Below are 113,281 nucleotides of genomic sequence, written 5' to 3' on the forward strand. Positions count from 1 at the left end.
TATCCCCTGCCGTATAAATAATAAGAAAAATATATAAAAATAACTGACAAATCGATAAACAAATGTCATTTATATTTTCATATCTACCCATCAAAAGAGTTGCTTTTTTGGTGTCTAAAACCCATTTGTACTTTTTAAATACGAATTCAAACTTGATAGCAAACATGTAGAACAATTTGATTTTTTAAATTTGTTTTTAATTCGAAGTATAAATATATTGTGAGAGCCTTTGTGCCAATTTGGGCAAGCAGATTAACTAATATAACGGTATGTAAATCGATCGAGTGAGACAGTCGAGTAGACCTGACATAGTTTAGCCCAACAAGTGCCCTATATGTCACTTCCCATTGTTTACATTTAGTGTAGACGAATATATTACAAAACAAAACACATGTTGGGAGCACTACAATAATAATAATATTAGTGGTACGAAAATGATAAGTATAACACTGATTCACACATCCGACGCCGGATGGTTAGCATGACATGTACACATAAACAATATTTTACATCATGATTTGTAACATTAAAATATTTTCATATGTTGAAATCAAACATTATTTTATGTGTGTATATGATAACAAAACAGGCGACGGGCAAAACATAACAAAAATTTTACACAATTTATACAACAAAATTATGTAATCATTTTTCAACCAACAATTTGCACAAATCACATTAATTATCATTCCCATACAAGGGGATCTACGTCATCACGAAGGATGTCGGCGATTGAAATTAGACCACCATTTTGTCTCTTCAAGGTTAGAATTTTGCTTATTAATTTATGCCAGTTATATGAGGGTTATGATTATACAAAATAGTCCAACAAAGACTATATAAAGTAGGAAAATAAATGAGCCATCGCTCAATATTATTGGTTATCTCAATTTTGCAAACACTTCGTTACCATTTTTAGCAATTAGGTCAAACATGCAGGATATCGTCAAATTTTTTCATAACAACATCTTGATTATCAAGAACCGACTACTTTATCAACAAATGAACATGTCCGAATTCTTTATTGTACTCCGTCATTATGGTCGAAAAACGTCTTATTTTTAAAAAATGGAAAAAGGGTGTCGGCAACACATCGAATATCGAAGGATGTCGGTGACACACTGATAAATTAACAATGTAATTTATCAACCATTATGAAGATACGATTAAAAAAAACAGGATTAGTGTTCCTTGCTTGCTTCCATTTCATGCAATCAATTTCAAGATTCAATTTTTGTAAATATTCGAAATGAAAAAGTTTTAAATCAGATTTCGTTTCAGTTAAGCCAGGGGTTCTACAGGGGTCAATTATAGGACCAAGTCTTTTTGATACTATATATATAGTACATATACGTATATGTTGTCTACTCTATGGTCGGGTGGTTGTCGCTTTGACACAATCACCATTTCCTTTCTCAATTTTACATAACAACCAGTTTTCCTCAGTATTCAACAGCAACGAAGACAAATCTACCATAAAAAAAATGAAAACAAACCCGTACCCATTGATGAAAAACATCACTATCTCGTAAAACGGAATACACAAACTACTTTCAAACCTCAACATACATAAAGCATCTGGGCCAGATGAAATTTCTACAAGATTATTGAAATAAATAGCGCCTGATATACCATCAATACTAACCACCTTTTTCCAAGCCTCTGTTGATCAAGGCACATTACCATCTGACGGGAAAAATGCAAATGTTGTCAAAATATTCAAGAAGGGGGATCATAGCCAAGCATCAAACTACCGACCCGTCTCATTAACTGCAATTCTATGCAAATTATTGGAGCATATCATCTTTACCAATATAATCAAACACATTGAATGTCACTCCATCTTGACCGATGCTCAACACGGCTCACAATTCAAGACCTAGCAAAGAACATCGACAATAAAGAGCAAATAGATCTCATCCTCTTAGACCTTTCAAAGGCCTTTGACAAAGTCCCAACTACCGTACAAGATCGACCACTATGGCATAAGAGGGACAACAATAAGCTGGCTGAGAAATTTTCTGGACGACAGACAGCAATGTGTACTCCTGGAAGGAGAATTTTCAGAAACCTCGCCAGTGCAGTCTGGAGTTCCACAAGGTAACATGCTTGGCCCTCTGATGTTTCTTATTTTCATAAATGACCTCCAAGAGTATGTGTCAGCATCAAATGTTAGACTTTTCGCAGACGACTGTGTCCTCTACCGCCAAATGAGAAACCAAGAAGATGCGAACACCCTTCAGAACGACATAAATGGATTACAACAATGGGAGGCAGACTGGCAGATGGAATTCCACCCCCAAAAATGCCAACTCCTAAGAGTAACAACAATGCGGAACACTATTAAGGCGAACTACAACATCCATGGCCATATCCTAGAAGAGGTTGACTTGGCGAAATATCTCGGCCTCTCTATACACAAAACATTGTTTTGGAACAAATATATAGACAAAATCGCAAAGAAAGCTAACTCGACCCGAGCTTTTCTTCAAAGAAACATCAAACACTGTCCTAGTGAAAAAAAAGCTTTATGATATCAAACGCTTGTAAGACCACTCATGAAATACTCTGGCACCATCTGGGATCCAGCTACTAAGGACAATATAAACAAATTAGAAGCAATACAGCGACGATGCGCACGATTTGTACTTAATGGTTATAGAAGAACAAGCAGCGTAACATCAATGCTACAAACTTTAAATTGGGATACATTACAGGAAAGGAGAGCTAAATGTAAAGCCGTTATGTTTTATAGAGTAGTGCATGAACTCATTGCTATACCATCTATAAACTTACAGCCAGTAACAACAACAGTACGAGGGCACAAAGAACGATTCCTTGTTCCTTTTGCCAGGGCACAAGTATATCGATACTCGTTTTCCCCAGACACCATCAGAATCTGGAATGGACTGCCACAACAACTGTAAGCTGCACAACCCTTGATTCATTTAAAAGGGTTGTGCAAGTGGTCCAGCTTCGATAGATGTCCAATCATGTTGTAACCTTATTTTAAAGAATCACTGTTTCACTGTAGACATTTCGCACCTACCCATACATTTGTTGTTCTCCCATCGAACATGTACATAAAACAGTACGATAATACTCCCCTGGGAGGCCTGTACTATACAGGAAGAAGATACATTGTTGGGTTGATTTTTAGACGAGTTGTATATATATACTGTATACTATATTGATATATATGACAAATCATCTGGCCCTATATCTACCGGGTGTTTTATAAAGGCAACAGTAGTATACCGCTGTTTGAAATTCATAAATCGAGAAGAAGAAAAAAAATCCGGGTTACAAACTAGAACTGAAAGAAATGCATCAGATAGAAATTAACAGAAATACAACATTGAAATGGAACAAACACAGAAACGAACTATAATATAAGAATGGCAATTTTCCGAACTTGGTACAGGAAATTTTAAGAAAAAAAACGTTGAATTGAATCGAACAAACTTGTTGCCAAATAATATCCTTCCAAGTTTTCAAAACTTTTTTGTACTATCCATGTAACGCATTCAAGTCACAAGTGTTCGAAGTGCTGAAAATGTTAACTAATTCCTAAGAGAAACGCAATATTGTCAAGGGGAAATTTTTCGTTTGATACAACCTTGAAGAACTTAACGATGGAATCAGCACAATTGTTTTGATTAGTAACTGCAGAAGCAAGTGCTATCAATTCTTGCAGTTTGTAATTTATTTGGGGGATCCTTTATTTCATGTTCCATATCATGTAACCCGTCGTTTTGAAATTGATCTGCAATCATTTTGCTTGGCCCTGTTGGTCCTCTATCGTGACCTTTACTCAAGTCTACTGGCTGTTTTGTTGAAATTTCGTCAGTAATTGACATTGGGTGAAACTTATTTTTTTTGCCAGGCGTTTTTGTTTTGATTACAAATGAGGATTTGCATTGTTTTGATTTTTTTACGGATGGCGATTTAAGGCGGGATCTGGTTTTATTCGCGATCGTTTCCGCCTGCACAAGTTTAAGTTTGATTTGCGTCTGGTCATGACCATTAGTTTTATCTGAAAAAATAAGAAATTATATCTGGTGACATGTTGAATAATATATGTGTTAAAATAGTATATGATGTCCCCAACACCCTTAAAAATTCGATGTGTTGCCGACATCCCTTTTCCATTTATAAAAAATAAGACGTTTTTTCCACCATAAAGACGGATATTTGTGTATAAGAAGTATTTTCCCCGAGTACAATAAAGAATTCGGACATGTTCATTTGTTGATAAAGTAGGCGGTGATAATCAAGATGTTGTTATGAAAAATTTTGACGATATCCTGCATGCTTGACCTAATTCCTAAAACTGGTAACGAAGTGTTTGCAAAATTGAGATAACCAACAATATTGAGCGATGGCTCATTAATTTTCCTACTTTATATAGTCTTTGGTGGACTATTTTGTATAATCATATATAACCCTCATATAACTGGCATAATAAGTAAAATTCTTACCTTCTTACCTTGAAGCGACAAGATGGTGGTCCAATTTCAATCGCCGACATCCTTCGTGATGACGTAGATCCCCTTGTATGGGAATGATAATTAAAAGATGAAACAGACAATTGTATTATCATAAGGGGGTGACTGTGGCTTTGCAACGACACAGTTTGGTATGGTACATATTCGTGCATTAACATTTTTTGTAACTTTTAATGGTTCGAAATACTGAAAATGTTCTGGCACAGGAATAAATCACATTACCTTAGGGGACGACCATTTAATATTCTGGGGGGGGGGGGGGGGGGGGGCAGGAGGATTTTGAAAATAAATAACTCAGCCTTGATAATCACAAAAATAAATGGTTTGTTCTGTGGTAGACACCACATCTTCCTATATCTATGTATTTGTGTTTCGTTTGTTCTGTCTCGCTATATGTATTATCTTAATATGTTTGTTTATATTATCCTCTTGTACAAAAGTATGTGTCTGAGGTTATGAATAAATCTTTAATCTTAAAATTTTTGCAGGGAATAATGATTAATTTTGATTAAATGGTACACAATAACTTGACTATACATGTATTATTCATAATTGACAAATATTTTAAAAATTGTATGTTTTCGAATATCATGAATATAGTTGTGAAAATGAATAATCAGCCCCTTGTTTTAATGAAAATGATAAATCTTGCTTCAATAGTGCAGAAAATGAATAATCTGTCCTCTCAGTTTACAAAAATAAATAACCGATCAAAAACAAATCCTCCTGCCCCCCCCCCCCCCCCCCCCCAGAATATCAAATGGTCGTCCCCTTATGTGATTTTACCTTTCTGAAATTTGCTCCTCAATATCCTTCAACTTGGTACTTTATTTGGCCTTTTAAATTATCTATTTCAACAATCTCGGAGGAATCATTTGTAGACAAAACGAGCGTCTGGCGTACAAAAATTATAAGCCTAGTATAGTTTATGTCTATCAGAATTAAAAAAAGAAATTATAAATCACTACAAGTATTAATGTCACATTTTAATTTATCATCAATGTGTTTGTACAAACATGTTTACATACTTCAAATTTAAACATTTAATGAAACTTATGTTTTATCTCCTTCAGGTAAACTTGACATCAGATGGTATTGGCAATTTAGAGGTAATTTTGCTCTTCAACTGTTTCATTTCTTATACATTATTCAAATATTCGGCTTTGAGCTTTCCTGTCAAAGTTAAATCCAGAAAGGTGCTTCGAACCCCATAATTATAAAAAGCATTGTTTTAATTTCTTAATAAAAGAACGCCATCAATATATGCTGCAGTGATTTTTTAATCAATATAGAACCGCTGCTCAACTGTGTGGATATATCCCTCAGTGATATTATTGAAAATGTAAAATTCAAAAATGGAAAGTTGACTACTTGTATAGGAAAAGTAAAGTCATGGCTTTTGTCATAAATGTGTTATGTGTTTAAGTTACTAATCATAGTAAAGTTGTTTGCAGAACCCTTATAATGTATCTTGTTTAACTTTACATCTTTGAGTGTTTTGTAATTTTCAGACCTTATGAGACACCTAAATACAGTGTCCAACACTTTGAATAGGACACTGAATGAAAAAAAAAAAAGTAAAAACACAAAAATACTGAACTCAGAGGAAAATCAATTTGGAAAGTCCATAATCACATGGCAAAATCAAAAAACAAAACGCATCAAAAACGAATGGACAAGAACTGTCATATTCCTGACTTGGTACAGGCATTTTCAAATGTAGAAAATGGTGGATTAAACCTGGTTCTATAGCGCTAACCCTCTCACTTTAATAACAGTCTCATCAAATTCCGTTACATTTACATGATGCGTTAAATAAACAGTCACAATCAATAAAATAGTCAAAATATGGGAACATCAGTCATCATCGTATAACAATTTAACAGGACACAACAACATCTACTATCTACGAACACATGGATTGATTTGAGTGTCTGACGTCAGAAAAATTATATACGTCACATAAATTTGTCGTTCAATGTGCATACAATAGTTATCAAAAGTACCTGGATTATAAACAATTTTAAATTTTACATAGGCAATGAGCGCAGACAGGGTTAAAAAATCAAAAGTATGTAAGAATAAATTACAGAAATCAAACTAGTCCAAAAGTTATACATAGAATTTATGAGAATCCAAAACTTTTAAAAGGGAACAATTTAACAGGACACAAAAACCTATCCACGAACACATGGATCTACTCGAGTGTCCGACGTCAGAAAAATTATATACGTCACATAAATTTGTCGTTCAATGTGCATACAAACAATTTTAAAATTTACATAGGCAATGTACGCATACAGGGTTAAAAAATCAAAAGTATGTAAGAATAAATTACAGAAATAGACCGAGATTCAAACTAGTCCAAAAATTATACATAGAATATATGAGAATCCAAAACTTTTTAAAGGGAACAATTTAACAGGACACAATAACATCTACTGTCTAAGAACACATGGATTGATTTGAGTGTCTGACGTAAGAAAAATTATATACGTCACATAAATTTGTTGTTCAATGTGCATACAAACAATTTTAAATTTTTTTCCATAGGCAATGTACGCATACAGAGTTAAAAAATCAAAATTATGTAAGAATAAATTACAGAAATAGACCGAGATTCAAACTAGTTCAAAAGTTATACATAGAATTTATGAGAATCCAAAAAGTTGTCAATTCCACTACGCCATTGATTGATTTTGACGTTTGTGGTTCAACGTATATAGTAATTCATAATAGAAATATTTCATAATGACATATTATAGACAAATATCATACTGACGGGATCTTTTAAAGTACAGAGTCACGTTATAAGCACAAAAGAAATACAAAGAGTCACATATACAAAACAAATCACCAAAAAATGAAAGCCAATACAAACACATTGACGAGATGTATAAGTACCGAGCGAAGTTCAGTCTGACCCAAGTAGAGCCCGGGATTTAGGAGAAGAATTAAGTAGGACATTTTGAATGAATGCGGACCAGTCAACAAGGGATAGATCTGGGAGGAATACTGGTAGGCAGAAAACTGACAGAATAAGAAATAATGATCTTGGTGTGCATTTATTCTGCTTACAAGATCTTTGTATTTTTAGATCAAATACTGATCTGAGGATGGATTACCCAACATCCATTGGATTAGGTATTTTTTTGTTTGTAAATTAATACCATGACATTTGTTTTATTCAGGGCAACTCAATATGTTGTTTTGATTTAAAACTTAAATTTAACTTAGTGACAGAGGATGACATAATTCAAAAATTAAGGATATACTTAGGCCTACATTTTCATAAAAAAATGGGGGTGGTGATTTGATTTGAGATGTTCGGACGTCTTGGTTTTTCCCTTCAATACAGAATTTAAAAAAAATTCCTCATAACACCCTGTTTCGTTTCATATTAGACTTCAATAGCTCACAAAGAGTCATTTACCAAAATTTAAGCTAATTCTAGATTACTTTTCTTTCGATTTGAAATCCAAATGATATGAATGCAAATATTGGGTGAAAATCATAGTCTATATTTTTAGCTTATTTTGTTCCAATGTATAGTAGAAATTTTTAATTCTTCTTTTTATTTCAAATTTCACCTCAATGCATCCTTAAACTAGATATAGAAGATCATGACCAGGCCCTTATAATGGATCTGGATTGAAAACCTGAGGAGGATTTGATAACACAAAATATGTATCCTCCTTTCTAAAATTTGCAGAAAATGACTAATATCAATAAGATGTTGTATGAATATAGCCAATGAGATATCTCTCCATTCAAATCATTTAAAACTAACGATAAGAAGTAAAAGAACAGATTTCAACAGAGAGCATTTGAGAACATACTACTACTAACTAGTATCAATAACCGGTATGCGGTATGCGGTGTTAACCCCACCCCACCCTCCCCCTTCAAGACATACACACACCCTTCCCAATTCTCAAGGTTGTTGGCACAGTAGTTTCAGGTGAGTTATTTAAAACTGATTACAAAAATGTAGTGGGAGATTTGTAACTCAATTTGTCACTCACAATGGTTGACTGCCATAGCAAAACTCAAGATTGCCCATTTGAAGGCGTTCTAAACTAGTCTGTATTATCACTATACTACAAAGTGTTCATTGCTGAAGAACAGATAAGGGTAAAATTTTAGAACATGGCCTTGCCAAAAAAGATTAATTTTAGTTATCCTGAATATTTAAATCAAACTAATATTGCAAATTGAAGATACATGTGGAAAAAATATTGTCTATATAATTAGACACATGATTTATGACCCCAGGGGTACCACGGACATAAAGAAATGACTGTAGCAGCGAAAAGGGGAAGAAAAAGTCAAAAGTAGCTTGAGCTTGTTCTGCAGGAGAATTGAAAGATCTTATCGTGAGTCAATTCCCTGGTGGTGTCTTGAAAAAATTTCCTGAGGAAATCAATACCCCAGATAGAATGAAGGTTTTCTTGACCAACATAAGGAGGACACCAGGAACCCTTTTCATTAGACCAATAGAATTCTTGTTATTGACAGGGCCTGTGCAGGTATGTACTGCTCAAAGTATCTTTATATGTCAGAGTCATGCGTACACGATCTGATTGTCACCCTTATGTATGATGTTTTACGCTTAATAGCATTTTCTGAACAACTTTTAAGTGCAATGGTGTAACATGTGTAAATGCAATGGTGTAAACACAATTAATCAACAATTTTTCTATGCTTTTTCAAAAAAATAATAAAATGTATGAACAAACATAAGCATAGAAAGACATCTTTGAGATAGAATTTTGAAATAAAATATATAGGTTTCATAATATGCTTTAAAAGGGCACTAGCTGTCAAAATCATGTTCACCGACTCTAATTAAATTCTCATATTTGATTTATAACAATGTAAAATATTTATCCAAACTATTAAAAGTCTAAATAAAACAATAAAAAAGGCACAGACATGAAAATACGTAGCTTTGTTCTGTGTGTATTTGAGACGCCATCTAATTATTAATCAAATTGACCTTTATAGTCATCGGATGACCATATAAGCGATGTAAACATAAATATAGATGTGAATAGATTAAACAAACACGTGCTGCTGAATTATTCACGGTCTATTTAATTTCATATTACAGATAAAAAAACAAATGTTTATCATCATTTTACCTGTATTAGAATGTTTATTTGTGGTTCGAATCAGTCAATCAAACTACAAAAATACCGAACTCCGAGGAAAATTCTAAACGGAAAATCCGTAATCAAAATTCAAAAGCTCAAACGCATCAAACAAATGGGCATAACAACTGTCATATTCCTGAGTTGGTACGGGCATTGTATCGAACATGGTAGACTAAACCTGGTTTGATGGCTAGTTAAATATATCACTTGTATGATATTTGCATAACACTCCATTATATTGACAACAAGATTTACCGTTTAGCTGTGTTTGATATACAGATGGATAAGGATTAACAAATCAAATGATGTTTCAACATGACTGATAAACACAAAAGCGATTCGGCAAGATTTTATTATATCATTACCATTAAATATCTGGTAACTACAACACACTTTAAATACAGATGTATCAGAAATAGGGTCCTTTTTGAATTCCAATCAATTAGCTTTATAAGGTATTTCCTCTCTTTGCTTCGCACCAAGATACACTGTATACGTATAATAATATGTCAACAAATTATGTAATCTTTTGTCAACCAACAATTTGCACAAATATATTTACATTAAATAGTATGGGAATGAGAATTAAAAGATGAAACAGACAATTGTGTCACCATGAAGAGGTGACTGTGGCCTTGTAACGTAAAATTTATATCAAAAATGCATATTACTCAGTATTAGTCTTTTTGAAACTTGGAGTGACAGTGATAAACCTGTTGATAATATACCTCGATTTGATTTTATATGTTATAGTACCAGGAAAAAACATAAAAGAGCCAGACGTGGTTCTGATAGTATTTCTCTGTATGTCAGAAGTTCTATATATAAAGGTATATCCAAACTAATTTGTACTCATAATAATGCTGTATGGGAAAAAATTCAACTGGATAAGCATTTTCTTAATCTTATGAATGATATTTTTATGGCTACAGTATATTTTTCACCAGAATATTCTCCTGGTTGTACAGATATAAATGAGGTTTATTCAAAGTTGCTAAGGAATATTGAGCACTATAGTCAACTCGGAAATATTGTAATTCAAGGTGATGTTAATGCATATACCAATACTATTCCTGATTTTGTTATCTCTGATGAAGCAAAATTCCCAAAATCAAAAGACAATGATTATTCAATTGACTCACATAATTTAAGAAATAATTTTGATTCAAAATCTGCAAATAAGAGTAGAAAGTTATCAATTGATTTATGTAAAGAATCCGGACTCAGAATTCTAAACGGAAGAACTATTGGAGACCCTTTGGGCAAATGTACATGTATAACATATAATGGTTCCAGTCTTGTAGACTATACACTTGTGTCTTCTAATATATTACAATGCATTGGAAACTTTAAAGTTAATGATTTTACTCCAATATCAGATCACTGTCCTATCAGTTGCTCTTTACTTACTTGCTTTCAAAAATGTAAAACTATAGGGTCAAAATTAGATGCTCTCCTGGTAAATTTTTTTGGGATAACAAAGCAATTGATTGTTATACTACAAACATTCAAAACTCACATGTAAAACAAAGACTAGATGAATTTGTACATGATAAACAGATGGATTCTAATACAGCTGTTGAAAAATTCAACGCTATTTTGTGTGATACAGCACTTTCATCCACTAAATTTGTTCAAAAGAAAATCATGAATATGCCTATTAATAGGTTTCCAGACAATGTATCCTTTAGAAAATCATTTACTCATTCAAATCTAAATTAAGAAGAAGGTGTAAACAAGAAGAAAGAAGTTACAAAAGTCAAATCTGTGACCAAATTTCACTAAATATGAAAAAAAGACCCTAAGACATTTTGAAATTTACTTAACAAATTAGGTTCTCTTTCAGAAATAAAAGAGGAACACCATTTTGATCAAGAATTATTTATAAACTACTTTAAAAAAAATTAACAGTACTTCTAATATCCAAAACAATAAATTCCATGACATAATCATTGAAAAATTAACAGCCTTAAAAGAAGACACTAAATACATCTCTGACAACGAATTTAATAAACAAATTCAGCCAGATGAAATTTTAATTGCAGTTAAAACACTTAAAAATGGTAAATCATCAGCTGGAGACTTAATTTCTAATGAAATGATTAAATGCGGTATGCCAGTATTATTAGAACCCCTATTAAAACTTTTCAACCTAGTATTTATAAAAAGCAGCTTTCAAAAATTGTGAAACAAAGTCTGATTACTTTAATTCATAAAAAGGGGAACAAATCTGACCCCTCTAATTATAGATGTATCTCATTGACTTCTAATTTGGGAAAAATATTCAATAAAATTATACAAAATAGACTTTTTATTAGTTTATTATTTAGAAGTACAGTGCAAAACAACAAATGTAGCCTGTTTAACTTAGACAAACATAATCCCTTTGTACTTTAACATTCAGCTTTCAGCTGTAAAATTTCTAAAACCATATTGTAAACTCGCCTAACACTTTAGTTCATAAAATATATTATAATGTAGAGAAAACAAGTAAATGGGTTAACATTGTAAAAGACTGGTTAAACAATTTTTGGTCATCTCACTTTTGATATTTTTAATTTAAAATATCACATAAATAGTATCCAACAAAGAATCTACGACCAGGCTTATCAAATTATGAATTGTTCGATCAATAAATGTGAAAAATTAAATTTCTTTTGTCATACTAAAACAATTAAAAATAAAGCCCCCTTATATTGATATATGTGAATTCAAAACAGACCGATCAGCTCTCAGTAAATTTCAACTGAGTGCCCATTCCCTAGCAATTGAAAGAGGGCGTTATACCAACATTGAAAGAAGTAAACGCATTTGCTTATCCTGTAACAGACAAAAAATTGAGGATGAATAACATTTCTTCTCAATCTGTCCATGCTAAACATCATTGAGGGATACTTATATACAAAATATTAATAAAAATCTTAATTTCAATTTTGTTAAATTGCAGTCCACTATAACACTGACTCATTTGACTGTACTGTTAAAGAGCAGTCTACCAGTCATTATAAAAATCACCATAAAGTATATTAATGATTGTTTTTTTTTATTGAGAACATCTGTATAACTTGTATTTCTTTTAATATGCAACCTAATTTTTGTTTGTGGTCTTTTTTTTTATTTTTCGTGAACATTAATAATGTGTTAACTGTTGATATTTATAGCCTTTTACTTCTTCGCTGTGAAAACCAATCCACTGTCACTCTAATATAATTATAATCAATTTAACTATTGTCAGTTTATTGTCTTAATTTTGTATGCCATAACCATTTAATGTAAATATGTTTGTGCGAATAAAATATTGTCTATTGTCTGTTGTCTATGTACTAGTAACCATATTGACAGAAAGAAAAAAAACAAAGGAATGAAACACTTGAGACATCTTAGGAGAAACCTTGAAAATATTCTGGCATGCAGTTCGTTCAAAGCTGCAGATTTATTAAGACAGCATAAGTAATTCGATGTTCAAACCGATAGCGATGAAGAAATTACGTTGTTCAATTTGTTTGAGCGGCATTTAAAATTAACTGTACAATACACAGCAACAAAACACAAGCTATACGTTTTACAATAATAATTATCAAAGGCACCAGGCTTATAATTTGATACGCAAGACGCGCGTTTTGTCTACATAAGACTCATCAGTGACGCTCACATCAAAACAGTTAGAAAACCAATAAACGTGTACTATTGTATGCTTTGTTTTAAACATAAAAGTACATTATGAATTTCAAATGTTGATTTATTTTATTGCCTAAATTGTGTGAATGAATCATCATAATCAGCACATCGTCTGTATCTTTTAAAAACAGGTGGTGTCATACCCCGATTTACATTTTACAGGACAATACACAGGAAGGTATATCACAATTTATAAAACAGAACAAAATGGATCAAAAAACATGTAAGCTAATAATTTTTTAACTAGTAAAATGTCAGATTCATAGCTATAGTCAAAGTGTAAACTGTATGTCTTTGGGGGAAAAGGCCATATCGGGAAACAAATTGACTGTTCCATATTTTCAGCCTAGTAAGCAAAGATAAGTTTCACTTCGTATTCATCTTGGCGAAATATTTGTAGGCAAATAAGATCGATTCTTAAGAATAAATGAACATCATGACTATAAATCGAGCAGTCTGTCATTCGATTGTGATTTGGTGTAACAATGCTTCCGATGAACAATATCAAAATTTGACACCAATTGCTTTCTCTTCTTTGTTCCGTACCATGATACAATATGTGATCATGCAACTAGTATCGAGACTAGTGATTAACAAGACTTGAAAAGGGACAATTCATTTGCTTCCAGGTAAAAAAAATTGAAATTATCATTTTGACTATTCACCATTAATTTTCCTAAAATAAAAAAAAAACATTTTTAGCTTGGTGGATCCAAATCGTTATTCAAAGTCTGTCAAATCCTCACGAGACGAAGAGCAGAAAATAATTCAAATACTATACGCTTTGAATTTGGACGGAGAATATCAATAGAATATATGGTGCAACCGAGACAAATTCAGGAATTTAAATCTAAAGAAATACAAACTACATGTATCTAATACACAAGAAATATATAATAGGTTTTGATCATACGCAGCAATTTTCACAAAATTTACGTCCTAGTCGTACATAGACATGGAAAAATTTGTAATATTTCAGTTTGTTACACGTGTTCTCTGTTGATCATAAACACGTAGAAGTCTTTAATGTTAACTTATTTAAATGATTGGTCAAATACCAATGTTAACAAACAATGCGTCATATGTAAATAAACCAAATCATATGCAAGAACATAAGTATATCAATTTATGCAGAAATATAAAAGGAAGTGTTCCCGACCTGATGAAGATCAATTCCAATATAGTTAGGTCTGCTTCAAATATTGACTTACATCTAGAAATTGAAAACGAAGATTGTTTTTGAACTTGATTTCTCTTTTTCTAAATGAATGCGACTTATCGGTTGAGACTTTCAATAATTAATATAACGGTTGCCACTTTTGAAACATAGACTGCTTATCTATTCAAGAGGGACATTTAAATTCATAAGTTAAAATAAAACTGACAACGCTATGGCTAAAAATGAAAAATAGAGAACAACAAACTAACAAATAGTAGTACACAAGCACAACATAGAAAACTAAAGCCTGTGCAACAACAACCACACAAAAATTTAGGCGTGATATCAGGTGCTCCGGAAGGGTAAAATAGTCTACTGAATTGAGTTTAACCTGATAATTCAACTATACGATTGAGCTACTCGGCCACATCAGCCATGCTTTTTATGACGAGGAGTTATAGTGCGACAGCAACCCTGCAATCATTATAGAATAAAAGCTTTATTTATTGTAAAATGATGTTCTTTGATGATTATTTTAAAAATAAGAACCATCAAAAAACATTTAAACACTTTTAAAATTTTAATTGCAGTGTATATGAAGCAGTTACACAGAATGAAGCTTTGCAAATAGATTCAAATACACAGTAAGTTTTGGTTTTATGCACAGTTTATCTCTACGGTTTTCCCAAAATAGTTTATAGACTAGTTGTAGAGTTCGATCTAATTTCAACCTTAAAAAAAACGAAAACAGATACCAGTAATCTGTATTTTTTGTGTTATGACCGAAGCAACTCTCATCAAATTAGTTATTATGACGTCAATCTATAAACACGTACTCTTTCGTAAGTTGGATAAAATGTTGAGTTGAAGCGATTCATGAACGTGTATTAGGGTTAAAAACATGTCCTCAAAAGATTTTACCTGATACAGGTATGGTAATCTTTTACTAGGTGTAAAATCTTTAGTATTTGGAACAATTTAAAGTTTCGTAAACACTTAATGTAGTATTATACCCATATACATGATAACCCATGTCAACAACGAAGTGCTGACTACTGAACTACTCGGTGTGGTAACCTCTACCATTAATGACGTCGACCATGTGTTTGTAAATAAATCCATCATATATACAAGGCTTAAATTTTTGTACATTAGACACACGTTTCTCGCCTTCAAAAGACTCATCATTGAAAAGTTTAATAACAAAAAATACCGAACTCAGAGAAAAATTCGAGACAGAATTTCCTACACAAATTGCAAAATCAAAACCTCAAACCATCAAACGAACGTCAATGTCCTTATAGTTAGGGAGAGCTTTGGTGTGACATTGGTCATGTTTAACCCCGCCACATTCTGTATGTACCTGCCCCGGAGTCTTTAATTCGTTGTCTGTTGTTATCAATGATGTTTATAATTCGTTTAATTTTTTTTTCGTTTAAATTCAACGGATTTGAAAAATCCGCATACTTTATTTTGTAATGAAATTGAGAATGGAAATTAATAGATATACACAGTCTCGCAACGGTAGTAAATAAAGGCAACAGTAGTATACCGCTGTTTGACATGTGACATGCGTTAGATTAAATGTCCCATGATAAAAGAGTTACATGTACTTAGAACCTAATTTCGCTTTGCAATTCTTTTCCAGTAAAAATTTCTGACCTGATCGAATATGCGGTATTTTTCCTAAAGCTGACCATGGTGTTTCAACCTTCCTTTATAATTTAAAATTAAAGTGTACTCGTTCTGACAACAACCATTCGTAGTGCATGTTTCTTTTTTTGGACAAACAGGATACATGTAAAATAACATCAGTACTTTGATTTAGTTATTACTGTATAAGAGTACTATTGTTTAAATATATGCACATACACAATTTTAAATAAAATGGCGTGAACTAGTTTGTCGACATCAGGTCAAGGAATTTCATTAAAAAAAATATTTCAGAATTTAGGTGGTACCCAACACCTTCACTTAGATTAATTTGGCTTGTTTATTTTTCATAAAATTTTGGCAAAGTATTTACTAAGTAGACCCTTTGACAAAAAAAAATCAAAAATTCCAAATTTTTGAACCAACCAATTTATCAGAAAAATTACACTGGTTATATAGCAGTTTGACAATCACTAATTTTGATCATTGAGAAGCTTTATATTCCCTTAACAACGCAACGTAATTAAATAGTTATCAAAAGTACCAGGATTATAATTTCATACGCCAGACGCGCGTTTCGTCTACATAAGACTCATCAGTGACGCTCAGATCAAAATAGTGAAAAAGCCAAAACATATACAAAGTTGAAGAGCATTGAGGACCAAAAATTCCAAAAAGTTGTGCCAAATACGGCTAAGGTAATCTACTCCTGGGGTAAGAAAATCCTTAGTTTTTCGAAAAGTTCAAAGTTTTGTAAACAGAAAATTTATAAAAATGACCATATAATTGATATTCATGTCAACACCGAAGTGTTGACTACTGGGCTGGTGATACCCTCGGGGACGAAACGTCCACCAGCAGTGGCATCGACCCAGTGGTGTAAATAGTTATCAAAAGTACCAGGATTATAATTTCATACGCCAGACGCGCGTTTCGTCTTCATAAGACTCATCAGTGACGCTCAGATCAAAATTGAGCTGATTTTCCAGAGTTATCTCTCTGTAGTGTTAGGTACCACCTTAAATGTCGACAATTTTTGCTTTATTCATATGAAAATATTTTAGGTTTTTGTCACTTTTCGTTGTATTAAAAAAAACATTTTTCTGATTAATTAGGTTCATTTGTCAAACTTTTCAACACTTATTTCTGAAATTCAAACTATTTTTAAATATAATTTAAGATACCTTTTACTTTTCAAAATATCTCAACCGTTTATATGTCATTTTTTGCTTCATTGTTACATATTTGTATGGAATTTTTAGCTATCTATAACACCAAGTTAAATGCACGTTTTTTTCTTCTTAAGAAAGTGCATGTAGCAAGTCGGGAATATGACAGTTTTCCATTTGTTTGATGTGTTTGAGCTTTTGATTTTCCCATTTGATTAGGGACATCCCGTTTTGAGTTTATTTTTGTGATCTTACTTTTTTTTTGTACGCAAGACCCAGTTTTCAAACGAAGCCAATATTACTATGCCCGGTAAATATAGAAGTGCATATGCTAAATTTAGAGCAGGTGTTGCTCCGATTAAAATTGAAACTGGCAGATATGAAGGTATAGATGTAAATGAAAGGTTCTGTTTTAATTGTAAGAAAAATTATTTGAATATAATTGAAGATGAAAAACATGTTTTATTAGAATGCCCAGAATATGCAGATCTGCGAACGATATTTTTTAACAGTGTATGTAATATAGAAAGTAGTTTTAGTAATTTAAGTAATGAAGAAAAGTTTTTATTTATGTTTTATGATGATATAGTTTGTTATTTTACAGCCAAAATCTGCCATGAAGTACTTTTTAAGAGAAAGTGTATTTTATACTCGTAATAAGTTATTATAATGTTATTTGTTTTCCTTTGTATAAGTGTTTTAATAGTATGTTGTTTTATGCTAAGATATATTGATATATGTAATAGATGTAATAAAAATGTATTTTAATCTTTGTTTTTACAGTCTCTCATAACTCTTTTCACAGTGGCTCATTTATAAATTGTTAATATTATATTGTGTTGTATATCAAATGTTTTAAAGAGGTGAGACTCTAATAAATTATTTGTTGTTGTTATTGTTGTTGTATAAAAACTTCTAAGAAAAGAATGTACAAAATAAAGAACATCAAGAAATATTTTGAAATATGTGTCGCAAAATGAAATTTATAGAAAATTTCGGATATATTTTTTAAGCTTTTTTATTTCTTTCGTTTTATCCATGGGCTATTATTTGCCTCTGGTTCGGAATAACGACTAAGTATATTAAGTATTTTTTTCATGTTTGCTCTGTCTTAAAGCCATATAAAACGAGTGACTGTGGAAAATAATGCTTATCCAATTCTTAAACCATTGAATGTATATATCATAAACGTAGTCTCATGTGGACGATTTTATCATTTCTTACTCAAACATATCGTATAAATAAAGGCAACAGTAGTATACCGCTGTTCAAAACTCATAAATCCATGGACAAAAACAAAATCGGGGTAACAAACTTAAACTGAAGGAATAAAATTGGGAATAATAATGGAGGAAACCCATTTAATATAAGAGGAGAACAACGACACAACATTAAAATGAAACACACACAGAAACGGACTAAGCATTAGACAAAATCTTATGAAAATAACAAATATAACATCAAAACCAAATACACGAATTTGGGATAGATAAGTACCGCGACACGTCTTATAGTAATGTGAATTCACGCTCAAAAATAAAAGAAAACAAACGACGCAACATAAACACAACGTTAAAATATAACACACACAGAAACGAACTATAATATAACAAAGTCCATATTTCTGACTTGGTACAGGACATTTTAAAGGAAAAAAATGTGGGTTGAACCTGGTTTTGTTGTAGCATAGTCAGTGGATTAAATAATTTTATTACGAAATAACAAAGTCAAGAAAGATACTAAAATTAAAGTTCAAATGTTCGAATGTTCACAAACTGTCTTTAAAGTTGAATTGTTTAAATGTTCAATAAATTGTCACACGGGCACGTGATCGTATAGTGGTATAATTGTTCAGTCCTGATAGAATACGTTTGAATATAAAGCGCATGAGTTCCAGCCTACCCACGAGGGGGAAAACCTTGACGGAATCTCCGGTACCAATAGCTTGTACCAATCTGTCCTCCTTTAAATCCAAAGCTGGATCTTATATAGTCCGGTTGTCCATAAACATTGGCCCATAGCTAATGACCGGTTACGTATTAGTCTGAATGTTAAATAATTCTAGTCTATGGTTAATTGTCAAACTATGAAATTAACCCCTGAAGGATACATGTTATTTCACAGTAGACATGGTCATTTATTGGCTGCCGGATATATGTCTATAATATTTGAACAGATCGTTATTAAGTTCCAAAGCGTACATGATTGTCATTGAATTGTTTAATTCCTTTTTAATAAATTTCCTAATTAATACTCCTTGATAATTAATAATATGGAACACCATGCAATTGTGTAACATAATCCCTTACCTCGCAATAAGAACGAAAGTTCGGAAAATACGATAATCCTTCTTCATTTATGCTATTATACATCCAGTAGTTCCATTGTTAAGTTTTGGGTAACCATCACCACATATATAGTTCATAAAATTCGGCAAGTCCAACATCTGAATATAATAAGTTCATTACATTCACCAAGTCCGATAGCTGGATATATTTACACATAGTTCATTTGAATCATTATTTGAATTAGTTAAATAGTTCGATATACATGTACATAGTTCATGTTTTATTTCCGTCACCATCATAGTATAAAGTTCATCAACTGCTGGAAAGGGCGCACATCTTTGAACAAGTGTCGTCATCATCATCTCCATTATGTAGTATTTTACGCATCTAGCTGGTTGGTTCGTCCTTCTTAAGAGGCTGTTAACATCACCTTAACATCGGCATTCGGTTAAGTTTTGTCCTTGACCAATGGCGCGGAGGAAGACATCTCTCTGTTGTCAGTAGCATCTATTCCAACCAATTGCGAAGACACCATTTGTTTTTACACAATTGTTCGTGGCATTAGAACCAGAACTCACAACATTCTTTTTGGCTAACCAAGATATATTTTTAATTAATTAACAGTACAAAAATATGGCTATTCCAATGAAGATCGCACCTAAACCCCACTGATAAACTTATCTCAATTGGAAAAAAAAAAAATTGTTTACTTCTCCTTATTTCTTTTTTATTTCATTTTTTTTTTCATCTATCAGATTATTGATAGTTTGTTCACTCGTCTTGAGTTCGCAGGATTGTCCGAGCCTAGCAATATTTTGTAAAACAATTTCTATATATAAATCAATACCTTCTTTTTTTTTTTTTAATTATCCGTCAAAACAAAAAATAAATAAAGGAGGGAATCTGTCGTATGCAACTTCTACAAGTTTAAAAAATCCTACATAATAAAAACAAAAATATATGTATTTACACAAGACGTAAAAAAAAGCATTAATTTACATTAAAAAAAAAGTTCAATTCGATCATGTTATATAACCCCTACACCTACATGTACATGATACCTATAACAAACAAAATATATACTAAAAATTAAACTGTCAATTGTTCTTTAACAATTGAGGGGTCTTTCCTTTTGTAATGTAAAATACATGTTCCAATAGACGTAGAATGTATTGAAAAGCTTTAAAACACACTGAAAATCCTTTAAATGAGGTTAAAAACACTATGACCTTGACCTTTGACCTTTTGACCTTTGTCAAGGTCATTAGTCCCCAATGTCATTGCCGAAGACTCCATGGGTCTAGGACCTTTTTTTAAAGTAAAAGATGATTTTGTCTTTCAAGAAACCTAAACTAGGTGTTATGCCCCTTAAAAAAATGTCAAATCTCTTTGGTCAAAATGTAACAAAGTTGCGCCGTAATGACTTAAACATTTTCCACTATTCAAAACTTCTTTAAGTATAATAGTTTCTGAGATTATCCCATAACAAGGTGGTAGGTCAAAGGTCAAGGTCAACATACAAATTTGACCTTGAGGTATTTTTCAAAGATACATGAATTGATGATGAATGGTGAAGATCCTAGGTGTCTACGACTTACGGTTTCTGAGTTTTGGTGGTCAACCGACACCGGTTAATTTTCATAGGGCATAACCCTACTAATGAGTTGTTGAATCTTTTCGATCCAAATGTAACGAAGACCGGGGTCTGGTCCTGAATAAATTTCACCCTTTGTTTTTTTTCTACCTATTACTGTTACGGTGTTGGAACGATAACAAGGTTTTTGGGTTTCGGAGGGATTACTCCGAACCGACAAAATATTGTGATGAATTTGCAAACTTACCTAGTTCTTGCTTATTTTATAATCCGATTGTAAAGTCCAACAGAAAGAAATATCATTCATTCCCTTCATTTATTTACACATTGTTTTACTTTCACTTTCGATTTGTTTACATTTTACTGGGTGAGTAGTAATTGTTTTGGGGTCAGGAATTGACCTATAAATCCGGAATTCTCACGATCATGATCAGTTGTTACAAAGTATATAACCGTCACAATAGTGCTTTGTTATATCATATATGCTTAGGTGTTGTAAAACGTTTTAGTGATCAAGTCGTTTTTGGAATAGTCTATTGTATGGACGAGTCTACAATTTACTATATATACCAAGGTTTTCACAGTTCACATTGTTCTGGGTTTAGAATTCAAGCCGAGCAGTTGGATACAAGAGAAGAAGAAAGGTGAGATTAATCTATAGTTCTGAATAAGAATTATAAGCAGTGGTCCTGAATAAGGAGCCAATTGATTAATTCAGTATTGCTGCTGAAGAAGCAGTGGCTTCAGAAAGAAGCATTGGCGGTATACAAAATAAAGCATTTCCAGTGGTCCTGAGTAAGGAGCCAAGTGATTAAATAAGTATAGCTGCTGAAGAAGCAGTGGCTGCAGAGAGAGGCATTGAATAAGAGCAAAGAAGTGACCAAACAGTCCAACACACGCACTGGTCCAAATAAAGTAGATATAAAGCAGTGGCTACAAGTAAAGCACTGGCTCAGTATATTAATAATTCGTTGCTTTTAGAAAGTTAGAAAGCACTGGCTAAGCAAAAGTATATCAATATATTAAATCATCCTTGGCATTTATCGTCTGATACCCAAAGCCTACCTAATTTTGACGCCCAACACCAATAAAGGGAATATTCAGTTGATAAAATAACGCTACCAATTCTTGAGCCTTGACTGTATCCAGAGAAACGACTCTGGTACGAAACCCAGAGTTACGCAGTTGCGTACCCCCGGTACGTGACATATTTTTGGTGGCAGCGGTGGGATACAGCAAGGCTCTGGATATATTTTAAATCAAATATTAAAAATGGACAAGTATAATGAGTTAGGGCAACAAATAAGTTTGTTAGAAGAAGAATTAAGCGATAGAATGCAGACTTTAATGAGCCAGGGACCAAGTGCAAATTTATATTCTACCCCAAAAATCCCAGTAAAAGATTTAAGTGACTCTGGTATAATTCAAACGCGTCACGGCGATTTCATGCAAGATACGCATGGTGCCAGTATCGGTACAGATCGGAATGTTCCAACACCCGAAGTGCCGCGTTTATATGGGCCATTTACCACTATAAAGACGGACGACAAAGGAGCGCGGCCAAAAGAACAGACAACGCAGAAAACACACACCACAAAGAAAGAAGCAGGAACCGAAGCAATGCCGATGCCAGATGTATCACCGATACTGAGAGAAGAATTACGCCAACACAAGCCAGTCCGCAACACTAATTCCGCTGACAAACATAGCCACGGGAAGACACGGCGTGAAATTAAGCTTGCCAACTATGATGGAACGAGTGAATGGAGCGATTTTAAGTCACATTTTGATGCCTGTGCGGTGATCAACAACTGGGATGACCAAGAGAAGGGTCTGTACCTTGCAACAGCTTTAAGAGGACAAGCACAGGGAGTGTTTAGTGATCTACCTTCTGAGAAAAGAATGGATTATACTACCTTAATAAAAGCATTGCAAGAAAGATTTTCGCCTCCAAACCAGACTGAGTTGTACCGAGTACAATTGAAAGAAAGAAGACAAAAAGCTAGTGAAAGTTTGCCGGAGCTTGGTCAGGCCATAAGAAGATTGGTAAACAAGGCTTATCCTAACGCACCAAGCGAGGTTAGAGAAACTTTAGCAAGGGAACAATTTTTAGATTCTCTTGTGGATTCAGAGATGAGAATAAGGATAAAACAATCTAGGCCGGAAAACCTCAATCAAACAATATGTCTTGCCGTAGAATTAGAAGCTTTTTACAAGGCTGAAAGAAAATACGACACTGGCAGAGGTCATTTGCGCGCCACATGCACTGAACCAAATGAGTCTTACGATAAAATGGCAAAAATGATGGAAGACTTTTCAACAAAAATTGAATCCCTCCAAAAGGACCTTGATAATTTTAAAAGCGATATGACAAGGAAAGACTCCGATATCAATATGCCTGGATGGAAAGACAAGATACAGTGCTACAATTGTGGAAGATTTGGACATTTTAGAAATGAATGTAGAGCTCCTAAGAAGCCTTACAATGGAAGCAATGGTAGGGGAAACGGAGCAGTGCGGCCTTTACACTACAACAGTCGACACAGGCGAATGGAAAGAAGAAAAATTAACGTGGGAACAGATGCTTCAAACATGGAAGCTGGTGCGTACATTGACGTCGCCGTTCATAACCAGCCTACCAAGTTTTTAATAGACACTGGTGCCACGGTTACTTTAGTTTCGCACGCTTTGTTTTACAGAATACAGAAAAAGGAACGACCGGAACTTGAACCAATAACCCAAGTCATTATTTCAGCAAATGGAACAGAGCTGAGCATAGCTGGTAAGGGAATGTTCTGTATAGAGATTGGACAAGACAAGTTTATAGTCGAAGCTTTGGTTGCCGACATATCTATTGACGGGATACTGGGTTTAGATTTTATGAAAAAGAATAATTGTAAAATAGATTTACAACAGGAAACCCTTCAATGCAAAAGTAACACATATCCTATGGCGTTTTCTGGCAAAATAGGCTGTTACAGAATTTCAGCCGCAGAGGATATAAGTATACCACCAGGAACAGAAGCTTTTGCACGTGGTAGGATTAATGACTATGATACGTTAACCAGTAAACTGCAGATAGGCATTATTGAGCCATGCGAGAAGTTTGTGAAAAGGGACAACGCTTTACTGGCAAAGACCTTGGTTGAAGCACGAGAACATGTGCCAATTAGATTGCTAAATGTTTCAAATAATGTAACAACAATACGAGCCGGAACCATTGTTGGAGAAATAAGTCCAGTAGAAGATGTAATCACCATGACTGAAAACACCAGAAAAGAACACAAAAATCCAAAACTAGACAACGAACTGCAGAAGCTGGTCAATGAAGCAAGTTCCCATTTGACCGAGAAGCAGAGACATCAAGTTACTAACTGTTTACAGCAATACAAGTCGCTGTTTGCGTTGTCCGATAACGATCTCGGATGTACTAGTATTGTACGCCATCGCATCAACACCGGAACAAATTATCCTGTCAAACAACCACCTCGGCGGACACCGGTAGCCATGCGCGATGAAATTGACAAACATATTGACGATATGTTAGAACGAGGCGTGATCGAGCCGTCTGAAGGGCCATGGTCATCAGGGATTGTACTTGTTAAAAAGAAGGACGGGTCGACTCGTTTCTGTGTCGATTATCGTCGACTCAATGACCTTACGGTAAAAGACGCGTATCCGTTACCTCGAATAGACGATTCATTGGAGCAGCTAGCTGGCAACACGTGGTTCTCAACTTTAGACCTTTGCTCAGGTTATTGGCAGGTAGAGGTAGAAGATAGTGACCGCCCTAAAACTGCGTTCGCGACACGGCGTGGACTTTTCCAATTTCGTAAAATGCCGTTTGGACTTGCATGTGCGCCGGCAACATTTGAGCGATTAATGGAAAGAGTTATGGCTGGACTACAGTGGAACATTTGCTTGGTGTATTTGGATGACATAATTGTAGTCGGCAGAAATTTTGAAGAGATGTTAACTAATTTGCGACAAGTTTTTGATAGATTGATTGATGCCGGGTTAAAGTTAAAACCCAAAAAGTGTTCGTTGTTCGCAAAATCAGTGTCCTTCCTTGGACATGTAATAAGTGAGGATGGTGTCGCCACGGATCCACAAAAGGTGGAGGTTATTAAGCAATGGTCAGAACCGAAAGATGTAAGCGAGTTGCGATCTTTTCTCGGCCTGTGCGGATATTATAGGAGATACATAGAAAATTTTGCAGGCATTGCAAAATGTTTGCACAAATTAACAGAAAAGGGTCGCGAATACTTGTGGACAGAGGAGTGTCAAGATGCGTTTCAGACATTGAAATCCAAGCTCCTCGAGGCGCCAATACTCTCACATCCAGATTTTTCGAGACCTTTTATACTTGATACGGACGCAAGTCAGTCTGCAATTGGAGCAGTCCTGTCCCAGGAAATAGACGGAAAAGAAACGGTTATTGCTTATGGTAGCCGTACACTTTCGAAGACCGAGCGTAAATATTGCGTCACTCGAAAAGAGTTACTCGCCGTAGTTCATTTTGTTAAGCATTTTAGGCATTTTCTGTATGGAAGAACGTTTGTTGTCAGAACTGACCATAGCTCTCTGCAGTGGTTAATGAATTTTAAGAACGCAGAAGGACAGCTTGCGAGATGGCTGGAAGTCCTTAGTTCGTATAACATGAAAATTAAGGAAATCAACACAGAAATGCTGATGCACTTAGCAGAATGCCATGTAAACAATGTGGCTTCGAACAAGACTGGGAGAAGAAACTAGTACGTGTTAATGTTGTTACACAAGCACCACCTATAGAGGTGAACGAATCAGCTATCTGTACAAATGATGGGAGTGATGAAAATAAGACGCTGTTCGTGCTACAACAAGAGGATGAAAACATATCATTGATAAAGAGTTGGGTATTAAATGGCAAGAAGCCGCTTTTCAAAGAAATTGGGGAATGTAATTATGCAGTTAAGAGTTTATGGTCGCAATACGAAACATTGAAAGTTGATAACGGTTTATTGTGCAAGGAGCAAAGCACGGGAGGCAAACTACGCGTCATCGTACCCATGAAAGAAAGGCGCGTCGTTTTACAGCAATGCCATGACAATAAGACATCGGGACATCTTGGGATAAGAAAAACATTAGGAAGATTAAAAGACAGGTTTTATTGGCCTGGAATGCGTCGTGATGTGGTGGCCTACATAACAGGATGTGAGACTTGTGTAAGAAGGAAAGGCCCACAAAAACGAAAGAGAGCGCCAATGCAGATTCAAAGGTCAGGCTTCCCTATGGAAAGGATAGCCGTCGACATTTTTGGCGAGTTGCCAAAAACCGCCAACAACAATAAATATATACTGGTGATAGCTGATTACTATACAAAATGGACAGAAAGCTTTCCCATGGAGAACATGGAAGCATCGACGGTTGCAAATATCATAGTAACAGAAATCATTTGCAGATTCGGGGTACCTACACTGATTCATTCAGATCAAGGAAGGCAGTTTGAGAGTGAGCTTTTCTCTGAAATGTGTAACCTCCTACAAATCAGCAAAACCCGTACAACCCCATATCACCCACAATCCGATGGTATGGTTGAGAGGTTCAACAGTACTCTAGTAAAAATGCTAAGTGCGTACGTGGACGAGCATCACACAAACTGGGATCAGCTTCTACCTTATGTGATGATGGCTTACAGAACAGCTGTACACGAAACAACCGGCAGCACTCCGAACCGTATGATGATGGGAAGAGAAGTAGCTACTCCTGTAGATATTATGTACGAACTCCCAAGGGAAGTGAAGTCTATTCCAGCTAACAAGTGGGTATGGGAGTTACAGGAAAGAATGGAAGACGCCCACCAGTTTGTACAGAATCATGTTAACAGAGAAATGCTTCGGCAGAAGCAATATCATGACAAACATTTAAGTTGGAATAAATTTAATAAAAATGATAAAGTGTTTGTTTTCTTTCCTGTTCGTAAGCTTGGCCAATCCCCTAAGTTTACAAGTTATTGGCGGGGGTCCCTTTAAAGTGTTAAAACAATACTCAGAGGTAACATACCTAGTTAATTGTGGCAGAAAGGGTCGACCACAGGTAATACATGTTGATCGCATGAGACATTGCAAGGATCAACGTTTGTTAGGTGAACCATTACTAGGTGAGCGTTTACAAGGGCTCATGCCGTCAAATCAGGTATCCGAAATGAACGAAAGTGCCCCAATTGAATTTGATTTTGAGAATAGATATGAGACCATTGAACAAGACGAACACATTAATTTACCAAGATTAAGACGGGAAAGGAAGCCTCCCACTTGGTTAAATGATTATGTTCAAGATTAAAGTAAAAGAAAATAGAAATAAAAATAGAAAAAAAAAAAAAAGAAAAAGAAAATATGAATGAATGAAACGTGTGTAGAAAGTATAACTGTACATAACACTTAATTTTGTATATACATGTATATATTTACAATGAGTTCTCTTATATTACAGATGGCTAACACAAAGAAGACACCACGGGAAAGATGGAGGTGCCCTGTTTGCCAAGTACGGTTCCAAACAGAGAAGGAGTTGGAGGATCATGTTATAGCCTGTGCAAAGAGAAGGTCTTCAGAAGAAGAGTACTTGTGTGATCTGTGTCCTTACGCAACAAGCAGGAAGAGTGACTTCACAAGGCACCAGAGGAGGAGACATGCAGCATCCTTGTCAGCCATAGATGATACCGATAGTGAATGGGAGAAACAAAACCCAGGCACACTATCGGATGTCCTTGGAGAGCCTACAAACAAGAAAGGCACAACAAGTAAATCAGTGATGGTTACAGGATCGCTTATCAAAGGCAGAGTAGTTAGGAAAAGCACGTCTCCTCTACCAGTGGCTACTTCTTCAAAGAAGAGATTATTAGAAACCCTTAAGAGTTCATTAGGACCACAGCCAATAGCCAAGAGATTTACATTGCCAAGGTTGCCAACCACAACCGCAACTGTAGTGGTACCTCCAGTCCCAAACTCGTTTCTGATACCGAGAATGATGGATACTGATTCCGATGACAGTTCCGTGTCAAACCCATCACCACCGTTGTTCTCGTCCTCACCTATGGACTTAAGAACTGTTACGACAACTACGACTGGAACCATCCCAAGCCTTGTGCCAGCACAGGTTGTCAGGCCAGTAGTTATTCCTGGATTGATGCTGGTTGAAAGAAGAGTGGTTAGAAGATATAAGAAAAACGGAAAAGATGTGGAGGAAACTGAAATCTGGAAAAGATGAAGTGACAGGTGACAGAACTAAGCATACAAATACCATAGCCAGGAAGGCTTGACTGAATTATTCAGTGATCAGTCCGACGGGATGCGTTTTCTGATTGCTCTATCGTGTGATTTATTTACAAGTGAGTGTTCGCGAAGAACAGACAATACAGATATTTAGTTACTTGTTAAAGGAAAAAGATTTCCAAGAAATTATGAAAACTTTTGTGTTTTATTGTTTATATATAATGCCTTGTTTCTTTGAATATATAACAATGATGTCCGTCGGATGGGGACGTTAAATCCGAGGCCCCGTGTTCAAGGAGTACCACGCTTTGTGCACGTAAAAGATCCCTCTCAACAAGCTCTTTGAGTGGTCCATAAGTGGCCGGTTGTTAGGCAAAATTATTTGATACATGTTTTGGCTTTGTGATGTTTTCGGTGGTTTTCAAATTTGCTATTTGGCTTGTTGGTTTTCATGGTCAAAATTACTTGTTCAAAAATCTGTCAGCATGCATATTTGAAATACAGATGGAAAATGATTTAAGGGTTCTTAGGATAAAGTTAACCTCTAAAGTTGATGCCCATGTTAAGTAATAGTAAACACTTGAGTGGGAATCTTGTCATGTCGGGTAGATTATACATTTACGAGTTGTTCTAATGGTTAGTTACTGAATAAGTAACAGTTGTTTTAGTGATTAGTTACTGAAGAAGTAACAGTTGTTTAATGATATTTAGAATTGTGGTTTTTGAATGACATGGCTCGAGGCAATACACGAATAGAGTTTGGGACTGAAAAATGTCCACTTGATGTAGATGTGTCAATTTATTTTGGTAAATGCCGGGACGCATTTCTTGGAGGCGTGGGTAATGTGATGAATTTGCAAACTTACCTAGTTCTTGCTTATTTTATAATCCGATTGTAAAGTCCAACAGAAAGAAATATCATTCATTCCCTTCATTTATTTACACATTGTTTTACTTTCACTTTCGATTTGTTTACATTTTACTGGGTGAGTAGTAATTGTTTTGGGGTCAGGAATTGACCTATAAATCCGGAATTCTCACGATCATGATCAGTTGTTACAAAGTATATAACCGTCACAATAGTGCTTTGTTATATCATATATGCTTAGGTGTTGTAAAACGTTTTAGTGATCAAGTCGTTTTTGGAATAGTCTATTGTATGGACGAGTCTACAATTTACTATATATACCAAGGTTTTCACAGTTCACATTGTTCTGGGTTTAGAATTCAAGCCGAGCAGTTGGATACAAGAGAAGAAGAAAGGTGAGATTAATCTATAGTTCTGAATAAGAATTATAAGCAGTGGTCCTGAATAAGGAGCCAATTGATTAATTCAGTATTGCTGCTGAAGAAGCAGTGGCTTCAGAAAGAAGCATTGGCGGTATACAAAATAAAGCATTTCCAGTGGTCCTGAGTAAGGAGCCAAGTGATTAAATAAGTATAGCTGCTGAAGAAGCAGTGGCTGCAGAGAGAGGCATTGAATAAGAGCAAAGAAGTGACCAAACAGTCCAACACACGCACTGGTCCAAATAAAGTAGATATAAAGCAGTGGCTACAAGTAAAGCACTGGCTCAGTATATTAATAATTCGTTGCTTTTAGAAAGTTAGAAAGCACTGGCTAAGCAAAAGTATATCAATATATTAAATCATCCTTGGCATTTATCGTCTGATACCCAAAGCCTACCTAATTTTGACGCCCAACACCAATAAAGGGAATATTCAGTTGATAAAATAACGCTACCAATTCTTGAGCCTTGACTGTATCCAGAGAAACGACTCTGGTACGAAACCCAGAGTTACGCAGTTGCGTACCCCCGGTACGTGACAATATTTCGACTCACAGGGTGAGTTCAGGATAGGTAGTCATGACACCGATAAAAAGTGTGAATATGAAAGCGACACGTCTTACGGTTAATGCGGATAAATTTGTCAAAGTTTGGCGGAAGAATAATAATAATAAACAGAAGAAATACAGTAAGGTCTTCCCCTTTTGTAAAAGGAAAGACCTTAAGGTTTATGTACCCTTCTGTAGCCATTTTTGTACGAACTTTTCAAACTTCAATTGTATCAAAACTACAGATATAATGAAAAATAGAGATAGACCATTTTGTACATATTCCAAGGGGAAACTTGATGCAAAGCATTATTTGTTACTGTTCCATTGCATTTTATAGAAAAAGAGGACTTTGTGGCAAATAAATCAAGATTTTTATAGAAAATCCACAGCCTTTATCCTTGCACTCTCATATTTGGCAATTGGATGACTGATAGATATCGGATTATTGCATGCAGTGCTAGCATTGATTTCCTTAAAACAAGTTTATAAATGTAGTTATTGGTTAAAACAAATGTAAATATGGCCAAAATCAAGTACACCTTTAAGGGTGCGCTCGACTTTAGTGACCCAGCACGAGGTGTTTTGGAATTCACAGGTTGCTTAGAACTTTTTGTAAAAAATAAACACTAGCACATCATAGAAAATCAAGTGAGTAATTTATGTTTCAAATTTTATAACAAAAATCTCTGTATTAAAGGCTGTGGATTTTCTGTAAAAATCTTGATTTACTTGCCACAAAGTCCTCTTTTTCTATAAAATGCAATGCAACAGTAAAAAATAATGCTTTGCATCAAGTTTCCCCTTGGAATATGCACTAAATGGCCTATCTTTATTATTCATTATATCTGTAGTTTTGATACAATTGAGGTTTGAAAAATTCGTACAAAAATGGCTACAGAAGGGTACATAAACCTTAATTATATGTGTTACTTTGTTTCCAATTGTAATACTTTTACAGTTTGAAATTGTGTTTCATTAATTAATCTTAACGTTAAATATAGACCTCAAATTTATCTCCTTAAAAACAAAACGTTTAAGATTCCATTAATAAAATTTTAACTACCTTTTGCGCAATTTGTTACTGACTCTACATTTCATATTTGACAACAAAAACACCTTATTGCGAAAAAAATGTCTTTCTCTGAAATGTATTACATTTTTCTAAAATAAGTATATAGTTTTCTTATCATACTATTTCCTTTCTTTTTTATATATCTATTTTTCATTTGTTTTAAAATTTCAAACCTACTGCCTATCCTATTTATAAATTTCAACACGACTCAGTGTTAGGGTATATGTTGAGATCTGAGTTTAAAAATATTATATACATTTAAAACTTAACAAACATCTTAAAAACTAAAATAATCAAAAAAAATCTATAACTACTTATGAACAAAACACATCGTTAATTCAATTCCTTTATAAATTATTTCCTTATTCTTATCTTAATTTCTAATAATAATCCTCATATTAAAGTTCATGAAAATTTTCAATTTTACTTCAAAGCTAGTTTTCCTTTTATATCAATTATATATTTCATTTACATTTTTGTCAATAGTTCATATGTTTCTCATTTTTTTCTTTACAAATATCAGTCTACTACAACAATACTAGTAAATCCTTAAGGGCAAACATATACATGTTTTTCTTTAATGTGCTACATTCTGAAGATACTTCTCTTAATCTATTACAATATGTAAATATGGCGTAATCTAACACCATAAAAAAAAACTTGCACCATTTAATAACTTAACATCACTTATGTTAATCATCCGAAGAAGGGGTTGGAATCTAAAATTATAGACTATTTGTTTTCTCTAAACAAATGTGAGTTAACACTATCCAACTGCGAAACCATATCGCCAATGGCTATTACACGCAAACAATGTATCCTCAAATTACCCTTAACTTCATCTACCAAAGGTTCTAAATCTACCTTAATTTACACCGGTGCACTACTAAATTTACGTAAAACATATGTTTTCTAGAATAATTGAATGTATCTTCAAAAAAATAACCCATAATATGACCAAAAACCACCATTTTAAAGATGCTAATGTATCAGACATTTTATCTTTTTACATATTTACTTTAAACGAAAAACTAGCTTCTGACTTTCTAAAAAAAAAAAAAACATTTTACCTTTTTTTTAAAAATCATTTATCCTATGATATCTATTGAATTCAATAACAGCAAGTAAAAAATACACCAAAAATAACCTTTCATTCTTATCATGAAAAAAAATGTGTATTCATAATTTTTAAATTGACCTATATATAAAGTACCTAAAAATATCTAATAACAAACATCGTGACAAACATCAGATTTTAAGCCTTTTAAAAATACGGCCTCAATCCATTTAGAATTAAAAACTTTACTTAATATGTGTGCCATCCCTTGAAAAGCCATTTCTACCTTTTGTACTGACATAGAAATATCTTGATTTTCCATTAAGAAAAATGAAAGTAACTGAGTTCTTACCTTTAATATTCCTTCGCGTTATTCTAAACAATCCAAGTCGATCGTGGTCCAACGGCATCAAATTGACTAATGTAGCATAGTCAGTGGATTAAATAATTTTATTACGAAATAACAAAGTCAAGAAAGATACTAAAATTAAAGTTCAAATGTTCGAATGTTCACAAACTGTCTTTAAAGTTGAATTGTTTAAATGTTCAATAAATTGTCACACGGGCACATGATCGTATAGTGGTATAATTGTTCAGTCCTGATAGAATACGTTTGAATATAAAGCGCATGAGTTCCAGCCTACCCACGAGGGGGAAGACCTTGACGGAATCTCCGGTACCAATAGCTTGTACCAATCTGTCCTCCTTAAAATCCAAAGCTGGATCTTATATAGTCCGGTTGTCCATAAACATTGGCCCATAGCTAATGACCGGTTACGTATTAGTCTGAATGTTAAATAATTCTAGTCTATGGTTAATTGTCAAACTATGAAATTAACCCCTGAAGGATACATGTTTGGGTCCATTAAAACGTTTAATCCCGCTGCAAATGTTTGCACCTGTCCTAAGTCAGGAATCTGATGTACAGTAGTTGTCGTTTGTTTATGTAATATATACGTGTTTCTCGTTTCTCGTTTTGTTTATATAGATTAGACCGTTGGTTTTCCCGTTTGAATGGTTTTACACTAGTTATTTTTGGGGCCCTTTATAGCTTGTTGTTCGGTGTGAGCCAAGGCTCCGTGTTGAAGGCCGTACTTTAACCTATAATGGTTTAATTTTTGAATTGTTGTTTGGATGGAGAGTTGTCTCATTGGCACTCACACCACATCTTCCTATATCTATGTTATTTCACATTAGACATGGTCATTTATTGGCTGCAGGATATATGTCTATAATATTTGAACAGATCGTTATTAAGTTCCAAAGCGTACATGATTGTCATTGAATTGTTTAATTCCTTTTTAATAAATTTCCTAATTAATACTCCTTGATAATTAATAATATGGAACACCATGCAATTGTGTAACATTGTGACATGCCAAACCTCCCTCTTTTATGGCCATGTGAAATATAACATTGAAATGACAACACAACATTACAAGAGTACAATATAAATACATAGGAGAACACAATTGACAAAGAAACACACGAATATAGATAACAAAAGGCAACAAGTTTAAAATTTCAATACGCCAGAAGTGCATTTTGTCTTACTAATGACGCACAGATACACAAGTTTGAAAGCCGAAACAAGTACAAAGTTGAACAGCATTGAGGACCAAAAATTCAAAAAGGTTTTGCCAAAAACGTCTAGGGTTTTCTGTTAAGTACCAAAACCTCCCTATAATTTAGAATAATTTATACTTTAGCAAAAAATCAATTTTATAAAATGACTATACAAAATAAATTCGTCATAGATACCAGGATTAAAATTTTATAATTACGTCAGACGCGCGTTTCGTCTTCATAAGACTCATCAGTGACGCTCGAATCAAAAAATGTTTAAAAGACCAAATAAAATACGAAGTTGAAGAGCATTGAGGACCAAAAAGTCCTAAAAGTTTTATCAGCTGGGGAGATATATATGATAAAACTAAAGTATTTACTTATTACAGGAAGCAACCGAAATACATTACATAACCCGACAAAATGCATCACAAAAAATAGACAGATCCGAATAAGTTAAAACCTCAACGCCAAGTGAAATCATATTTGAAATTGTAAAAAATTATCAAAAACAATTTACGTCACATTTGAATTTGTAAAACAGATCATCAAAAAATGAAAAATGACGCCACATTTGAATGAATAAGATAGATTTAGGATTGATTTAAGATTTTATCGGTAATTCGTATATTTTCCATTTATTTTACTGCCTAATATTTTCGAGACTCAATGTACTGGCTGTATCACTGAAAATATTAGGCAATACATTGTGTGACGTCATAATTACCAATCAACAGAATAATAGGTAGTTTTGTTTTTGATACCGACTCTATCATGTGGAATATCTCAACTCGCCCTAAGGGGCTCGTCTAGATATTCTACATGGTATAGTCAGTATCAAAACAGAAACTACCTATTATTCAATATATATTTGAACTAAATACTGATATTACATTTAATAACAATGCACAACTAAGGTAGCAATTAACTATATTATATAGGTTTGTTTTGAATCTAACTTCATACGTAAAACATCGTACATAATTATACAGAGACAACTTCTTTAAAATATGGACAAATTAAGAAATTTTCTTCAGAAAAAAGTATATGTACATAAGTATTATAATGAAAAGTAAAATCACAAAAATACCAAACTCCGATAAAAATTCAAAACGGAAAGTCCCTTATCATGTGCAGAGAACTATCTGATTGTGAACGATATATATATATATATATCAATGACTTTCCCATTATCTTATTGGGAGATTATAGCAACTGGTAAACCTGAAGATCTTCTTGCAGTCTCAAGTTCTCATTTAAATGTAATGCTAACAGCAGAGACCACTATATCAAATGCATGAATGAATGCGAGGAAATTTTCATGATTTTTTTTTAATAAAAGTAGATTAAACATGCAACGTGCCATTTCTATGTATAAGAAGATGAGGTATGATTACCAATGAGACAACTCTCCAGATTCGACCAAATGACACAAAAATCAACAACTATAGGCCACCGTACGGTCTAAAAAAAAATGGGCAAAGCCCATACCGCATAGGCAGCTATTAAAGGCCCCGAAATGACAATGTTAAACAATGCAAACAAGAAAACTAACGGCCATATAGCAGCATTTACAATCAGTATACATGTATATGAATATGAACACACAAAAAAATGTTGGTAAATCTGCATGTTATTTTTTTTGTCTAAGATTTTTCCGTGGAAAAAAATCAGAAATATAAGTGATAAAGTGTAAGTGAACTGGATAATGTAGTTACAGAGACGGACGATAACTACTAGTACTATGAAATATTATTAACTAATTAAGAAAATGAGCTTGACAAATCAAATTCTAGTTGAAAAGGGTAGCATTGCAGAGTTACTTTCTGAGATTTAGAAATAAATATCACTGATTTTTTCTTCTATATTTTTTTTCAATTAAGATTTTATTATTAGCCAGCGTAGTTATTAAATATACATAGTATTGTTACAACATCTGGTAATCGAAAGAGCAAAGTGTTTCATTTGAGTATTGGTTCCTTTACAAACGCCACCTTCTTTCCAATTTGTTGATGCTCAAAAATCAAAACCTACAAGACAGAAAGAAATATTTAAACAATTGTTTTCCATTTTCTTAATTAAAGACTGTACCAAACATGTCTACATTCTACTTTTCTACATTGGCTAGAGGTATAGGGGGAGGGTTGAGATATCATAAACATGTTTAACCCCGCCGCAATTTTGCGCCTGTCCCAAGTCAGGAGCCTCTGGCCTTTGTTAGTCTTGTATGATTTTAAATTTTAGTTTCTTTTGAATAATTCGGAGTTTAGTATGACGTCCATTATCACTGTACTATTATGCATATTTTAGGGGCCAGCTGAAGGACACCCACGGGTGCGGGAATTCTCGCTACATTGAAGACCCATTGGTTGCCTTCGGCTGTTGTTTGCTCTAGGGTCGGGTGGTTGTCGCTTTGACATATTCACCATTTCCTTTCTCAATTTTATGGAATGTCGTACTTGGTTTAGATTTTAGTATTATTTTGAAATCTTATATAAAATATTACATCATACAGTATGGCTATTTAGAAATCTGTTACGCTTGACCCGAAAATATGTTTCGCCTGAACTTTTGACGACCTACAACAATCACGTTTCCATTGTGGCGTCAGATATTTTATATTATGACGCCAAATTTACACGGGAACCTTTTTGATGTACAGTAATAGCAGACAAATAGCGATAAGACGTATCTTAACTTGTACTTTGAAAACGGTGATTTTTTTTCGGTGTAAACGTCCAGACCGATAACTTACCCGATTATCACCAGTTTTTAGAATCGGAGCTGGTACATACAATGTCCTTTGTGGGCCTTCACTCCAATATCTACCAAGATTGAATCCATTTATGAATACAATTCCTTTACCCCATTCCTAATTGAGAGAAATAAATATCTATTTAATCGAAATCCTCCTCATTATTTGATTAGAAAAACTTATAACCAAACTCAGTAAAAACCCGTCTAAAAAATTGAAAAGAACAATTTAATAATTTCTTGCGTCCGCAGCGCTTTTCTGGAATTACCTTCATCAGGAACACTCAAAGCCAAACATTTAAAATTTGAAGATGGATGAGTTCCGAAAGTTGTTGAAAAGCTATATGTATTCCATAGATAAACAGATTTGGTTTTGAATTTTGGATGTACCTGTAAAATCAAACGGGATAGTACATCCTCGTTTTTACGTTAATGTTGTTTACCGTGCCCTGAAATTTCGGTACGATCCTGGTAAACTTACCGATCCTTTAAATAAACTTATTCTAAAGGTTACCAAATTCAACAATGTAATTAGATCATTGAAAATTGTTTTATTGGTATTAATATTGTTTTGTTAAATTAAAATCAAACTAAATATTACTTTTATGTTATATACATATACACATTCATGGATCTACAATATGTCGATACCTGTATCCTGGCATTGCACAAGGTCATGTTTTTCTCTGACTGTTTATAGCGTCTTTACACTTAATCCATTGGATGTTGGATGTGTACTGATTGATAATTCAGTCTAAGATGCATGCTTGTTTTATTAGTTGTTAGTCTCTTTTAACTAGCTGTCAGTAACTGGGAGTACGCTCAATAGATATAGGAAGATGTGGTGTGAGTGCCAATGAGACAACTCTCCATCCAAATAACAATTTAAAAATTAAACCATTATAGGTTAAAGTACGGCCTTCAACACGGAGCCTTGGCTCACACCGAACAACAAGCTATAAAGGGCCCCAAAATTACTAGTGTAAAACCATTCAAACGGGAAAACCAACGGTCTAATCTATATAAACAAAACGAGAAACACGTATATATTACATAAACAAACGACAACTACTGTACATCAGATTCCTGACTTAGGACAGGTGCAAACATTTGCAGCGGGATTAAACGTTTTAATGGGCCCAAACCTTCTCCCTTTTTCTGAAACAATAGCATAACATCACAACATATAAAAACATACGATAAAATATCAATTAGCAGACTTAACTCAATCAAAAAACGTATGATTACACAAAGAACGAATAAATTTGATCTGCGGTATCTGAATACAAATGCACAGTTAATTAAATATTAGAGACAAACAGTCATGACCAAAAGGCTATCAAACAAATTCAAACACACTGAGAAATATTTAACCAATCAATGTTCACTTTAGAAAAAAACCGGTTTTTTATAATCTTGAAGTTTATACAAATGTTGTAAGAATAAGTGAAAAATTGAAGATATTACAAATAATCAAAGCTGGTATACAGCCAAGATCCATATGAATAAAAAATGACAAAAAAGCATTATAAACAGTATCAACAGGTCGAATTAACAAGAAAATACGATTTGAGAGTACTCGCAGTTACTGACAGCTAGTTAAAAGCCAAAACCAATTAATAGTAAAAGATCATGCATCAGAGACTAAAATCGACTAAAACACATCTCACATCTGTATTTAGCGTATGTTTGTCGTTGGGATGTACAATTCCCTGTCACGTCCACTTGTATTTGTAATATTTGTATTTACTATCTGATGAGTAATTTTCACTATGTCGTAACTACAATCCCCTTCCCTTTCATGAATGTGACCTACCAAATTAAACCATTTACCGGAGTTGTTATCACATAAGCAACATGACGGGTTCCACATGTGGAGCAGGATCTGCTTACCCTTTTGGAGCAACTGAGATCACTCATAGTTTTTGGTGGTGTTCGTGTTGCTTATTCTTTAGTTTTCTATGTTGTGTCATGTGTACTATTGTTTGTCTATTTGTCTTTGTCATTTTTAGCCATGGCGTTGTCAGTTTATTTTCGATTTATGAGTTTGACTGTCCCTTTTGTATCTTTCTTCCCTCTTTTTACGCCTTTTTCAACTGATTTTAATAGTTCGTTCGTACTGCTATACCACTGTCCTAGGTAAGGGGGTCGGCGGTTTAGAATCCCGCTAACATGTTTAACCCTGCAACATTCTGTATGTATGTGCCTGTCCCAAGTCAGGAGCCTGTAATTAATTGGTTATCGTTTGTTTATGTGTAAGATATTTGTTTTTCGTTCATTTTTTGTACATAAATTAGGCTGTTAGTTTTCTAGTTTGAATTGTTTAACATAGACATTTCGGGGTCTTTTATGGACTTTGCTCATTGTAGAATGCCGTACGGAGACCTATAGTTGTTGATTTTTGTGTCAATTGGTCTCTTCTGAAGAGTTGTCTCATTGGCGATCATACCACATCCTCTTTTTCATATTTAGTTCTGATAAACTATTTAATCATTCTGTACTAAGTTTACTTCCTGTCAATATACAATTTACAAGTGGATGCATATTCATCATAGATACCAGAATTAGAATTGTGTGAGTAAGACGCGTATTTCGTCTTCAAAAGATTCATCAGTGAAGTTGAGACTACACAGTTATAAAGGCCAAATACAGTAGGAAGTTGAACAGCATTGAATATACGTAAAAGTTCGAAAGGAGTTACCAAATACAGCTATTGTACTCTATTCAGGGGGTAGAAAATCCTTATAATTTCGAAAAAAAAATAATCTTTTAACACGAAAAGTTCATAATTCTTACCATTTGCATATGTTTTCGTATAACATGTTAGAAATAAATTTCGCACAGAGAGACGAACGCATGCTTTACCCACCATATAATCAATGCAAGCTAAAAGGTAATGTCTTGGTCAGTGTCAGTACTTACGCTTAGATGAAGAAATGTGTCTTTGGGTGTGTCCCTAATAGTTAAAATTGTTCTACATAAGACTGGGATATCTTTTCCATGAGAACTTGTCCAGTTGCTACCGTGCAATACACTGTACAAATATCAAATATGTTGCTTACATAAGGAGTCAATTTCCATATCAGATAAACTTTGTTATCATTAAAAAAAATGATATGCGTACATATATGATTTGGTACTATTAAATGTTTAATCTCGCTGCAAATGTTTGCACCTGTCCTAAGTCAGGAATCTGATGTACAGTAGTTGTCGTCTGTTTATATGTAGTTCGTACAAGATCTTCGTTTTCTCGTTTTTATATAGATTAGACCGTTGGTATTCCCGTTTGAATGGTTTTACTCGGAATTTTTCGGTTCCTTTATAGGTTGCTGTTCGGTGTGTGCCAAAGATCTGTGTTGAAGGCCGTACCTTGACCTAAAATAGTTTACTTTTATAAATTGTCACTTGGATGGAAAAGTGTCTCATTGACACTCATACCACATCTTCCAATATCTAAAAAACAGTATGGTGACAAACAGCTTTAAAAGCCGAGCTTCCTACTCAAGTATTAAGAGCATTGTTATCCAATAGTTTCGACAATTTTTATTATAAAATTAAGAGGATGTTGTGATATTTCGAGTGAGACAACTCTCCATCAGTTACACAATGACTTAGACGAAAGCTATTTAAAGTCTCCGTTTGTCCTTCAATAATGAGCAAAAATCAAACTGCATATAAAGCTAATTTATGGCCACTTAATAATAAATGTTAAACTTAAAAACAAGAAATTATGGAAAAAAATAAATGGCATACCTTTGAACAAAATCACTCTCAAATTCCATTGGTATGATGGTCCAGATACTAATGAGGTTATCATCAAGATACACATTACCAGTTATACCTTTAACCACAAGTAGGTGTAAGAATTTCAGAATAGACAACAGTTGGTATATTTAATCAAAACGGAAGCTATACGAAAGACTGTTAAGTATATTTTTTTATTAACCAGAAGATTCATGATATTACTTGCGATCTTTTTTTAAATAAAAAAAGAGCAAAAAAGACATGAAAATTCAACATTCGACTACAAATTGTATTTAAAGTTTGTCAAAGCACAATATAAATTTGAACAGTATGCAATACAAGTGTTAAAATACTGTATCACTACAGCAAAGTGTTAATCAGTTTTTTTTAGGAGATATCATGAATGAATTCAAACAGAGAACTAGTTATGAACTGTGGCTTGAATTCTATTACCTGTTCACTTGAAAGTGAGACTTACCCGATAAAGATTTTTTTTTTGTCTCTAAGAATAAAAACTTTACATGGATTCTCGGGTGTCTCAAAACCTCGCCATATAAAGATCAAGCATGTGTCAATTAAAACACGTATACATCGGATCTGTTTTACATTTTAAAGTACTGAATGGTGTTTCATCAGTAAATCTCTCACAAAATTAATGGTCGGATTCAAATCGCAAAAAAAGCTTTAGCACGCAATGTCATTCATAAAACAATTACTGAATTCTTTCATGTATTCAATATGTCTACCAATTATTTGTGATATTTCAAAATGTACTTCCAACTAAAAGCCGTAGTGCTATGTACCTTTATCAAAATATAGGCCAAGTATATACATATGCTGCTCTTCAACTAAAGACGTGTTCACACCAAACGCCATGTACACTGAACATGTGTACTATTAGTTTAATGTATTGTACACTAGTTTCACATTAAATTTGTTCACATACACCTTGTTTAATTACCTGTACATAAGATTTGTTCACACTTGTAAACTATAAGTCATTTAAATGTTCATTATGTAGAACCGAATACAAATTTTTCGAACAACTTTTCTAGCAGTTAAATATGGAACGTAGCAGTTAAGTAGGGAACGACAGTTTGACTTCAAAAAGGTGTCCATGAAAAATATTCTGGTCCCTAATTTGATAAAAAGAATACTATTCTGGTCATACAGATGATAAAAAAAAATATTCTGAATCCGGAGTTTCCCCCTACATTATAGTGTTAAATATTGAAAAAAATTTATTGTATTGCTAGCATCTAAAGCAAAACGTCAGCGTGACAAATTCTGACAAAAAAAACCAACACATACCCCCTTTGAAGTTAAGTGTTTGCTCCTTTATTAAAGCCATTTTGATGATTTGCAGTAGTTTAAAGATACTAAAGAAGTCTCTATTACGAATTAGAAAACGTAGGTTGCAGCAGCGTGCTTACAGACGAAGATAAAGGATTAAGATTTTAAGGGTCATTACATTTCTTTATTTTCTGTTGGTTTCAAATGGTATTTCTTCTCCAAGTGATATTTGACAAAGGGAAAGGGTATTTTTGTTTTATTTGTAAGTGTATTTTAACGGATCTTATATACTAGACAAACAATTTACCTCACACTTTTTTTAGTAATGCATTTATGAGTGAATCGTTGTTTGAGTAAAGACCAGTGGCAAATATTTCTGTGTACGTCCACTTGATTCGGGAAGACCTTTTCAAATGAATTATGTATTCGGCAATGGTGGTTCTTTAAGTCTTGATAAGGGGTTTATAAAGCTACGTAATGTTTTTTTTATATAACTTATGAATATATTAAGTTTAGACAATTATTTCTGTAAAGAACTTTATAAATAATTGTTATAAATATCAATTTTATTCAAAAATCGTTTCTTCCTTAAATGGTCTTAAATACTCATGGTAAAACTAAAGTTCTAAATACCTAGTTTTGTGTACACTTAACATACACAAGGCCTACATCGACTATCGACTGCATGTAAACAAAACAAGATTTAAACTACATGTTCGCATTGAGTTTTATCAATGGGAACGTAATTATGTTCAGTTTACGTGTGAGTTACACTAACACAACACCAAGTTAAGGTCAATGTGAACACTTCCTAAATGAAGTAAATTCACTGTGATAAATATTTCACAAGTTTAAAAGAACTCATCAGAATGTGAATGAAAATTAAAGATTTAAGATGATAAGCTACTGCAATTTTTTTTATGACAATCATAAAAATCAGGGCACATCGTATCAATTTCAAGAATAAAATTAAAACTATCCACAAGAGTGTCAATTTGTGCAATGCATCATTGATATATTAATATGTGTAAAGTTTTTCACCGTTGATAAATATCAAGTCCAATATATTTTGAATTACCTTTCCTTTGCTCATTTAATAGACTTTCGCCAATTTCGATATAATTCACTCTCCCATGATTTTCAACCAAAATATCTAGAGTGTTGTTTTCCTTAAAAAAAATAGGTAGAAAAGTAGTGAAGGCTAGTAACTTAAAACTTCACAGCTTTTTTTTTTTTATTATTGAAGACCGCCTTCTAACTATAGTCAGGCGACAGCGTTGATTTTATAAAGAAGTAAGGCATGTCTGAAGTATGTCCTAACTATAGTCAGGCGACAGCGTTGATTTTATAAAGAAGTAACGCATGTCTGAAGTATGTCCTAACTATAGTCAGACGACAGTGTTGATTTTTATAAAGAAGTAACGCATGTCTGAAGTATGTCCTAACTATAGTCAGACGACAGTGTTGATTTTATAAAGAAGTAAGGCATGTCTGAAGTATGTCCTAACTATAGTCAGGCGACAGTGTTGATTTTTATAAAGAAGTAAGGCATGTCTGAAGTATGTCCACATACACATTTAACTTAAGTGACACTGGGTTGACGCTACTGCTGAAAGACGTTTTCTAGAATATCACCAATCCAGTGGTTAGCAGTCTTTACTTTTCTTCATTTTGGCGACTAGTTTTATTATTCGAACGTCACAGATCTGACACTTCAACTTCTAAATTTGAAATTTAGTCAAGTTTCAATGTTAAAAAACTAACATAACCAATGGTTTACTAATTTGTTGATGATTAGATAAGAGTCGTTAACAAACCGCCATTGTGCATGTTGTGTGATGCTTTGTTCCTTGATATAAATTATCAACGTCTTTAACGAGAAATACGACAGATTTCACATGTGGAGCAGGATCTGTTAATCCTCCTGAAGGATCTTAGATCAAGACCGTCTGTGATGGAGTTTATGTTGCTCAATCTGTAGTTTTCTATGCTGATTTTGTACACTGTTATTTATTTTTAGTCGGGTTTTTTTTCGCTTTTTTTGCAATCACATTGTTTGTCAGTTTTTCACTTTTGATTTTGAATTTTACTACGGTATCTATCACCTTTCTTTTTGTCTGCAAAAACTTTCCCCCAAATAATGGTATTTTATAAATGCATAACTAAGACATGTTATCAAATAGCCCGTTTGTATTTATATTGGCTTTTATTTTCCTTGCAGTTCTGTGTTTCTGTTGTTTTGTAGTTTTCCTCTGATGTGTTTCCTTCTGTTTTATTTTGTTACCCATGTTTGCTCTCGTTTAATTTATTTGTGACTATTGAAAAGCTGTTTCTACTGTTTACTTTATTCATCAAGCCGTTAAAATTACCTACTTATTTTAAATACAAAATATTGATGCTTTCAGTTAAATAAGTAGTCATTTACCTTTTCTGTGTTGACCTCTTGTTCTACAGAAGCTTCTCGCCAGTCTAATACACCATTCTGTATGCCATCAATAAAAATCTGCAACATTATCAATTATGAAAGCTTGTTTTATAATAAAAATAAACCCAACATTTCATAGCATAAAAGTAAAACGTTTGATTTTTTTTGGATTTTTTCAAATCAGTATTGCATTCATGTTTGTAAAATGAAAATAACAATCTTTGAACAGCAGTAAATTATTGTTGCCTTTGTTTAAATGGTATGCGTCCGAAGCACGTTTCTGGGTTTCCTTCATCAAATTGCATGTTTAAAGAAAATGTTTCATGTCTAAAAGGTAATTTAAAAAAACTTCAGATTAAAAAAGTATCAATGCCATAGAAAATCAAAATACCTGTGCTCTATCCGTAGGCTGTTTCTCAAATCTGAGCGTTCTGCCTTTACCAATTGTAGTTCTGTATAGAATATAACCATAGTTTTGTCCAAAACCATTGTGAATCTGTAGATTTTCCATGTTTATTGGTTTAGAGGATTCTACCTTTTCCTGCAATAACGCTAACGTATTATCATTGCATCAATATTATATCAGTCTTTCAGAAAAAGCGCTTTATACAACTTGTCTTTTTAAGTGTGTATTCAATTAAGTCCTTATTCTAAACTGTGTTGAAATGAAGTGCAATTGGTAAGGTCAAACTTGCAAATTAACTGTTTACAAAACATTGAATTTTCAAAATTCTATGGATTATCTCGTTTTGGCAAAACCTTTCGTAGTTGTGGGTCCTCAATGTTCTTCAACTTGGAACTTTGGTTTACAGAACCTGTCTTTAGGATCTTATATTGTTCGTATTCTGAACTTTCGTTTGGAATTGGTATTTGGCGTTCATAAACAATAACTCGGTCAATCAACTAATGTGCTTGTAATACTAAATGCTAATTCAAGTATTTATACAATAACTTTTAAACTCACATTGCAATATGTTAGGATTGAATCCAGGGATAGATACTCTTTTATTTCTATTGAATCTGAAATAAACAAAAAGAATACTTCATCGTACTTGCATTCTTGATAAAGACGACTCCCTTTAAAGATTTAGCTCTTACAGAAAAAGCTTCGTAAGATGGGAGTCTAGTCTTGTGCTCCCACTTTGGTTTTAGTTAGACGACATATAATCTAGATATGAAATTATGCTTGTTACTGGTTTCATTCCACTAATTTTACGGCCTGTACATAATCATTCCTGTCATCCATTCTATGTATTAATCGTATTTGATAGAAGTTAAAGGAAAGTATATACATATAAATCACAGTATCTGATTTTTAGTCTCAATATTATGCCATTGGAATATGTAATAAATTGAAATATACTTCGCAAAATAGATTACTTCTGAGTGGAGCAGAAACTGCTTACCCTTTCGGAATACCTGAGTTAAACACTGTTTTTGCGGTTGATATTGTTCGATCTATGAGTGTCTATGTAACGTTTTGTTCTTTTTTCTTATTTACCATGGCGATATCAGTTGTTATTGTCCCTTGATATTTTCTTTGTTAAAAACACTTCTAACCAAATACGAAATATTTATCTGCAAGTGTTCTGCAAAACTTTATAAGAGTGACTTACCATAACTGGCTTTTGGTGTATTCGGTGGAATTGTTGGTAAACTATTGATGCCTACAAGTCAGAAGATAAAAGCAAAAAGTTATTCTTGCATCTCAACGGTTAACAAAGGTCTTGAATCTTACAACTAAAACGGAATCATTCCATTGTTATATGTTTAAAACTTATTTAATTGATGAAAGTAATATCAGGCACTACATTTATACATATAAAATCTCTTTCTTGACATCGAAATTAGAAACTTCGAGGAAGGCTAAACTATAAAGGGTGATACGTTTTTTTTTTATCTTAACATTATTTCATTTCATTAGAAATGAAAGTAATTTAGAGCGATATTTACGGAGTTTATTAAGGTGTTAATGTGAATTTTTTTTATCATTACTGATAAGTCGACAGCTAATCTTAGGATGATTAAACTCAAGATAATTTCAGAATGGGATGATAGACGTTTCAAAATAATCATTTTACTCTCTAAAATCCATACAAAGACGATAACTTTCGACAGTTTTTATAAGTGTCCATTTTATACATTTGATTTTTACCTTTTTTTACTAGATTTTTTCGATACAGTTTATGACACGAACTATTAGAATTTTAAATTTACTGTTGTATTCTGAAGAGTACTGAAATGTTACAGGATAACATTCGAACATACGATTTATAAACTCAATTACCATTTTCCGAACAATAAAACTATAGCTTAAATCTACCTTGTGGTTTCAATATTTTTTCGAATATGATATCCCTTGCTTTAAGATATTTTGCTGTAACATCTCCTGCCTCACTCAATGGTGCATCATAATCTAAACATTATAAAATATATTTTAAGAAGGTTTACATTTCATATCTATTTTAATTATTCATGAAAATAGGATTATAATTCTAAAATCTATGAACCTGATGAGTCTCACTGCCTTTTACTAAATACATATATAATATGCTTTATTGGGTATAATACAGAAGTTCCCTGTCCAAAATTAGGGGTCTGAAATTCATTGGTTGTTGTTTATTGTTGCATAATTCGTTGTTTTTCGTTTGTTTGCTAATTTTGTCTTAAATCTCGCTTTCTCGTTTAATTTGTTCTACAATGTGTCCTTCTATGGCCATTTGTAGCTTGTTCTGTGGACTGAATTTTGATCATTGTTGCATAATTTGATATCTTTCGGATATTAGTCTCATTTGCAAACATAACACATCTCCTCATTCTATATCTAAAAAAATCTTCAAAAGGAAACCACCTTTTTTTTTTAAATGTATAACTTCTCTTCAGTTGTGTAAAATATAGTTAAAAAATTTAAAGGCAGACAGTTTTACCATAGCTGGTGACATCAGGTTTATATGTTGATTCTGGAAATCTATTGGCACCAGACATGAAACCAAAATTTGTACCTCCATGGAACATGTACATGTTAACAGACGATCCAGCGTCAAGAATGTCTGTGAGTGTTTGAGCAAAGTCTGAAATTATAATAAGAAAGCATTACCGAGAATCATTCTATATCTTATATATAACCATGTCTTTTGTGATATATGTAGTATATCAGTAGTAGCTTATGAGTCTTGTTCATTAAAGTAGTTTCCCCTATTTGCTCACACAAAGTCTACACTATATGAGTTTGTTTTGTTTGGTTCTGTTGGTCAGTTAGTTGGTCAGTTAAAACTTTTGACAACAAAAGTTGACAACAAATGTTTTAAAAAATGAAATTTGAAAAGAAACTGTTATTGTCCAAATTCAATTGCAGTGCAATCATGTTCCATCCCTAAACATTTATAGATGTTCAATAGTCATAAAACAACTAACTGAAACAAATCTTGGTCACAAATCAAAAATTATTGTATTGCCTCAGGGGCGTGTTTCGGTGTCAGACCCGTATACACGTAACGGTATCATAAATTGTCTTGCGCATGATCAAGTAAAGACATATCAATAAAACAAGTCAAACAAGCGCATTTTGTCCTCTAAATTTTTAAAGGGTTTATATCAATATTTACTAATATTGGTGGGTTTTTTTTCATATATATTTGGCACCTTACTTAAACTTGATACACACTTACCAGGAAAAACTTTTCTAGATATTAAATGTTTAGTTCTTTTGTTCCTACTTATCATTCTAAAATGTGTGTAGAGTATATAGGAAATGGATTATAACATCTGGCATCACAGACAAACATAAAACAGCGCATATCCAACAAATAGAGATATTTATTCATAAAAAATACCATCAAGAGGCAGTCCTTTATGTGTTGATGTCCAGTGGTCAAACCAGCCAGACCAGAATTCCGTTACCATCAGAGGAAAGCTTGGACTCCACTTTCGTATCAGGTCAAAGGTTTCTGCCCCAACTTTCATGCTTGGAAAATTAGCTGTTGGAAGAGCTCCTGAAAAATTTGATGCAAAGAAATCAAATAAATTAATATATCTTTCAAAAAATACTGTTATTTGCAAAATATTGGTATGTGTTTTTTAAAATCGGAAAGTACAAAAAAAATTAGGATTACATTAATTTGTAGATTACAAAAAAGTAACAAATACTAAAAAGATACATTACTGATTATAAATCTCAAGCGAATTAATTGTTATGAATTTCCTACATTATTGAATATTTCATATTATTGTTATAAAATTGAGAATGGAAATGAGGAGTCAATGTGTCAAAGAGACAACAACAAGATCATAGAAAAAACAACAGCAGAAGGTCACCAACAAGTCTTCAATGTAGCGAGAAAATCCCGCACCCTGAGGCGTCCTTCAGCTGGCCCCTAAACAAATATATACCAGTTCAGTGATAATGAACGCCATACTAATTTCCAAATTGTACACAAGAAACTGAAATTAAAATAATACAAGACTAACAAAGGCAAGAGGCTCCTGACTTGGGACAGGCGCCAAAATGCGGCGGTGTTAAACATGTTTGTGAGATCTCAACCCTCCCCCTATACCTCTAGTCAATGTAGAAAGGTAAACGCATAACAATACGCACATTAAAATTCAGTTCAAGAGAAGTCCGAGTCCGATGTCAGGAGATGCAACCAAAGAAAATAAACAAAACGACAATAACACATAAATAACAACAGACTACTAGCAGTCAACTGACATGCCAGCACCAGACCTCAATTAAACTGACTGAAGATCATGATTCATCATATGAACATCAGGCACTATCCCTCCCGTCAGTGGTTTAGTATCATATCATCATAACATATATGAGAAGAACATAACCCGTGTCATGCCAAAAAACTGGTTTTTGAATAAATGTGTTTAGTTCCAATGCAAAGACCCTATAAGTGAGTCAATATTAACGCCAAAATATGCAATCTTTAATGACTTGACAACAGTATCGTTACTATATCCCTTCTTAATGAGTCTATTCAAATGCTGTGTTAGTTTCTGAGGTGATTACTGACACCTTTGTGCTTTATAAAGAATATTTCCATAAATACCTCAACGTATAAGAAGTCTGCATGTTGAGCTATATTTACGAATGATGTCCTTATACCGATATAGTATGAGTTTACGTAGCGGATGCCTAGTGACCATGTACATTACTGTGTTTCTTTAGATAATCCATACCTCCGCTTTTCGTCAAATGTTTATCTTGTTTGTAGTGCCCGTATTATTCAATTTCAAAATAGACGTCGAAAGAATGACAAAAAAAATAAAGCTAACCAAATTACACTTACGATCGTAGAAAGGACAGTTTGAAATCCCGTTAGGATTTTCAGAGGTCAAGAATAATTCTTTAGCACCATATTTTACCAAAGTCTGAAATAATCATAATTATACAGTTTGACTGTTAACATTGACACCCTTAGAAAAGATATATATAAGACTCTACATTATTTAAACACGTGGAGATTTAAGAGAATCGCAAATCCGTCTTTTTCTTCTTTGATATTAACATAAAAAGGACGATGATACATCTTATTATTATACTGGATACCTAAACTTAACAAAAGTCTTCAAGCACAACCTTTAAAACATATGGGGTTTGATTTGTTTACGGTTTACACTTATATTCTATACTCTCAATTGAAAGGTAAACTACATTGCCTCTTTGCAAAATTCGTCAGATTTACTTTAAGATATATTGATGATGACCTGTCACCCAAAAACTCACATCTCAATGAGTGATTACATTTCATGTACCCCCGTGAACTTTAGTTTAAAGATACTGCTTCATATATTGATATGTTCCTCGATTTTTGACACAGAAGACTATTTCAAACTAGAATAAAAAACAAACGTGATGATTTCACGTTTCCAATTGTGAACTTCCCATATCTCTGCAGTAGCATTTCTCAGCTCCGTCATAAAATTAAAAACATCATATAAAACGTTACGTTCGTACATGTTCAACCTAAACGGACGTAGGTAACAGGTGTGTGTTGATTACACAAAACTGCTCTTACTGAGTTTTGAGGCAGATCAATGGGAACCGATATCATGAAGTAGTTGACAATGTGTCAGCTTCTTAACTCACTAGCGATATTGGTTGCTATCTTAAATCTTTAGATATCAGTAAAGTCGTCTGATCTGTAGTTTTACCGATTGTAACATTTTGAATCGATGTGGATCCGCAAGGCAGGTGCAGCATGCAGAACAGGATAATCTTACCCTGTCGACGCACCAGCTCTCGCTCATTTGTAAACTTAATTCATATTTTACACTTCATTTGGTATGAACGCTTCTGTTACAAGTCAGCAATATGATAGTTGTTTCTTATTCGTCTGACGTTTTTAAGCTTTAAGTTTGCAATTTGATTAGGAACTTTCCTTTCTTAAATTTCCCTCGGAGTTTGTTTTTTTTGTTATTTTACTTTTTCCCGATGAAGCTATATCCAGAAAAGAGCTTCGAGTGAAACACATTTATAAAGCATTTCTTTCATTTTTACTATTGTACCAACTCCCAATTGCATTATTTCATATATGTAAACATTTTTTTAACTTTTAAGTCTTGCCTCATGAATAAACTTTAGATGTTCATACTCTTTACTGTAGGAACCAAATTCGTTCTCCACTTGAAATGCTATGATTGGTCCGCCACTTGATTTTTCGGGCAGTTTTAGACAATTCTGAATATAAACACAACATATTTCATAAGCCATCTAAAATAAAGTCATTAAAATTAGTAGATTTAGGACAGAAAGGTATATCATTGCAATGATTTTATCACTTAAGTATTTTGATCGGAAAAAATGGCTTCTCCTATTCTAAATAATTGACCATAACAAAGAAATCAGAAAGTTAAATTTAAGGAAACAAACAAACCTGCAAGTCGGACACTAGTGGAATAAGCTGACTGAAAAATCTGTCAACAGCATCTTGATATGGCTTATAATTACTTCGTACTTTCATTTCAGGGTCACGCAAAAGCCATCTAAAAAAAGAAGTAAAGGATAAAATAAAATGATAGTCTATGAAATTTTTAGTTTACCTGTAAATCTTTCTCTTAATATGCATCGGCAAAGATATCATAATTTGACGGACATGATTTATCAACTTCTCAGTAGTGAATTTCCATTTTCTGAGTGTGACTTTACCTATACATCAAGCTTATGGTGTTTACATATAACATATGATTTGTCAAAAATCATTTTTCATGTGCATCGAATTCGTTGACAGAGTTTTTTTCTATCTCAGATATTACAAATTTTAAGTTACAATCTTTTCAGAATGGTATCCGCACTAATGTAGTTTTTATCGTTATTGTATCAGATTAAGTGCCTATAGGATGCCTGGAAACATATATCCCAATAAGTCAAGAGTTCTCGCATTTCCGCAAAACTTGACTCATAACCGGACACTTCAAAATAATGGATTTATCTACAGGACAATAAGACGGGTGAAAATTAGAATATATTTATTCATTAAAAATGATAAAACCAGTTTCATTAATTTACAAAGATGGTTCTGTACTTAATGGAAAACGCAAGATTGCTAAGTTTGGTGCTATAATCCATATATACTGTTTTAACATGTAAAATGTAAATGATGTGTACTTACGCAGGCATTCCTCCAAAATCCCATTCAGCGCAGATATAAGGTCCTGGTCGGAATATTACATACAAACCTACTTCTTCTGCCAGTCTGATAAACCTTCTGTAAAATTATGACTCTGATATTTACTAGTATTTTGCTACATAAATTCGTGAAAAACTAAGTTATTGTGTGGTTTATATTTCTCAGTCTTAATAGTTTTTTATGTTTTGTTTTATGTTCTGTTAAATTATCTATTCAGTATGTATTTCTCTGTCCTGAGTGTTCTTGTTTTTATTTGTTCTGTATTCCTGTCATGTAGAGTTGTCATTAAGCAGTATGTTTAACATTGCAATGTCAGTAGAAGGTTTAGCTAGCTATAAAACCAGGTTCAATCCACCATGTTTTCCTAAAATGTTCGGTACCAGGATAGGAATATGGTATCTGTTATCAAATAGTTCGTTTCTGTTTTCCCGTTGTTTTCCCGTTGTTATAGTTGATGTGTTTCCACCGGTTTTAGTTTGTAACCAGGATTTGATTTCGCTTTATCAATTTATGACTATTGAACAGCGGTATACTACTGTTGACTTTGTTTAGCCATGTGATTGTCAGTTTATATTTATGACTATTGAACAGCGGTATACTACTGTTGACTTTGTTTAGCCATGTGATTGTCAGTTTATATTTATGACTATTGAACAGCGGTATACTACTGTTGACTTTGTTTAGCCATGTGATTGTCAGTTTATATTTATGACTATTGAACAGCGGTATACTACTGTTGACTTTGTTTAGCCATGTGATTGTCAGTTTATATTTATGACTATTGAACAGCGGTATACTACTGTTGACTTTGTTTAGCCATGTGATTGTCAGTTTATATTTATGACTATTGAACATCGGTATACTACTGTTGACTTTGTTTAGCCATGTGATTGTCAGTTTATATTTATGACTATTGAACAGCGGTATACTACTGTTGACTTTGTTTAGCCATGTGATTGTCAGTTTATATTTATGACTATTGAACAGCGGTATACTACTGTTGACTTTGTTTAGCCATGTGATTGTCAGTTTATATTTATGACTATTGAACAGCGGTATACTACTGTTGACTTTGTTTAGCCATGTGATTGTCAGTTTATATTTATGACTATTGAACAGCGGTATACTACTGTTGACTTTGTTTAGCCATGTGATTGTCAGTTTATATTTATGACTATTGAACAGCAGTATACTACTGTTGACTTTGTTTAGCCATGTGATTGTCAGTTTATATTTATGACTATTGAACAGCGGTATACTACTGTTGACTTTGTTTAGCCATGTGATTGTCAGTTTATATTTATGACTATTGAACAGCGGTATACTACTGTTGACTTTGTTTAGCCATGTGATTGTCAGTTTATATTTATGACTATTGAACAGCGGTATACTACTGTTGACTTTGTTTAGCCATGTGATTGTCAGTTTATATTTATGACTATTGAACAGCGGTATACTACTGTTGACTTTGTTTAGCCATGTGATTGTCAGTTTATATTTATGACTATTAAACAGCGGTATACTACTGTTGACTTTGTTTAGCCATGTAATTGTCAGTTTATATTTATGAGTTTGAATGTCCCTTGGTATCTTTGACCTTTATTTCGAAAAAAAATAAACCAGACATACAGCCAAGTTTTGTTTGCAAGATGCAGTGGCGCTCGAATCAAAACCAATGGGAATTAATTTGATAAAAATCATTTGAATAAGACTATCTATACATGGGGTAAAATAAAATTAAGTATTTCGATAAAAATAAAGCTGTGTATCAATATTTAAGTCAGCAGAAGTGTGATGACGACTGGACTGGTGATATCTTTGGGGTCGGGAATATCCACCAGCAGTGGCATCGACCCATGCAGTGGTTCTAAAAACTCATTACAGTTAAAATAATAATTCTTGCAAACCAAGAGTTTAAATGCCTTCCTTGCCAACTTTGTTTGGTTGTTGGCTCAGACATTGGTTTTAAGATTGAGACCTAAATTCAATGGGTAGGTGGAGTATATCAGTCTGTTTACTTTACACAAAGGTTTGATTGGTCACTGAATATCAAAATTGTTTCCAATAAAATATTCATTGTCCAATCAACTCTTTTATATATAGTAAAGAAACTGTTACTCCGCCTCTTTATTGAATTTATGTGTCAATCTTAATTACAGGGCCTGAGCAAACAACCAAACAAAGTTTGCATGCAAGCAAGTTATTTAAACTCTTGATTTGCATGCTTTATTATTTTAACTGTAAAAATATCAAACTTATGATACTGTATGATTGACAAACAACATACAAAACGTTAATCTAATGAACATAGGTATATGAACTAGACGGTATGCAGTGGAGGATCCAGAAATTTTCATAAGTAGGGGCCCACTGACTGCCTAAGAGTGGGCCCGCTCCAATGATTCCCTATATAAGCAACCAGGCCGGGCCCCCTGCTCTCCCCTTTACCCGCCTCTGGTATATGATGTGTTCATTGTTGAAGGCATTACGGTGACTGATAGTTGTTAATTTCTGTGTCATTTGCTCTCTTGTGGAGAGTTGTCTCATTGGCAATCATACCACATCTTCTTTTTTTAGATTTATATAGAATGGTGTGTTCCTATTCAACTGTGACAGTCGCATGTACATCAATTGAATACCAGAAAAATCAAATTCATTTGGAAATTGTTCCTGTAGTTTCCAAATAACATATCTATCTTACCGTACATCCAAGATACCAGAAAAATCAAATTCATTGGGATACTTTTCGTGTAGGTTCCAACACACATATCTAAAAATAAAACTAAAGATTAAAACGGTGTTCATTATTTGAAGCCCTTCCATTGTCAAACACTAATTATTTTTTTGATAATTTGATTAATTATTTTCCTTCTTAACTGGTAGTATTCGGTTTATTTTCACAATGAAAACAATAAATTATATTTCTTTTTTACTTGAAACTACTTCTATGCTTTGATTCAACAAATTAAAGATATGATCGTTGTTTAATACATGCTGCAATTCCAAATATTCTCCTAACATGTTTTACACAGTCATCGATAGTGTACTAAATGTGAACTATGTAACTTACGTTTCTACTGTATTTAGTCCGCATGCTTTGATTTTCATCAATCGGTCTGTCCAATATTCTGGTACCACTCGAAAATAATGCATTGCTCCACTAAGAATCGTGAATGGTTTGCCATCTAGATAGAATTGTCTATCTCGAAATGTTAATGATCCTGTGCTGCAGTAGACTTCCGACATTTTAACTTGTATACAGTTGTAATGTCAATATACCTGCGATAACAAGTATTATTAAATGGAGCAACATAAGTATGCATCAGGTATGACCCCTGTATTAAATAAGTATGCATCAGGTATGACCCCTGTATTAAATATCTCAGAGGTCCACTCTTTATCAGTAAAGTTAAAATACATGTAACTTCTTTATTACGTGTAGTAGGAGACAGAATTTTTTTTTTTGTATTAACTTTGCTTATTTCTACAAATACACATAACTCTTATGGCAGACATACAAACACAAGCCAATGGTATTGATTCAGTATAAAGAAGACAAACCAGAAATCATTCAAGACTTTCAACCTGAGGAAAAACTGTTATAGGAAATGAAAACTATGGAAATAATGCAACGATGTACAGATTTATATATATTGTATGAAATGAAAGATGTTAACCCCTTTAACTTTATCTCTATGAAATCAGAAGTCCATTAATACATTTGTACTAGACATCTAGAAATGAACTTCTGATAAATATATAAGGTAATCCCAGCCTGAAGGACTGTGGTATGAATGTTATGTACTTTAACGGATGTTCAGGGTTATTAAACTGACAAGTTCAAGTTCAAGTTCAGATTCTTTATTGTATACATAAATTATAGTTTTACAAGAGGAATTCAGTACATATATTCACATAGATATGGCAACTACAATATTCAAATGTGTATCATTAAATTGATTTATATAAGCTGATGTTTTATCTAAAAACAATATTTTTTTTCTAAATTCCTTTAAAAAAAATATATAACTATATTATTCTTTAAGACCTATACATTACATCATGAGAATAGTTCATACTATATACAAATGGATAACGTGTTTAATGTACGTGTTGTCCATGTTTTTACCCTAACCATACTCGGAATCTACATATATTATCTCCTAGAACTCAGGATCAAAACGGTAAAAGTGACGCTCTCCAAATTCGTACTTGATCTGAGTTTTGAATCGGTTGTAAACATTTGGTTGATGCAAACCTAAAGTCATAGAACAGAAAATAAAAAAATCATCATTTTTTCCCGGTTGTAAAGGGCATAACTCTAGAACATTTTTGGTAAAAGTGACGTCTCCCAAATTCCAACTTGATCTGTGCGTTGTGTAGTGATTTTTGGAAGATGTAGGTGATTGCAGTTGAAATGTCATTACTCGAATAAGTTATTTAAGTACTGTTCCGCAAATTTGATCTTGACCAGTTTCATTTATAAGGATTGATCTTGTCCAGTAATTTTATTACACCCTTCTTGGAGATGGTGATCTTGTTCATTTTTGGATAGTTTGAAAGTTTCCCTTTATCCGGAATAAGCAAATTTTACTTAGAGTCGGCATATATATACATAATAACAGACGGAAAACATGAGCAAAAAGCATGCAGCATCATGCAAATACTACCAAATAAAAATGAAAAAAACATGCAATATAATGAAAGCAAATCTATTTGATTTGTGAGCCTACTACAGAGGCAAAGTTCATGTGGCAAGCGCCTCTATGTGCATTGAAATGGGGAAATCAGCAAATTACTTGAAGATCATAAAATATAACAGACTAAAAGCATAAAAACAATAGATAAATAAATATAAGCACTAGCATTTAATGGCAGATATATTCAAAAAATGCATCATAAAAAGCAGAGCAAAAGGCCATTATAAAAAGAAAGGAAGAATAGGTTCACTTGTTGTTTCTTAGGAAAATGCTTTTTGAAACCGACTATTTATGATGTTAGTTTTGTTAGATGTATTGTCACTCAGTAAGTTTACCCATGGGGCCTCGCTTTTGTTTTAACTTGATTTTTTTTCTTTTTTAAAACTTGAGAAAAAAATGAATATTCAAATACTGCTGTCCAATCAGGTACCATGTAACGTTATGGGTGATGTTTTTTGACCAATTAAATTTTGTCATACACCGTCACGCACCTGTCGAAGGAAGATGGCGTCGGTAAGTAAACTTTTAAATTCTTACTACGTTAGTTTATGCAGGGAAAACGTTAGTTTTAAATTTCTGAAGGAACAGAAAAGTTGTGAGAAAACATATTTTGTGAAAGTAACTGCATAACTGATGTTGTCATGCAGGTAAACATGATTTTACAAACTTTGACCGGCGTAGTATTTCAAACTAGGTCAAAGTTACTTAAAAAGTAAACACCTTTCATGTTTGTAAACATTGTACACAAATACGACTACCGTTATATTGAATCATTGTGTTTTGTGAAATTTAAATGAATAAACAATACTACGTGCATTTGAATCACATCTTTAAGTTTCGGATAATGAAATAAATCACCTAACATGTAATTCCTCGAGACGTCCACGAGCGTATCAACTTGTCTGCCATGCAAGGGGAGCCTGGGGGTTTATTTCTGAGGTGTTCCAACTAACCAAAAAGATAAACAGACAGTGCATTTGTTAATTTCAATCATAAGTGTACTATAGTCTTTTATGAATAGAATGAATGAATTTATGAGGAAAATAATAATAAAAACTTGAATTCAAACCACAAACAGCACTGGCAGTTATTTGATCCATAGATGTACATCTATGTATGATCTTATATTGAGGGAAATTTAAATAGCACCTTTTAGTTTCATTGTTTGAAAATGAGTTATTTAATCCACAGTAATAGATTGTGTTATTAATATGTTTTTATTTTGTACAAAAACGAAGTGATTTTAGCAGTTATTTTTTAACTTTAAAAGATGTGGAATAAAATAGTTGCATGCTCCTGTCTATTTTCAATTTTTGAATCACCTATTTTATCAATTTTAAAACATGTAGAAGTCTGTAGAGTGGACACACATGATTGATATTAACAAAAAAAAATAACTATTGTAAAATCCTGTCAAGTACTTGAAAGTCAGGTCACAGGTTACTGAGGTAATAAAAATGTAATAAAATGTAATTGTAATTACCTGTAATTAATTTACTACATATTTAAATCTAATAGTATATTTCATTGAACATTGGAAGTATTGAATTACATTGACTTTTGGAATGTATCTATGAATTACATGCAATCATATTTTAGATTAGAACATTTCGTGTTACTATGATGCACTATACACTTAAATTTCTTTGTAAATACTTTTGATTGTAAGTTTTTGAAAAGTTTCAGAAAATAATTATTAATGTCATTTCTAAATATTGCCAACTTATAAAACATGTTCAATAATCTTCATATTTCTTTCAATTTTGATATAATATATCCTTATATTAACAACAAAAGGCTATTTACACTACAGGAACCATTGCAGGGAAAGCGGCCCCATGTGAAAACAGAAAAAATGATGGAATTTATAAAGACGCAAGAGGAACAGCATAAACATTTTTCGTGTCCATTTGAGGGATGTACCAAAGTACTAACAAGTTATCCAGGCTTAAAATATCACATCCAGAGAAACCATGAACCCCAGAGTGGTGGATTCATATGTGGAAAATGTGAAAGATCTTTTAAAAGGTAATCTACTTACAGGTATATATATACTGAGCCAAAAAAGTTAAGCAACACTTTTTTTCTTTTTTTTTTTTTTTTTTTGAAAAAAAAGATTTAAATATCATTGATATAATCCTTAGTATACCAATAATTTAAAACAGTCGTACTTTTTCCTGGTGATTGATTTCGCACCATTTTGCCTTGCATGTGTAATTGATGTTTTACCTTCTGTACCTGTCCTTTTAAACGATATTAAAAATTTCTTTTTCACTAACGTTCAGAAACACACCCTTGGTAAAAAAAACACATACACCTTTGAAAAAATTGCATGGGGCGTCAACCAGGCCTCCCCAAAATTGACTTTCAGGAGCTCTTGGAATGGTTGATGCCGGAATGAGTGTTGCTGACATCGTGGCTCAATAAAATGTGCATAAGGCAACCGTTTAGAGACTAACAAACAGATATCGACAAATTGCAACTGCATAGGATAGGTCGATATCTCGTAGACTAAAAAACCTATCGTCAAGGGAGGAGCACGACCTTCACTTTACATCAACACTTGACAAGTTTTTTTCTGACCACAAGAGTATGCATTGACTAAGGGCAGCTGCTGGTGTGCCTGCCAGTCCTTCATTGGTGCAGTTAGGGCATATCTGAAAAATTGAATTTGAATAACACTATGCTCATTTCCTCATTTTAACCCGCCTGTGATCCATACAAAGGAAATCCTAATGAATGTTAGTGATATACATTCATGTTGCTTCTGACATGTCATAATTCCATTTTGTATTATCAAAATTATATGTTGTTATGATTTTGTAATAAAATAAATAATCACATTTTTGTTGCTCAACTTTTTTGGCTCAGTATATTTATAGTTATAAAATTAACGTGTACATAAAGAAGTCAATACAGTCTTCAACAAAAGACACATGTCATGTAAATAGTTAAAATGTTTTTTTAAAAAGATAGAAAATATATAATTAAACAAAAATTGATGTGAGGATAATCTTTAGATTCTTCTTCATACAACAGTGTATGGTTGATGATATTCATCAACTGGAGATACATGTACTTAAAATTGTATTCTTCCACAATTTAAAATGAATTATGATTAAGAATAAACAACAGCCTAATACTAAAAAAATAATAGGTTTCTACACTATTAAACTTTAATTTTTTATGTTGTTTTTTTGTGGGCAAAAATGTTTCTTAATATATGTATTCAAATTCATGACCAAAAATTGAAAACAAACCTGGCTTCAGCATATACAGTGTTCATATGGATATGTTATTATGTATAATTACTGTATTTTTTACCATTGATATATTTTAGTTCTAATGGTTTGAGGTATCATTGTGAGAGAGGTCGTTGTGAAGAGGGAACCAGAAGAACAGATTCTGCTTCAGACGAAGAACTTCCTTCAGAAAACCTTCAAGGTTATGGGGCTGCTGCTGTTAAACAAGAGAAACTATCAAGTAAATAAACAATTATATTATATTGTGTGTGTAGCTAGTTTGTCATATATTTTAGTCATATATTATTTAAACACTCCCAAGAGTCTAACATGCACTACATGTATTTTAAATCAGTTATAGCGAAGGACCAATGATTTTTACGGTGTAGACGTTGATAAGAGAGACAAATTCCTTTAATTTTGCACCTTTTACTCCATGGGAACTCTGTGACCTGTCAATTTTAATGGTGTAGACGTTGATAAGAGAGACAAATTCCTTTCATTTTGCACCTTTTACTCCATGGGAACTCTGTGACCTGTCAATTTTAATGGTGTAGATGTTGATAAGAGAGACAAATTCCTTTCATTTTGCACCTTTTACTCCATGGGAACTCTGTGACCTGTTAATTTTAATGGTGTAGATGTTGATAAGAGAGACAAATTCCTTTCATTTTGCACCTTTTACTCCATGGGAACTCTGTGACCTGTCAATTTTAATGGTGTAGACGTTGATAAGAAAGATAAATTCCTTTCATTTTGCACCTTTTACTCCATGGGAACTCTGTGACCTGTCAATTTTAATGGTTCTTATGTTTGACCCCTCATGTGGCTTGTGTGTTTAACAGTTTTGATTGACTTAAGATTGTAATTTTCAGCCGTAGTTATCTCTGAGCGCTCTGGCTTCAGTCTGTAGTGTTGAAAGAAGCTGTAAACGTTAATAATCAATCAATCTTTATAGATATAATCTTTTAAACACACCATTATCTCATACAAACTGAATAAAGGTATCACTGGTGAAGACATATATTGTTTCCAATAAAAGCCTAAATTTACTTTTACACCTGATTAAATTTCAAATCATAATAATTGTTGTATGTTGTAGAGAAGAAAATTCCACCTGCACTTGACTTAAGTAATTTAAATGACCCTGCATATGGAACAGAGAGACTGACAGAATTTGCCATAATTGCCACCAGTCCACTGGTACAGAGAGCACCAATGAAACCATGGGAAATACCAAGGTAACCGTTTTAAACATATTTTATTTACAAGTTCCCTACCATCGAAGTCACCTTTAAGAATTTTGGGTTTGCACTCTGTCTGTCCTTTAGTCAGGTATCTAACTTTGGTATATTGTTTATAAATTGAGAAGTAATAGATCTAGTATGAGTTATGTTAATGTTAAGGAATATTTTAATGTATTTATGGTTTTTTGGCATTGACATGATTTAGGTCCGTTAATGTAGAAAATTTCTTAAAAATGTAAGCTTAGTGTAGATTCATTCTTATTTGTTGGATACTAAATTTTGTGGCAACAGGTAAACCACAAAATTAAATGTTCAATGCATAACAAATTTTCTATAGGCTTGTATGCATATCTAGGCAATACCATGAAATTAAATATCTAAGAACATACAAGTTTTCCTTTATCAACAAAATTTGGTACCCACGGAAATAATTGAATCCACAGTATATAGATTGAAATAGAAAAAAACTTATAGGTTTGTCCTGCAGTTGCTGACATTTTTGACTCAATTGAATATGAAAATCAGTTGCAACTTTGCCCTTGTCACATTGATTTTGATGTTCTTTATATGTTAAAGTTTCCTAGTCAAGATCGGTCAACAATAAACAGTACCGGTTTCAGACATTGAATACCTGTGTTTAGGGTTAGACTACAGTGCATCAATCATGTTGACCTGTCTATATAAATTCTTTATCATCATTTACCTTCTAAAGTTTCATGTAATAAAATTTACTCATTTGAATAATACCGGTATGTGCTTGCTTTCAGTGGTCAGCTTGAGTTGTATTTAAGAGTTAAACAGGAATGTGACACAGGCAATGTGGTAGAAATGGAAACGTCACCATGCTTACAGGAAACCAGACTATCTAGTACAGATAAAAATGGGTAGGTTAAAACATTATAAAAACATTCTGGTTCTTAAGAGTATTGACAATTTAATTAAATGCAGAAATTTTGAACAAACATGTACACATTTTTTTTATAAATATATGCTAGTGTTTAGATATTACTGTGCAGACTGTTCCCAAGCTTGAATGCAAGTGTTCAACAATTGAAAAGAATAAAGTCATTTGAATTGTAATTCTATACTCTTTATATATTTACCTGATGTCAGTTTTTGTGGATTTTATGGTATCATGATACCTGATAAAATTTAGAAGCAGATTAAAGAATGCCATATGATTTGTTTACATATAAAAGTTGTATATATGTATCAATTATGATTTAATGTATTTTATTCAGGAATTATTGTGATAATGAAGTGACATCTTCATCTGAGTCCAAAGCCAACAGAAATGATGTATGGTCTCACCAGTGGCCAAAGCCTGTGTGGCAGTGCTTCATAGCAGGTTTGTTAATCAAGATATTCAGATTCTATATGTACTTCATCAAAGTCTCAATACTTTACATTGCCAAAAGGCCTTCATTGATTATCCATGCAAACGACTTAAAAAAAAAGAGTAAAGAATTTATAGATGGCATCAACAAGGAAACTTCAAAATATGAAGAAAACAATTATCAGATTTAAGAGACAATGAATTCTGTAACCAGTCAATTTAAGAAAAAAAACTTATATCTTTGTGCTTAAAGCCATGATCTAATTCCAACAAAATATGGGATGCACATGTTTGTCATTACTTGAATTTGCAGCATATGTTGATATCTTCTGATGGCACATTGTTAGTTGTATTATTGTGTCTGGTGGTTTCATTGTTTAATCTTTTATACTTCCCCTTTGAACTGCTTTGAAAAAGGAGGGGTGTACTGTTTTTCCTCTGTCAGCCCATCCGTCCCATGAATATTTTCATTGCATTTTTCTATGGAACTACAATGCCAGGATTTCTGAAATTTGGTTTCAGGGTTTATACAAGTTAGCTATACTGTGTGATGCATTTTCAGATTCATCACTTGACAACTTCCTGTTTACCAAACACTTACATATTTTTACACTTTTGACATTATCTACTTGCGGCGGGGGTATCATCAGTGAGCTACACTTGTTTATACATGTATTTAGATGTACTTTAGCTTTGTATATCTTGTATAAAATGGAAAGTTTTATTGATGAATCATAGATGGGTTGTTTTTTTTACTTTTATACTAAAACTATGGAACTTGAACACAATGAAAAATTCCTGCAGAATTGAATCTGATGCTTTATTTTGGCTGATGATCAGGAATTGACATGTAAGTATGATGTGTTCCTTGGTGGCTGTATGCACTATTGGGATTTATCATCATGTTCACACAAATATTAAATAATTCACACTTCTGTGTTCAATTAATTAAAAAAGGTTATGAATTAAATTATCACACCCCTGAGCCATTTATCTCAGTTCAATTTCAATAATCTTATACCTGCCATTTACAATTGCAACTTTAATCTACTAAGATAAATTTTAAACCATTAATATCTATGCATAATGAAATTGCTTTAAGAAGAAAAGATCTGCTGCCATGGATAAAATTACTAAAGATATGTAATCGGGTTCCTCACTTGGGACAGACATTCTAACATTGTTGAGTAAATTGATTTTGTGTAACCCAAGTTTTAAGAATGATTGTTTAAAAAGAATAAAAAGCTGTCATAATAATGGTACACATATTACACACCTTAAGCAATGGGAAAGAGATATAGCAACAGTATTATATTAAGCATCTACTTTACAAACATTCACCAATTTTTATACTTACTATATATGTTATTGGCCTAGCTAGATTTTTTTTACCACTCAAGAGTTAGTTTCAATACATCTATGTAAACTGGTACATAGTTTATTATCCAAAACAAATATCACCACTCATTGTTTGGTATTTTTATTTGTTGGCTTTTCATATTTGAGTTAATGTTTTATGTAGAAGTTTCTTGTAAGTTTGTGTCAGAGTTTTATTTTGTTTGTTTTTATGTTTTCTATGATGGGTTGCTGAAGCACATTTCTTTGCTTTAATCTTGAAGTAGATATGCTTGTTAGAGATAACGTTTTATCCAAAATATATATTTGTTGTTTTATCAAGATGAATGTCATAAATTGACAAGACAGTAACAATGTTAAAATAATTTGAGAAATTCAAACATGAAAAAAATGTAAATATATTTTTTTATACAATAACAAAATAAGAAAATAATTAAATTTTTGTAAAATATTTAATTTTCTTTAACCTAGCTTAAGAGCTATTAGCCCAAAAGTATGATAAACATGTAGTAAGTAATCTTATGCTTTTCAAGAGAAGCAATTGACATAGAACATAATCAACTAACTAAACTGTCAGATGAAATGGGCAACAGTCCCTCTTATACTGGCTGTTCATGAAAGAAAATAATATAGAAAATAAGGAAAAAAAATAAGATCATAGATTTGTCTCCCTTTATAGAATTTTCATTGCATATTCTTTAAAATTAATCTTTTTCGTTTCAACATGGGCTAAAATTAAATTGAATATTGCTTACAATATGCTTTGCAATGGGAACAAAATCATCTGTGAAACACCTTTAGCAAGATTTTTATGTGTCATGGTTAAGTAAGTTCTAAAACTAATTAATTAAAATAGTTTGTATTTCTGAAAATGTGTTTTTCAGGAACAAAAGTTTGTATTGGTTTTGTACAGTGGGTAGATGTGGAGTATGTAGCCTTACAGGAATCAATAGCTCAGAAAGCTGCTGGTCTTAATGGATATGTTGAGAAGTAAGCAAAATATGAAGAAAGAAAATCATCATTTGATGCTATGATAATATTTATATCATCCTGTGGCATTAGTCAATTTTCTGCATGTTCACTTGACAAGAAAGGCCTACATTAAACAATATAGATCTTTGTCATTGAGATAAAATGAGATTAAATATCTGGATGAATAATCATTTATGAATATCTTGAATAAATCAGGACTAAGGTTGTCACCTTACTAGACTCTGTTATCAAATGAGAAAAAATCACTTACTTGACCTTGAATTTTAACAATTTTGAATCATAGAACAAATTCATATCTGTTAATTATTTTGCATTATATTTTGTTAGGTATGTTGCACCTAATGGTTTACGACTGATAGAAATCAGAAAGTTTGCACAGCTGGACAATATATCAAACTCTTTAGTACATCTGTACTTTACATCAGACGTTCCATTACAACAGAATATGTGTGCTGAATGTACAATCGATCATCCATTCTTTGTCAAAGGAAAAGGTAGGCAATCCTTGTAGAATTGCAATACATAAACGAGAAGGTGCTGCAAGCACTTTTTATACTGTAGCCCTAACTGTTGCTAACTATGAAATTCATTAAAAAGTTTTAAAAAGTATTACAATGCATGTCTCGGAGTACATGACCCGCCGGTGGATCTTGGTTTATAAGGTTGATTATTAAAAACAATACAATTTACCAAATGAAAATATTTGTGTAAATTTCTTGTGTTCAAAGTGCTTTTCTAGTTTTTATGTCATCGAAGAATGCTCAAACCTAAAATAATATGCCCATAATGTATAAATGGTAGGAGCTTCATGTATATGATAAATAAATGATTGAAAACAAATGATTAATATATCAGATATACAACTTTCTCAATTATCTTGTCTGAAGGTTGGTGTTCCAATGACCCAGTATTAACAGCACAGCATTATGGGATACCATGTAACAGACTGGAAACAAATGATGTGTGTCTACAACCATCTCACAGTGAGCCAACTGAAACAAGAACAAAGTAAGACATTATTTGTCAGTTCTAACTTTAAGCTACCGTTCATAAATGTATATAACTTGTTTCCTGGTACAAGTATGTAGTCCTGTTTAATCCAAACCCTGATTGACCTTAAACTATAAAGTGAAAGATTTTGAAAGAACAAGTATTGAATATCTTACAGTAACTTTTACTAAATACATCAAATTTTGAAAAGTGATTTAGTATATCATAATTTGTATAATAATTATGTACCGGACTAAATGTATTTTTGGACATTTATGTGCAAGATATAATTTGAGATATCTGTGTCTGTATCTTTGAGGCACTTCCTCACATCAATATATGATCTGACAGAAATGGTAAACATAATTTATAATTAGTACAATAATCCTCAGGTAGTATCATTCATATATACTTTGATTTTTCCAGTTATGACCAGTTTACCCCGATGGACAGATCTGCTGTGTACACCCTGAGTACTATGGCACAGGTAAGTCAATTAGATTAGATTCTTAGAAATATTGCTAAAACGCCAGGATAAATAATATACAATAACCGTCTTTTGATGAGGTAAATATGTAGTTTAATTGACTTTTGATAAACTGATATTCACTAAGGCCAACAGTCGTAGTGAATATCAGTTTTTAAAAAGTCAATTGAATTACATATTTACAGAATTAAAGGACAGTGACTTTTGTCGAGCCTTCAACTTAGCGAGACTAAGTGATCCTACATTCAGTCGGTGGTGGCGGCTTCCACAAATATTCACTCTGTGGTTAAACATTTGGAAATTTAAATAAATTTCTTAAACTATACTAGATTACTTCCAAACGTGGACAGAAGCTTGTTTATTATCATGAGATAGTATCCAGGAGTAAATTTTGTAAAAATAAAATCTCATTTTTTCCGTATTTTACTTATAAATGGACTTAGTTTTTCTGCTGGGAAACATTACATTCACTCTGATTTTAAGTTTTTTGTCGAGCCTGCAACTTTTGTTGCAGAAACCTCGACATAGGGATAGTGATCCGGCGGCTGCTATGGCAGCATTAGCTAACTTCTTAAAAGCTTTATATTTTAGAAGGTGGAAGACTTGGATGCTTCATACTTTGTATATAGATGCCTCATGTTACGAAGTTTCCGTCTGTCAAATGTCCAATGATCAGATTTTTTGTAATGTTGAATTCTCTCTTATTATAAGTACTAGGATAATTATATTTGGTATGTGCGTACCTTGCAAGGTCCTCATGCCTGTCAGACAGTTTTCACTTGACCTTGACCTCATTTCATGGATCAGTGAACAAGGTTAAGTTTTGGTGGTCAAGTCCATATCTCAGATACTATAAGCAATAGGGCTAGTATAATTGGTGTATGGAAGGACTGTAAGGTGTACATGTCCAACAGGCAGGTGTCATCTGACCTTGATCTCATTGTCATGGTTCAATGGTCAAAGCTAAGTTTTTGAGTTTTGGTCTGTTTTTCTCATACTTTATGCAATAAAGGTCCACTATATTTGTTGTATGGAATGATTGGAAGGTGTACATGTCTAGCGGGCAGATGTCATCTGACCTTGACCTCATTTTCATGGTTCAGTGGTCAAAGCTAAGTTTTTGAGTTTTGGTCTCTTTATCTAATACTATAAGCCATAGGTCAACTTTATTTGTTGTATAGAAATATTTTATGATCTATATGTCAGTGGCGCAGGTTTTATTTGACCTTGACCTCATTTTTACGGTTAATTGATCAGTGTTAAGTTTTTGTGTTTTGGTATATTTTTCTTAAACTATAAAATAGGTAAACTATAATTGTTGTATGAAAACATTGTTAGCTGTATATGTCTGCATGGCATGGTTCATCTGACCTTGACCTCATTGTCATGGTTCATTGGTCTTTATTTAGTTATCTTGGTTAATGTTAAGTTTATGTAAAGTTGTAATTAAGCTTTAGGACTATCACCATACTATCAATGATTAGTAAAGAAGGCGAGACATTTCAGTGTGTGCACTCTTGTAAAATTTTACAATAACTTTCTTTAACTATCCTGGGTTTGTACCAAACATGGACAGAAGCTTGTTTATGATCAAAAGATAATATACAGAAGTAAATTTTGTAAAAAAATAAATCCGTTTTTTCCCGTATTTTACTTTTAAATGGACTTAAATTTTCTGCCATGAAACAACACATTCACTCTGTGGTTAAATTTTTAAAAAAATTAATAACTTTCTTATACTACTTTTAATTTGTACCAAACTTAGACAGAAGCTTGTTTATGATCAAAAGCTAGTATTTAGTAGGAAATTTTGTTAATATTTGTGCCTGTGTATCTGTATTTTACTTATAAATGGACTTAGTTTTTCTTCCAGTTAACATAACATACAGTCTGCAGTTAAAGTTTTTAAACATTTATTAGATTCATAAACTATCCTGGATTTTTACCAAACTTGGACAGAAGCTTCTTACAATCAAAAGATAGTATCAAGAGGAAAATTTTTATTGATTTTTTTCCTCTTTTTTGTTAAGCCTGTGATTTTCAGCAAAAGTCAGCGAGACACTAGGATCATCGGAACCCTTACAATTTTTTTTTATTCCATATTCTGAGAGAAATTTATGTTACAGCATTTATTTACCAAAAGCAATCGTACATTAAACGTTTTTTTACCAAAACAATGCATGTAAAATCATGCAACATTTTGCATAGTAAATATACTTTTTCCGCAGGTGAATATGTTTGTTTATTCAAAATCCCATTCATATAGAGAAACCTTCTTAAATTTTACCAATATGGAATAACAGCAAAAATTTACTTTAAAGATTTTTCAATGATTGAACACAATTTTTTAATGTACAAAGTGGTGTTACTTTTGCAACCAGTGGAGGACTGAATATAAATTTTATATAAAATTTTTGCAGTGTTTTTAAATAAAATAGTCAGAAAATCAAACTTTGAGAGGTAGACATCTTATATTATTTAAAGGAATATTGTGTGATGTGAACCAACATTTCTTTTGGTTGCATTATGTCTGTAAAATGATACAGAATAGTCCAAAAACTGCAATTTAGGATCTATCTTTGAAATATACATGAAAACATGTACGTTATATAGTTGTTAGTTTCTGTGCCATTTTGGTCTTCTGTGGAGAATTGTCTCATTGGTAATCATACCACATCTTCTTTTTATGCCCCACCTACGATAGAGGGGCATTATGTTTTCTGGTCTGTGCGTCCATTCATCCGTCTGTCTGTTCGTTTGTCCGTCTGTTCGTTCGTCCGTCTGTCCTGCTTCAGGTTAAAGTTTTTGGTCAAGGTAGTTTTTGATGAAGTTGAAGTCCAATCAACTTGAAACTTAGTATACATGTGCCCTATGATATGATCTTTCTAATTTTTTAATGCCAAATTAGAGTTTTGACCCCAATTTTTCGGTTCACTGAACATAGAAAATGATAGTGCAAATTTCAGGTTAAAGTTTTTGGTCAAGGTAGTTTTTGATAAAGTAGAAGTCCAATCAACTTGAAACTTAGTATACATGTTCCCTTTAATAAGATCATTCTAATTTTAATGCCAAATTAGAGAATTTATTCCAATTTCATGGTCCACTAATCATAAAAAATGATAGTGCGAGTTTAGTTTATTTTATTTCTGAAATTCTAATGGCAATTTTTATTACAGCCAAAACCGTGTACTGTGGACACATTCTTGTTTATATTTGATAAAAAATCTGTTGTACAAACAGCATCTTTCTTTAAGGATACTGAAAATTAAATTTAGGAAAAAACAATAGGAAACATTTAACTAGCCAATCACTGTTTTAAATTTAACCATTTTTGACCATTTAAAAAGTATACAAATGTAAATTAAAGAGTGATTATGTATTTATAGAAGACATCCAGTCCAAAGAAAAGTCCGCATAGTTCTCCCACCAAGAAAAGGCAACTTAAACTGGACCAGCCTAAACCAAAGAGGCCCATGAATGCTTTTATGTTATTTGCTAAGGATCACAGAGAGGAATACACCCAGAAATATCCTGGAAAAGATAACAGGTAAGGTTGACGGATTGTTGTTTGTTTGAGGTCATTTAGCAGCAAATATTCCATGCAAAATCAAATCTACTTCCCTAGGATGTAAGGTTTTACTCAAAAAACATAAAACATTAAACAATTTTTTCCAATTTATGTAACATCTTCATACATCTGGAACAGATATTTGACATTCTTTTAAGAGAAATTATTCTTTTAAGGGTTCCATACACATAAGCTTATTATTTTGTTCAAAATTATTGGGCTATGTTTGCATTCCACATTAACATTTCATAAATCTTATTTATCAATACATCACTAGAAGAACATGGATTGTGGGTAATGTCTAAACTTGCAATATAGAATATATAAATATTTCAGGGCCATTAGTGTTCTATTAGGTGACGAATGGCAGAAAATGGGTTTAAACCATCGTCATGTTTATTCGGAGAAGGCAAAACTGATGGCAGACCAACAGAAAAAGATTCACCCAGATTGTTGGAAGAGGAAGAAATGATTCTGTGGAGAAGATTTTGTCCATGTAAGATTATTTTTGATGACAGATATTTATTCAAATTCATTCATTTTATAGGAAATAAATTTTGAAGGATTGATGGAAGAAAAAAAATTATTTACTATATGGTTTTACAGCCGACTTCAATGAGGATGTAGCTAAAGGTAATATCTTTGGTTAGCTTGCTTGCTAGATGAATCGTGAAGTCTTTGTTGGGTAAGGTATACTACCTCCTTTCAAAGTAGCCTAGTCCTACAGACAGATAGATTGGTTATCTGTCGGACTAGTCTACTCTCTAAGAAGGGTAATTTACCTAACTTAACAATAACTTCACAGTTCAGCTATGAAGCAAGCTAACAAAAGATATTAGCTACAAACTCATTGAAATCGGCTGTAAAAAAAAATGCCATTTAGAATTATAGAAATAAAATTAAAAACCAATTTGTTCAGAGAACAATTGAAGGTCTTTCCATTGAAAACAATGTATTTTAATATGAAAGTTGTAAAATTAAGTTTAAAATGTCATTTCAATCGTCAACTGATAGGTTATTGTACGCTGATTTCAGAAATATATGGTTTCTATACAATATTTTTTTAAATAAGGGAGATAATTTGTTACTTCCGGTTTGAAAAATGTTACTTCCGATAATATTTGAATATTTAATTGACACTGATTCCAAAATGATCTGGTTCTATATACTTTTTTATTAATAAAGTACAAAAAATAGCTACTTCCGGTTAACACAAGGTCACTTCCGGTTGTTTTTTTTCAAGGTTAAATGGTTTGATACCTTTTGCCAAAAGTCTCATGGCTATATCATGTATACATATGAGCTGAAAGCAAAGGTCAAAAACTAGAACGTCAAATTAATTTATGACCTTGAGATCAATTTCAAGGTCATAAACCAAGGACTTCAAATCAAAAGACCATAGGTCTTAATAATATTTGGTTAATCAGTTATATCACCAAACGCGTATTTTTAAATACAAGAGGGGAGAAAACTCACTTTTACGTTTAACGTACTCATCCAATCAAAATTTATGTGTTACGACATGTCGCAACTAACAATTTAGAAAAAATAATATGTCGATATCTTATACGGTTTCTGGAAATTAGTGGAAATAAGCCAAATTCAAAAATTAAAATATGACCTTGACCTTTGACCTTGACCTATTTTTTATTTTTTTGGACCAAGGACCTCAAATCAAAAGATCCTTGGTCTCTAGCACTTATGGTTTACAAGATAGAAATGCTTATCACTTATATCAAATGCATAAGGGGAAATAACTCTCATATGGAGCGTTCATATCACTTCGGTCAAAATAGGACAAATCATGCGAAGGATATAACGAGCAATTTTGTAAAATAAATTTGTCATAATATTTTACGGTTGCGAAGGAGATGCGCTAACAAGGAAAACAGTGTTTGGGGAGATAACTCCTACAAAGAAAAGTATTCGTTTACGCAGGGTAAATTTCAAAAGCGCATAAACTGTTCGATATCATATACCAAATATCTAAGCGACATATTGCGAAACAAATGTTTATCGCAAGAAGAAAATTAGGCGGAAGAAAAAAAAAAAAAAAAAAATAATCAGAAGAAAAACAATAGGTCTTTCCACAGAAAAGTGGAAAGACCTAATAAACCTCCCATTTTGATGCTTTTTATTGCATAAATATAACATTTGAAGTATGCTAAAATGCTGTGTTTCTCAAGCTTTTACTGACCAGTTTGTTATTATTGGATTTATTTTAAACCCTAAACCAATCTTCAGATTTAATTCCTGACTTTTACCCAACATCTAGCATTGAATCTATTTCAGTGCTGACTTACAACTTAAAATCTAAGAAACTCGGACCATCACAAAGAACTAGGTGTGTGAATGAATTCTTTAAAAAAATCCTTTGAAGTCCATTTAAGAGAGTGGTCAATGAGACAACAAACATAGACAACAACTTCAGGTCAGCAGGTCTTCCACAATAGACATATTTTCAGTTAACTCTTTCCTCCATAATGACACCTCTGTAGTGCCTTAGTTGAAATGTCTGACCTACGACAAATCTGAATCAGACTTAAAAAAAATTTGTATCTAATATAATAAGGATATTCATGAGAATATCTGACTGGAATTTCATTGATGAAATATTCGTTTTACCAATGCATTTCAATACTTTAAACCTGATGGGTTGTTTTTTTATTGAGAAAATCCTATGTGAATCAAGTATGTTAAAAAATAATTTCCATGGAGGAAAGGGTTAAACACAATGTTGACTAGCTTATTCACAATTTATTGTTTTGACAGCATGATATTATCCATGGTATACATTCATTAATCCTGATCTTTATTTTCAGATTGATCTCATATTTATATCACTGCCATGGTGAACTACAACATAATGGAGGCCTAGTAATACAACAAAGGCAAAGCTCAGTATTGTAGTCGGATAGTCACAACAAACTGCTAGATTCTTAACAAGATTATTCATAAAAATTTATGGAATTCAAGATTTCCTTTATCTATTTGTGACATCTGTAGATGCCTGTCTCTACATTTGTATAATTAAAGTTTCCCTATGCCTGTTCATGTAGATTTGTAATTTGGACTTTTTTTCAGTTTTTGAACGATTGTTTTTGTAGATTGTTTTTGTAATGAATATTTTTACTGAGAATATTAACAGATCTGCAAAATATCAAGTGTTTCAAAATGATAGATATATCTTTTTCTGAAGTGTTATAATTTAAGGATTGTGCCCCCTATTTAACTAAAGTGATGACATCATTTGACCTACTTTAATATGGAATTTAATGAATAATCTTTGATAAGAATCCACAGTTTGTTGTTTATTTTTATTCTGTCGACATTCCTATTTAATTTTGATGACTTTATAATTGTTTTATTATATTTGATATTCCTATATTTATATATAGTCAATCAGACTTAAACTGTTAATTGATATGTTTTTTATTATGTCTTATAATGTGTTCAGAGGAGAGAAATATGTCTTTTGTATTGTTTTGGCTTTTTACATGCAATTATTTTATCGATATAGGAAAACGACTATGTATATTAAGAAACATGTTCAGTTTTTATACGACCGCAAATTTTTTCAAAATTTTCGTCGTATATTGCTATCACGTTGGCGTCGTCGTTGTCGTCGTCGTCCGAATACTTTTAGTTTTCGCACTCTAACTTTAGTAAAAGTGAATAGAAATCTATGAAATTTTAACACAAGGTTTATGACCATAAAATGAAGGCTGGTATTGATTTTGGGAGTTTTGGTCCCAACATTTTAGGAATTAGGGGCCAAAAAGGGCCCAAATAAGCATTTTCTTGGTTTTCGCACTATAACTTTAGTTTAAGTTAATAGAAATCTATGAAATTTTGACACAAGGTTTATGACCACAAAAGAAAGGTTGGGATTGATTTTGGGAGTTTTGGTTTCAACAGTTTAGGAATTAGGGGCCAAAAAAGGGCCCAAATAAGCATTATTCTTGGTTTTCGCACAATAACTTTAGTTAAAGTAAATAGAAATCACTGAAATTTAAACACAATGTTTATGACCACAAAAGGAAGGTTGGTATTGATTTTGGGAGTTTAGGTCACAACAGTTTAGGAATTAGGGGCCAAAAAGGGACCCAAATAAGCATTTTTCTTGGTTTTCGCACCATAACTTTAGTATAAGTAAATAGAAATCTATGAAATTTAAACACAAGGTTTATGACCATAAAAGGAAGGTTGGTAATGATTTTGGCAGTTTTGGTCCCAACAGTTTAGGAATAAGGAGCCCAAAGGGTCCAAAATTAAACTTTGTTTGATTTCATCAAAATTGAATAATTGGGGTTCTTTGATATGCCGAATCTAACTGTGTATGTAGATTTTTAACTTTTGTTCCTTTTTTCAAATTGGTCTACATTAAGGTCCAAAGGGTCCAAAATTAAACTTTGTTTGATTTTGACAAAAAATTAATCGTTTGGGTTCTTTGATATGCTGAATCTAAAAATGTACTTACATTCTTGATTATTGGCCCAGTGTTCAAGTTGGTCCAAATCGGGGTCCAAAATTAAACTTTGTTTGATTTCATCAAAAAATGAATAAATGGGGGTTCTTTGATATGCCAAATCTAACTGTGTATGTAGATTCCTCATTTTTGGTCTTGTTTTCAAATTGGTCTACATTAAAGTCCAAAGGGTCCAAAATTAAACTTAGTTTGATTTTAACAAAAATTGAAATCTTGGGGTTCTTTGATATGCTGAATCCAAACATGTACTTAGATTTTTGATTATGGGCCCAGTTTACAAGTTGGTCCAAATCAGGATCTATAATTATTATATTAAGTTTTGTGCAATAGCAAGTCTTTTCAATTGCACAGTATTGCGCAATGGCAAGAAATATCTTATTGCAAAATATTGTGAAATAGCAATTTTGTTTTTTATTAGAGTTATCTTTCTTTGTCAAGAATAGTAAGCAAGAAATATCTAATTGTAAGAATTTTTTTTATTTGGAGTTATCTTTCTTTGTCCAGAATCAACTCAAATCTTTGTTATATATACAATATACAATGTATATTCACTTTTTACTACCAACTGATAAATTAAAATAATCTTTACCATTCAGTGATAACAAGCAGTTTTTTTACATCTTAATATTTTATGATGTATTTAAATGAGTAGTTATTGTTGCAAACTCCATTAGAAATTTTAATTGAGATTAGTTTTGGAATAAGGGAAAGGGGGATGTGATTAAAAAAATTGGGTTCAATTTTCTCATTTGAAATTTCATAAATAAAAAGAAAATTTCTTCAAACATTTTTTGGAGAGGATTAATATTCAACAGCATAGTGAATTGCTCTAAGAGAAAACAAAAATTTTAAGTTCATTAGAACACATTCATTCTGTGTCAGAAACCTATGCTGTGTCAACTATTTAATCACAATCCAAATTTAGAGCTGAATCCAGCTTGAATGTTGTGTCCATACTTGCCCCAACCGTTCAGGGTTCAACCTCTGCGGTCGTATAAAGCTACGCCCTGCGGAGCATCTGGTTGTTTTATTGAAGTGTAAGTGGATGTTATTGAAACCTGACATAGTCACTTTACTTAAACAGAGCTAGATTTAACTTTAGAATTTCTTTAAATAGGGTCATTTTATTAGAGGTTTATTAAAAAAAACAAAAAAAACAACCCTATTATTAAAGAATTCAGTGTTAACCTTGAATAAAACTTTATTATGTGTCTTTTTATGCCCTACCTACGATAGTAGTTCACTGAACATGGAAAATGATAGTGCAAGTGGGGCATCCGTGTTCTATGGACATATTCTTGTTATTTCTCATTTTTATACGACCGCAAATTTTGAAAAAATTTTCGTCGTATATTGCTATCACGTTGGCGTCGTCGTCGTCGTTGTCCAAATACTTTTAGTTTTCGCACTCTAACTTTAGTAAAAGTGAATAGAAATCTATGAAATTTTAACACAAGGTTAATGACCATAAAATGAAGGCTGGTATTGATTTTGGGAGTTTTGGTCCCAACATTTTAGGAATTAGGGGCCAAAAAGGGCCCAAATAAGCATTTTCTTGGTTTTCGCACTACAACTTTAGTTTAAGTTAATAGAAATCTATGAAATTTTGACACAAGGTTTATGACCACAAAAGAAAGGTTGGGATTGATTTTGGGAGTTTTGGTTTCAACAGTTTAGGAATTAGGGGCCAAAAAAGGGCCCAAATAAGCATTATTCTTGGTTTTCGCACAATAACTTTAGTTAAAGTAAATAGAAATCAATGAAATTTAAACACAATGTTTATGACCACAAAAGGAAGGTTGGTATTGATTTTGGAAGTTTCGGTCCCAACAGTTTAGGAATTAGGGGCCAAAAAGGGACCCAAATAAGCATTTTTCTTGGTTTTCGCACCATAGCGTTAGTATAAGTAAATAGAAATCTATGAAATTTAAACACAAGGTTTATGACTATAAAAGGAAGGTTGGTATTGATTTTGGGAGTTTTGGTCCCTACAGTTAAGGAAAAAGGGGCCAAAAGGGTCCAAAATTAAACTTTGTTTGATTTCATCAAAATTGAATAATTGGGGTTCTTTAATATGCCGAATCTAACTGTGTATGTAGATTCTTAATTTTTGGTCCCGTTTTCAAATTGGTCTACATTAAGGTCCAAAGGGTCCAAAATTAAACTTAGTTTGATTTTAACAAAATTGAAACCTTTGGGTTCTTTGATATGCTGAATCTAAAAATGTACTTAGATTTTTGATTATTGGCCCAGTTTTCAAGTTGGCCCAAATCGAGGTCCAAAATCAAACATTGTTTGATTTCATCAAAAATTGAATAATTGGGGTTCTTTGATATGCCGAATCTAACTGTGTATATAGATTCTTAATTTTTGGTCCAGTTTTAAAATTGGTCTAAATTAAAGTGCAAAGGGTCCAAAATTAAACTAAGTTTGATTTTAACAAAAATTAAATTCTTGGGCCTCTTTGATATGCTGAATCGAAACATGTACTTAGATTTTTGATTATGGGCCCAGTTTTCAAGTTGGTCCAAATCAGGATCTAAAATTATTATATTAAGTATTGTGCAATAGCAAGTCTTTTCAATTGCACAGTATTGTGCAATGGCAAGAAATATCTAATTTCACAATATTGTGAAATAGCAAATTTTTTTTTAATTAAGAGTTATCTTTCTTTGTCCAGTATAGTAAGCAAGAAATATCTGCAAGAATTTTTTTTAATTGGAGTTATCTTTCTTTGTCCAGAATCAACTTAAATCTTTGTTATATACAATATACAATGTATATTCACTTTTTACTACCAACTGATAAATTTAAATAATCTTTACCATTCAGTGATAACAAGCAGTTTTTTTACATCTTAATATTTTATGATGTATTTAAATGAGTAGTAATTGTTGCAAACTCCATTAGAATATTTTAATTGAAATTAGTTTTGGAATAAGGGAAAGGGGGATGTGATTAAAAAATTGGGTTAAATTTTTCTCATTTGAAATTTCATAAATAAAAAGAAAATTTCTTCAAACATTTTTTTGAGAGGATTAATATTCAAAAGCATAGTGAATTGCTCTAAGAGAAAACAAAAATTTTAAGTTCATTTGAATACATTCATTCTGTGTCAGAAACCTATGCTGTGTCAACTATTTAATCAGGATCCAAATTTAGAGCGGAATCCAGCTTGAATGTTGTGTCCATACTTGCCCCAACCGTTCAGGGTTCAACCTCTGCGGTCGTATAAAGCTACGCCCTGCGGAGCATCTGGTTCTTCCATTTTAACACCAAAAAAAACTCTGTGTATAATAGGAAAAAAAGATTTTACTCTGATTGTTTTCTTAATATTGATTTATTTGATTTATTTAATGAGCTACAATATTTTATATGATGTTACTAATTATTACCTTATGTTTTAATGTTAGTCCTTCCATCTTGAAATTACTAATGTGAATGGTTGTTCATAGAAAGTTTTGCTTTGGCTAAGTATTTGAATATATTTTATCTGCAAACTGTACACAGAATATGAAAATGTTAAGTTTTGAATGTCATATTTTATAATGAAATTTTAAGTTAAAGGATGACACATTTTATGTACAACTATATAGTGCTTGTGTAAGTTTGATTTTTGTTTGCGGTAGAGAAGACATTATAGATTTGTGAAATTGTATACACTACACTGTTATACTATTGCATTTAGACAAAATGTATTATGAACTGGACTTTTGGTGCGAAATTGAATTTAAAGATATATTATAGCTTGTCCTTTTAATTGTTTTTGTTTGCAGAATATTTGTTCTTGTATATTTTATTTAGTGGATGGTTTTAAAGTAAATAGTATATTTATATGTTGGTTACACCATACATGATAGTCAGGTTGTTGAATTCCAGCTAACAGTGGAATGTGCTCAGACTTGTGTTTACATATATAGCCAATACAAAAATCTACAGAACATCGTTAAATATTGTTAAATTGATAGCTAGCAGGTCGAGAGAGAAAAGTGTATGTCATTTGGTCCCTGTTGACAGTCTTAATTTGCAATCATATCACATCTTCTTTCTGTAGTCCTAGAAAGGATTTATTTTGAATAGAAATTCTAAGGTGTACTGTAAAAGCATAAATTTCTGTCGGGGATTTAATTTTGTTTTTTTCATGGAAAGAATATATCCAATAAATTAAAACCCAAAACAATTTTTTTTAATTTTCATATAATAACACTTGCATTTATTGGAAACCACAAAATTAAATCCCCATGAAATCTTATATAGAGACAAAACCACGAAATTTTAATGTTACTACAGTATATAGGAAAATCTTCAGTCATTATCAATTTGTTTGATTTATGAATAAGCAGAAGAACATTGGCTATAGCCTTCACAATTCTGGGAATGTTTCGTTGTTTTACAAGGAAAGTTGATCTCAACCATTATGAGCTATGAATATCATTACTTATATATATAGAAGTTTTATCATTATTAACAATTGTTATTGTTTAAAGTATAGTGCTATACATTTGTCTGTTGTTAAGCTGTTTGAATGTTTTTTTATTTTTGTTTTAAGGATTTTTTGTTAAAAAATACTTCATTCAAAAAGATAACTATCATTGAAATCAAATTATTTTTAAGTTGTTCAATTTTCATTAAAAAAAATTAAACTTTTCAAATGCTCAATGGAATTATTCCCTTTAGGACTGTGGAGAAAATGTCCGTTTTCTAGTCTACATTTTTGTATATATCTATATGTTTATATATATATTTGTAAAAGTGCTATCTTTTGAAGAGTGCTATTTAATTTTGTTTCTACTTTTTGTAGTGGATTCGAAGAATCAAGTGCTTCATGTTTGCAATATTATATTTATTTAGCTTCAATCTTTGTAATCTAGATTTGTTTTTTGTTTGTTTATAGTATTAAAATGGGACTGGATATTTCAAGCTCAGTTTTTGCAGGAAGGAGTACACATTTATCTTCTTTCACTCCCGATGACAAAATGTCTTTAATTATCATTGCACAATTCACTGCTTCAGAATCTAATGCATTCTGGGTAATATTTTCAAAAGCGTGCAACAAAATGTTGTGATTGGCTGAAATCAAACTATGGAATCATTGATAATGAAAATTCAACTAATGATGTAATGTTATTTTCTTTGTGGGTTCAGTTTAAAAATATGAAATGATATTTCTATTTAAAAAAAATTAATAGTACTCCTAGGAAGAATTTTTTAATCAATTGCAAAGCTATTTGGTGGTTAAACTTAAGTGTAAATTATTTTTTCAACTATTCTTTTATTATAAAATTTGATATGATGAGTATGTTGAGTTCCAGTCCTGTTGTATAGTTAAGCTGCATTGCATATTTTTCTTACTTTTGAATTGTAGACTTCAATTTGATCTCATAAATTATTTATAATATATTTACAGTGGAAAATGGATAAGTAACATAAAAATGTAAAAAATCTCTGAATAAAATTGAATAAAATGATATTGAGGGGAAATTGTTGAACTTCTGAGTAAAGAAAAAAATGAGGAACATTTGATTTTGCCTTAATGATGTGAAGCACAAGCATTTCCCAAAATAATTGTTTTGGCAGCTAATGGAAAATCTATTAATATAACTGTGAAAATAATTTTTGGGCTAGGATTGTGATCTATTTTACTTATGCCTAATCAACCTTAAAATTTACATAGACTTAAAGAGTTAAAATATAATGCTCCTTGCTGTTGCAACAGTTTTGTATGAAAAGGAAATGGTGTTGATCATTGAAGAAAATAGTTAAATGTACCAAGAGTTTCTAAGATTTTCAACATGTATGCTTACATTTTATATATTTTAATTGATCTTTTGTTTCATTTCATGTGGCATTTTATCAAAATATTACAAAAAGTGAATTTTGTTGTGACTTTAAATGATTCAAGGCAGCTGTTTGTCTGTTTTCATTGGTGTATTATCAAACTCATCAACCAGTAAAACGAGATCTTATATTGTTCACTATCTCAAATCAAGAACCAATGATGAGGCAGCTTTTTTTATCTGGCATTTTATTGGTGCACATCACTCATTTTTAACCAATGGCCAGGCAGCATTTATATTGGGCATTTAGTTGGTGCATCATTGATCCATAATTGTGTTTATTGATGAAAATGCATTAATGATTAATTTGTTTGATAAAATGAAATACATGTGAATGTACATATTAATATAGAGCTACCCCTTTTTATTTCCATATCCCATTTTAATTTTCCAGATTCAATAAAAATTTAATTGTATCTCAATATACATTGTACATTGTATAATGCAAGATAGAACCATAAACTATGGGTGTTTCCTGTTTTTGATAATTTAATTAGGGTTAATGTATAGCAACAAAAGTACATATATGACTTTGAATCATCGTCGTCATCAGTGACATATGCTTTGTTGTATTCAACTTTGCAATCATTCTCCTTACTTATATTTTTCCATTCTCCATATTCAACTTTTATTGTCTATCAGCAGAAAATTATCGGTGCAACTCTTTAATGTATACAGTTAATTGTAAGATTTTCCCTTAAAGGTAGATCTTAAATATTTTAAAACTCCATCATATAAGGGGAGATAACTTAGATATTTTTAAATAAAAATCAAGGAATGTTAAGTGTATTTACCTATTTTGTTTTGAAAGAGGAAAACAAGTAAGTCTTGTTACCCAGATTTTTATTTATATAATATACCTACCGTAAGTACATTATAAGGGCTACCTTCTCATAATTTACAAAAAATCTATTGTCTAGTTTTCTTTCTACCCCAGTATCCACATAAAATTTAATCTTGGAAAAAAGAAACAATTCTTAAAAAAAAAAGTGTTGAGGTCGTGTTCAGGTCATGGATTAGTGAATAGACTATGTTGCAGTTTTGAGAATAGTAAAACAAAATAGGTATTGACTACATATTGATTATTTTATTATTATCATTCAAATTAGGAAATTCTACTGTATTGCATATTGATTATGTTTTTTGATTCTTTTTTATAATGATTTTTAATCAGATAATCAAGTCTTTATGAATAATAAAGAACAAAAATCAATCATGTTTTGAGTTATTTCTGCCTTTCTAAATTGGATAGTTTAAAAGGCCATCCTATTATTTTACCTCACCAGGCAAACAGTAGAGGACATGTTGATATTCTTTTTCTGACGGAAGCAAACTACTACAATTTTTAACCTAGAACTTTTAACTGCTTCTTAATAGAACACATACTGCTTCTACAGGTGAACATACAATCAGGATTTTGATTATAAGGATCCAACTGATTAATCAGTTGAATGCATAGAGTACAAGAAAGAAAACTTGGTGAGGGTCAAGATCAAACACTTAGTTCAACTCAGAAACCCCTATGGATGTGAAGAAATACTGAAATTCAGTAATAAAACTTGACATGAGTATTTACCAGTTTAGAAAGAAAACCCCGACGGTGAAGGTCAAGGTCAATAAAAGTCACTGGGAATGAGATGATACTTAGATATCATATTTGGGATCCAGTATGAAAACAAAATATATGTTAACATTATAGTTCTCCCAAAAAGAGTTGTGGCTAGTGAAACAGCTGCATTTACAAAGAGCAACAAAATGTTACTCTTTTTGATTTGATAATTTCAGTGGATTTTGTGGGACTTTAGCCATTTCTGTCTTACTTTTGATAAATATTGCAAAATGCCAGGCATAAGGATGCTGTTCTGGTGGTGCATATTATAATTTTAAGGTATGCATGTTCACTTGTCTGTGACCTCATTTCATTAATAAGTGAACAACATTAAGTTTTTTCATTATTGAGTTTGTTTCCAATAAATCATATTAAAACAGTAGATCAACTAAATGTCAAAGTTAAAAGATGAAACAAAGTCAAATAAATGTTTTCAAACAAAATTTTGTAACAGTATTTCTTTGTTTTCTATAAATGTGCAGCAGATTATTTATATCCGTTTACTTCAAAATTTATATATAAATGTTATACAAATTAACAGGAAATGCAAAAAAAAATGAAAAACATTGATTTAAAAACATCTTGCTCAATATAACTTCAGTCCTTGTGAATTTGGTTGATATGACAACTACCTTCAATTACAGATAATGTAAACAGTAGGTCCACTGTAATAAGTGTATGGAAAGAGGGGTGAAGTTACAAAATGGGGATATTCAAGTTCAAACAAAAACTGACAATGTTAAGGCAAAAAAAATACACCTTAAATGAACCAAAAGACAAATAACAAACAGCAATTAAAACACAACTAAACTAGTTAACTAAGGTATGAGCACCAGCACCAACCAACCAACCAAAAAAGCTGGGTTTGGTCTCAAATACCCTGGAAAGGGTAAACAGATCCAGTGTAATGTTTACATGTCCTACTGACTCGGAACATTCCTTATTATTTTCATGGTTCGTTTGTCAATGTCAATATTCGTGGCTATGTATGTTTCTCTGATACTATAAGTTGTAATCAGTGGCAGATCCTGCCATTTTCAAAAGCAGATGTTCCCAACCCAGGATAAAAGGGGGAGTCCAACCATATGTCCTCATTCAAATTTTTGATCGTTAAATAAAAGGAGTTTTCTAGCCCGACTAGGCCTGCCACTTGAACTAGTGTAGATCAATCATATTTAACTGTATTAGAGGATTGTAAGGTTTACATGCTCCTTATGGATCGTGTTTCATTGGTCAATATTCTATTGTCGTGATAAGTATTAATATGAAGATGTGATATGAGTGCCAATGAGACAATACTCCATCCAAGTCATATATAACAAGAATGTGTCCAAAGTAAACGGATGCCCCACTCGTACTATCATTTTCAATGGACTGTGAAAATGGGTAAAAAATCTAATTTTGCATTAAAATTAGAAAGATCATACCATAGGGAACATGTTTACTAAGTTTCAATGTGATTGGACATCAACTTCATCAAAAACGACCTGGACCAAAAACTTTAACCTGAAACTCCAACTTTCATTTTTGTATGTTCAGTGGACAGTGAAAATGGGGGCAAAAGTCTAATTTGCCTTTAAAAATGGCTTTATTAAAACGTTAAAAAAACTGAAAAGTAAAAGTTGCATGGTTATAAGGGAGCTACCATTTGATTTTTATGGGGGTGGGGGGCTAGGATGAAATTTGAAAAAAATAGGTAGGACAGGAGTTTTGAGTAAAAAAAAAAGGATTTTTTTGTAAAAAAAAGTTAGTCTCCAGTTTTTTGAGAAAATAATAATTTGTTCTTGACCCTGAGAAAAAAAATTGTTTGTTTCAAATTCAGCTGCCACTATATGTAATGATGTAAATATATTGTTTTTCGCCGAAGTTTGTTCAGAAATTATAAAATCCAGAGGCCCCAGAAAATCAAATGGTTGCTGCCTTACCGTTAGTTTTCTTGTTTGGATTGTTCTTTCTTGTCTTATCAGGGTCCGTTTTATAGCTGACTATGCGGTATGGACTTTGCTTATTGTTGAAGGCCGTACAGTGACCTCTAGTTGTTAATGTTTGTGTAATTTTGGTCTTTTGTGGATAGTTGTCTCATTCAATCATACCACATCTTTTTTTCTATAAAAATAAAAAAAATCTATAAAATTGTTCATAGATACTTCAAAAAACATTTATCAATTAAATTGATTAAACCTTTGACTTTTTATCGATTTCTAATTTGGTTAATTTAATTTTCCAAACACCCTAAATTAATTTGCCACTATATAGAAGTCATATAAGACATATAACGAAAGAGGGGAAATATGGCGGGGAATGTTTGATGTAGTTAGAGTTATCGTTTCCATTGAACATGATCAAAGGTACCGCGACCGCCAGATGGCGGTGGTAATTGAAAGCAATAGAGTGTTTACGTACAGCGCACACATGTAGGCCTAAATATCATCAAGTTTGGGATGGATTTCTCGGCCCTGATTGCCGATTTGAGGACCATTGCAAGTCGGTACAACAGTAAAGACACCGACCGCAATGTATCAACATCTATGTATTGCGAAATGTTTCGCAAGGTGCGTAAATTTGGTGATAAAGTGAGGTGGGGGTCCCGTATGACGGGTGTTATATTGGTTGGCTATCGTGTCTTGTGTATTGCCGAAGACATGATGATCGTGACGGGTTGCACGTAAATCAACAATCTTCAGAATGAATACTTGACATTTTATGATATGTATGAAAACATATGCCTAAGGCACACTTACTATTGTGTTAACCAGGCTATATAGATTAAGTTTCTGAAATAAAATGCATTCGTGACATTCCTTGTGACCCAGAAATGAAATTAACTTTTGAGAAAACCCAGATATGTGTAACTGCAAATATATAAATCTAAATAAACAATTCATAATCAGTATATGTCAAATTTTAGCATTATTTAAATGGTTAAAGAATGTCAGAATGAGTTCCTGGTGTTTCTTAGTTTCAGACACCTTCTAATTTGTGTAGGTCCCTTGTTTTGTTTTTCAAATGAATGGACCTGTGGGACAAACAGACATTGTTGTATAAACATCACATGCTTCGCATTACTGCTAATTCTTTAAATTGAAGAGAATAATTATTCTCTTAAGTGGTTGCCTTTAATCTTCATGTACATTAACATTTTAATTTACATGATTGAGGGGCCAGCTGGGGACCACCTCCGGGTGCAGGACTTTCTTGCTGCATAGAATACCCATTGGTGGCCTTCGGCTGCTGTCTTCTCTTTGTTCAGATTGTTATCTCTTTGAAAATTCCTCTTAATTTAATTATTGGTTATATATGTGGTGTTATTTCTTGTTGCACATTATGATATACATGATATATCACAATTTGTGTACAGATTATTTGACTGTCGACTGTCTTTGGAGGTTATCTTGATGGCCAATAAGATGTCTAGACCCAAATTCGCACAAAATGAATCCATGCATTGATAATTGTTTATTTTAGACTTGTTGTAATTTGGATATATACATTTAAGTATGTTATAAATCAAATATGAAATTCTGAGTTTGATTCGTAAAACAGGAATTTGACAGCTATTGACCCTGTTAAACGATTTCAAATGATGACCTCTGCAAAAAGTGGCTAGGAGATAGTTGATTATTATTGATTGGTTTAGTTTTACAGTACTTCTGTAGTAAATAAATAAACTCAGATACCAGGACTTAATTTTATATATACGCCAGACGCACGTTTCGTTTACTAAAGACTCATCAGTGACGCTCGAATCCAAAAAAGGTAGAAAAAAAGCTTAATAAAGTATGAAGTATATTTTACTTGACCTTTGTAACTTCAAATATGATCTCTATTCCGTCTTGTTTTTTTTTTATAAAATTAACTTTTTTAAGTCATAAGAAACCTCAAATAAAAAAAAAATAATGCATATGTTTTTTATAACTCAATGAATAGTTTTCATTATAAAACTTATGTACATATACTTTTTTCTGAAGAAAATTCTTTAATTTATTCATATTTAGAAGAAGTCTACTTTATTTTAATTCCTGGAAGGAAGCAATTCCCCCTGACATATTTTCCGTATGCAAAGTGACCTCAGTGTGAACCACCTCGTAAAAATCCGGTGATCACAATACGCATGGATGTCCTTAAAATAAACTATTATCTGAATTTACATGTTAAACACGTGCTTAATTCCCAAGTTTTGTGTTGATTTTTTGTGGATGGTTGACAAACAAGTGACAATCGTTAAACTTCGGCTTCAAAACAGGAACTGTAATTACCTGCCATATTTTCACAACTACACTGACCGATTGAAAAAAAAATTGACGATTATACGAAATTTACACGAAAAAAATGATAATTCGTGCACAGAAGACTAAGTTTATGATGTTTATATGCATTGGTTCAAGAATTGGAAGAACATTATTTTTCACCGGTCACTCGTTTCTTATGACTTTAAAACTGCATGTTCTGTTAATGTCTTCTGATTAGGACATTTAATATGTTTATTGCCATGACATTGTGGACTGACCACACAAGGTACAATATTGAAATGGTAGCACATGATAAACCTATATGTACTTACTATAAAGTTGCATTGCTGTAATTACACTTGTATTTTCTGAACAGATTTTACAGAAGGCAGAGAATGGAGTATCAGAATATGGAGACCAGATTGTTATACTATGGATGACCCTATCTCAGCTCTGTAATACATACCAGACCTTGACCTCATGTCCTGCCAGAGACAGTCTATACCAACACATATTTCTGTAAGTTATATTTGTCTCAGGTCCTGTCAGAGACAGTGTACATGTATACCTACATATCTTTCTGTAAGTTATATTTGTCTCGTGTCGTGCCAGAGACAGTCTACACTGTAAGTTATATTTGTCTCATGTCCTGCCAGTGACAGTCTACACTGTAAGTTATATTTATCTCATGTCGTGCCAGAGACAGTCTACACTGTAAGTTATATTTGTCTCGTGTCGTGCCAGAAACAGTCTACACTGTAAGTTATGTTTGTCTCATGTCCTGCCAGTGACAGTCTACACCAACACATATTTCTGTATGTTATATTTGTCTCATGTCCTGCCAGAGACAGTCTACACCAACACATATTTCTGTATGTTATATTTGTCTCATGTCCTTCCAGAGACAGTCTGCACCAACTACCTGTTTACCAAACACTGACAACATTTTTCTCAGGAACTACATTAGATAAGTTCTGAAATTTGGTTTCAAGGTTTATATAAGTCAGCTATAATGCTATATATATACTGTGTGATGCGTTTTCAGATTAAAAACGTAACAACATCCTTATACTAACATCATTATACACATGACATCCAATTGAAAATTTTTGTCACATTTTTCTCAGGAACTAAATTACAAGGATTTCTGAAATTAGGTTTCAGGGTTTGTATAAGTAAGCTATACTGACTTCTGTGTGATTTATCACTAAACAACTTCCTGTTTACCATCAAATATTTGGGCGGGGAATCATCAGTGAGCAGTACCTTGTAGTTTCACTTGTTTGGTCTACTTTAAAAAAGTGAAATTTTAGTATTTATTGAAGTTGGATTATGTATAATAATGACAAACGTAAATGCACACTTTACAACATTGTGCTGGACACTAAATGCACACTTTACAACATTGTGCTGGACACTAAATGCACACTTTACAACATTGTGCTGGACACTAAATGCACACTTTACAACATTGTGCTGGACACTAAATGCATTAACATTGAAATAACTGATACTCTGATAACTCATTATCAATATACTATACATCATACTTTATAAGTGATGTAAGGATATATATATAATTTATAAGTCAGACAAACGTCTTGAATTTCTTAAATCTATTGTACAAAAAGTTTACTATTTCAAGATTAAATTGATTTATTTCAGATTGTGTGCCAAAGTTGTGCTTAATATAAAATGGCAGCAACTACCTGACGATGACCAGGGAAAGGTTAATTTTTCTCAAACCATTGCCAATACACATCAACACCTTGTTAATACTGGTTTTAAGAGGTTTGAGTTGTTGACCCCTCTGATGGAAAATCCATGGACAGATCCAATTCTCAGTAAAATTATGTCTGGAGATGAGAAAGAGGAATCGTCTGGGAGTGATACAGAAACAGAGGAGACAGAAAGAGGTAAACATGAATATAGATAAAGATAAGAAGATGGTGTATGATTGCCAATGAGACCACTCTCCATTTAAATCATAATTTGTAAAATGTAAACAGTTGTAGGTAAAAATTGTTTACCTAAGATTATCTTTTATAGAATTTTTATAAATAATTAGTGATACATTGTTAAGGTTCATGAAAAAGAATTTAAAATGTTTACAAAACAATTAATTTGTGATTTACACTAATGAGCTTGGATGTGTATAAAGCCTCCATTGATGATCACCTAAAAACTACTCAAACCACGTCTTTAATCTTGTTATATTTTCTTTTGAAAAGAAAGAGCGAGATAAAACAAAATGAATAGAAATCAAAATTTTCTTTAATCTCTTGTATCCGAAAATAAACAATGTTGTCAGCTATAACCGATCTGAATAAAGGAACTATCAAATGGAGATTACTCTTGGAAAAGGCATACAATTCTTTTTTAATTGAAACAAGTAAAAATAATGTCATTATAATAATAAATGACTGTGACATACAAATACATCGATCTGATACTAGATTATCGATCCCCTTGCCATATTGACCCGGATTTATTTTAGCTTTAAAAAGCTAAGCAAGAGTTGTGTCCCTTAGATTGTTGAACTTCCGGTGTTCGTTTGAGTCGAACTACGTGTATCTCGAAATATTTCTCTGGTCCAGCTGACTTCGACATAACCAGAGTTGACTGTATTGTCAATTTTTCTCTTACATGTCTTATTTTATCTTTTCTTTTACCTCAAAAATGACATACTTTTTCAGGAAATTGTTGAAATTATGATTATAGGTCATGGTCATGTCGGTGTCAGGTATATTTCAATGCCATTAGCTCGACTCAAAAAGTCTCAAATCCTAATTGATAAGGATTACTTTTTGCCTGAGGTTTGTGGTTCTCTAAGGGCACTCCTGCACTTATAAAAACTGACCTCCACAAAAAAGCCAATAGTGCTAATATTGGGGTTATACCCCAATCAATCGATTAGTTGCCACATTTAGATTGTGAATGCATATCAGTCACATGGCAATAACATTCAACCGTAATCTAAATTGACTAATTAGTGTTTTTCTTCTGTCACTCAGGCTTCCCCCAACAAAAAAATGGCTGCAATGTAATAGCCGATAATTCTTAAAGTGGCATGAAAAACCAAATATCTATCATTCAATGTCATAGCAACCCAACAACACATCATGTTCTACATTTGTACATCAATAGACATGTTGTGGATAAATTTAAAAGACACATCCAATTCTATATAAACTGTACAGAGAATTCATTATTATTCATGGAATCCAATGTTGATTTTGTAAATGTGTTTTAACCACAACTTCAAATGTTCATGAAGTTCACGTTTTCTAAAGTCTTGTATGCAGACTTCAGCAGATCCTAAAAGTAAAATATCATTTGAATATCGACAAAACACTTTTTTTTCTCAATCGTCAATATTTGGTATCCTTGAAAATAACTAAATTGAATTGTGAAGAATTTGGATAGATTAGTCGTGAAAGAATGTTATACATTCTGGAAGTCTCAAGAGTCGTTCAATTATTTATGAGATGTTTTAAACAGCGATGTTTTCAAATAAACTAAAAACATGTATTGTTTTGAACTAAGAAAATAAGAATGATAGTCATGATAGTATTGAAGATCATTAGTGATTTTATACAAAAATAATTTAATTTGGAATGTAACACGTCATCTGATTGGATGACAGTGTTTTGTCTATCAACTCATAGACATGATTTTGTCATGTGACTGTGACATCATCAATGTTTTTTTCATGATTTACTTATTTTTAAGGAATGACTGTAATATTGTTTCTTTCTATGAAGAAATAGCATCAAAAATAGGTACATATTTTAAAACAACCTGCTACTATTCAGTGTGTACCAAATTTTTTATGTTATTTCTTCATACACAGAAAAAATATTACAGTCATTTTATATTTCTAATTACAACATTCAGGTTATTTCCCTTTTAATACTACTGTATTAGTATCTTGACAGACTGTATTTATGCATATAGCATGTATAGCTTCCTTATTCTAATGTTTAACATATGTTTTTATTGTAACATAAGGAAATGATACTATTGATTATTTAAGTCAGATAAATGTTTTATTATAAGATAAAGAAGAGCGATATCTCTATGATATTGTTATAATTGATTATAAAAATAATCACACACAGTTGTTCATGTAGAGTGCACTCAAAAGTCATTCAACAGTAACATTATTCAGATGAGTGTTTTTTTTACCAGTGATGTTTTAGATTTATTAATCTTTAAAAAAAATTATAATAGAAAAAAATTGTTGTCTAACTGTTTTAAATGTTCTAAATATTATAAATGGCATTGGGTTTCCTCTAAATTTGTTCCTGGAATAGCTCTAAATAAGACCAAAGCAAAGCTACTGATTATTAAATAACACATTCATGACCCTCATCTGAATAGTACAAGTATTTATAAAGTTCTGATAATTTCAAAATGCAATGAAACCTCATAAACAAGTGTTTGGCCTTGAACATAGGTTGGGTCTATTGTTGACATTGGACAGCTATCTAAGGGAGCAATACATATAATAAAGAAGATGTCGTATGATTGCCAATGAGACAACTGTCCACAAGAGACCAAACTGACACAGAAATTAACAACTATAGGTCACCTAGCCTCTAGTATTTTTTTTAGTCATTTCTTTATTCTCTAAATGAAACAAAATGCATAAGAATATCAATTTGATAAAAATGATTATGAATTATTTTTTTTGTTTTAGAAAAAGAAAGAAAGGTGAAGGAAAGATTGGATGAGATAGCTAATTACGTCCGAAAAGAAGATTCATTGATACTAAAACTACGGGTAGAGATGTTAATCTTAGAGAATTGTGAGGACTTTGCTCTTAATCTATGCAACTGTATAGTGAAGTATGAACCATTTAAAGATGATTTGGATTTGAGAGAGATGCAGTTTAAATTACTCCACAAACTTAATCATATGGACAAACTACAAGAAGAGGTAAGAACATTTTTAAGTTATGTAGTTATAGAAATGTAAAGACTACATATACATGTAGGTAAAACAATCATACACAATAACATGATTTTTTTTTATCATTTATAGTTAAGCATTACTTAGATATAGGAAGATGTGGTATGAGGGCCAATGAGACAACTCTCCATCCAAATATCAATTTAAAAAAAGTAAACCATTTTCGGTCAATGTATGACCTGCAACACAGAGTCTTGGGTCACACCTAACAACAAGCTATAAAGGGCCCCAAAATTACTAGTGTAAAACCATTCAAATTGGAAAACCTACGGTCTAATCTATATAAAAAAAACCATGAGAAATGAGAAACACATATAAATTACATAAACAAATGACAACTACTGTAACACATTTAAGGTCTTTGATAATAGTCATAAGACAAAAAAAAAATACAGTTGTTTTCTGTCTCTATACAATGGTTTCCAAAAACAGTTGTGTTGTCTGAGCAAAAAAAAAGTAATAAAAAAAGTTTAAAATGAAAATTTGAACTACTAAAATAAGGAGGTGTGGTATAATTGCCAATGAGAGAACTCTCCACAAGAGACCACCTGAAATAGAAATTAACAACCACAGTCCACATGTGCATATATGTTAGAGTTGATCATGCATCTGAAGTCTTTGATATAACTAAAAAAATCATTGATACCTACATTGTTTGTACATCTTCAGTTCAGTTCAATTATTTTCTTGAAAAAATAATGTGGAAAGAACTACTTAAACTCAGTGTGCTATGATATAATTCTAAGACAGACAGTGGTACACTGATGTTTTACACTTTGAATGGTGCACTCTCAATGTAACAGCTTACATAAAAAATCAAGTTGTGAATTTAAATGAATAGTCTGAAGTTTAGTATCTTTATTGATATAAAATCCTACAGTTTGAGTATCAAATTGTCAATAACTTTACTGGAAATGACCAACAGGTATCTGAAGTAGATTACAAAGCGACAACTTTAGATGGAATACATTTTGTATTTTATTTTCTCAAGACTTGTAAAACAATGTCTATAAAAACATTGTATCAGATATATTATTTCGTTAAAAGTATGTATTATAGAACAAAAATATTAGTGTTTGTAATATAAATGACATCCACCAAATTACTATAGAAATAATGTAAACAATTTTATATTTTAGTGTGAACAGATTATATGTCATACTGGTATCAAGATAATAAACAGACTTGAACAAAAGGAAAGTAACCAACAGCTGTGTGTCAGACTTGTCCAGATCTTTCTCGTTCAAGACTGGATCAATCCAGATCGTAACTGCTGTACAAAGGTGAGGCCTGATCCTCAAGTCTGTGTGTTTGTTCATTCAAATTTGATTGTTGGAATTTGATCTTAAAACTCTATCTGATATTGTGCTGATTTTAACATTAAAATAACAAAATAAATGTTGGACACTTGGAGAACATGTATTTAGAACATAAAACCCTAATGAAATCTCCCATATAAGTTCAGAGATATGGAAGGTGCCTTGGAAGAAGAAACATCATTTGTTGCACATGTTTTTAGCCTGGCTTTTGTCCTATACAAAGTCTTGGACTTGACAAAATGTAAAACAGTTTAAACAATAACAAAAAGCAACGAACAGCTAACAAATATTACAGACAGTAAATAACGAAAACACAATTTATCACAGGCTCCTGACTTGAGATGAGAAACGCAATATGATTGTCTAAACACAAATTGATTGTAAAACCTGACAGACAGAAAAGACATACCAATTTGTTTTCTAGAGAACATACTTAATATATTTCTGTTTTCTATTGCTCACCTATGTTTTAAAGCATGATTTCTCTGCTGTGTGATCACATTGTGACAAAATTCATGTTTTATATATCACTTATAATGGTAAAAAAGTGTCTATTTATATTTCAGGAATTATTAAAACTTTGGATTAGACACCAGTACATGGCTGACAGGGATAGAGCTAAGTTCCTGGAAAATGTTTGGTCTATAGCAAAATTGTCCAGTAAAACAGAACAAATTGGTGTCCTTGTTACTGGTTTACAAAAAGAGGTATGTATGATGGGTGGATTATAGTTTGGTCTAAGTAAAGAGGTATGTATGATGGGTGGATTATAGTTTGGTCTAAGTAAAGAGGTATGTATGATGGGTGGATTATAGTTTGGTCTAAGTAAAGAGGTATGTATGATGGGTGGATTATAATTTGGTCTAAGTAATTACAAAAAGAGGTATGTATGATGGGTGGATTATAATTTGGTCTAAGTAATTACAAAAAGAGGTATGTATGATGGGTGGATTATAGTGTGGTCTAAGTAATTACAAAAAGAGGTATGTATGATGGGTGGATTATAGTGTGGTCTAAGTAATTACAAAAAGAGGTATGTATGATGGGTGGATTATAGTGTGGTCTAAGTAATTACAAAAAGAGGTATGTATGATGGGTGGATTATAGTGTGGTCTAAGTAATTACAAAAAGAGGTATGTATGATGGGTGGATTATAGTGTGGTCTAAGTAATTACAAAAAGAGGTATGTATGATGGGTGGATTATAGTGTGGTCTAAGTAATTACAAAAAGAGGTATGTATGATGGGTGGATTATAGTGTGGTCTAAGTAATTACAAAAAGAGGTATGTATGATGGGTGGATTATAGTGTGGTCTAAGTAATTACAAAAAGAGGTATGTATGATGGGTGGATTATAATTTGGTCTAAGTAATTACAAAAAGAGGTATGTATGATGGGTGGATTATAGTTTGGTCTAAGTAATTAAAGTTGTTCTTTAGATACTTTGCATGCTTGTTAATGTTAAAGATAATCAGAAAACATAAAAAAAGCTTTCCAAAATGAATGAAACCATCCACTTCTTTCAGAGTTCTTGACTAATGAAAATTTTGGAATAGTTTTATAAGAAGCATTTATATCCCCCACCTTGGTAGAGTTGTCATTAGGTTGAACCCTTGTCCGTCTGTACCTCCATCTGTACATCCCAAAATTAGTTTCTGTTCTCTTACTAGAATGCCTTATCTAAATATTATCAAACTTACACACAGTATATATAAAAAAGAAGATGTGGTATGATTGCCAACGAGACAACTATCCACAAAAGACCAAAATGACAAAAACATTAACAACTATAGGTCACTGAATGGCCGTACACAGTGCTTATTACCGGAAAACACAGGTCAAGTTCAAATTTGGGTGGCATCACTTCAAGATTCTTGAGTTATGTCCCTTTGTAGATTGAAAAATTGCAGAATTTGCTGTTTATTTTCAAACCCAGCCATCTGTTGCGCATGGACACATTCTTCATTTGATTTTTCATTTTGATTACTATGTATGATTACTATGTACACAGAAAATGTAAACAGTAAAAATTATCAGCAATACACAATTTTCAAAATGAAAATGTTATTGAGCCTATATTTTAATTAAAATAATACAGATAATTAATTTTCATATACAAATACAATAACTGTGACTAAACAACTCCAATGATTGAAATAATAAATGTTCAGTTATTCCAACCAATGCTATACATGTTATATTAAAATATATAAAAATGGACAAAAAAGCAACTCCACACTACAAGAGAAAACAAAAGATTCGGCACTTCTGCTCCAGTAGTGAAACCCACCATGATACTCATATTTATATATGTTGATGTTGATAAGTTACATTTAGTATCAAATGTAAAGTGCATTTTTGTTAGATGTTTTTCTTTTTATTTCAGTGTGGTACAAAGTTACGTCAACTGTACACAGATCTGTGTGTTTATGCCATTAATTTGGACAAAGGAGGGTGTGAACAGGAGATGATGCATAACAACATGGACGGCGTAAAAGAGAAACAAATATCAATGGCCGCAACTTGTGAAAAATTGGCCAACATTATAGCTATGAACAATCTGAAAGCAGCAAAAGTTAGTGCTTTGACAGCATTTTCCTTAAATCCTTCTCGATCAAACATGTATCTAGTGGAAAAAATGTATGTGAATAAAACATTAAACCAAGCTTCAACTAAACGACAAGAAAAAATGAACAAAGGAAAGGACAGAAGAATAACTCATGATGGAGAAGTAAATCTGGCAACACTGTATGAAGTAGAACGTATATTGAACATGTTTAGACCATACTACTTAAACCCAGATTTGTCATGGTCAGAACTGTTTCCTGTTTGTCAAAAATTCATGTTGGAAAAAGGGACAAACAGTTCCAAAGAAACACAAAAGTCTTTAAAGGAGAAAATGTCTGATTCTGTTAAAGATGGACTGATGCAATATTATTGTGATGATACTACACAGTTTACACCATATAAACAGGCAGCTAAGGCACCCACTGGTAATTCACCGCCAAAATCACCATGGACTTCTACTGCCACTCAAAGCAAACCTGCTCTTAGCAGAGACTCTAAATTGATTCCATATGCAAAACTTAAAACTATGTCTATTGAAGGAAGTCCAGTTGACATGACAAAGTCTAGTCCAGAAGCTCCAATAAAGCCAAAAGTGAAACCAGAAAAAACCATTGACCTTGCCAAACTTCTGGAAGCAACCAAAAATATGCCTCAGATGCAATCACTGACTAAAACTGCAACACTAGTTTCAAAGAAGCCACCCCCTTCAACGCATGGAAATTTCCAAATACCATATGTACCTGGACTTACTACAAAAGAAGTTGAGCGTGCTTTGGTTCAACATCAAAAAAATTTGAGTCGATCATTTTCTGTAGACCAGTTAAAAGTTCAAAAATCAAAGGTCAGTTCTTCTGATGTACATCAGAAACAAGCACAACGTTCTAGAACTTTGTCTTTAGAGCGACAGATCTCAGAACCTGGTAAGATGTCAGCATGGAGTTCTGCTACTGATTTAAGCAAAACATCAAATCATCGCCCAAGAATCATTCCAGAAAGATCACACGATAAAGCTTTGACATCATTCCAACATTCATTTGGGAGTAACGCTAACCAATCTTCATCATCAAACAAATCCTCTCTTCATAAAAGCCTTCCTAGTAAGCAGCTTCAAACATCTAAAGAAGTAACTAATAACTCAAAAGGAACTAGTGAGAAACAAAGTGTTACAACTGCTACTCCAGCTCGAAGAAGTAGACAGCCATCGAAAGAGGAGCTTCAAAGTATTGTTGACTGGTTACAAATTGGTACAGAGGATGCAAAAATAACTTCACAGCTTTTATTAAAACCTTCAAAGGAGGAAAGTGTAGGATTGGTTCCTAAAAAGAAAAAAGAAAGTTCGGCAAAAACTAGTAGTCCAGATAATTCTGTTCAATACGTAGCATTTGGATCAAGTCCTGGTCAAGCTATTCAAAATACAAAACCGGGTCAGCAGTTAAAAATCAAGCGTGATGATTCCAAAAACTTTGCCAGTCAGGTGATGACAAAAGTTGGCATACGACCAGGAATGACTGAAGAACAAATAAACATTGCTAAAATTAAATTGATAATGCGTCAACAACAAGAGGAGGCATTGAAGGAAAAACAATTAAAGGAACAACAGAAAAAACAACAACAAGCAGTGTCTAAAGGATTCTTGTTAATTCCTGGCTCAGCACATATGGTCATGCAATCTAAACTGCAAGGACACAGAACTAAATTGTTACAGGATAAACACAAACTGAAAACAGTTCAACCTTCAAGTCCATCACCAGTAACAACAACAACAGTCACAACCTCTAACTATCAGCCTCAACTTCAAAATATTGGGTCACATGATGGATACATGTTTGTCAACCATATGATCCAATCAACAAAACAGCAAAGCATAAAACAAACTGATTTATCAACACAGCCAACACTTAATCTTGGTGCTCAACCAATAACTAGTCAAGTTTCTACATCTGTATCATCTTCTGATGGCCATTCAAAACCTCCAAAATATCGAGAGGTTGACATTCAAAATGCATTACAGTCCTTATCAAAAGTGCTAGATAAATCATCCACATTTTTAAACCAGAATCCGACAGCCTTTAGCAAGTCTAATAAATCTAAAGAAGAACGACCTGCACGTCCTGCATCAGCCATGCCAAGTCTCATGTCAACAACAACAATAGTGGTAACAACACAACCAAGATTGACATTAGTACAATCATTTACAAGTTCCCAGACATCCACAACTGTTACATCAAATCAAAAGCAACAGAATGAACAAGAACAAAACTCAGCATATCAACTTTTATATCTAGGACAAATTAAAACTGGAAAATCATCTGAATTAAATCCAGTTCAGCAATTAAGTGGTGCTTCAACATTAACTGTTTCTAATCAAATGAATAGTGCTCCCGTGGAGAATATGAACTCTGTGTGTTTAGCTAGTCAAGGAATGGCTGTTCAATCACCTCTTGTTCAAAATTTGAATAATCCGTCAGTAGTACAAAATTTTGGTGCTTCAAACCTCTCTATTCAAAACATTTGTTCTCCTTCAATTCAGACTGGCAGTACTGACAATGTAATGATACAAGGACTAGGAGGTGTGTCACAGCAACCAATGGATGTACAGACATTTAGTGCTGCAAATATGAATTTACAACAGATGAATGTTCAGGGAATGGCAGTTCAAACGATGAATAATCAAAACATAGCAATACCAGGCATGCAAGCTGAAACAATGAATACTCAGAATATGGTAGTACAGGAAATACTACCTCAAGCTGTTCAGACTTTACAAGGAAGTTACACTGAGGGATTGGCTTTTCAAACAGTGAATACACAAAATACATTAGTGCAAGGATTTGGTGCTCAGACTTTAGGGTTTCAAACAATAAGTGATCAGACTGACATTCGCACATTAGGTGGCCATACAAACATTCAAACTATTAGTGCTCCAGCATTTAGTGTTCAAGGAATTACAAACGATAATAGCCTTGTACAAATAAACCAACCTGTTGGAATTCAAGGATTAACTTATCAGCCTTCGTTAGATACAAACTCTCTAGCACTTATGAATCAAGGTCAATCCTTTGTTGGTGTACCTAGTATGCCACAATCTTCACAAACAATAGGCTTTACAAGTTTGCCTGATGGTGGCATTAGCATGAATATAAAACGTGCAGTTCCAAATACAAGTGTCACATTTACGAATTCTACCCGAGTTATGTCTGCAGAAGTTTCAGCGCCAACTAACATTTTGCCATTAAATAGTCCAAATACTTCTGCAATGAACAATGTAATCTTACCAGGGAACAGCTTGACACTGACTCAGACAACTGGTCATGCACCAATGAATTATATTGGAAACATGTTACAAGGAGGACCAATAGCAAATACCTCTATTATGGGAAATATTATATCCACTGGTCCTGCATCATTTAATCTGGTTCACAACACAACATTGCAACCAGGACAAATTATTCTACCAAACTCTTCCAATATGCAGAATAATACAACTCTTAGCTTAAACCAAGCAATGACAAATGTTCCTAACATGAATACACCAGTAGCGTTTGGTACACCTTCAATTACTCCATCAACACTCAACTTGAACCAACCAATCCCAATTGCTCCTGCCATTCAAAAAACACCACCAATAGCCTTTGGTACGCCTTCGTTTACAGCCACAGCCATATCTCCAAGGATGCCAAAACAAAATGTTACAATACTGCCAAAAACAGAAACAACTACTAACAATGTTGTTGTTGGTCCGTTTAGATTTGTCCCCGACCCATTGGTCATGAACACAGTACCAGCGTGTTCAAGTTCACAAGGATATTTGCTTCCAGTCACAAATACCAATTCTGCACCAACCATTCTTCAAAGTCCTGAAAGTAATGTTGGATCTGTTACAATGTCTGTTGCTCAACCAATGGACATGAATATTCAGTCACCAATATTAGAGGCCATGTTAAATAGAGGAAAGGGTGCAACTGTGGAAGATTCCAAAAACAAAAAAGCAGAAACTACTCCAGTGACGCCTAAGAAACATAACTTTGAGATTGTAAGACGGGTTAGTGCTAGTGAACTTGAAAGACAGACTATAAGCACAACTTCAAGCTTGAGTTGTATGTCTAGTAAATCACAAAGCCTTGTAGCTAGCAGCGAGTGTAAACAAACAAATGTTTTAAATATCAACAGTGTTCCACTAGATGAAAATTTGACGTCTCTAGAAAATGTTGATACTACAATGTCTGCACAATCTGGAATAGAAAGTTTAATAACAAATACCATGACACCTATCTCTAATCCATCTGGGGTAAATATTGTTGATGTTCATATTACCACTTTTAGTAATAAGAAAAAAGAGAATGAAGCACAGGATATTTCAAATAGTGGTACTGCAGAAAAAACTGACAATCAAAATACGCTTTCAAGTCCCAAGTCCAAGAATTCTAAGAATGATAAACAAGACAAAAGTGGGACTAAGATATTGTCAGACAATGTTCATGAAAACTTTTGGAAAGATTTTAGTCGTTTTAAGGAAAGATTGGCAAATTGTAAAAGGTCTGTGACCTCTACTAGTACAGAGGGGCAAAACATTTTAGAAAACAATTCCAAAAACGGGGATACTTGCGAAACAAAAGATACGGAATCACAAAAAGATTCAGAGGACAATAAGAATTTAGAAGACTTGACATATAGAGAGCTTATTGATAATAAAATCACTAACATACTGGGTAGTCCAGAGAAAAGTTCTGAAGAGACATTGAATGAACAGGATAATCAGAACGTAAAACCAGTTTGTGACTTGCAAGTAAATGCTCCAGAAGCTTTTAACATAGAACAGGTTAACAACAGTCATGTGGAAGGGGAGAACATTGCTTTAGCACTGGAATATTCCAATACAGACATTGGTCAGAATAATGATAACACACACAAATCTATAGAAGACAAAACAGAGATAAGTCAGAATGTACTATCTCTTCAGTGGGTTCAAAATGTAGAAATAACCACAAAGATAGAGGACTCTAAGTTAGAATCTTCGACAAGGATGGATGACGTAGGGGATCAAGATTATAATAGTGTGGAAGATGAAAATAAGAAAAATGAAGATAATGATTCAGGATCATATAGAAATACAAATTCAGAAAAAGATCATGACACTGACAAACAAACCAATGAAATTTTACTAGAAAAAGATCAGGAATTTGATGCTGAAAGTGAACTTAATATAAACCAAATATCAAATGCAGATTCTGACAGTGAGAAACAATTTGGCGTAAACATGGACCATATTGAATTATCTAATGCCAATCATACAGGATCAGCAAAAGGGGAGGAGTTTGATGAAGTGGCACATTCTGATAGAAGGACTGAAGATTTTTTTATTTCTGTAAATGGCAAAACAGTTACAGCTGAAAATGTTGACACAAAAGTAAATAATTTAAAATCTACAGAAAATGTGGGAATATCAGAAGAAAAACATGATAGTGCTTATGAGGAAGAAAGCACGGGAATGGAAGGAGTTCAAGCTCATTATAAAACAAATTTAAAGGTTACTGTGAATAAGGATAAAACTAAAAAGCGGTTAATCCAACTTGTTGATTATTCAGAAACTTCTGATTCTGATGCCAATTTTGAAAAGGTATCGAAACCTGTGAACATTGTGGATTACCCAGAATCCTCTGATTCAGATGCAGAAACAGAGAACCTTGAAAAAACTGTAGATCATCTCAAACCAAGTGAAATTGCTGACACTTCTGTACAGAACACAGATCAACCTTCTGAAGGATCAGATTTGACCTCTGAACAACATACTGTGGATCATGATACTGAACAGACACTCAAACAAATAGCTACACTGAGTCACTCATGCCAAGAGACCAATGAGGATAAAACAAATTCTCAGGACAGTGTCCATGGTTACAGAACCGGTAACCAAGAGGAGGTAATATTAAATGTATGAAAAAGAAGATGTGGTATGATTGCCAATGAGACAACTTGGTATGCTGTGTAATTTATATGAATGTCTGCTAGGTTAGCAGATAAATGATCTTATTCTTGTTGGTATCACATGCACGCCTTTGTATCATTTTGACAACAGAACAATTTGTTTATGATCGAAAAAAATCTCCATGAGACAAAATTATGCAGCTTTCATGATGGATTAATCCAGCTAGCTTGTATGTTAATATATTTCAAATGAAAAAAAAGTGATTTTGTATGATTTCCCAAGTTAGCTATCCCCAAAGAACAAAAATCAAGGCTGTAAACAATTACATGCTATTGGATGGCCTTCAGCAATGAAAAATTTTGATACCACATAATAACCATAGTGTAAGCTATAAAACCCAAGGATCACCAAATATTATACAATTAAAAGAAAACTTGGAGGGCATTAAATAAGCTCATAACAGTGAACACCAAAAAAAATGAAAGGAAATATTGGTTTTTAAATGTATATAGTCATTGAAACAGTTACATAAACCAAAAAAGCATGCACACATACTAGAAAATTGTTTCCAATAAAGTTGAGAAACAGTTCTATCATCTTTATGTTGATATTATCTGCATGTATCAAATGTTGCTTTATAGATATAAGAAGATGTGGTATGAGTGCCAATGAGACAACTCTCCAATCAAGTCATAATTTGTAAAAGTAAACCATTAGAGGTCAAAGTTTGGTCTTCAGAATGACTTGTTTAAAACCATTGGAACGAGAAAACCAATGGTCTAATCTACATGTAAATAAAAAATGAGAAACTAGAAACAATTATGAATCACATCAACAAACGACAACTGAATATCAGGTTTCTGACTTATGACAGGTGCAAACAAATGCAGTAGGTTTAGATGCAGTAAATCTCTGGGAATATAAATATATCAAAAAGTAAGCTGCGAAAAACAAGTTTCCTGTAGCCTGTAGGCTGTAGTTTTTTTTAACATGGTATATTTACTTTTCAGGAAAATTTTGCTGTATATTGTGATAATATACTTAATTTGGTTTATATATTTTAGATATCTGAGAATGCTGTTTGTCTGTCAGGGAAAGAGGAGAGTGCACAGAAAATTGAGGAGACAGTGTTGTCATCCCTGTCATCAGATAAGGTTAATATTCAGGACAAGAAAATATCTAAATCATCTGAACTGACATCAAAAGATGGAGAAAATGTGGAAATCATTCAATCAAGTGTTGAATCAGAACTGTATAATGATTGTAGCAGTAATAGATTTAATACTGGTCTTGAAAAGTCAGAACAGAGTGATACTGAAATAAACAAAAAGAATTCTGAAGTCACGACACCAACAAAAAATGATTTGGTTACAAACTATAAGAAATTAATGGATGAAATGCTTAGTTTATCTTCATCTAAACAAACGTCAGATCAGTTATCTCCAAATAATGATAAATTTTCTATGAACAGAAGTTTTGGTTTTGATGATTTAGATAAAAATGAGTCCCCATCTAGACAGAATGGTGGTCAAGAAAAGTCTATCGAAAGTTTTAGTATTTTTGCCGATGACTTGAATAAGCTACCAGAAAGTTGCACACAAAGAGACTTAACTACGAGAAGTTTACCAGATAATTGGGCACCAAGATGGTCAAGACAATTAGAGCAATCGTTTTCTAAGGAAGGAAGAACTCTTAAACGGTCGTTTTCAGATGTTGATCTGTCTAAAATTGATGGAAATTCTTCTGATTTTGAATCTCAGTCTGTGATATCTGATAGGGAGTATCAAGAAAAGAGTTTACAAGGATTTCAGACATCTGATACCAGAAAGAAAAGTAGGTCCGAAAGTTTTCAGATGTACAAATTGAACTTTTGTGGGAAAAGTGGAAAATACCGATTAGCATTGCCTCAACTACAATCCAATAAAGTCAGACCAAAATCTCAAACCTCTTTACTCACTTATAATGAATGGAAAAACAATGACAAAACTGTTGAGATTGTCACACAGCAAATTATTGAATCGGTAGCCATCAAACCGGAAATTCCAATTGGAACAGTGAAGGATCGGAAACTATTTCAAGATAAAAGAAATGAACCAAAATGTCAAATATGTCAAAGAACATTTGATACCATGAAAAGATTACAGCTACATGTCAAACATCCATGTCGAATGGACCTTCGGAAAACTCTAGATTGTGAATACGTATTTAACTGTAATATATGTAAAGCTTCCTTAAAAACTGAATTTGCTGCTAAACTTCACTGTGAAGTTTGTAATGGGAGAAATGTTGATTCTGGTTATAGTATGAGTACTTACTTCAGATGTAGAATGTGTGGAGAAAAGTTTATCTTACAAAAGAGTGCCTGTGATCATGTGGATAAATTGTGTAAAAAGTTACCGAAGCATGGCCATTCAATAAAACATTCAGAATCTGTGAGTAATTCATTGACGTTGTCTATTGAAAAACAAAGTAGTGACATAAATAGTGATAAGTCTATCACAAAGCAGAGAAAGAAATCAGAGGAAATAAATCATTCTAACGCTGTCAAACCAGATTTACAGAAAAACATGGAGGATGAACCTGATCACCTGTCAATCATCCCAAATATTGACCCCAAGGTAGGGGTCACACAGGAACTGGCAGAAAATGAAATGTTACAAGCTACGCAAAAAGTTCTTGAAACAAAATCTAAGCGGCAGAAAATTGAATTTGAAAAAGATGTAGACAATGAAAGTGTAAAAAGTTTTTCGACCGAATCATCGTATGTTACAATAGATGCCAGTGAAACGTCATCCATCAAGAGTGGTGATTACAAACCCAGAGCTGTTCAGCAGAAACATTCAGCCAGGTTGATTAACAAAAAAATTGGAAAAAGAATGATTAAAGCCAAAAAATTCTTTGGTGATCAGTTTGAAGTGCCAGAATTTGTTGAGAAACAAGCAAAAAAGGTCAATTTAAAAAGAAAATTCAAACCAGGTTATAGAACAAATCTGAATATTTCTCCAAAACTAAGAAGAGCATTAAAAAACAAGAAAATTTCTAAAGTAAGAAAAACAATTGAAGCCTTGAGAAATAAGAATGTCTCTAAAGTGAAAGCACAAATGAACCTAAACTCTCGGTGGAAGAACCAAAATAAAGTGTTAAAAGACGATAAAGGATTTATAGTAACCAAAAATAGGAAAGAACTTACTGAAAAAGTGACAAGTTACAAAAGAGAGAACTTCACAATGGCTGACAGCATGGAGTTATTCAGACAATTAACCTTTGAAAAAAAAGGTAGAAAAGTGTTTAGATGTCCTATCAAAATTTGTAGAGGACCTTATAAAACTCATTTTTCTATGATGTCACATTTTGACACACGCCATAATTTCTCAATGTATAAGAAAACAAAAAGTAAAGACTTTCAGTGCACATATTGCAATTTCCGTGGTGATAGTGAGAACAAAATAGTTGCTCACTCAGCAAACCACTTGACAGAAATTGTCATGGACAATATATCAAATTGTTCTTTGAATGTGATAACAGTTTTATTATCAATGATTGACCAAAAAGAAAAGGAAAGCATTAGTCAAAGTGAGGACACAGATTCGTTAAATAAAAAAACTGTTTCTAAAGTTACACAAGACCTCGAGGATGATATTAAGCCCAGTCAGGAAATAAGCAGAAACAAAACTTCTATAAGAACAAGAAAAACTAGAATTATTGAAGAAAATGATGTCAATAAGGAGAAAATGAGAAAGGATAAAGAAGATACTATCATTAGTAAGAACTTTAAAAAGACAATTGAGAAATTATCAAAGAAGGAAATAAAATCAGATAACAATACACCAGAACAGCAATCCATTCGTGAGCCTGTTTCCAAAAGACAACGCAGCAGACGACAGAGTGAAAAGATAACTCCTGTTAAGGAACTGGCCATAAAGACTGAAAATGATTCTTTAAAATCAGATGAATTCGATAACAATCAGGATTTACTTCCATCACCTGATTCATCTTTTGTACGGAGAAGTTCTCGGAAGAGAACAGATGGTTTATCAGTGTATAAAGATTTCCAGCTGTCTAATAAAAAGGCAGCAAAATCTGTCGAAGAGGACGATACAGGATGTAGAAGTGAAGAAAATCAGTCACAAGTAATAGATGATGGCAAAGTACTCAACAAATCTTTCAATACTAGAAGTTCTAAGACACATACTGCAGGAAAAGATAATAATAGTACTAGTAAAGATACAAAGATAGAAGAAACAAAAGAGAAACTGAATAATAAAACAGTAACCTCAAGATCTAGAATTCATAATAGGAATTCAAATTTAAAGGAGGCAGAACATTGTGACGTTGCTGAAAAATCAAATGATAAAAAAGTGATTATGAACTGTAAAAACTTTGACAAAACTTCAGTTATGAATACAAGAAAATCAGTGGAGAAAAAATCTCCTTCAAAAGAAGAACCTGAATCAGATTGTTCAAGGTCACACAATACAAGGAGAAGACATTTAAGTTTAGAGTCAAATTCAAGTAAAATTTCTGTTTCAACTGCAGAAAATGAGAAGTCAGAAACACCATCTAGACGCAGTACTAGGAAAAGACATTCAAGTCGGGAATCAGATTCCAGTAAAACTTCATTTACAACAACTGAAGACGTGAAAAAAGAAGCAATAGAATCATTGTCTACTCGCAGTACCAGGAAAAGGCATTCAAGTACGGAATCAAATGCAAGTAAAATGTCTAATCAAGATAAAAAAATCAAGAGTGAAAATGCTACCTCAGCTGATAAGAAAGATGAAAAGAAGGACCTACACACAAGTAAGAAGAAAAGTAATTCTGATCAACAATTACTAGAGGCAAACAAAAATTTAATGGAGCCTCTGCCACGCAAACGATTTAGTTTGGACAATAAGGCAGATGAAACTGATCTTTTGAAAAGTGATAGGCATTTAAGAGACAGAAAATCAGTGGAAAATAGTAAAGAAATGAAACAAAAAGATAGTAACACTAACAGCAGTAAGAGGAAAGAGTTATCTGAGACCTCTGAAGGAGGGAAGGACACTCAGAATGCCTTCCTTGACAGTTTTAAGCAATTTGTCGGAATATCAAAACCAACCTCTGTCTCAAATTCAATCAAAAGTCTCAAGCAAGGAAAATCCTCTAAACTCAAATCTCAGGCAAATATTCATCTGAGGAAACAGTTGAGGAAAGTGAAAGAAGAGACAAATATTGTAGAACAGAATGCTATAGGAAAGATGGAACTGGGTGATCTCATTGAAATAAAAGATTTCAGGAAATCAAACAAAAATACCTCTAAGGATAATAAGAAAGTAGAAGTCATAGATTTGACGGAAGACATGGAAAGTATAGATACTAAACAACAATCAATGAAAGAAGCAGGTCCTTCATCCAATTCCAAATTAAATAATTCTACCTCAACTTCTCATAAACCATCATTCCTTGATAGTTTTCTGGCACATGTAAATAATGACTCCAAAACATTTGATGGAAGAAACTCTTCTACTAAGAGGAAAAATGATTCTTCATCAAACTTAGATGTTAAACACATGAAGACAAGCTCGGAGAAAGCAGACAGTAAGATACCTGAAAGCCATAACCATGACAACAAAGAAGTGAAAGGTTCAAATAAACAACATGCCAAGTCAGAGAAGGCTCCTGTTGAACAGACGAAGTCTACGAAGGAACACACCAGGTATGTATAATATATAGATAAGGAGGTGTGTTAGGATTGCCAATGAGACAACTATTCACCATGGTGTTAATTTAAGCAAAAATTATATTGTAAATTCCACTAACAGAGGCAGTTGTATAACAAAATGGGAGACAATCAAACTAGATACCTGATGAGCAAGTTGTGTATATATAGGTTCATGTTAGGTTTGTAAAATTCAAAAGGTTTAGAAATAATATATATGGTGATGATCTAGCATCATGTTTAATGGATACACTCTAACTGCAGCATGGATAAAACAGTAGACAAGTTATTAACCTATAGCTCCTTGGAAAATATTTATTGATATTTTGATATTTCATTAGGGAGGGGCATAAAAAAACAGCACACATGATCATGATGATAAAAACATTGGACCAAAAGAATTGAGTCGTTTATTTAAAGTGGAAAAATATGTAATACTGTGGATTCATTATTTTTCATTACCAATTGAATTGATTTCATGTGTACAGTTTAACCACTTATTAAACAGATGTTCAATGGATTACAAATTTTTGTATAGGAAAATTTGCAGACTGTAAAAACCATAAAATAATATATTGACCAAAATGCAAGTGTTCCTCAATCTACAAAATATTTTATATCCATGATAATGAATTAAGCCACAGTAGTTTTTTAAAAGAGAAAAGGCTTGACATGTTTACAAAGTTATGACAGTAACTCACATGACATAGGCCATTCATTAGGAAACAAAATCTGTCACCTTTGAAACTTTTTTAGCACTTTTTTCTTCTTTAATTGCTGTAAATTCAGAAATTATTGCAATATTTTAAATGCGACTTTAAGTATTGCAATACAAGAACTCACATTCTTGTATTTGCAGATTTCTTAATATTTCAATAATTATCTGGCATTTTTATTCTTTAAAATTTTTTTTTTTTTAAATGACAATAAAGAAAGCAAGAATTTATGAATTTACAGTATTAATATTCTCTCTGAATTTCAGGACAAACATGCATGCTGAAACTGTAATAAAACATATTTTTCTTGAATAGATGACCAATTGCTCATAGTAGGTTAATACATCATTATATGAACTATTAAATACATGTATATCACTACCAAGAGATCAGTAATGATGTTTACATTGTCAGAATTTTGACATAAAATATGTGGAGTATACGTATCAAGATGCAATTTTGACACAGAACATGCAGAATATGAAAACATAGCACTACACTGTATTTTATAGGGCTGTCGTGTTTTAAGGACCTGGGGAGAACACTTGATATCCATGAAAATCATTGATTCTTCATAATAACTGAAATCATCAGATGGCTCCTTATTGGAGTTACTGCCTATTAATCAAAATTTTATACACACATGACACATAAGTGATTTAGATTGCAAAAATGATGTCAAACTGGAACAAAACTTATGAAGTGACTTAGCAATGTGATATAGGCTCAGGAAAACACAATAATAAGTTCAAATATTGGACGTTGTGACTTTAAAAGCAGAGGTATAAAGCAAACAATAAAAATGACTATCAGGGGAGATAATTCGTGTTGCACAGACACATCTATATTATCCTGATTTTACATATATAATTATGTGATGCTAATACTAGAGTGGAAGTATACAAGCTTATTTGCCTTGGATTCACTTGATTACAAAAAAAATATCGCATTTTTATTCCTACGTACAAGCTATTCTGGCTTCTAAAAGCCTCTAATTTGAAGAATATTGGTTTCTGCTTTTTATTGATCAGATTTTCAATTTTTTTAAATGTATTTGTAGATCTAAAGATGCAGAAAAGGCAAATTCAAATTCTAAATACCAACAGAAGGAAGCTTCCAAGACCAAAAATATTGAGGCTAAAAAATTGATACAAAATTGTAACGAAAAGAACAATGATAAGAAGTCAGCAATGGTTGAGCAAAAAAGTAAAAACAGTGGAGAAACACATGCTGTAAAGGAGAAAAATGAAAAGAATAAGAATTTGAAAGGAAAAAGTGACAAGATAGAGAAGAAAAATAAAGGAACGTTGTGTAAATCACCAGGTGGGGAGTCTCAGTTTCAAAATAGTTTTATGTCGTATATTGGATCAAACAGTTCAGTCAGGCGTGACAAATTATCACAAAAGAAATCTCCATTTAAATGGGAACTAGATGATGAAGAACCTGACAGCAGTAAACATTCCCAGATAAAAACTTATGAGAAGAAGCTGGGTCGGTACATTGAATCAAAATCTAGTAAACAGCCTCAGTCTGGTGAATGTAGTGAGTCTAAATCTAGTTCACCCTTGGACAAAAGTACTGAAAATTCAACCATGGATAAAAGTACTGAAAATTCAACCGTGGATGAAAGTACTGAATCTTGTAAAAGTCTGACAGTGGACAAAAGTGCTGAATCTAGCAAAAGTTCAAAGGTGGATAAAAATACTGAATCTAGCAAAAGTTCAACGGTGGATAAAAGTACTGAATCTAGCAAAAGTTCAAAGGTGGATAAAAATACTGAATCTAGCAAAAGTTCAACGGTGGATAAAAGTACTGAATCTAGCAAAAGTTCAAAGGTGGATAAAAGAACTGAATCTAGCAAAAGTTCAAAGGTGGATAAAAATACTGAATCTAGCAAAAGTTCAAAGGTGGATAAAAGTACTGAATCTAGCAAAAGTTCAAAGGTGGATAAAAGTACTGAATCTAACAAAAGTTCAAAGGTGGATAAAAGTACAGAATCTAGCAAAAGTTCAAAGGTGAATAAAAGTACTGAATCTAGCAAAAGTGCACATACGAAAAGCAGTGAAAATGTGAAATCTAAAGAAAGCATGGATACCAATGCTAACAGTGATACTCAGATTTCTGATAAGTCCAAATGTGTAAATGTTTGTACCAATGAAAAATCAGAGAAACAAGTTCAACACAAATCAGAATCTCTGTCGAAAAAACAAACTTCTAAATCAAGTCGAAGTAGCAAGTCTTCTAAATCTAAGGGAAACAATAAAAACAACACAAAATCTACTAGGAAGAAATCTGCCAAACCTAAATCAGATGAGGAATGTTTGGATAGCAAGAGTGTAAACAATTCTAGTGACAAGTCTTGTGGGGGCAAAAATTCTGTAGAGGGAAAACACACAGATACGGACTTTGAAAAACATTTTGAGAAATTTGTATCTACTGCATTAAATACTGACATTGATTTGGAGGAGAGAGAATCTCAGAAAAGTGGTAAAGAATCTGTGAAGTTAGATAAAGGGAAAAAATGTACTGTAAATAAAGGACATGTTACTGAATTATCCTCAGTTATCTCGAAAACCGGTGAAAAGAAAATAGTTAAAATGGAAACTAAATCTGTGTCTTCTACTCTTGATCGGGCTGTCGCTTCAACAAATGATTCTGTCAAAACTAAGCCTGCATTTCGTGGATTTTCATCCAGTGCTGGACATTTTTTGAAAAATCGTATAGCCAGATACAATTTACCATCACCACCAAGGAAGAGATATTCTTCAAAGGCGCCCTTTGTTGTTCCTAAGATTACAACAAATAAAAAACTCATTCCTATTTCTGAGTTTAGTGTTTTAGACAGTCAGGAGGCTAAAGATAAAGAAAGTTCTGACTCTAAATCAGACACCAAATCTTCCTCTTCCACTCATCATAAACTTGTCCCTGTTGATGCTCACCGTATAAGACATATGTACCATGGTGGCAAAGTCTGGCAAATTGGACAAGGCTCCGTATCGTCCACACATTTATCAAGTCCCACAAAGCGTCAGCAGTCAAACTGTCAAAAAAACAAGGCATCAAATATTGATGAAGCAAAAAAATCGGAAACAGTGAAGGTTAATGACGATGGTCAGAAAGAGGTCAAGTTACCTGACCAGGAGGATGAGAAAGACGGTGAAAAACATAATCGATGGAAATCACAGAAAAGATCAGCACCAACTGACGACAGTGTAGAGAGTAAACGAACGAAAAGTTCTCCGTCATAGCATATTATGAATTAGTGCATTGGATTTCATCATCTATTCACATCTTTTTTTAAGCAGACAGGAAATACTGTTTGAGCAACTTTATCAAAAATGTATTGAAAAAAATCCTGTGCCATTTTATGTTTCTTAGGAATGGGTATTATTTAATTCCTTGTTCATTTTATCCTATATCATATATTGTTCCAAGGGGGGGCACATTAATGAAAATGTGTTACCTACTCAGAGAGGCCATTTTATTTTTATCCCGTCATTGTGTTTCTGAAAGTAGTCTTAGTCTCTAAGCTGGAAATTTTGGTTAATTGGGTATCATGCAAAGTAACAGCCTTTAATCATAGAAGATTATTTAATCAAGTTATGAAATTTTCAGGAAGTTTTTCATAAGTGACGTCACATGTGTTCAAAATATTAACAAGTCTAGTTTCAGTTTATGGGTTTAATGAAGTTTTTCATAAGTGACGTCACATGTGTTCAAAATGTTAACAAGTCTAGTTTCAGTTTATTTGGTCATTATGTTTAAAAAAAAAAATTTTATAGCAAAAACTAAAGCATGGGCTTTTTAAAGATTTATTTTTGCTTTGCTGCATAGTTTTTGTGTCTAAACTAGTAAAGTGAAATTAAACATTCATAAATTATTTGAGCTTAATTATATATAAACATGCCTTTTTTGTTTCAATTCATCAAAATGTGTACAATACAATTACTTCAATTTACATTAAACATTTTCCATACAACTGATTTTTTGTGTTTTGTGATATACATATTTTTACAACCCATTATACAGGTGTTTCTTTTATACTTGCTTTGTGTCTCTGTATTTTATTTTTATAGCAGAAAAGGTGGTGTAGACTTCACTTGTCTTTTGAAGCAACATAATAACCATAAACTATCTTTAAAATAATTATAACAAACTTTTTTTATATTCAAATATTTTCTTTAATAGACAACAGTAAGATGTCATTTTAAAATTTATTTGGTTAATTTTTAAACTGATTTTTTTTGGAAAGCATAAATTTTCTTTAGTTTTTCATATAAGCTGTATATTTGTATGTCAGAAATAATTGGTCCCTTCATATTCTACTGATGGTGGGAAAAGAATTTTTAATTAAATGAAATATCGACAACATCAAAAATATTACCATTTGTAGATTAGATTTTTTTTTTAAATCTTGTGCTACAATTTGTGGTGATTTTTATAAAGCATTGTTAACAGTGTTTTTAAATAAAAGCAGGATTTCATAATTTGCTTTGCCTTCTATGCATAAGTTAGAGCAGTGTTAAAGCAAAACATTTGTAGCATCTAACTGAAAATAATGGTACATTAACATTATAAAAGAAAAATCAAACACCAAATCATTGTATAAAGTTTTCAGGAATTTTGAATGGGGAAAAGTTTTATGTAAATAAACATTTAAATGATAAATTATTTATGTACAGTAATGCCATTTTGTTTAAATGAAGAAACTTGTCCATATTATACATTGTAAGTACTCATATATTCATTGAGATTGAGTGTGTTTTATAGTTAATGATTCATGATAGATAAACATGAGATGATACAGGGCGGAGATAGTTAATGATTCATGATAGATAAACATGAGATGATACAGGGCAGAGATAGCCAATAAATTAATTGGTCATCTATTGGAAAGCTGTGAAATTGTGTGATAGAATTAAACTGAACTTAAACTAGTGTAGTTTAAAAAATTGTTAAAATAATTGATTTTGCATAATCATTTAATGTCATACCTTTTATTTACTTGTTATGTCTGAACTATGTCTTTGATGGTTGATTATGAATATTTCCCCAAATAAACTCTTTTAAAATAGTTTGTGTTCCTAGAGCCACAAATTTTATAATTTACAAGATTTGATATCTGCAGAGACTGTGTCTACGACGACTTTATTCTCATGAGAGATCATCACCATAAACTAGGCATTGCCCTATTAAATATTGCTATTTTTCAATTAATATAAATTTCCAAAGAATTGTTTTCCTTCTCTTTCAGCAGCTGACCATAAGAATATTTCCCTCTTAAAACAATTTTTCTGAAAGTGTAACATGAAGTATTTCAACATATTAAATCAATGAAAGTGTTAATATTTTTTTTACAATATTTGTTTTTATAGGAGGGGAGTTAAGAAGTTATCTGTATATTCTTTTGATAATTTTATGTTTTTTGGGAGGTATTTTTATAGGTAATATATGTGATGCTGGTTTCTTGTTTCCATGATCATGCATGAATATTTATCTTGATAAAATAATTGTTACAATATTAAACCTGTATATATCAAATGTAAAGATTGATGTTTCTTGTTGGTACGGATGAGTTGATGCATCTCATTTTAAAGTCATTTGCATTGGTTTATTCATCATGCAAACTAAATAAATTTAATAACTAACTTATTTGTTTTCTTGAATTCCAAGCAACTGATGTATCTTACAGCTAACAGTCACTGTACAATCATCAGTAGAGATCTGTGTTGACACTATTATCCAGTGACCACCAAACTTCAACAATGAGCAATGTTATGTTCTGATAGGGAAAATATCCATAGAAATAAATGTTGATATCATGACTAACAGGTTTAAACTGCATTAAAGGAACATTGGTGGCCTTCAACTGTTATCTGCTCTTTGGTAGGGTTATTGTCTCTTTGATACATTCCCCATTTCAATTCTCAATTTTATTGTTTATAAATGTTAACAAACAGACTATCAAAATAAGGATTGTATTTTCCACTCGGCATAGATCTGACTTCTTGTCAGGTTTTCGTCTCATATATAGGAGACTTTGGAATTACTATCTGGCAGCTGAGTAAACTATTTGTAATAAGCTTCATATTTAAGATGGTAGAAGATGCCTTGTATGCAAATACCTTATGATGGGAAGTTTCAGTCTCTCATGTGTC

The 113,281-nt window shown here is 32.6% G+C and overlaps 4 protein-coding genes and 1 long non-coding RNA gene across 11 annotated transcripts; 4 read left to right on the top strand and 1 right to left on the bottom strand.

Moving 5' to 3' along the window:
• Positions 1-15,088: 15,088 nt before the first annotated feature.
• LOC134712893 (uncharacterized) lies at positions 15,089-35,322 on the top strand. Its single transcript, XR_010106332.1, has 2 exons — positions 15,089-15,145; positions 35,196-35,322. It is a non-coding gene; the product is annotated as an uncharacterized LOC134712893 (long non-coding RNA).
• Positions 21,678-28,745, top strand: LOC134706417 (uncharacterized). The gene is made up of 2 exons (XM_063565338.1): positions 21,678-21,849; positions 27,677-28,745. The coding sequence occupies exon 2, from the start codon at positions 27,677-27,679 to the stop codon at positions 28,451-28,453; it is 777 nt and encodes a 258-aa protein (XP_063421408.1). The 5' UTR covers positions 21,678-21,849; the 3' UTR covers positions 28,454-28,745.
• Positions 35,323-35,517: 195 nt separating the features above from the next.
• Positions 35,518-57,479, bottom strand: LOC134712854 (beta-galactosidase-1-like protein 2). 5 transcript variants are annotated; one of them, XM_063574832.1, is made up of 19 exons: positions 57,399-57,479; positions 54,911-55,119; positions 54,542-54,610; positions 51,823-51,918; positions 51,088-51,196; positions 50,778-50,891; positions 49,501-49,582; positions 48,040-48,198; positions 47,134-47,277; positions 46,530-46,622; positions 45,823-45,873; positions 45,171-45,226; positions 44,598-44,747; positions 44,207-44,284; positions 42,860-42,950; positions 40,498-40,585; positions 39,667-39,778; positions 36,746-36,862; positions 35,518-36,020 (listed from the first exon to the last, which is right to left on the bottom strand). In XM_063574832.1, exons 2-19 carry the CDS (start codon positions 55,084-55,086, stop codon positions 35,952-35,954), a joined length of 1,854 nt encoding a protein of 617 aa, XP_063430902.1. In that variant the 5' UTR covers positions 55,087-55,119; positions 57,399-57,479; the 3' UTR covers positions 35,518-35,951. The 5 variants fall into 5 exon arrangements, with proteins under 5 accessions (XP_063430902.1, XP_063430910.1, XP_063430928.1 ...); XM_063574840.1 differs by having other exon boundaries at positions 57,356-57,466; XM_063574858.1 differs by having other exon boundaries at positions 57,404-57,424.
• On the top strand, positions 57,025-81,298 carry LOC134712881 (HMG box-containing protein 1-like). Of its 2 annotated transcripts, none has more exons than XM_063574870.1 (13): positions 57,025-57,053; positions 58,354-58,568; positions 59,881-60,023; positions 60,885-61,023; positions 61,797-61,913; positions 62,271-62,377; positions 64,606-64,711; positions 65,042-65,208; positions 65,602-65,722; positions 66,131-66,191; positions 69,578-69,738; positions 70,096-70,255; positions 72,582-81,298. In XM_063574870.1, exons 1-12 carry the CDS (start codon positions 57,045-57,047, stop codon positions 70,229-70,231), a joined length of 1,482 nt encoding a protein of 493 aa, XP_063430940.1. In that variant the 5' UTR covers positions 57,025-57,044; the 3' UTR covers positions 70,232-70,255; positions 72,582-81,298. The 2 variants fall into 2 exon arrangements, with proteins under 2 accessions (XP_063430940.1, XP_063430949.1); XM_063574879.1 differs by lacking the exon at positions 57,025-57,053 and adding an exon at positions 57,063-57,187.
• A 2,772-nt stretch (positions 81,299-84,070) lies between these two features.
• Positions 84,071-112,771, top strand: LOC134712900 (uncharacterized). Of its 2 annotated transcripts, none has more exons than XM_063574897.1 (9): positions 84,071-84,246; positions 86,300-86,442; positions 87,589-87,839; positions 90,626-90,864; positions 92,037-92,180; positions 92,783-92,923; positions 94,602-100,703; positions 101,774-106,404; positions 108,184-112,771. In XM_063574897.1, the coding sequence occupies exons 1-9, from the start codon at positions 84,136-84,138 to the stop codon at positions 110,369-110,371; spliced, it is 13,950 nt and encodes a 4,649-aa protein (XP_063430967.1). In that variant the 5' UTR covers positions 84,071-84,135; the 3' UTR covers positions 110,372-112,771. The 2 variants fall into 2 exon arrangements, with proteins under 2 accessions (XP_063430967.1, XP_063430969.1); XM_063574899.1 differs by lacking the exon at positions 108,184-112,771 and adding an exon at positions 107,390-108,093.
• Positions 112,772-113,281: the final 510 nt, after the last annotated feature.

Source organism: Mytilus trossulus, chromosome 1 (genome assembly GCF_036588685.1).
Source record: "Mytilus trossulus isolate FHL-02 chromosome 1, PNRI_Mtr1.1.1.hap1, whole genome shotgun sequence".
Taxonomy (NCBI): domain Eukaryota; kingdom Metazoa; phylum Mollusca; class Bivalvia; order Mytilida; family Mytilidae; genus Mytilus; species Mytilus trossulus.

Excerpts from the sequence above, each read along its gene's own strand:
- LOC134706417 (XM_063565338.1), top strand. The coding sequence starts at position 27,677 with ATGGCTAACACAAAGAAGACACCACGGGAAAGATGGAGGTGCCCTGTT.
- LOC134712854 (XM_063574832.1), bottom strand. The coding sequence starts at position 55,086 with ATGTCGGAAGTCTACTGCAGCACAGGATCATTAACATTTCGAGATAGA. Across the intron at positions 40,586-42,859 it reads ATTAAATGAGCAAAGGAAAG|GTATAACTGGTAATGTGTAT; the intron begins GTAATTCAAAAT and ends TTGTGGTTAAAG. Across the intron at positions 36,021-36,745 it reads TAAAAACTGGTGATAATCGG|GTTTTGATTTTTGAGCATCA; the intron begins GTAAGTTATCGG and ends TCTGTCTTGTAG.
- LOC134712881 (XM_063574870.1), top strand. Across the intron at positions 61,024-61,796 it reads AAACCATGGGAAATACCAAG|TGGTCAGCTTGAGTTGTATT; the intron begins GTAACCGTTTTA and ends GCTTGCTTTCAG. Across the intron at positions 62,378-64,605 it reads GTGGCAGTGCTTCATAGCAG|GAACAAAAGTTTGTATTGGT; the intron begins GTTTGTTAATCA and ends TGTGTTTTTCAG.
- LOC134712900 (XM_063574897.1), top strand. The coding sequence starts at position 84,136 with ATGGATTTCTCGGCCCTGATTGCCGATTTGAGGACCATTGCAAGTCGG. Across the intron at positions 86,443-87,588 it reads CTATACCAACACATATTTCT|ATTGTGTGCCAAAGTTGTGC; the intron begins GTAAGTTATATT and ends GATTTATTTCAG. Across the intron at positions 100,704-101,773 it reads GAACCGGTAACCAAGAGGAG|ATATCTGAGAATGCTGTTTG; the intron begins GTAATATTAAAT and ends TATATATTTTAG.